A 117,795-nucleotide genomic window follows, 5' to 3' on the forward strand; every position below is an offset into this window, starting at 1 on the left:
CGAACCAATGGCCTAAATGAGGTACTTTAAAGTAACTTCTCTCTGCCGAAATTTCGTGTGAAATGACCAAAATGCCCCTAGGGCTAAAACGACTAAAAAATGACTCGGATGCAATTTTGAAATGGATTTTTACATAGAATGAAACAAGATTTTATTTTAAACCAACTTGAATGACTCAGAGGCAATTTTAAGAGTTTTAACAGGATTTTAACACAGGAAAAGACTAAAATGCCCCTTGGGGGCAAAACTGACTCAAAATGACTTCAAATGCAATTTTTGAAATGGATCTTGACATGAAATTGAAATGAAGACTTATTCACCCTATTTGAAAGGACTCAAACAATTTTTCAAAGACTGAAAGAAATTTGACATAGGAAATGACTAAAATACCCTTGCATGTGAATTTCGCAAATAACATTGAAATAGAATGCAGAGAAAGATGCAATTGATCAGAGGCATATCAAATGACTTGTAATGCAAGAAAAGAAGAATTGAGTCAGTATTTTTTGGTCCAAAATTAGGGTATAACAGCTGCCCCTATTTAAGTTTCTTTGTCCGGAGAGTCAAGAGACGAAGTCTTAGAGTTGACGGGGCGAAGATACTTAAATATTAACATTTGCACTGCTTTTGGACATAAAAATACGTTTTCAGATTTTCAAAAACATGAATGTTATGCAATACTTTGATTATGAATGCAAGACAAATAACAGGAGTCTATGGAACCTATCATGTCACTGGGGATTCAGATAGACACTGACAGGGTAGACAAACCAGAGATAGAAAATAAGGTACAAGCTGTTCTCTGGGTCGAACTAGCCACTTGACCAAGGAATACAAAACAAAGGATAGGTGCAAGCTGTTCTTGGGATTGAACTTGGCACTTGACCGGAAACATAGACACATAGGCAGATACGAGCTGTTCTTTGGATCGAACTTGACACTTAGCTGAAGATACAAACAGATAGGCAGACACAAACTGTTCTTTGGATTGAACTGGCCGTTTGGCTGGAGACATAGACAAAGGGGTTGATACAAGCTGTTTCTTTGGATCGAACTTGCTTGTGGGATTATCACCACGTCATGTGGGAAGGTGCAAACTGTTCTTTTTGATCGAACTTGCCGTTTGACTGATAACAAAGCATAAGCTAGGTACAAACTGTTCTCTGGATTGAACTTGTCTTTTGACCGATAACAAAGCATAAGCTGGGTACAAACTGTTCTTTCTAGATTGAACTTGTCGTTTGTCCGGAAGCATAGGTATAAGTAGGTACAAGTGGTTCTTTTTGGATCGAACCTGGCACTTGACCAGTAACAAGATACAAATTGAAAGTCTGGTTTAACAAAATACCGATTGAGGGTAAATTGTCATTGACTTGATTTGAAAATAGACATGACCATTTTGGTTGGCCCAAGAGTAAATTGAGAGTGAATTGACATTGATTTGAGTTGAAAATTGACATTGAAAGTTGAGATTGAACAGAGACATAGACATTGGATTGGAGAGTTGCAATTGACATTGAGATTGGATTGGAATTGAATTGAAAGTTGAAATTGACATTGACATTGACATTGACATTGACATTGGATTGAAATTGAGATTAGAAATTGCTTCGAATTGACATTGAATTGAAATTGAGATTGCTTCGAATTTGACATTGAATTGAAATTGAAATTGAGATTGCTTCGAATTTGACAGTTGACATGATTTGGAATTGATAGTTGGAATTGAAATTGAAATTGAAATTGAGTTTGACAGTTGAAATTTGGATTGAATTCGACGATTGAGAGTTGGATATGCAACATGTATGTATGGTATAGCAAGATTATTGGATGTATGAGCACATAAAATGCATGATTATGCATGTATGAATGCTTGGAATGCATGATTGGTTTGTAATTTGGCAGAGAAGCTTCTCAGAGATAGACAAAACATTGGAAGATTGGGCACGTAGTGGCTCGTGCTGCAACATATTCACAGGGGAAAACCTCTTTGGAGAGACCGTCGTTGAGAGACGTATCAAAACCATGGCTGAGGGCAATAAAACTTGTAGAGGGGATAGCCTTGGAAAGTTCTTGGATACAGGTCGCCGTTGCTAGGCGTGTCAGTGCTGGATAAACGTTGGATGTTCGCATCTGTGGTCAATGCTTTTCAATATTTCATTCTTTCATTTTTCATTTTCAAAACCCCATTTTTGCCTGAACCGCCCTTTCGGGTTTTCGATTCACCGGGGAATAAGATTCTTTTCATTGCCCCATTTTTGCCTGAATTGCCTTCATAGGTTGTCAATCAGCGGGGTGCTCATTTTTGCCTAAGTTGCCCTTTCGGGTTTTCAACTTAGCGAGCTCTTCATTTTCATTTTTCATTTTTTCATTTTCATTTTCATTCTGTTTTTTTTATTCTTGCCATTGACCACAGATCATCCAGGGGAGTAACCTGCTTGTAACATGTATTGAAATAGACATTGACATTCATTTATTCATGCATGTTTCATTGAAATGTACCTTATTGCTCAGGTTTGCTTTCAAAATAGACAGGAAAAGATTTTTTCGATTTTCAAAAATGTTTGTTTCAGACATTGACATTATCAAAATGGAAAGAAAATATTTTGTATATAGCATTGAAAGTAGAAAGAAAAATAGAGTTTCAATCAATAGCACAGGCTCAAATTGATGTAGAAGAGTGAGAGTTAGCCAAAGGCATGACTTCACGGATTTACAAAGCTTGGAAAATGGTAATTTTATTGGTTGGTGATACATTGAACACGATGACCGCTACATTTCATAGAAATTTTGAATTCACAAGTACAGAAGCTTCTGATGAAGATGATCATTGACAGTTGCAGATGCCCCAAGGGGTGATGGTGATTTGCCAGATATAGTTACTTGTCTTTTATCAACCTCATTTTTGCATGAACCGCCCTTTCGGGTTTTCGGCTCATCGAGGCGCTCATTCTTGCCTGAGTTGCGTACAATCTCAGCGAGCTTCTTCATATTTATTTTTTGTCCCTAACTTTTGCCTGGATCGCCCTTTCGGGTTTTCGATCCACCGGGAAGCGCATTTTTGCCTAGGCCGCCCTTTCGGGTTTTCGACCTACCACGCTGTTCTTTTCTTTCTAGACAAAGTATTTCTTGACTATATCGGCATTAACAGGATTTGGTAGTTCAACACCATCCATGTGTGTAAGAATCAAAGCACCACCAGAGAAAGCCTTCTTGACAACATAAGGACCTTCATAGTTAGGTGTCCACTTGCCCCTTGGGTCGGGTTGCTGGCTTATTCTTCTTTTCAATACAAGTTCGCCTTCCTTGAATTCTCGAGGTCGGACTTTCTTGTCAAAAGCATTCTTCATCCGCACTTGATACAACTGTCCATGAGCCATAGCATCCATACGTTTCTCTTCAATCAGATTCAATTGGTCGTACCGACTTTGACACCATTCAGCCTCAGTTAATTTTGCTTCCATGATCACTCGAAGAGATGGAATCTCCACTTCCAGAGGGAGAACTGCTTCCATGCCATATACCAGAGAGAAAGGAGTTGCCCCGGTTGAACTGCGCACTGTAGTACGGTAACCATGCAAGGCAAAAGGTAGCATTTCATGCCAGTCTTTGTAGGTAGTGACCATCTTCTGAACAATCTTCTTGATGTTTTTGTTAGCGGCCTCAACTGCACCATTCATCTGAGGTCTATAAGGAGAAGAGTTGTGATGTTCAATCTTAAATTCTTCACATAAAGCTTGCATCATACTATTGTTCAGATTGGAACCATTGTCAGTGATGATTTTGTTGGGAACACCATATCGACAGATGATGTTATTCTTGATAAACTTGACAACCACTTGCTTGGTCACATTTGCATAGGAGGCAGCCTCGACCCACTTAGTGAAGTAGTCAATTGCCACTAGGATGAAACAGTGTCCATTGGAAGCTTTTGGTTCAATTCTTCCGATCATGTCAATGCCCCACATAGAGAAAGGCCATGGGGAAGATATAACATTGAGGGCATGCGGAGGCACATGAATATTGTCAGCATAAATTTGACATTTGTGGCATCTCTTAGCATGTTTATGACAGTCACGCTCCATGGTTATCCAGTAATAGCCGGCTCTTAACAGCTTTCTTGACATAGTGTGGCCCGAAGCATGGGTCCCAAAAGTACCATCATGTACGTCATGCATCAATTTCTCAGCTTCTTGTTTGTCAACACATCTCAACAAGACCATGTCATAGTTCCTCTTGTATAGGATTTCTCCGTCCAGAAGGAATCTGCTAGCCCATCGTCTCAAGGTCTTTTTATCCCTGTTGGAAGCACCAGGTGGATATTCACGATTCTGCAAGAATTGTTTGATATTGTAATACCAAGGCTTTTTATCATTCACATCTTCATCAACCTGATCTGGCATATTTTCAATAGTAAACACATGAGCGGGTCTATCAAGACGCTGCACTTTGATTACAGGCACATCATTCCAGTGATTGACACGAAACATGGAAGACAAGGTAGCAAGAGCATCAGCCATCTGATTTTCATCCCGAGGGATGTGGTGCAGCTCAACCTTTGTAAAGTATGTCAACAGACGTCTTGCATAGTCACGATAAGGGATCAACTTCTCATGATGAGTCTCCCATTCACCCTTTATCTGATTAATAACAAGTGCAGAATCACCATAGATGTCAAGGTGTTTAATTCTCAGATCAAGGGCTTCTTCAATGCCCAAGATACATGCTTCATACTCAGCTATATTGTTTGTGCATTCAAAAGTTATTCGAGCGGTGAAAGGAATGTGGTGCCCCTGTGGAGTTACAATGATGGCTCCAATTCCTTTACCATAAGCATTAACAGCACCATCAAACACCAATCCCCACTTGCTATTGGGGTCCGGCCCTTCATGGATCAGTGGTTCTTCACAGTCTTTTGCTTTCAAATACATAATCTCTTCATCAGGGAAATCAAATTTAATTGGCTGGTAATCATCAAGAGGTTGACAAGCAAGATGGTCAGCAAGGATGCTTCCTTTGATCGCTTTCTGAGCTTTGTACAAAATATCATATTCAGACAACAACATTTGCCAACGTGCGATCTTTCCAGTAACAGCAGGTTTTTCGAAGATGTACTTGATTGGATCCATTCGGGATATCAACCAAGTTGTATGATTCACCATATAATGATGCAGGCGTTTGGCCGCCCAAGCTAAAGCACAACATGTCTTTTCAAACATTGTATACCGAGTCTCACAGTCGGTGAACTTCTTGCTCAGATAGTAGATAACATGCTCTTTCTTACCAGTCTCATCTTGCTGACCGAGAACACAGCCCACTGAATCATCTAACACTGACAGATACATAATCAAAGGCCTTCCTTGCACTGGCGGGACGAGGATAGGTGGTTCTAATAGGTATTCTTTAATGCTATCAAAAGCTTCCTGACATTCATCATTCCATACAACAGGCTGATTCTTTCTGAGCAATTTGAAAATTGGTCCACAGGTAGTAGTCATGTGAGATATGAATCTTGAAATATAGTTCAGACGTCCGAGGAAACCTCTGACTTGCTTCTCAGTTTGAGGAGCCGGCATCTCTCTGATGGCTCGGACTTTGTCAGGATCAACTTCAATGCCTCTTTGGCTGACAATGAAGCCAAGCAACTTTCCAGGTCGTACACCAAATGTGCATTTGTTAGGATTCAATCGCAGCTTGTACTTTCTCAGTCTTTCAAACATCTTTTTCAAATACACAACATGCTGCTCTTCATCACTTGACTTCACAATCATATCATCAACATATACTTCAATCTCTTTGTGAATCATATCATGAAATAGAGTTGTCATACCTCTTTGATAGGTAGCACCAGCATTTATCAAGCCAAACGGCATCACTTTATAACAGAACGTTCCCCACGGAGTGATGAAGGACGTCTTTTCTCTATCTTCAGGAGACATTCGTATCTGATTATAACCAGAGAAACCATCCATAAAGGAGAAGACTTTGGATTGAGCAGTACTGTCAACAAGCACATCAATATGAGGCAATGGGAAGTTATCTTTTGGACTAGCTTTATTCAAATCTCTGTAATCAACACACATTCGAACTTTCCCATCTTTCTTTGGTACTGGTACGATGTTGGCAATCCACTCAGGATATTCAGCTGTCATGAGGAAACCCGCATCAATCTGCTTTTGCACCTCAACCTTGATCTTAAGAGCCATGTCTGGACGAGACCTTCTCAATTTTTGTTTGACAGGAGGACATTCAGGCCTTGTCGGTATCCGATGTTCCACAATCTTGGGATCTAGACCCGGCATATCTTCATAGGACCATGCAAAGACATCTGGATAATCATGGAGAAGCTGAATAATCTTCTTTTTCACCTCTGGCTCAAGTGCAGCACCAATCTTGATTTCTCGCTTGTTCTCTTCAGTACCCAGGTTGATAAGTTCAATCTCTTCCTGGTGAGGCTGAATGGCTCTTCTTTCTTGCTCAAGCAGTCGAGTGATCTCATGCGGTATTTCTTCATCATCTTCCTCATCTTCAGCTTCATATACAGGGAATTCAAAATTTGGTGGAACCATAGGGTCACTGTGTTCAACGGGTTTATTATGGTTCAATCTGCATAATATGATTGGGATGATTTTTAGAAAAATGTTTTTTCATGCAGATTTTTTAAATTAATAAGAAAATACAGATGTTTTGGTTTTTTCTGGCATTACCATTATTTCCAAGAAAAGGCACTAAAAAGTAAAAAACAAGAGTCGTGAAAAAAACGACAACTTTTATTGATAACGGCAATGCCGAAACAAACATGCCCTTACAATGATATCACTTTCGCCTTGGGCCGAGCGAAAGGATTGTTATTTTGAAAACAAAGAAAAACATGAGCAACAAGACACATTACACGGAAGCATGCATGACTAAAGGAACATCAATGGCCTCCCAATTTCTCACAGTGCCTCCTGGTATAACAAATGTAGGCACACGGTTTCTTTCAGCAGCATCTTCAGCAATAGTGTTGATGAACCCAGCACTGTAGAGAGTTCCAGTTGAAACGCCAGAGGTTGGGGAGAATCCAAGGCCTTCTTTGCGCTTGTTTTCCAAGATCTGAATCACTTTGCCCCAGCCAGCAGCTTGCCCTTCTTGACCCGGAGAATCCTGAAGCACTGGCACAATCACACATACATCACTGACGGTCAAGTGTTTGTCATCCATCAGGCTCTGGATATCATCTTGCACCACACGACAGCCCATAGGATTTTGGAGACATTCTGAGCAAGAAGCATGATCGTGATTGAACAACGAAGCTTGACAAAGCTTGGTATGTAGTGGTACCAAGGGAGTAACAACATTGCGGACATCCAGCATGGGAACATCTTGAGGAAAGGGGACTCCTTCGAAAGCCTCGATCATGTTAACAGCAGCATGGTTTGGAAGCGGGTTGTCAAGAACATGAGGAACACTATTCTCAAAAGTCAACCGTCCCTTTTCTATCAGGTCTTTCACAATATATTTCAGAGCAAAGCAACCTTCAACATCGTGGCCTTGAGCACCCTGGTGGAATTCACATGTCAGATCCTGTCGGAACCTGGGAGGCAATGGATTAGGCGGAGGCTTGCCTGGTCTAGTGACACAGTGTCCCTTAGCAAGTAAGGTTGGGAGCAGCTCACCATACCGCATTGGTATTGGTGGAAAAGAAGGTTTGGGTCGGGGACCCTGTTGTTGCTGCCGTTGTTGTTGAGCAGGAGGCTGTTGTTGTACTTGCTGAGCGATGGCATTGACGGGCACTGGCGGTTGACCCGGTGGCAGAGGATATTGCTGGTAGAATGGTGGGAAGAAAGGATGTTGAGAGTACTGCATGTAGTGATAGGGCAGAGGTAATTGTGTAGCGGCTGCAGACGGGTTACCAGATACCATCCCTACTTCAGATTCTTTCCTCTTATGGTGGCCATTACCGTACTTCTTTGGTGCACTGGTTGAAGATTCACCCTTCTCAAGGACAATAATACCCTCTCGGACAGCCTCCTCTAGACGAGTCCCCATTGTAACCATATCAGAGAAGTTGTTCGGAGCAGAGACTATCATTCTCTCCTTATATTCCTTCTTCAGAGTCTTCAGGAATGTCTGTGTTAATTCTTCCTCATCGAGTCGAGGAGAAACACGGGCAGCTGCCCCTCTCCATCTCTGAGCATATTCACGGAAGGTTTCATCTGATTTCTGAGATAGGGCTTTAAGAGAGTCCCTATTTGGCTTCAGACGGGTATTGAATTCATATTGACCCTCAAAAGCAGCAGCGAGTTCTTCAAAAGTATGAATGTTGTCTTTGCTCAAACCAGTGTACCAATCTGCTGCATCATCTGCCAAGCTACTCTGGAAGCAGTGGATCATTAGTGCGTCATTATCTGCGTAGTTTGCCATCTTTCGGACGTACCGGATGACATGGTTGTGTGGACAAGAAGTTCCATTGTATTTGTCAAATTCTGGCTCTTTGAATTTCTTAGGAACCTCAAATCGGGATACCAAGCATAGATCACGAGCTTTAGCAGGAGCACCATTGCTTCCCCGGCTAGCCTTGACCTCACGGAGTTCTCCAGCCAACTCCCTCAACTGTCTCTTCATAGCTTCCATTGCGGGATCTTGTCCACGCGGAGTATCGACATCAATCACCTGTTGCACAGTGTGGACAATAGGGTCGGTAACAACAGTGGTTACTTGAGGCATAGCAGTGGATACAGGAATCTGTCCTTGACCAGCAAAACCAGAGACACCAGCAGCAGTATTAGGAGAGTAGTAAGCTGAGAGGCCATAAGGACGGCCGTTGGGCATAACAAAACGAGCATCGGTAGCCACAGTAGACAGTGGGATAGAGGGAATCACCTCAGCAGTAACTGGAACAGAAGTGGCTGGTTGTTCCTGTGCAGCCATCATAGTGGACATAGCGTCATGAGCCTTAGCCAAGTCTTCTTTCATAGCAGCCAATTCGGCACGGAGCTGAGCATTTTCTTCTTCAAGGTTAGTCATCATTCTTTTCTTGTACAATCTTGTCTGATGAACTCTATCTGGTTGGTAGACCTTGCGAACACGAGCCACTTTTCAGACTGCGGCAGAAGAACCAGGAGACAATGAGCACGGGAAGCCATTTGTGACCGATGGATGATGCATATGATGCATGATATGCAAATGCAAAAAAGACTCTCTCTTTTTTTTTATCAGAAGACTTGTCAAAGTGGTTGTGAACATCACAGAGAAACATGGTTTTATTTGAAGATCTTGAGCAAAACTAGAAGTTTAGTTGAGATGGTATCACTTGGTGTTCACATCCGTGATGTTCAAAAGATGACTTGTCTAAGTCCTCTGATAAATGCATGGAAAATAGTCTATGCATGTATGCATGTATGCATGATTATGTTCAAGTTCGGAGCAAACATGGTGGGTTAAAGTTCAAAGTCGAGGAGTCATGGGTGGACACGGCGTCCGGTGAAACTAGGGCTTTAGGAAATAGTAACCGGGTTCTAAAAAGGTTCCCAAGTTGCAACCTCTCCGACGTATATCACGGTGTCACGAGACAACACTCGCTCCATGATTATCCGTGGAAGGTCTAACTTGAGTGTAGTATCGCGTGACGACTAAAGCTCGAGACAACACTCGGTTTAGCCTCCGCACTACGTCCTAGAAAATGGCCATGGATGGGTTTGGTTATCTACGGTTCATAGCGTCATAGAACAATTAGAAGTAAAGTGCCTAAACGCGACAACACGCGCCGACAACATCACCCCCAAAATGCCTCAGCTATGTGGGATTGATCGCATAATCCAAAACACGAGGCAACCCCCGGAATGAATTGTCGATTATATCCCTCCTAAATCCTAAGTTCACTCAGCCCGAGTGCAGGACTTTTTGATATTCTCACCCCACACGTTTGCAGGAAATTAAACATTTATTCACATAGGAAGACAAGTAAAAGGAACAAGTAAAAAGAGCGCAAGCGTGGAAATAAAGACTAGGCGTAACTCTCGAAAATCCCCAGTGAAGTCGCCAGCTGTTTTATCTTGGTTTTCAGGTGTCAAACATTGATTACGTTTGAACCTTTTTAACCGGTGATATCTTATTTTTTCTTGGGAAGGGAAAAAGTAAGCAAAACCCTTGAGAATCGAGGTCCGGGAGTTGTTTTCGCTACGGGAAGGTGTTAGGCACCCATAACGACTATAGTATCCTATAGGAACCGTCTTTAATTTCTACGCGCGCGCTTTATTTTTAAATGCTATTTTGAAAGTGTTTATTAAACCTAAGAATGTTCTAAGTGAAGAATTGGAGGGAGAAGAATGTTTTTGGATTTTTATTTTAGTTGAATTGAAGGAATTTTGATTCCTTGCCTACGTACCCGTTTAAGGGATCAAATCCACCGTAGTTCTCTTTCAAAAAATGTTTTTGTTTTTGTTGGTTGATTTTAAGTTTGAAAATGGAATTTGAAGAATAAGAGAGAGGCCTTAAAGGCATGAGAATTTATGAAAAGAGTAAGGTTTGATTAGTCATTTTGCAAAAGAAGTCAAAGTTTGATTATTTTTCATTGAAGTTTGATTAAGAAAATAAAAGGAAAATTCAATGGGGTTTTGACCCCAAGGTTTATTGTGAAAAAGATTTGAGTGAAGTTTGTTCATGTTTTTTGGAAAATGATTTTTCTAAGTATAAAGCCTAAACATTCATCTAAACATACAATCCTAAACATACATCTAAACATGCATATTCTAACTATATACTATAGTGATGTGTGTGCGTGTGTCGGTGCTTGTGTCGGTGTACATTATTAGAGTCCATTGTCCTTTACATCATTGGCCTAGATACATTCTATGGCCTCTTTGCCAAGAAATTGAAATTGCATGAAGTAAAATATTACAAAAGCTCCTAAGTATTACATTCTAAGTCTTGGTACAAATTAAATTGCAAGAAGATAAAGGAGAATATGAGATGAGATGGGAATGCTCATGGATGAATGAAACATGAAATGGAAGGGTTAGTAGCACAAATGATATAGAAACTAGTATTAAAAAGCATAGTAAAGCTATTTGAAACTTGCAAGAAAAGTAAACTAACAATTTTAGCAAAAATGGTGACAAAAGGACTTGAAATTCAATATAATCCTAAAGCAAGCTCAAGACCTAGATTCTCACAACATTAAGACGTTTCAAGTGATTCATTTCAAGGGAACAAATATGAGAACCAAGGAGAGCTAACATGCCAAAAGTTATAAGATTTTCAAGCTCTTTATGCACTTTTATTTCACAAAAGATTTCACATTATTTGCAACACGAAGTTCACAAAAACTAACTCAAAACAGCAAGCATATACCACATTTAATAGGCAAATTCACTCCAAGGTATCACATATTCAAAGCCACAATTATGTAGCAAAATTTAAAGTTCAAAACCACATCGAAACTTCACAAAAAATGTTAATAAAAAGCAAGGAAAACAAGAATATATCCTACATGTTTTTTGAAATGAATTTTTTACATGCAATTGCCTTCCAAAAGAGAGTCTTCGAATACCAAAATTACTCACAAGAAAAGTCCCTCAAATCTTCAAAGATTCTTACGAATTTTAGCAACATTTTAACAAGAAAAACAATTAACAAATTATTTTTTTTTACGCATTTTTAACCAAGATTTAATATGCAAGAATTATCAAGAAACATCAAAAAGCATCAAAAACCAATAGTAATTTTTTGGGAATTTTATCATAGAAAGATCATGCGCAGGGGGGTGAAAATAGCAAAAAAGATCATTGGAACGTACAGAAAGGGGGTGCGCATAGCAGTGTACCACACAGGTATGGGGAATGGGCTCAGACAGGGAATGGACGGGTCCAGGAACGGGTCAACCCGGTCCAGGCTCTATATAAGCCTAGGAACCGGTTCATTCCTCATTCCTAACCCTCCTTTCTCTCTCTAACTTCCAATCCTCTCATCTCTCTCTAAAGAACAGCCCGCCGGAAACTGGAAAGAGGTCGTCGGAAAGTTCAAAGGCTCGCCGGAAACTTCATCTTCTCCGGCGAGAAGTGCAGATTCCAGCGAGTCCCCAAAGTTGCTCAAATTCGAAGATTCTTTACATGAAAACGCTTCTTTCCTCCTCTTCTTTCCAATTCCGGGCTTAATTTTCACGGATTCAACACAAAACAACCTAAACCTAGAAGATCAGCTTACGGCTTGGAATAGAAACAAAGAAGACGAAAGGAAACGAAATTACCTGTATGTAACTGGAGAACACGCGCGACGTAAGCGAATAGCTTCAACGGAATATTCGAATCTCCTCAACCGTTGCTTGAATCTGATTCTTACTCCCTCTTCTTGTTCCCAATCTGGTAGGCACGTTCGATCCTTCCTTCCCTGTTTTTCGTTCGCGTTCTTTGAATCTTTGTGGTGTGGTGATCACGTGTAGATTTGAATCGTTCGAATCAGTGAGATTTGATGTTTTGCACTGCTAAAATTTGTGTATGAATGGTGAAGATGAGGTATTGACGGTGGTTTTGGGGTGGTTGCGGTGGCCAGAGGGCGGTTAGGGTGGCTGAATGGTGATTGGAGGTAGTTGGGAGGGTTAGTTACGGTGGTGAGGTGGTGGTCGGAGAAATTGGTTGTGGTGGTGGATTGATAGGGTTACGGTGGAGAGGAAGGAAAAAAGAGAGAGAGAAAGTTGTTAGAGGGTTGGTGACGTGGCAGAAAGTAAATGGGGAAAAGTGGAAAATGAATAGTGTGTTGACTGGGTCTGTGATGACTGGATTTTATAGTGACAAGTGTAAGTGCTGGGCCAATCAGGAGCTGCCATGTGGACTAGGACCCTTAACAAACTTTCTGGACCAGTAAAAGACTGACACGTGTACAACACAGATGACTTGGACACACATGGACTAATCTGCAATTAAACTAAAAAAGGACTGAAATGCAAAAAAAAAAAAATGACAAAAAAAGGACTTAAAAAGTAATTAATAATAAAATTGGTAAAACACGTAATTTGGAAATAAACGTAAAGTGAAACGATTAAAATTGACAAAACGGACTAAAACGAACCAATGGCCTAAATGAGGTACTTTAAAGTAACTTCTCTCTGCCGAAATTTTGTGTGAAATGACCAAAATGCCCCTAGGGCTAAAACGACTAAAAAATGACTCGGATGCAATTTTGAAATGGATTTTTACATAGAATGAAACAAGATTTTATTTTAAACCAACTTGAAAGACTCAGAGGCAACTTTAAGAGTTTTAACAGGATTTTAACACAGGAAAAGACTAAAATGCCCCTTGGGGCAAAACTGACTCAAAATGACTTCAAATGCAATTTTTGAAATGGATCTTGACATGAAATTGAAATGAAGACTTATTCACCCTATTTGAAAGGACTCAAACAATTTTTCAAAGACTGAAAGAAATTTGACATAGGAAATGACTAAAATACCCTTGCATGTGAATTTCGCAAATAACATTGAAATAGAATGCAGAGAAAGATGCAATTGATCAGAGGCATATCAAATGACTTGTAATGCAAGAAAAGAACAATTGAGTCAGTATTCTTAGGTCCAAAATTAGGGTATAACAATATTATATTATTCTCCAGAACAATCTGGTCCTTGTTATTTAAATTAATCCAGAGTGCTCTGGTCGTGAATCAACTGTTAATATTATATTTCTGCTTATATAATCATTCTCCAGAGTATTCTGGTCCGGGTTAAAATAACCTTATATTTCAGCTTAACATTATTTTTCTCATTCTGCTTATATAATTTTCATTCATCATTCCAAAATAACAAAAAGATTCAAATATATCAAAATCACAAGAGACTTCTAACTGCAAGAGTCGGGCCCTCTTCTCTCAATTTTTTATTTATTATTACTTTTAGTTTTTTATTATTTATTATTTGTTATTATTGTTATTTATTATTATTGTTATATTTTATTATTATTATTATTATTATTATTATTATTATTATTATTATTATTATTATTATTATTATTATTATTATTATTATTATTATTATTATTATTATTATTATTATTATTATTATTATTATTATTATTATCATCATCATCATCATTTATTTTAAGTCCAAAATCTGTCCGAAAATATCCAAAGGAACACACAGCCTGTCTTGTTCCCTGTACCCAAACAAGGGCAGTTTGTGTCGCTGCCTTAAGGGACTCAATGTCTCATCCAAGCTCTATAAAAACAAGCATCTGCAACCAGCAAAAGGACACAAAAATTTTCCAGCCAAAAAAAAAAACACAGATAGCCAATTTCACAACAACACATAACCGATCCAAAACCAGTGTCATAAACCGATTCATTCTAAACCAGTTTCACCCACACAACCATCACAATCGGCCAAATTCCAAAACCAAACATCATAAAACCATACTACACAAACTCAACCACACAAACAGCATCGCAAATCACCAATCATATAACCCAACATCAAGTTCATACAACACAACAACCATCAAAACACTCATAAATTATTCGTACCAAAACCGAACACAAATCATCTCAAAACCGAATCAAAAAAGACCTTTTCAAAATAAAGGTAGTTTTCTAAACTCTTAGATATAGGGCTTATCGGTTTAATTTCGAAAATTTTAAAGACAGAAACGAGTAGAGGAGAAGAAAATAGCGAGAAAGAGCAAAAAAAATAAAAAAGGAGGACTTTTAAGTCCGGCACGGCGGCGCCGCCGCTCCTAGCCGGCGACCACCGCGCCGGTAACCAACCGGCCACCATGGGCCTCGCCGGAGAAGAAGAAGCTTGGAAGAGAGAAGTGAGAGCTTCTCTCACTAGAGAGAAGGATAGAGAGAGAAAAGAAAGGGAAAAATGAAGAAAATGGGTTTACAACCCTATATATATTCCCTAACCGGTTCGGTTTCTTCTGGACCCGACCCAGAAGTTGAACCAAACCGGTCCCAGCTTCCTCTAAGCCCAATCCTGCTCTTTTTATTTCCTGCACCCCCCACAATATTGCCCACACCCCCCCAGCATCTAATTTTTTATTTCTTTTTTCATGCATTTTAATTCTCTCTCGCATCTTTTATTTCCTCATGCATTTTTATTTTATTTTTGCATTACATTCCATTGTCTACTATTATCATATGCATATTTAAATTTTGTCATTAAATACACACCTCAATCCAGAGTGCTCTGGTCCATTTTAGTTTAATGCATTTTTATTTTATTTTTGCATTACATTCCATTGTCTACTATTATCATATGCATATTTAAATTTTGACATTAAATACACACCTCAATCCAGATTGCTCTGGTCCATTTTAGTTCTCATGCATTTTTATTTTATTTTCGCATTACATTCTATTATCTACTATTATCATATGCATATTTAAATTTTGTCATTAAATACACATCTCAATCCAAAGTGCTCTGGTCCAAAATTAACTCTTAATATTATATTATTCTCCAGAACAATCTGGTCCTTGTTAATTAAATTAATCCAGAGTGCTCTGGTCCTAAATCAACTGTTAATATTATATTTCTGCTTATATAATCATTCTCCAGAGTGTTCTGGTCCTAAATCAACTGTTAATATTATATTGCTACTTATATAATCATTCTCCAGAGTATTCAGGTCCGTGTTAAAATAACCTCATATTTCAGCTTAACATTATTTTTTCTCATTCTGCTTATATAATTTTCTATCATTATCCAAAACAACAAAAACATGCAAACATGTGAAAATCACAAAATATTTTCATAAACAAACCTTGATCTTAAATCAAGTGATCGTTCATTTTATTTTCTTTTTTAATCAAATCATCAATCAATTTAATTCTACTTTGAGTCATCTTTCTTTCAATATAAAAAAATACAAACAAATTTCAATTTGCCATTTGACTTTTCATTTTAAAACCTTTTTCAAAAACTATTAAAAAAACAAAAAACAAATCAAACGTCAATTTCTACCCCGAACTACGAGATTTTGATCCCTCACGGGTACGTAGGCAAAGGACATGTGTCCTTCCAAATCAATAAAAATGTAGATAAATTAGGTCTCTATTTTTCCTTTTATCATTTCAAATTCCATTTTTAAAGCAAGCAAGATTATAGCATGAAAGTTAAATAAAATCAAGAGGTTCTCGTAGAGTACTACGAATATTTAGGGTGCTTAACACCTTCCCTAAATATAATCAACCCCCGAACCCTTAATCCCTAAAAACGTGGTATTTGAACCTTTTTCCACTTTCTTTTGAAAAGAATTAAATGTTCAGTCGTGAAACCAAAAGTGGGTCAAACGCCAATCAAATGGGCTTCGACCGTCCGAAAAATGACGCGACAATTACACTTTTCTTGTAACTTCTGACACAAGAACCTTAGTGTATCTTCGTAAGTTTTACAAATGAAGTCAAAGCCTCTAAGTCCTTCTTCAGAATCCTTCAGATCCAATAGAGTTGATTTTTGTTGTTTCACTAAATCAACATATTTTTCTTTTAAATCCTTCAACTAATTGGTTCTTACTTCAAAATGTGTAAGAAGTTCTTTAAGTGACTTAACAAGTTCATCTTTGGGAATTTTAGAATATACCTCGTTTTCATCTTCAGAATCTGATTCTGATCCAGCTTCTGAAGTTTCTGTAGCTACTAACACAACAACTATCTTTGCACCTTCATCAGCTTCCTCTTTATCAGATCCAGATTCACTTTCCAAATCATCCCAGGTTGCCATTAAACTCTGCTTAATCTGCTTCTTGAATTTGCTTGGTTTGCAAGATGACTTCTTTGACTTGTCCTTTGACTTCTCTTTCTGAAGATCAGGGCAATCAGCAATGAAATGTCCAGGCTTCTTACAGTTGAAGCATCCCTTCTGATCTTCTTTCCTTGAGCTTCTTGAGTTACCCCCTCTGGTCAGAAACTTTCTGTTCTTCTTGAGCAGATACTGAAGTCTATTGGAGAGCATAGCCATCTCAGCAGCATCTTCTTCAGAGTCTGAACCAGATGGTTCTTCTTCTTCAGATTCAACTACTTTGAGAACTTTTGATGACTTGCCTTTGGATGGAAGAGCTATTGATTTACTCTTCTTAATAGACTCATGTTCATTAAGACTTAACTCATGAACTTTGAGAGAACTAACAAGATCTTCGACACTTAAAGTGTTTAAATCTTTAGCTTCCTCAATGGCAGTCACCTTTGGTCTCCATCTAGCTTCCTCAAAGAGCTTTTGCTTCTTTGACCTTCTTGCTACCTTCATATTTTGAACAGAGAGAAGCAGACATAGCTTTAGCAGTGGACTTGTCACTCATCTTCATGTACTCTGCTTTAGAAATGGCAGTGACAAGAGCTCCTCTGATAATATGATGCTTCTTGTAGAGTTTCTTCAATTCAGGCATATGTTTCTTTCTATCAACAACAGCTCCTTCTTCATCAAGAACCAAGTCACCAACACCTTCTTCAAGTATATCCCATAGTTCTTCATCTAAACTCATGATATAACTGTACATGTTGGTTTTCCACCAAGAAAATTCTTCAGCGTCTCCATTGAACTTAGGAATCTTTCCTACAGTGGATTTCTTACTGTCACTGTAATCATATGCGACAGTATGATGACTGGTATGACCAGATCCACTAGGAATAGGAGATTCACCAGACATGTTTTTCTCAGATCTTTTTCTGTTACACTTTTATGTGTTACAACAACAGACCAAGGCACTAGATACCAATTGAAGGTGAGAAAAACACAAGAAGGGGGGTTGAATTGTGTTTTTAAAAATTCTTCGTTTCTCCTAAACTGAACACACTGGTCAGAAGCTAAGTGAGACAACTTCTGAAGTGATAATCAGAATCTGAATGCAGCGGATAAAAAAACAGAGAGAGAGAGAGAAAAGAAGAAAGACACAAAGCAATTATACTGGTTCCTTCCACAATCCGGAAGTAGTCCAGTCCCCCTTGCACTTCCAAGGAGATTTCACTAGAATGTAATATCTGATTACAATTGCTCAAGCACACAGCAAGAGACTTCCTTTGCTTAAGCACACTTTGCAAGAGTCTTCCTATGCTCAAGAACACAATCAAGAGACTTCTATGCTCAAGCACAACTGCAAGAGACTTCTAGACAAACAAAATTACACAAAAAATTATTTGATATTGAACACTTAATATACAATCAGAGGTGCTCACAAAACAAATCAGATACAGACTCTAAGACTTAAGAATTTCTAAGATAAGAATTTGAAAACAGAAATTCTAAGTGACTTTGAAAGTAGAACAATTTCAGCAGAGATTTGGCGCTTATAAATTGTAGTAGAGTCGTATATCAATCTCTAAGTCTTCACTCCTTTATATAGAGGTGTGAAAGAGACGTGAAATTGTCAGCACATCAAAAGAGTCGTTGTTGAAGCTTGATCTTTCACCAATGACCTTTTGCCTGATTTGGTTGTTGTCCTATGAAGAACCAATTTGAAATTCATTCCCATTGTGAAGGAACATCTTTACAGGCGTAGCTGTATTTTGGAGTTGTTTTCTTGTCTTGTAGCGTGGACACAAAACAGAGTAGTGGAGAAGGTGGTTGTACAGTTCGTACATAGTACAATGTTAATGCTTTTGAAGATAATCTTCCAAAGCCTTCAAATCTTCACCAAGATGACCGTTGCAAAGTTCCACTAGTCTTCTGCAGTGTTTTCGAGTCCAATAGATAGCTTTTGAAATGTTGATTATTGAATCTTCAGCTTGTGGTGATAATCAGCTTCTGATGAGCTTTAGCTTCTGATGAAGTCGCTTCTGAACTACCCGCTTCTGATGAACTTCAGCTTCTGATGACTTTCAGCATCTGATGACATCATCATTCTTCAGGAGCACTTGTCTTCAGGAGCACTTCTCTTCAGACGCTTTAAAGCTTCCTTTTCTTGAATCCTTAGCTCTCTTTTTGTTCTTCAAAACCTTTATATGATGTAAATTTTTAACTATGGTTTTGTACACTTGAACAAATATTAGCTAGTCCAATTTACAATTTTTTATACCTTGTTATCATCAAAACTATTTAAGGTTCATTGTTAATCACATTTTGTTACAACATATATGTTTACATCTTTACGACTGATTCGATTAACTTCAACGTGGTAGGACCCGTGCGGTAGCAGGAGTCAAGAGTCTAGTTATATTATAATCTTTTATCTTTTATTATAAAATCTTGTTAGGTCAAGCTAACCCTAAACCTAATTTTTTTCCCTCCAAACCACTTGCAGAGTCATTATTTCCCCTCATTGCTTTCTAATTGGACGAATTTACCCTTTTTCATTTCTTTCTATTAAGTGACATTTAAAACGACATTTAACGTGTTAGAATTAGTTTCGACATAAATGAATTTATTAGGCTTTTATAACAAGAGATTCAATGAGATATGCAATTAAAATTCAAAATTAACATTTCCCCTCCCAAATATACAAATTACGCATTCGCCCCTTCTTCTATAAATTCATTTATTTGCTTTTGGCATCTCTCATTTGTCAACCCACTCTCATTTGTAGTTCATCTCTCATTTCCGTAATGATTAATCGTAATATGGATATATTGCTTTCATATATTCTACCGCCATATCAACATGATGAGATTAATTTTCAATTTTCCTACAAGTAAAAATTGTCTTCATATGATGTTACTTCTAGATTAGTGCCGAGTTCTTTAATTCTTATAGATATATCAGAGAAAAATCGCATATAAGTTCAATATGTTTAGTTTTTATTGAACTCTTTTTTTGTTTGTTTGTAGATACTTGAGTATCATGGCATTCAAGGCATATATCATCACATGCACATATAGAGGTCTTTTTAGGGTTATAATGTGGATGAGGTTAAGGTATGATATATTTGGGAAAGTAGGCTAACTATCACTTTGGAGTTAGTTCCTAAGGATTCTCTATTTGAAATACTTTGACAAACTTAATCATCCAAACCAGTAACTTCATTCACAAACTGTGTCACAACAATTGTTACGAGGTACTAGCTTTCATTTTTAAGTTAGTTAAAAGAATATTTGGGCACTAGTAGAACTACTTTTTTTTTTTTGAAGAGACTACATTTTTTGTCTCTTGATTTTTTTTTGTTTGTGTACACCATCAATTTGATGTTTTATCTACATTTTTCTTTTTCATTTTTTCTCCTTTGATAACCGTGTTCTACTAGTACCCCACCCCACCCCAAGTGAATAGAGTGGTTTCTTTCCACCTCCAAGGGGATTGGGGGGGGGGGGGGGGGGGGGGGGGGGGGGGGGGTTCTTACTAATCTTCTCAATTTCAAGGGGATCCAAGTTCCAGACATCGTAAAGAAGAGCTCATGGTGAAGAACTTCAAGGATTACATGGGAGTTTTAGTTTCAAAGACCTGGAGAATCACCAATTTTAAGGGTTGTTGGGGGTTGTGGTTGCTTAGCTTTAAAGATTATGGTAATTGAGGGAATTCATTATAATCACAACCATTGTAATAAATTCAAAAATAGTGGAAATCCTTGATAGTGACTTATTTTATCGAGAATAATAGACATACCCCAAAGCAAGAACAAAGGGGGAACTACTATAATTTTGCATTAATTGTAGTATATGAAGTTTAATGATTGATACTAGTTGATTTAATTGTGATTCATCTTACTTCTTTAAATTATGATCCCCTTAAATTCAAATTGTTCATAATTGTGCTTCAATTAGGGTTCTAATCATTATTTCATATACTTTGTGTTTCATCAAGTTGGCTTGTTTTAATTCAATTAGGTTTGATTTGAGTTTGTCTAGTTTTTGTATATTGTGATGGTTGAATATTGAAAATTGATTGTCTTGATTCAATAGTGAATCTTAGTGTTATATTGTTTGTCTTGATTTTTGTTATCGTGCATGAATCCAAAAAACATACATTTTTCTAACTACGATTTCGCCAAACTTGTGAAAATTTTATATATAGACCAACATATACAAGGAAACACACAAGTTGTATAAAATTCTTTGCTTCATTGAAAACCTTCCCTAGAAAAACCCAAAAGGAAAAAAATCTTGGTAAAGGAAAAAAAAAGTGATGAGTAAACCAACAAAGATTTCTACATAAAATCAACAAAATCTAAACATAGATAAACCTAACATATTTCTTTGGAAATCATACCAAAAAACACCAGGAATACTATCCCACCAAGCAGAACTAGAAATAGATAAACCAGTGTTGGCAATTTTATCAGCACAACAGTTGCAATCCCTGAATTACACTTTTAGAGATAACATAATTATGTCTTAACTTGACTATTCACTACTAGAAAAAGCAAAATTAGAGAGAGAAATTAGTGACGATAAAAGTGAAATTCCTCAGTAGTTTCCTCAGTAGAGAGGAATTTCATGTTTTTCCTCTCTAAATTTTCTTCACTAATTTTTGTTCTTTAATAGTGATTATTAACCAAAATAAAAGTAGTGACAACGTCTTCTAAAACTTTTACCAAAACACTTCGCAACCAGAGGTATTGGTGGTCCCACCTTTGGACAATCATCAACGGTAACACAAGGAATATTAGCTGCATTGTCAAATAATAAAAAATATGTTACTAAAAGGTGATAAAGTATTATGCATAAGAAAATATTTAAAAAGTTGTAAATGGTGTGAAAAATATTGTACTTATGAGTGCTTCAACAAACAATAGATAAAGAAATATGATAAAACCATAAACAAATATTATTAGTTGAGCCATATTTTTCATCTTTTGCATGAATTGTTTATCGTTTGGTAAGTAAAATATCAATGCTATGTTAGCTTTACTTAAATACTTTTTAGCACTTAGGAGTTGTAAGAAGTAATTTATAAAATTGCAATTAATATTGTACTTAAATTTACTCAGTACCCTTCTACTCATTATTTTATTGATTAAACTTCGTTATATATAATTTTTATTTATATTTTGGCCTTTCGTTAAAGATCGTAATGAAATATGAGAAACTTAGATGTATAAAAAAACATATTGAAGAGGTGACAACACATTTTTTATTAATTTAAAAAAAAAAATCCTTTGTATGTTATTCTTTTTACAACATTTTATATCAAAACAATACTTGTTGATGAATAGGAGTGTCGACCGGAGGAGGTGCGAAGCAGATGTTATAATGGTTTGGTGTGGATCACCCTATTCATCGACCCACGACAGTACAAGATGATTATACCCTTATGGTTCGATGGTCGGATGAACATTAGATCGTGTAGAGGGATCCTATGTGCTCCGAATGTACTATTTGGTGCATCATGGCTCTTATACGATGCACGCGGTGTATAATCGTAAATGGGTGACTTATAGAGACAATGTTGGAATATTGGACTTTGGGTTGGGCCTTACCCCAATCTAGAACAATAGCCTCCATGCCGTTGGATTGTTGCTTGATTATTACTTTTTCCACCCCATATGTTTCTCACGCGCTCTATTTTTTTCCCAAAATACCCTTCGGATTGTATAATCCGAACAAGATTGCCAGAAATTTTCAGATTATATAATCTAAAAATAGCTTTGTTCAGATTTTTAATTAGACTTTGGTTATTTTATATTATTTACATACAAAAATCATAAAATAAATGCAAAAATAAAAGGACAAACGGATACACATAAAATCTTATTTTATTATTATATCAACACATTTACAATAAAGTTGAAGCTTAAAGCTTATTACTAATATTCAAACAACTAAAGCTAATTTAAAACAAACCTAAAACTAAATCTGCAGCACAAGAAGATGGAGGGGGTGATTACAGATCATCTTACGTTATTCTTAGCATGTTTTTAAGTTATTTTTAGTAGGATTTAGCTGCAAAAAGGAGGAGTATTAGAACAATTGCTTATGATTTCGGGACTTCTGTAATGTGTTCTATATTTGAGTCTGTAATTCTAGTTTTCCAGAAACAGTAATTTTAGGGGTTTTTTGAAGTACTTCGCGAGGAAATCATGGAAACCGTCAAATCAAGAACATATGAAGAACTGTGACGACTTAGGAAAACCAAGAATGAAGATTCAAGAGGCCTCATAAGACTTACAAATTGGAGGAATTATGTTCCCAAAGTTTCGAGGCAAGTTATTTGAAGACAGAGACCTAAAACGACGAAAAATTTGAGAATTGGGCCAGGAAGCAGATACCATGCACCTTGGGCATGGATTTAACAGCCCATGTGCCTATGGCATGCATTGGGATGCACTCACATGCGCCCCGTGCATCTGTCATGCGCCCCGTGCATCTATCATGCACCCCGCGCATGCAAAAATGTGGGGCGCAGCAATCTTTTCCTACTTCTGTGTTAGGTAAAGCCCGCACTTTTAGCCCAAACCCATGTATAAACTCTCACTATAAATACTAGCCTTCCTCATTCAGAAATTCTCGTTCAGAACTTTGGCAGTTCATTCGGTCCAACGCTCACTAGAAGTATAAACAACCACCGTAAACCACTGCATTCAATCCAACATCGACAACCACCTTCTGGTCAGGTACGATCTGTGGCGCCGTCTGTGGGAAATTACAAGCTCTCCCCGTTTTTTACATACAAAAAACCAAAACTTTCACATACAAACCATGGCTGTCGACGGTGCTACACCACGCATGAAAAGCATCATTCAACGTCCAAAGCAGGACGGACGAACTGCTCCTCGATCTCCTGTACAAAGCCCTCGAAGGGGAACAACTCCAATGAGTGTTCACACCGAGATCCACTGCTGCAGGAACGACCAATCTTCAGCCCACCACGGCTAAAGAGATAGTTGATAGTACAACGGATTCGCAGATATATCTCCTCCTCCGCACGGTCAAACATCAAATAATGTTGGCCGACGAGCAAAGCAAGCGAATTGCCAAACTTGAGCAATCAATAAGGCAGCTAATCCACATCTGTGACACTCCTTCCCCACCCCTTAACAGGGGAAGAAGCCCCCGCCGTTCCAGATCTAGGTCTCCCAGACTCTCCATCAGCGTTAGATCTCCTAGCCACGGACGGCGGTCACCAATGAGAAGGTCACCGAGACGCTCTCCACCTAGGCGATCTCTTCCCAGAAGATCTCCACCAAGGCGAAACAGACGTTCTTGGTCGTCCTCCTCCTCAAGCTTTGACGACAAGCGCGATGCTCGAGGAAGCCGTTACACATACGGTCCCTTCACTCGGCGCATCCGAGATACTCCGATCCCTCGCGGATTGGAAAAGCCACCCCAGATGGACTCGTATGACGGGACGTCAGACCCCGACGATCACATCGAAAACACTGAGGATGTCCTCACGTACCGATCAGTACGAGGAGCAGTCAAATGCAAGCTCTTCGTCACTACATTACGACGAGGAGCCATGACGTGGTTCAAAAACTTAAGGAGAAACTCCATTGACACATGGGGTGACCTCTCTCACGAGTTTACCACTCACTTTACGGCTTCAAGGACCCAACCCAAAACGGCGGCGTCCCTTGAAGCCATTGTCCAAGGAAGAAGCGAACCACTTGAGACTACATCGAGAGGTTCAACAAAGAAGCGGTGCAGGTGCGAGGTGCTGATGAAAACATGAAGCAGTACCTAATCACCAGAGGTCTACGCGAAGGCAAAAACGTCAAGAAGGTTGTTCGTCTCGACCGCCCAGAAACCTATATTCAACTCCTTGCGATTGTAAAGACCTACATTTGCTACGAGGAAGAGGTCTATGCCGATAACCTCAACAAGGCCAGGAAGGAGGAACCTGTTGCTGAATCCTCCAGAAAACCCTTCCGCTAGAAAAAGAACGAAGGCAAAGCTCCCCATGAAGGCAAAGGACCAGGCGGTCGCTCCACGGAATACACTCCCTTGTCAATGTCCAGGGAGAAAATTCTTACTGAAAATTCCGTTGCGGAGTTGAAGGACTCCAGGGTCAAACCCCCAAAGGCTCCTTCACAAGAAAAGAAATGGGTCAAAAAAACAAAATATTGTTGATTCCACAAATGTCACAGTCACGTGACCGACGACTGCATCCACCTGAAAGTTGTAATCGCAGTGCTCATACAACAAGGATGACTCAAGCAGTTCACCAAGAACTCCAAACCGGAAAGAAAAGCCGTCGAGCTGATAACCGACAGAAAAGAGAAGAATCCATTCGTCGCCATGGCGGTTGAACAACTCAAAATATTCCCTGAGCACATGGATGTAACTCCATATATGTGCTCATGCGAACACTTCCTTACTTCCAACGTCATCATCGGAGGTACCTCTATGCTCTCCGTAGAAAGCATGAACAGGAAGTTCGAAGAGTTGCTAAGCTTCAACCATCTGGTCCAACCCGGGAGAAAATCTAGGGAGCGACCACCGTTGGCCTTCTACGACCATGCACTACCTGGAGGAGCACCAAACTCAGCCATCCCGTTGCTTGTTCAAGCCTGGATGGCAAACTTCGATGTCAGGAGAGTCATAATAGACACAAGGGCCTCTTGCAACATCATGTACACCGGGCTGTTCAAGACTTTCCAACTGACGAAGAGCAACCTCGCTCCCTATGTTGGAACTCAACTCTACAGTTTCAACGGCTCTTCCACCAAACCATGGGGCAACGTGGAACTCCTCGTAACCTTCGAGGAAGGGAACGGGATGAAGACAATAAAGATCACATTCTTGGTGATCGACCACACCTCTCTATACAGCTGCATCATAGGGAGGACTGGACTGGCACAGCTTGGTAAGGGAATCCCAGATTCCTAATGGAGACTTCGAGCTGATTCCCTTTGGGGACGACCCAACTAAGTGTTTCAAGCTTGGTAAAGGAATCCCAGAGCACGCTCACGCTCAGCTCATCGCCTGCCTAAGGGAGAATGTTGATCTCTTCACGTGGAGCGCAGCTGACATGCCCGGCATAGATCCTAGCGTCGTCTGTCATCAGCTTACTTTTAGTCCTAGTGCTAGCGTTGTAGCTTAGAGACGTAGGAAGTAGTCTCCAGAAAAATCGGAGGCTACTGAAAAAGCTTTAAAAGACCTCATATAGGCAAATTTCATTTCTTAGGCCAGGTACACAACTTGGCTCTCAAACGTTGTACTTGTGAAAAAATCTAATGGAGAATGGTGTATGTGTGTTGATTATACCGATCTTAATAGGGTCTGCCCTAAAGATGTATATCCTCTTCCCAACATAGATAAACAAGTTGATAACTCATCTGACTATAAATTCTTGTCATTTATGGACCCTTGTTCTGGGTACAACCAGATACCCATGGCTAAAAATGACGAAAAAAAACTTCTTTCATGAGCGAATCACGGAACTATTACTACCGTGTAATGCCGTTCGGACTAAGAAACGCGGGTGCCAATTATCAACGCATGATGAACAAGGTATACTATAAAGAACTTCTGGGCGATATTCTTGAGGTATACATGGACGACATGATCGTGAAATCCAAATAGGAAACCGATCACGCCGCTCATCTCAAAAGAGTACTCCAACAAACCAGAAAATACAATATGAGGTTAAATCCTGAGAAATGCACATTTGGAGTCCAAGCGGGAAAATTCCTCGGATTCTATCTAACAGAACGAGGAATATAAGCCAACAAGAAATGCACCTTGATAACTATGAGTTCATCAGACTCTGAGGTACAGGTTCTGATCACTTCAGAATCTTGATCTTTGGAATCTTAGAATCAGAGTTGGTCATTGCCTTAGGCTTAGTGTTCTTTGACTTTGAAATATTTTTAGTCTTAGAACTAGAAGCTTCAGGTTCTGACTGGAAAACAGTTTCAGATTCGGCACCTTCATGTACAAAGAAGGTTTTCAACCCTTCCTTAATGCATTCACAACATGCTTTAGGACTGATTCCATTAGGTTTCCCTTCTGAGAATCCAATCCCTTTACCATTGTTCTTGTAAATGTTATAAATTATAGAAGCTACTTTGCTTCTGTCAATACCAGATATAAAAAAATCTTCAACAGTAATTTCATGTTTACTTAAAGGTTTTCCATCACACTTTTCTTGTAGCTTCTGACAAAGAAACTTGAGTTTGTCTTTATAAGTTCTACAAATGAAGTCAAAGCCTCTAAGTCCTTCCTCATATGCCTTCATATCCAATAGAGTTGATTCTTGTTGTTTCATTAAAACAACATATTTTTCTTTTAAATCCTTCAACTAATTGGTTCTTACTTCAAAATGTGTAAGAAGTTCTTTAAGTAACTCAACAATTTTATCAATGGGAATTTTAGAATATACCTCGTTTTCATCTTCAGAATCTGATTCTGATCCAGCTTCTGCAGTTTCTGTAGCTACTAACACAACAACTATCTTTGCACCTTCATCAGCTTCCTTTTTATCAGATCCAGATTCACTTTCCAAATCATCCCAGGTTGCCATTAAACTCTGCTTAATCTGCTTCTTGAATTTGCTTGGTTTGAAAGATGACTTCTTTGACTTGTCCTTTGACTTCTCTTTCTGAAGATCAGGGAAATCGGTAATGAAATATCTAGGCTTCTTACAGTTGAAGCATCCCTTCTGATCTTCTTTCCTTGAGCTTCTTGAGTTACCCCCTCTGGTCAGAAACTTTCTGTTCTTCTTGGGCAGATACTGAAGTCTATTGGAGAGCATAGCCATCTCAGCAGCATCTTCTTCAGAGTCTGAACCAGATGGCTTCTTCTTCATATTCAACTACTTTGAGAGCTTTTGATGACTTGCCTTTGGATGGAAGAGCTATTGATTTACTCTTCTTAATAGACTCGTGTTCATTAAGACTTAACTCATGAACTTTGAGAGAACTAACAAGATCTTCGACACTTAAAGTGTTTAAATCTTTAGCTTCCTCAATGGCAGTCACCTTTGGTCTCCATCTAGGAGGCAAACTTCTAAGTATCTTGCTCACATGATCAGAAGCAACATAACTCTTCTTCAGTATTTGTAGTCCAGAGACTAAGGTTTGAAACCTTGAGTACATCTCCTCAATAGTTTCATCATCCTTCATCTTTAACAACTCATACTGATGAACCAACATAAGAGCTTTTGCTTCTTTGACCTTCTTGCTACCTTCACAGTTTGAACAGAGAGAAGCAAACATAGCTTTAGCAGTGGACTAGTCACTCATCTTCATGTACTCTGCTTTAGGAATGGCAGTGACAAGAGCTCCTCTGATAATATGATGCTGCTTGTAGAGTTTCTTCAATTCAGGCATATGTTTCTTTCTATCAACAACAGCTCCTTCTTCATCAAGAACCAAGTCACCAACACCTTCTTCAAGTATATCCCGTAGTTCTTCATCTAAACTCATGATATAATTGTACAAGTTGGTTTTCCACCAAGAAAATTCTTCAGCGTCTCCATTGAACTTAGGAATCTTTCCTACACTGGATTTCTTACTGTCACTGTAATCATATGCGATAATATGATGACTGGTATGACCAGATCCACTAGGAATAGGAGATTCACCAGACATGTTTTTCTTAGATCTTTTTCTGTTACATTGTTAAGTGTTACAACAACAGACCAAGGCTCTAGATACCAATTGAAGGTGAGAATAACACAAGAAGGGGGGTTGAATTGTGTTTTTAAAAAATTCTTCGTTTCTCCTAAACTGGACACACTGGTCAGAAGCTAAGTGAGACAGCTTCTGAAGTGATAATCAGAATCTGAATGCAGCGGATAAAAAAACAGAGAGAGAGAGAGAGAGAGAGAGAGAGAGAGAGAGAGAGAGAGAAGAAGAAAGACACAAAGCAATTATACTGGTTCCTTCCACAATCCGGAAGTAGTCCAGTCCCCCTTGCACTTCCAAGGAGATTTCACTAGAATGTAATATCTGATTACAATTGCTCAAGCACACAGCAAGAGACTTCCTTTGCTCAAGCACACTTTACAAGAGTCTTCCTATGCTCAAGAACACAATCAAGAGACTTCTATGCTCAAGCACAACTGCAAGAGACTTCTAGACAAACAAAATTACACAAAAAATTATTTGATATTGAACACTTGATATACAATCAGAGGTGCTCACAAAACAAATCAGATACAGACTCTAAGACTTAAGAATTTCTAAGATAAGAATTTGAAAACAGAAATTCTAAGTGACTTTGAAAGCAGAACAATTTCAGCAGAGATTTGGCGCTTGTCAATTGTAGTAGAGTCGTATATCAATCTCTAAGTCTTCACTCCTTTATATAGAGGTGTGAAAGTGACGTTGTGAAATTGCCAGCACATCAAAAGAGTCGTTGTTGAAGCTTGATCTTTCACCAATGATCTTTTGCCTGATTTGGTTGTTGTCCTATGAAGAACCAATTTGAAATCCATTCCCATTGTGAAGGAACATCTTTACAGGCGTAGCTGTATTCTGGAGCTGTTTTCTTTTCTTGTAGCGTGGACACAAAACAGAGTAGTGGAGAAGGTGGTTGTACAGTTCGTACGTAGTACAATGTCAATGATTTTGAAGATAAGCTTCCAAAGCCTTCAAATCTTCACCAAAATGACCGTTGCAAAGTTCCACTAGTCTTCTGCGGTGTTTTCGAGTCCAATAGATAGCTTTTGAAATGTTGATTATTGAATCTTTAGCTTGTGGTGATAATCAGCTTCTGATGAGCTTCAGCTTCTGATGAAGTCGCTTCTGAACTACCCGCTTCTGATGAACTTCAGCTTCTGATGACTTTCAGCATCTGATGACGTCATCTTTCTTCAGGAGCACTTGTCTTCAGGAGCACTTCTCTTCAGACGCTTTAAAGCTTCCTTTTCTTGAATCCTTGGCTCTCTTTTTGTTCTTCAGAACCTTTATATGATGTAAATTTTTAACTATGGTCCTGTACACTTGAACAAATATTAGCTAGTCCAATTTATAGTTTTTAATACCTTGTTATCATCAAAAATATTTAAGGTTCATTGTTAAACACATTTTGTTCTAACATATATGTTTACATCTTTACGACTGATTCGATGAACTTCTACGTGGTAGGACCCGTGCGGTAGCACGAGTCAAGAGTCTAGTTTTATTATAATCTTTTATCTTTTATTATAAAATCTTGTTAGGTCAAGCTAACCCTAAACCTAATTTTTTTCCCTCCAAACCACTTGCAGAGTCATTATTTCCCCTCATTGCTTTCTAATTGGACGAATTTACCCTTTTTTATTTCTTTCTATTAATGACATTTAAAACGACATTTAACGTGTTAGAATTAGTTTCGACATAAATGAAATTTATTAGGCTTTTATAACAAGAGATTCAATGCGATATGCAATTAAAATTCAAAATTAACATTTCCCCTCCCAAATATACAAATTACGCATTCGCCCCTTCTTCTATAAATTCATATCTTTGCTTTTGGCATCTCTCATTTGTCAACCCACTCTCATTTGTAGTTCATCTCTCATTTCCGTAATGATTAATCGTAATATGGATATATTGCTTTCATATCATTCTACCGCCATATCAACATGATGAGATTAATTTTCAATTTTCCTACAAGTAAAAATTGTCTTCATATGATGTTACTTCTAGATTAGTGCCGAGTTGTTTAATTCTTATAGATATGTCAGAGAAAAATCGCATATAAGTTCAATATGTTTAGTTTTTATTGAACTCTTTTTTTGTTTGTTTGTAGATACTTGAGTATCATGGCATTCAAGGCATATATCATCACATGCACATATAGAGGTCTTTTTAGGGTTATAATGTGGATGAGGTTAAGGTATGATATATTTGGGAAAGTAGGCTAACTATCACTTTGGAGTTAGTTCCTAAGGATTCTCTATTTGAAATACTTTGACAAACTTAATCATCCAAACCAGTAACTTCATTCACAAACTGTGTCACAACAATTGTTACGAGGTACTAGCTTTCATTTTTAAGTTAGTTAAAAGAATATTTGGGCACTAGTAGAACTACTTTTTTTTTTTTTAAGAGACTACATTTTTTGTCTCTTGATTTTTTTTTTGTGTAGACCATCAATTTGATGTTTTATCTACATTTTTCTTTTTCATTTTTTCTCCTTTGATAACCGAGTTCTACTAGTACCCCACCCCACCCCAAGTGAATAGAGTGGTTTCTTTCCACCTCCAAGGGGATTTGGGGGGGGGGGGGGGGGGGGGGGGGGGTTCTTACTAATCTTCTCAATTTCAAGGGGATCCAAGTTCCAGACATCGTAAAGAAGAGCTCATGGTGAAGAACTTCAAGGATTACATGGGAGTTTTAGTTTCAAAGACCTGGAGAATCACCAATTTTAAGGGTTGTTGGGGGTTGTGGTTGCTTAGCTTTAAAGATTATGGTAATTGAGGGAATTCATTATAATCACAACCATTGTAATAAATTCAAAAATAGTGGAAATCCTTGATAGTGACTTATTTTATCGAGAATAATAGACATACCCCAAAGCAAGAACAAAGGGGGAACTACTATAAAAATTTCGGTGTTCTTCTTCTCCCTGACCTCTTTAATTTTGCATTAATTGTAGTATATGAAGTTTAATGATTGATACTAGTTGATTTAATTGTGATTCATCTTACTTCTTTAAATTATGATCCCCTTAAGTTCAAATTGTTCATAATTGTGCTTCAATTAGGGTTCTAATCATTATTTCATATACTTTGTGTTTCATCAAGTTAGCTTGTTTTAATTCAATTAGGTTTGATTTGAGTTTGTCTAGTTTTTGTATATTGTGATGGTTGAATATTGAAAATTGATTGTCTTGATTCAATAGTGAATCTTAGTGTTATATTGTTTGTCTTGATTTTTGTTATCGTGCATGAATCCAAAAAACATACATTTTTCTAACTACGATTTCGCCAAACTTGTGAAAATTTTATATATAGACCAACATATACAAGGAAACACACAAGTTGTATAAAATTCTTTGCTTCATTGAAAACCTTCCCTAGAAAAACCCAAAAGGAAAAAAATCTTGGTAAAGGAAAAAAAAAGTGATGAGTAAACCAACAAAGATTTCTACATAAAATCAACAAAATCTAAACATAGATAAACCTAACATATTTCTTTGGAAATCATACCAAAAAACACCAGGAATACTATCCCACCAAGCAGAACTAGAAATAGATAAACCAGTGTTGGCAATTTTATCAGCACAACAGTTGCAATCCCTGAATTACACTTTTAGAGATAACATAATTATGTCTTAACTTGACTATTCACTACTAGAAAAAGCAAAATTAGAGAGAGAAATTAGTGACGATAAAAGTGAAATTCCTCAGTAGTTTCCTCAGTAGAGAGGAATTTCATGTTTTTCCTCTCTAAATTTTCTTCACTAATTTTTGTTCTTTAATAGTGATTATTAACCAAAATAAAAGTAGTGACAACGTCTTCTAAAACTTTTACCAAAACACTTCGCAACCAGAGGTATTGGTGGTCCCACCTTTGGACAATCATCAACGGTAACACAAGGAATATTAGCTGCATTGTCAAATAATAAAAAATATGTTACTAAAAGGTGATAAAGTATTATGCATAAGAAAATATTTAAAAAGTTGTAAATGGTGTGAAAAATATTGTACTTATGAGTGCTTCAACAAACAATAGATAAAGAAATATGATAAAACCATAAACAAATATTATTAGTTGAGCCATATTTTTCATCTTTTGCATGAATTGTTTATCGTTTGGTAAGTAAAATATCAATGCTATGTTAGCTTTACTTAAATACTTTTTAGCACTTAGGAGTTGTAAGAAGTAATTTATAAAATTGCAATTAATATTGTACTTAAATTTACTCAGTACCCTTCTACTCATTATTTTATTGATTAAACTTCGTTATATATAATTTTTATTTATATTTTGGCCTTTCGTTAAAGATCGTAATGAAATATGAGAAACTTAGATGTATAAAAAAACATATTGAAGAGGTGACAACACATTTTTTATTAATTTAAAAAAAAAATCCTTTGTATGTTATTCTTTTTACAACATTTTATATCAAAACAATACTTGTTGATGAATAGGAGTGTCGACCGGAGGAGGTGCGAAGCAGATGTTATAATGGTTTGGTGTGGATCACCCTATTCATCGACCCACGACAGTACAAGATGATTATACCCTTATGGTTCGATGGTCGGATGAACATTAGATCGTGTAAAGGGATCCTATGTGCTCCGAATGTACTATTTGGTGCATCATGGCTCTTATACGATGCACGCGGTGTATAATCGTAAATGGGTGACTTATAGAGACAATGTTGGAATATTGGACTTTGGGTTGGGCCTTACCCCAATCTAGAACAATAGCCTCCATGCCGTTGGATTGTTGCTTGATTATTACTTTTTCCACCCCATATGTTTCTCACGTGCTCTATTTTTTTCCCAAAATACCCTTCGGATTGTATAATCCGAACAAGATTGCCAGAAATTTTCAGATTATATAATCTAAAAATAGCTTTGTTCAGATTTTTAATTAGACTTTGGTTATTTTATATTATTTACATACAAAAATCATAAAATAAATGCAAAAATAAAAGGACAAACGGATACACATAAAATCTTATTTTATTATTATATCAACACATTTACAATAAAGTTGAAGCTTAAAGCTTATTACTAATATTCAAACAACTAAAGCTAATTTAAAACAAACCTAAAACCAAATCTGCAGCACAAGAAGATGGAGGGGGTGATTACAGATCATCTTACGTTATTCTTAGCATGTTTTTAAGTTATTTTTAGTAGGATTTAGCTGCAAAAAGGAGGAGTATTAGAACAATTGCTTATGATTTCGGGACTTCTGTAATGTGTTCTATATTTGAGTCTGTAATTCTAGTTTTCCAGAAACAGTAATTTTAGGGGTTTTTTGAAGTACTTCGCGAGGAAATCATGGAAACCGTCAAATCAAGAACATATGAAGAACTGTGACGACTTAGGAAAACCAAGAATGAAGATTCAAGAGGCCTCATAAGACTTACAAATTGGAGGAATTATGTTCCCAAAGTTTCGAGGCAAGTTATTTGAAGACAGAGACCTAAAACGACGAAAAATTTGAGAATTGGGCCAGGAAGCAGATACCATGCACCTTGGGCATGGATTTAACAGCCCATGTGCCTATGGCATGCATTGGGATGCACTCACATGCGCCCCGTGCATCTGTCATGCGCCCCGTGCATCTATCATGCACCCCGCGCATGCAAAAATGTGGGGCGCAACAATCTTTTCCTACTTCTGTGTTAGGTAAAGCCCGCACTTTTAGCCCAAAGCCATGTATAAACTCTCACTATAAATACTAGCCTTCCTCATTCAGAAATTCTCGTTCAGAACTTTGGCAGTTCATTCGGTCCAACGCTCACTAGAAGTATAAACAACCACCGTAAACCACTGCATTCAATCCAACATCGACAACCACCTTCTGGTCAGGTACAATCTGTGGCGCCGTCTGTGGGAAATTACAAGCTCTCCCCGTTTTTTACATACAAAAAACCAAAACTTTCACATACAAACCATGGCTGTCGACGGTGCTACACCACGCATGAAAAGCATCATTCAACGTCCAAAGCAGGACGGACGAACTGCTCCTCGATCTCCTGTACAAAGCCCTCGAAGGGGAACAACTCCAATGAGTGTTCACACCGAGATCCACTGCTGCAGGAACGACCAATCTTCAGCCCACCACGGCTAAAGAGATAGTTGATAGTACAACGGATTCGCATATATATCTCCTCCTCCGCACGGTCAAACATCAAATAATGTTGGCCGACGAGCAAAGCAAGCGAATTGACAAACTTGAGCAATCAATAAGGCAGCTAATCCACATCTGTGACACTCCTTCCCCACCCCTTAACAGGGGAAGAAGCCCCCGCCGTTCCAGATCTAGGTCTCCCAGATTCTCCATCAGCGTTAGATCTCCTAGCCACGGACGACGGTCACCAATGAGAAGGTCACCGAGACGCTCTCCACCTAGGCGATCTCTTCCCAGAAGATCTCCACCAAGGCGAAACAGACGTTCTTGGTCGTCCTCCTCCTCAAGCTTTGACGACAAGCGCGATGCTCGAGGAAGCCGTTACACATATGGTCCCTTCACTCGGCGCATCCGAGATACTCCGATCCCTCGCGGATTGGAAAAGCCACCCCAGATGGACTCGTATGACGGGACGTCAGACCCCGACGATCACATCGAAAACACTGAGGATGTCCTCACGTACCGATCAGTACGAGGAGCAGTCAAATGCAAGCTCTTCGTCACTACATTACGACGAGGAGCCATGACGTGGTTCAAAAACTTAAGGAGAAACTCGATTGACACATGGGGTGACCTCTCTCACGAGTTTACCACTCACTTTACGGCTTCAAGGACCCAACCCAAAACGGCGGCGTCCCTTGAAGCCATTGTCCAAAGAAGAAGCGAACCACTTTGTAAATACATCGAGAGGTTAAACAAAGAAGCAGTGCAGGTGCGAGGTGCTGATGAAAACATGAAGCAGTACCTAATCACCAGAGGTCTACGCGAAGGCACAAACGTCAAGAAGGTTGTTCGCCTCGACCGCCCAGAAACCTATAATCAACTCCTTGCGATTGTAAAGACCTACATTTGCTACGAGGAAGAAGTCTATGCTGATAACCTCAACAAGGCCAGGAAGGAGGAACCTGTTGCTGAATCCTCTAGAAAACCCTTCCACTAGAAAAAGAACGAAGGCAAAGCTCCCCATGAAGGCAAAGGACCAGGCGGTCGCTCCACGGAATACACTCCCTTGTCAATGTCCAGGGAGAAAATTCTTACTGAAAACTCCGTTGCGGAGTTGAAGGACTCCAGGGTCAAACCCCCAAAGGCTCCTTCATAAGAAAAGAAATGGGTCAAAAAAACAAAATATTGTTGATTCCACTAATGTCACAGTCACGTTACCGACGACTGCATCCACCTGAAAGTTGTAATCGCAGTGCTCATACAACAAGGATGACTCAAGCAGTTCACCAAGAACTCCAAACCGGAAAGAAAAGCCGTCGAGCTGATAACCGACAGAAAAGAGAAGAATCCATTCGTCGCCATGGCGGTCGAACAACTCAAAATATTCCCTGAGCACATGGATGTAACTCCATATCCGTGCTCATGTGAACACTTCCTAACTTCCAACGTCATCATCGGAGGTACCTCTACGCTCTCCATAGAAAGCATGAACAGGAAGTTCTAAGAGTTGCTAAGCTTCAACCATCTGGTCCAACCCGGGAGAAAATCTGGGGAGCGACCACCGTTGGCCTTCTACGACCATGAACTACCTGGAGGAGCACCAAACTCAGCCATCCCGTTGCTTGTTCAAGCTGGGATGGCCAACTTCGATGTCAGAATAGTCATAATAGACACAGGGGTCTCTTGCAACATCATGTACACCGGGATGTTCAAGACTTTCCAACTGACGAAGAGCAACCTCGCTCCCTATGTTGGAACTGAACTCTACGGTTTCAACGGCTCTTCCACCAAACCATGCGGCAACGTGGAACTCCTTGTAACCTTCGGGGAAGGGAACGGGATGAAGTCAATAAAGATCACATTCTTGGTGATCGACCGCACCTCTCTATACAACTGCATCATAGGGAGGACTGGACTGGCACAACTTGGTAAGGGAATCCCAGATTCCTAATGGAGACTTTGAGTTGATTCCCTTTGGGGACGACCCAACTAAGTGTTTCAAGCTTGGTAAAGGAATCCCAGAGCACGCTCACGCTCAGCTCATCCCCTGCCTAAGGGAGAATGCTGATCTCTTCACATGGAGCGCAGCCGACATGCCCGACATAGATCCTAGCGTCGCCTGTCATCAGCTTACTTTTAGTCCTAGTGCTAGCGTTGTAGCTTAGAGACGTAGGAAGCAGTCTCCAGAAAAAGCGGAGGCTGCTGAAAAAGCTTTAAAAGACCTCATATAGGCAAATTTCATTTCTTAGGCCAGGTACACAACTTGGCTCTCAAACGTTGTACTTGTGAAAAAATCTAATGGAAAATGGCATATGTGTGTTGATTATAACGATCTTAATAGGGTCTGCCCTAAAGATGTATATCCTCTTCCCAACATAGATAAACTAGTTGATAACTCATTTGACTATAAATTCTTGTCATTTATGGACGCTTGTTCTGGGTACAACCAGATACCCATGGCTAAAAATGACCAAAAAAAACTTCTTTCATGACTGAATCACGGAACTATTACTACCGTGTAATGCCTTTCGGACTAAGAAACGCGGGTGCCAATTATCAACGCATGATGAACAAGGCATACAATAAAGAACTTCTGGGCGATATTCTTGAGGTATACATGGACGACATGATCGTGAAATCCAAATAGGAAACCGATCACGCCGCTCATCTCAAAAGAGTACTCCAACAAACCAGAAAATACAATATGAGGTTAAATCCTGAGAAATGCACATTTGGAGTCCAAGCGAGAAAATTCCTTGGATTCTATGAGGAATATAAGCCAACAAGAAATGCACCTTGATATCTATGAGTTCATCAGACTCTGAGGTACAGGTTCTGGTCTCTTCAGAATCTTGATCTTTGGAATCTTAGAATCAGAGTTGGTCATTGCCTTAGGCTTAGTGTTCTTTGACTTTGAAATATTTTTAGTCTTAGAACTGGAAGCTTCAGGTTCTGACTGGAAAACAGTTTCAGATTCGGCACCTTCATGTACAAAGAAGGTTTTCAACCCTTCCTTAATGCATTCACAACATGCTTTAAGACTGATTCCATTAGGTTTCCCTTCTGAGAATCCAATCCCTTTACCATTGTTCTTGTAAATGTTATAAATTATAGAAGCTACTTTGCTTCTATCAATACCAGATATAAAAAAATCTTCAAGAGTAATTTCATGTTTACTTAAAGGTTTTCCATCGCACTTTTCTTGTAGCTTCTGACAAAGAAACTTGAGTTTGTCTTTATAAGTTCTACAAATGAAGTTAAAGCCTCTAAGTCCTCCCTCATATGCCTTCAGATCCAATAGAGTTGATTCTTGTTGTTTCATTAAAACAACATATTTTTCTTTTAAATCATTCATCTCATGTTTTGTGTTTAAAGTGTGTAAGAAGCTCTTTAAGAGACTCAATAAGTTCTTCTCTAGGAATTTTAGAATATACCTCATTTTCATGTTCAGAGTCTGAGTCAGGTTCAGCTTCTGAAATCACTATAGCCACTAATGACAGTAAGTTATTCACTATTTTTAGAGTCTTTTTAATTAAGTTTTAATTCTATTTTTATTAGTTTAGTACTTAATTTAGAGCCCTTTAAATAAATTGTCAAGTCCTAATTTATTGAGTGAAATAGTATATTATTATTAGTAGTAGTATTATTAGTGTGAATTGTTACATGAATAAAAAGAAAGCAATATGAAGGGCTTAACAGCAGGTGTGAATAAGAAAGCATTGCCTAAATTGTTGGGCCAAGGAGGTGACGTGATGTTGGTCCAAGATGATAGGAAGAATTGCTTAGGTTTTGGTAACTTGGAAAGAAAGAAAAACGGCAGAACACATGATACAAAAAGAGGAGCCATTCACGTTTTTGGGCATTACGGCTGGTGACATCACGTTTTGGCACATAGTGATTCACGATTAGAAAAGACAAGAAAGGCACGCATCACGTGACGGCTAGGAGGCACATGGTTATAGAAAAACAACATCAACAGTAGCACGAGGAAGAGAAATTGAGGAGTAAAGCCGGCAACGACAGAACTCTATCGGTTTATTTTCTTTACTATGTTGTTTATTCCTTTAACTATGTCTAGCTAATTTTCTTTGAGATTAGGTTTGAGATGATTCTGATGTAACCCTTATTAAACCATGTTGCTGTGAAACTTCATTATTATATTTATCTATCTAGTTTTATTCAATTCAATTGTTCTTAATGTTTTTTTTATCCTGATCAAATATAAATATGTTTTCGTGAGAATGAATGACTACTGACCATAGCTTTCAACTTAGACCTAATTGAATTGTTCAAATAAACAGGGTTAGTCTAGGAATGAATAATCGTTTATTTGTGATATTAAGTTAACGTTCTTAAAACCTTCAAAGAATATTAGACAACCTAAGAAATTAGGGGTTCTACTCTGAGAAGAGGGTCCTAAGTCAAGGGATTGATTAGGGCTATTTTGTTCGTGAAACTAGAGAATCATTCGTAAGAAATAGGTGCAGTATACCAATTAGGGGAACTCAGAGGATTCGAAAGACCTGATCTCTTCTCTCTCCTTATCTTTTCCAAAACTATCTTTATTTTACGTTATTTACTTTTTATGCACACAAACCTACTGCCTTGGGCACTTATAAAATTTACACATCCTAGATATTAACTTTATTGCTAAATTGAGATTACTACAGTCCTCGTGGACACGAACTTATTTTATTACTTCAATAGTTTTTGGTACACTTGCCAAACGTCTATCAAGTTTTTGGCAAAAACTTGATAGACGTTTGGCAAGTATACCAAAAACTATCGAAGTAATAAAATAAGTTCGTATCCACGAGGACTGTGTTAATATCAATTTAGCAAGAAAGTAAATATTTAGGATGTATAAATTATTTTGTTTGCCACTAGGCAGTAGATTTGATTTGATTGAATAAAATTAAATAACATAAATAAAGATTCGGTTAGAAAATAAGAGAGAGATGAGATCAGGTCATTCGAATCATCTATGTTCCCCTAATTGGTATACTGCACCTATTCTTATGAATGATTTTCTAGTTCCACGATAGTTAACAAAATAGTCTTAATTAATCCCTTGAGTTAGGACCCTCTTCTCAAACTACAGCCCCTAATTCCTTAGGTGGTCTAATAATCTTTGAAGGTTTAAGCACGGTAACCTAATATCAGTAACAAACGATTATCCATTCCTAGACTAACCCTGTTTATTAGAACAATTCAATTAGGTCTAAGTACAAAGCTATGGTCTGTAGTCATTCATTCTCACTAAATCATGTTTATATTTGATCAGGATATAAAAAGCATTAAGAACAATTGAATTGAATAAAAACTAGATTGTCATTCACAATAAATAGAGTTTCACAACAACATGGATCAATTAGGGTTACAAAGAATCATCTCAGACCTAATCTCTAAGAGATTTAGCTACTCATAATCAATAGTGGAATCAAAACATACATGAACTGATAGAAAGTTGAAGAAATCGCCCTCCTATCCGTCTTTTGGTCTCAAAATCGCACTTTTCTCTCTCCAATTCGTAACCCTTGTTTCTGAAACTGACTTCAGCTTAAATAGGAAATATTTTATGCGCCCAAAATAACGCCACACCACCAGAAATCGTACCACGATTTCAGTGGCAGAACCAAACCTTCATTCTGGTTACAAAATCGCGCCACGATTTCCTATTTTCAGCACTACCAGAATTTCTACTTTTCACACCTTCAGGCTGCCTAAAATTGCTACAGACTCAATAAAAACATCAACACAACTGTTTCTTCAAAATCTTATATTTTTCGTGCTTTCCTTGTTGTTTAAGCTTGCTTGTAAACTCAAAACATCATGAAAACGACACTAAAAATAACGTAATGACTACTGTCATCAGCCACTAACCCCATAGCTACATTTGTTTCATCTCCAGCTTCTTCCTTATCAGACCAAGATTTACTGTCTATGTAACACCCATACCAGACGTATCTAGAAAGTCTGGCACGTGCGTTTAATTTAGTATTGGATACATTAAAATATACAACAATAAAAAGAAACTTCGAATGAATTTATATACAACAAAACAAGTTCGTACAAAAACTATACATCATATCATGTCTAATAAATAAAATACATGCTTGAGATCCATATTCTTCATGCTTCGGGTACGAACGAGCTCTTGCTGAAAATCCATCCGGCTAGAACCTTGACGTCCATCCTGATATCTGAAACAAAATAAGGATTGGGATGAGACATAATGTCTCAGTGAGTTCCCCTAAATCCTAGGCTATAGGCAACCTCAAGGGAAAACCTACGGTCACCACGTGTCTATATTACAACCTGATGGTTGATTATACGTGTGTGGGGACTTGCATACTAGACGGTAGTGCATACTAGAGCCGTCATAGTCTTATCTCACTTGTTATAGGCTTCACATCATATACGTGTCATGGCGTTCGAGGGGGAATCTAAAACCGCATTGCCAAAAATACGCTCTACGTATCGAGGCCTAAACATAACATAATCATGGCAAGATTCTAAACCAGACGATTAGGGGAAACCTAAGATCGTCATCGGCATCATGTTCATAGCTTGTTCTATACATACTTGCACTTGTCTTAGCATCTAATGTAACAGCCCGATTTTCGCTAGTTTTATTTTATTATTTATTTATGTGTGTTATATGTGCTCTTATGTGATTATTTGCCTCTGTGTGTATTTTTGGTTGGGAATCGTAGAATTCGGTGTTAGAAGGGTATTTTAGTCATTTTGGACTTAGGGGCATTTTGGTCATTCTGAGGACAGTGGCAATTTTGTAATTTTGCAGAAAGTTATTTTTTTTAGTGTTTAGTGGAAGTTATTATTTTACCAAGTTAGTAGTGAGGGTGTAGTAATTATTTTAATTATCGTTAAGTGACCGTTAGTGTTATATTTTACCGGTAAGTGAGTAGTAACATTTTTTAGGTTGAATTAGAAATGGGTTAGGCCCATTAAGGTTTGTGAGATAAGCCCATTAAGTGAGCCTTTATAAACTAATGTTAGTGAGAAGAGATAGGGTTACAACATTTTCATTTCATTTTTCATTTGAGAAGAGAAGAGATAGAGGCTAGAGAGAAGAACAAGTGCAAGGGTTAGAGGCAAGAGGGATTCATCATCTAGAAGCTAAATTGAAGCTTGGGTTAGAGAATCTTGGTGCTAGAGGTAAGAGGGTTAGGTTTCAACCATAATTCCTAACTTTTGCTTTTTACCCATTTTTATGAAATTGATGAATTGATTTTAATTGATGTAAATTCGTGCATGATTGTTGTTGTTATGTTTGAGAACATGATTTGTATGATAATTGTGTTGTAGTTGTTGAATTTGTATGCCAAAATGGGTATATATGAATATGATATGATTTTGTATGAAATTGATGAAGAATGAAGTTGTGGTTGTCAAATTGTGGATGATTTCATGATTAGATGTTGTTGTTGTTGTTGTTGTTAGATGTGTCGTTGATGAATTGATGCATTGGGTATCATGAATTGGAGAATTATGATGAGATTTGTTGTTGTTGTTCAAATTTGTGAAGTTGTGTTAAGTTGTTCATGTGAAGGACCAAAATGAAATTTTGATATATGAAATTGTTGGCTGAGTTTTTGATGTTGAAGGATGAATTGAACTTGGTAGAATTTCTGTTTTCATGTTGTGATTTTGTTAGTCGAGTCGTTTGGGAGAAAACGGGATTTTCGTGTGAAAATTCGAGTGTTAACCGTTTTGAAAAATGAGTGTGATGTGAGGTTTTGAAAAATGATTTTGGGATGGTTGAAACTTGAATTTTTCTGCACATTATGATAGAGCTATGTGTTAGGAGAATGTAGGCGAAAACGACATCGAAAACGGGTTAACGGTTTGGATTTTACGCGCGAAAACGTGAAAATTGGAAAATCTGATGTTGTCTGTCAGGTGGCCATCGTACTATGATTATTGGCATCGTACTACGATTTTGACCAGTTTTTGGAGTGTTTTCACACTGGAAAAATCGTACTACGATGGAGAAAAATCGTACTACGATTTTGCCTGACCAGAAACTTTCAAAATGCATTTTTCTTCAATCCAATTGCTTCCAAACTTGTTCCAAAGTGTAGGGGCTTTATCCTAACCATCTAGGGATGTTTTTTTGAAGGAATAAACTTTGTTTAAAGAGGTCTATTGAGTTCTTATGTTGCTTGGCATTGAAATGGATTAATTAAGAGACGAACTTGGTGAATCCTATAATTCGTTGTGTTTGGCCGATGAAATGCTTATGTAACCTTTACTGCACATATATGTGACTTGTGAGAACACATGGCATAGGCAATTGAACTCGTTTACTTGGTTTTGGCTTAGGTGCTCAATTATTTTCAATATTGTGATTTTTGAGACGAACTTGATTGAAAATGATCATTGAGGGCCAATTGCTTATGAACCCTCTATGATTAGATTGATATGATTATGAGATGATGTATGAATGGTTGTTAGGTGATGAATATGATGTTTGTGATCATATGTTGTAATTGTTCTTTTATTTGGAATGTAAGGAACTATGTGGAGATATGAACTATACACTACTACAAAATACACATTTAACATCAAGGGGGTTTTAGTTTTCACATCAGCACGGAAAATATCTGAAGGGAAAGATACACAGTGTGAGTTTTAACATTAGTTGGCATAAGCAAATGAAGGGAATTCCTAATAGCATATACCATTTACATCAGTGCATAATTGAGATGAAGGGAAAAACACGCGGTGGCATTTTCGCAATTTAAGCAAAAACTTTGGCTAACTTATTTTTACATCAGTGGATGAGAACTGCCTGATGTGAAAACAAATTTTCACTTTTCCCTTATCCATTCCTCTATTAGTAAAACGTATCCACACAATCCAAATCTCAAACAAAAACGTTTTCAACTGAAATCGATTCTCACCCCAAATCAATTCCAGGTCGTCTCAAATTCAAGATGCCTCCTTCCCTGAACTCAATCGCACTTCCCTTCAATCAATTTCCAATAGAATCGCTTCTCACAACCTAAATCCATTCTAAATATGCTCCAAACGCGCCTTTTTCTGTCGTTTCGTTCTATTCCGATTCCGATGTCGAACACTGAAACTCTATCCCTAATTCAAGAAATCGAATCTCTCGTCTCAGATCAACTTCAAGTGGTATTCATCTCTCTCTTTCCAGTCAAATCTCTTCAATTTCCTCTTACTTATTTTTCCCTAAATTTCAATTTCAAACGCTTTTTATCAAATTCCCCTTTTCTTTTATCCTAAATTTCTTTGTTTTCATGAAAATTGGGTTAATTTCAGGTTTCATACAAGTGGCTAAGTCGCAATTATCAGATATCATCAAATGAAGCAAAAAGGTAGGGTTTTTAGTTTCCTCAAATTGATGGGTTTTTATAGGTAAAAAGCTTTGTTAATTTGTGAAATTGATGGGTTTTTATACTGTGTTATGAGTCTAAGAAAAGTTGAAAATTTGTTATATGTAGGTTGCTTCAGGAATTTGTTGAAAAACATGAGGATGGGTTGGAAGTGGTGTATGCCTTGTCTGATTTGTTAAATCAAGTTCCCTGCGTTCGCGTTTTTGCTGGAAATGTTGGTGCCTTGGTGGTGATGGTTGCTGTTACAGGATCTCTTCGCCGACGTACTGTAAGTCTCACACGGTTACCCCTAGTTCCTGCTTGTTCATGATACAACGGGTATCTGAAAAATCTGGCTTTGATCTGGGTCTCTCAGTTTTGATCCGGATCTGTCTCTTAAAATCACTGTTGCTCCGCCGTGGTGGTTAGGTCCTGTTTTGGTTCCGAGTTCGTCCTTGTTCGATGTTGTTGTGTTTTCATCCTTCAACTTTGAAATGGGATTCGAACTGTTATGTTCGATGTTGTTGTGGTTTGGTTTTGAGCCGTTGGTCGACGCTCCGAACCGCCGTTGAAAATGAGTGGGCTGGACGTGATACTAACCTCAAAGCTCAAACACTCGCCGCCAATATCCTTGCTTGGTTCACTCAATCCAAAGGTATGATAATTAATCGCTTAATTCCTTTTTGCTTTTGGTATAAGCTTGAAATTTATTTTAAGTCTGTAATTAAACAAAGTTTAACATTTGCATAAAAAATACAACAATTTAGAATTAATTCAAGGCAACGTGAAAGCTATTGAGACTCACCTCAATTGTTATCTCAATTTTTTTTTTTTGATAATTCTGAATACTAGAATATTGTGTGAATTGTGCATGAGTAGAGCTAGCAAATGAGGACTTGAATGGGTCTGCCACCGTGTGAGAATTTACCTCAGTCACTAATGTGTGTTAGAGTTAGAAATGGTACCAAAGTGAGTTGTAGAAGTGTCAAGTGAATACGCATGTGTATTTTGTGTCTCTACTTGATATGTCATATGTGATGTGTGCAAATTTCCTATCAGAACCGTGTCTTCTTTTGTGCTAGAAAAATTATACTATTAGTGTCATAATCTATGCATTGCTTTCCTTGGTGTATATTTTCTCCATATTTGTCATGAAATTATTGTTATAAATCATGCACCATGATTACTCGTCCACTCATTAATTGTGTTTATGCGCTTGCGATGTTGCCGACATTTCACAGGATCTAGGTGATGCTTGAGGAAGTTTGCATCTTGCGTGTCTTGAGTTTATGTTTGGTTGATTGGCAATGTGTACTTTTTTTCATTTAGACTTATGTATACCTTGCTCTATTTATGTTACATCAGGGAACAAGGATTATCTTTTATTTTGTGTAGTCATTTTGAGATGTTGTGGGACTATTCATGTGTTTGAGGAAATTGATCCTAAAACCATTATTTAAACTGTTTCATTCTTGTTACTATGTTTTGTGTGATTTGTATGTGAAGAGAGGTGATATGATAGTCATTCGTCTTTCTTTACTTCATTTTTTAAAATGATTTTTAAGTCCATGTCTTTCACGAGGGCATTCTAATCAAATTCAAAAATATTTTCAAAAAGAGACTAAAATAGGACTTAAGGTTTACAGTTAGATTATACAGGAACATTGTATCAAACGGTGCAGCACCAACATATAATCTTATTAACATTTCTTCATCTTCTTCCCTCCCATCTTCATCTTCATCTTCATACATTCATCAACATATTCAAATAAGCTCAGATTTATTAACATTTCTTGCCGCCAATATCCTTGCTTGGTTCACTCAATCCAAAGGTATTATAATTAATCGCTTAATTCCTTTTTGCTTTTGGTATAAGCTTGATATTTATGATGATTCTGATTTTTACACTTCGGGTAAATTTCAATTTACTCTGTATGTTTTGTATTTGCTAATTTCCTAGCATAATTCAAACGTTGCAACTCCCTTTCAGATCAATGATGATGAAGTTGAACTATGGGTGTTTAAACCAATAATGGACTGCCATGGCTCTTAAAATGGAAATTTGTATTCCAGAAATCCTTATGGTGCTTACTATTACTCTAAGGGATTTAATGTGGCAGCAATTGTGGCTCTAGTTGTTGGCTGTTTGCTTCAGTTTTAGTTTTCTGTTTGCTTCAGTTTCAGTTTTCTTCATTTCAATCTTTATCCTCTATCATAATGGATTCTAACAGTTGCATTTTATATAGCTTTCATGTCCATCTGAATGTGATCTTTTGCAAGCTCATAAACTATCATTGTCTTATGTTTCGCATTTATGGTATTTTTTTCATACAGATCTTGGCCTTGCTTCTGAAACTCCCTCTTTGTACCCCAGTTACTCCAGACTGGTAATGTAAAGAAAAATTATGTAATCACTTTCTCACGTGACTTACAGATTTATGAATTCTCTCCTTGTAAGTTTGTACATGGTTAAGTTTGTAGCTTTTCTGTTTAGATTTGTTTGGAACCACTCATTATGGAGCTTATTCAAAATGGCTTGATACAACACCATGTGGACTGTGTATTCCGTTATGGCATGATGTTTAGATGCAAGCTTGATTGAGATCTCGATTGAAGATGAGGGTCCATCTCATCACTCTTATCATGTAATTTGTATAAATTTGAAAGTATACTTGTGAGGGTTATAAATTAAATTTTGTATCTGTTAGCTTTTTAACATTAAAATATCATTTTTTTCTTCATATTTCTAATATAAATAAAAGAAAAGAACATGGTCTCAAGCTGATTTTGTAAGCAGTATTAATAAAGCATATTTTTTTTTTAAAAAGTGTAGATTTCACATCGGTGGGATTGGAGACTGATGATAAATATAATTATTTTACTTCAGTGTCTATCATAAAACTGATGTGAAAACCCTGTTCTTAAATTTTAAAAAGAACGTATCACATCAGTGGGAAAAAAGCCTGATGTAGAAATTTCGCTATTACATCAGTTCGTACCTGATGTGAAATGACGTGCACATTCCACATCATATCACTTTACATCGGTTGCCACCTGATGTGAAAAGTAGTTTCCAACTGATGTAAAAACTTATTTCTGTAGTAGTGATATGATATAGTTGAATGATGATTATAGCCGTTGACTTATAGCCGTTGATTATAGCCGTTGAATTGTTGTGAACATATGCATAGTGAATTGAGTCATATGTTCATGCATCATATGTCGTGTCGGATGTTATATCCATATTGCCGTTGACTATAGCCGTTGATAATGATGTTTTTGTTGCATCATGGGTGACGAACTTGAGGAGAATTGGTACCACATGCATCTAGATGAGTCTAGAGCCATTGCATACTTGTTGGTGAATTGAAATACATTTGAGTTGCGAATGATGATTGAATTTGTTAATTGTTGATTAAGATGGTTGATTTTGTGATGTGTGTATGATACACTTGTGGATATGAATTTGAGATGTTGATATTGAATGATGTGAATGTTAAGAATACTTGTGAATACGTGTGTAGTTTGTTATCCATCGTTCTTAAATGTATCTTTCATTCTCAAAGTTTCTTGTTAATTTTAAGTGGATTATGATGATGTAACGCTAACCCTCAGTGGTTTACCACCTACCTTTCCGTATGGACGGGTAGATGGAGTGCAGGATGCTTAGTTGTTGCTTGTTGATGTCGAGGAGTGGAGTTCCTCTTTTTCATGCAAGTGTCTAGATTAGGGCTCTGATCTAGGATAGTCCTTGCATGTTGTTTATTTGACTTTGTATTTCGGAGTTGTTGAGATATTCTGTTATTTGAGATTTGGATGATACATTTGTATTTAGTTTGGAGATCCAGAGATTGTTTATGAATTATATGTTGTTCCGCTGCTATGTGGTATTACATGATCCTTATGCATGTATGAATTGTGGTTATTCGGAGACGTAGCATCCATTTCTAGAATATTTCTGATGTATTCGCGCGTTTTACCGCTTAATAGAAATAGGGTGTTACATCTAATGCTCTTACTCTTAACTTGATCGTACATGCAATCATTCTTGCATTTCATAACATAATCATAAGAAACATAATCGTATTCATATCATGCATAAACATATCTAAGTTCATTCATTAGGTTAGCGTTGAACAAACAATTATTATCTGGATTCATTTTACGGATAGTCCCGGGTGGAGTAACCTCGAGATCGATCCCATACATGACCGATGTACGTACATCAGACTCCCTCGGTGTCGTGCGCGGCTTAAATTGTTCCCCTTAGGTCGAGAACCTCCCGTATCCCCCTGGCGTGGATAACAAGAGACACGATCACCTACGTCTTGTTTACTCAGTGACATGCGGGTCCCTTACGGCTTAAATCGTTCTCATCATGAGAACCCCTTGTATCCCCCTGATGTGGATAGCAAGAGACATGTCACCTACACTTATTAGTCATGGTCTTGTCGTATACATAAGTTAAACATGTACAGACTTGATTGTTTACCTCGGAACCTTAATCGAACCGATTAATGGTAAACTCTTACTTGTTCATGCTTATACATTCTTAATCATGGCAGAGTGATTAACTAATCAAACCACGACTTAACACACTTTCTACAACACTCTTGATCATGTGCGAAGACAACAAGCTTCGCGTCTTATCATTCTAGAGATTCATGCTAACTAGCTAGTTCTCGACAACTATATCGAGGCTCTAGTTTTCCCCTTGCCTATGAATAATTTGCTACCCGATTCATGACATGAGTCTCTCGTGTACCATGCCTTACTAACATGTATAATACTTGCCTCTTTATCATAAGAATCTTGCTTTCCTTGATCATCATTTAGGACCTTGGTTTGAGGGGTTTTCATTCGTAAAAAAGTCACCACGGAGAAAACCGCGTCGCGAATCCCCATGCCTGCCTGAAGCGAGCAAAACAATGAGATTCCTCACTGTCTTACTCGCCTAGGCGAGTAGATTTGCTGGGGAGGCGAGTGGTAGCTCGCCGTGGCGAGTTGGAGGCGAGTGGACACCCCCATTCGGCCTTCAAGCTCGCCTCGCGAGCCCTTTGCTCGCCGTGGCGAGCTGTGACAGTCCAGGACCCCCAAAAATGGTATTTTTGACCCAAAAACCTCAAACCAAGTGTCTCTAAGTGTCTTGAAACATTTTTGATCATAGGAGACTTGTAAAACATTCATTTGGCAAGTATAAACATGTTTAGTAAGCATGGCAAGAAAAGGAGCAACTATCACAATACATAATCCTAAACTTTTCATAGTTTTCATAATAAACTATCATGGCATAACATGGATTCCAAGGGTGGGAAAACTATCTATGGAACTCACCTAAAACAAGATCTTGAAGCATCCCTATGTGCCAAGCCCAATCATGCCAAAACCCTAGCTTGCTCCACTTGCTCCTTTGGCTCAAACCATTCAAACTTGTTGCCCTTTCTTGTCATCTAAGCATCATGATCCTTGACCATGAAGAAACCATACCTTGATTCATATCCATGAAGAAATCATCACTTGTTCCATCTTTGAGCTTACAAAATATCAACCCTAGCTTTTGCTTTCAAAGTAAACCCTTTAGTTGATTCTTGCTTCCCAACTCCATGATACATGCCTCAATATAAGCTTCCATGCTCAAACAACCAAAGCCTTAGCCCCCCCATGGTCATATCTCTTAAGGATCAAAGTGAGGAGAGAGTTCAATCCAAACCCTAGAGCATGTAACTCCTTTCAAAAGTACCCAATATAGAGGTTGAAGTTAATCCTTTATTGATGAAACTTCATGCATAAATCTTCAATTGATTCACTTCCAAACCAAACCCTAACTTCTCAAATCCAATCTTGAGTGAAGAAGTAGAGAAACCAATCTTAACCCAAGCTTCCTTAAGTACAAGAGACCACAAAGAAACATAGTTTAAAGACTTATCATGATAGAGTGAGATTTAAGGAATGATTGGTGAAAAAGAAGAGAGATTGGCGTGAGAGAAAAGAAGAGAGAAGGAGGAGAAATCTTGTAACTTAGAGAGAGAAGTAGAATAGGGAATGAGATATTTTTGGGGACCAAACCAATTAAATACTCCCCTCACGTGTTATTACCAAAATACCCTTGCCTTGAACGTGTTTAAAAATGACTCTGATTCCTTTCCTGTAAATAGCTGACATGTCATAAAATATTTTCAATAACTTACTTTCCATGAATATCATTCCTCTGATACATTTAACAGGTAAAATTTCCATTAGCTGACGAGCGGGTTGTTACAGTCTAAATCTTCTCAGGTTTCCATTAAACTCTGCTTAATCTACTTCCTGAACTTGTTTGATTTGAAGGTTGGTTTCTTGGACTTCTCCTTTGATTTCTCCTTCTGAAGATCAGGGCAATCAACAATGAAGTATCCAGGCTTCTTACAGTTGAAGCAACCCTTCTAATCTTCCTTCTTGGAGCCTTTGTAGCTATCTCTTCTGCTCAAAAACTTCTTGTTCTTTATTTGCCAGATACTGAAGCTTACTGGAAAGGATAACCATCTTCTCAGCAGGGTCTTCATTAGAATCTCCATCAGGTGATTCTTCTTCAGACTCAATGACTTTGAGAGCTTTTGAAGACTTCCTTTTAGATGGTAGAGCAATAGATTTAGTCTTCTTAGCAGACTCATGTTCATTAAGAGTAATCTCATGAACCTTGAGAGAGCTCATAAGATCTTCAACACTAGTGTTTAAATCCTTAGCTTCCTCAATAGCAGTAAATTTAGGTCTCCATCTAGCAGGTAAGCTTCTCAGAATCTTGCTCACATGATCAGAAGCTACATAGCTTTTCTTCAATATTTGAAGTACAGATACTAGGGTCTGAAATCTTGAGTACATTTCCTCAATACTTTCATCATCCTTCATCTTGAACAGCTCATACTGAAGAACAAGCATGGTAGCCTTTGCTTCCTTGACTTTCTCTCTACCTTCAAAGTTTGCACAAAGTGAAGCAAACATAGCCTTTGCAGTAGATTTGTCACTCATCTTCATATACTCTATTTAAGGTATAGAAGTAACAAGTATTCCTCTGATCATGTGATGTTTCTTGTAAAGTTTCTTCTGAGAAGGAGTTTGTTTCTTTCTATCAATAGCAGCTCCTTCTTCATCAAGGCCCAAGTCACCAACACCATATTCGAGAATATCCCACAGTTCTTCATCTAATCCCACGATGTGAATGTGCATATTGGTTTTCCACCAGGAAAATTCTTCTGGATTTCCATTAAACCTTGGAGCTTTGCTGGATTCAGATTACTTATCCTCAGAGGTACCATAGTCCATACTGAACAGCATTGTTCCTTTCAGGAATAGGAATTCCACCAGACATGTTTTTCTCAGATCTTTTTCTGTTACACTCTTAAGTGTTAAGACAACAGACCAAGACTCTAGATACCAATTGAAGGTGAGAAAAACACAAGAAGGGGGGTTGAATTGTGTTTTCATTTTCTTCTCCTAAAACTAAATTCACTGTTCAGAACCTGATAGAGTTCAGCTTCTGAAGTAGTGATCAGAGTCAAGTTGCAGCGGTGTAGACCATGATTTTCGAGTGTCAATCCATTAATTTGTTTTGAACCTTCAATCGTTGAACTTTTCGATCTTTATTTGTGGGAAGGGAAAAGATGAATTAAAACCCTTTTTCAAAGACTTTGGATCCGGGGGTTGGTTTCGATAGAGGAAGGTGTTAAGTGTGACACCCTAAATCCCAAAAATAATTATTGCTATTATTTAATTAAAAATAGAGTTTGATTCGCAGCGGAAAGTGTCAAATAAAAACTTCTCTAATGATATAGGAATTCTTCCACAAAATTTAGGATATCACATTGACTCATAACAAACATAATTCATATTTCACTTCATTAAAAATTATAGTAATAATAACATCGAATCTTTTTCTTTTGAAAATATTTCATTTTACATCATAGACAATGGTTTTCTTGCACAAAATTAAATAAGTAAGCATATCCCTTTTCCCGTGTCACTATCAGAGCGGTGCTTTTCCCCAAAATAATCGACGACACAAGACAAGTCCTCACGAAAGGCATGCACTTGACTCCAAGACTCATAACCTATATAACTACGGTTTTGCAACCGCAGGGCCAAGCCAGCAAACACAAACAACGAAGGGGTGAGTTCCGAGAACATGTAATAGTACAAAAAAAATGAGAAGAACACGTAAGCAATTAAGTCAAAGTCGTTTCACATCACAAACATAATATTCAGAACCTTGAAAAATATACTATATCATCTCAATCTATATTAGTAGAAAATATCATTACAACTTAAAACCAAAAAAAAACTTCACAAAACACAATGTCACAATTCAATTCCAACTAGTCACAACACATGTAGTCACCAATAACCATCTTCATAAGAACATCAACAAATAATCACCTTCATCGCCTCACACAATTACATTAATAGACATCACAAAGTAATTCGTTAAAACATCACAACTTAACAACTTGACTCGACAACACGACTCAACTTGACAATGCACTCTTAACAACTTAACAACTCAAATCATCGTGAAACTTCTTGATATGCAAATGCATGTGGTACCATTCAACAACATATATGAGCGTAATTAGGCTCTTCAACAAGTGAGCATAAAGCTGCCGGGCTTAAAGCCCCCAACGTATTTGAGCACAAGGCTGTCGGGCCTAAAGCCCCCAACTTCAATGAGCACAAGGCTGCCGGGCCTAAAGCCCCCAACTTTAATGAGTATGCAATGGACTCAACTCCTACAACTTAGATATCTTGAACTTCTTAAACAACTTATATGATTCCAATAATTTGGACAACTTCTTACGACTTCACAACTTAGCCCGACACTTACAACTTTATGACATTAATGGTCAACAGCATCAAACGACAAACATCAACATCTTAAACATCGCATCAACATAAGCATCATAAATAACACATATTTAAATCACACATCTTCCAAATAGCACTTCATTATATAACACATCTTTAAATAGCATCATTATCAAATACACATCATTAAATAGCACTTCAGTTATACATCATCAATTAACACATCAATTTCACATCTTTACATACCACATCTTTAAATCATATACATCTTCAAATATCACATAGTCAAATAATATATTTCATTTACACATCTTAAAATAATACATTTAGCATTATGGTATCCAAGACACATCTATAAGGAGAATAAATCTTATTTCAAACAGATTCAAAGATAGTAAGAATAATTTCAATTATTATCTCTATAAAATCACTTAAAAAAATAAACTATTATTTATACTAGGCATATGGCACCACTACAATTCCAACTTCTAATACATAACATCACATCTATATCAATCATTAAATAAGTCATCAATCTAAATAGTTGCAGCAAATCAAGCATAAGCACCCACAAATTTATCCATGACTTCAAATACCACATATTCACATAGTTTAAATCAAGCAACACCTTAATAATGTTTCTAATTCTTCTTTTAACCTCCCACATCTAAATTTGCACATTAATTAATTATTCTCTGAAAGGGCTACAACCGTCGCGGTGAGCCCCGAATGAACTTTGGGAAATACGGCTTTCTCGTTCATCCCAATTAATTTACACTCATGATCTCGAACTCTTCTCTCTCACCCCATACCTGATTTGCAGATCTGCTCATGGACTCCATAGCAGCTTGTTAACACATCCGGTGTATGTCTATTGTCGTATCTCACAAAATCAGGTTGCTAGATTGCTACTATTTCTCTAAATACCTGAAGCAAGTGTCTCGCTGTGCTTTTATTCCTTTTTCTTCTCACTGTATCGGCACCGCTTTTTACCTCTTCTCTCTTGGACGTATTCTGTCATACTAGGTTGATATTAGCATATATAGGTAGTGTGGTTTTAAGGCTATTAGGTCTATGTTTTTTTTTTTTTTGTTGCTAATAAAAACTAGTGTGCGGCCCATGTCCCTTTTAATTATTAATATTATAACTATAGATAATTAATATTTATATAGACTATCGTACGTAAAAATAAAATGACTACATTTAGTATAATTAGTCATTCATTTAAATAAATTGTTAAGAAAACAATATGAAGGCAAACATATAAATAAATTATTCCACCACAATAAACACATGTATAATAATGATTTATCACAAGATTACTAAGGTATGATAGCTAGAAATCTGGGGCGTTACAATTCTTCCCTCGTTAAAGAAATTTCGTCCTCGAAATTTTAGATATCCAACTGAAAGGAAGGAGGTATAACCTGCCCTTTTTCTATTTTTTTTTTTACACAAAACATAAACCACACCAGAAAAAGAAAATGGCTACGGCTCAAGAGAACATGAACAAAACACAAAGCAACACCAAAAAGAATTACTCCTAAAAAAATACTAACTTAAAAGCAATGGTTAAATTATGGTTCACCACATTCCTATTTATTTACCAATATCTCTAAAACAGATAGAACGGAAACAAGAAAAAAAAAATGGCCAGGAGAGAACTGCTCCTTTATGCTTTCGAAGATATGACTATACAAAGTAGTTACTAAATTAAAGACTTCGAGAACATAAACTGTGTTATTCTAACTAAATAAGTAACACATACAAGACATACACATACTTCATTTGACATAGAGAATATTTTATTAGTATTTCATTAAACCTCTAGAGTTCCTATTCTCCTAGAACTCATCCAATCAATAGGTTGTATAATCTACAATGTAAAATATCACAATTTCATTCTGAATAAATCGGCACACCATACGGGAAAACAAAGTCAAACACACCTAATTAAGAATGTAATTCTGCAACACGTACACTTTATAATTGCAAAACTCCCGCCACTACTTATCTTAAGGTTGATCGATCACATACAGTGCAAAAAGGTTCATTACAGTCAATGATACTAGAATAGAGTCAAGGATACTCTTTAAAGGGAAGGTGAAGCAAAAATAAATGCACAAACATTTAGCAATTAAATAGTAACTAGACAAGAAAGAAAATTTCACAGCAAACGTCTCAAATAATTCATCAAGTTCTAGAGTTAAAACAAGATTAAAGTCATTTCAACATTTAAGAGTTATTATCAGGAATATATCTAAAAACACATACAACACATAATCATATTTAGAATTCAAGAATCCATATATGTATATACTCACAACAAACCAAAGAAAATACTTTTACCTATCATATCATAGTTAAATCAGTAGCTTATGTTCACTTATACATATGCAGAACTTAACTACACGAGCATAGTGTAGTCATTATCTTTAATTGCCCCCTTTTTTTATAAAAAATTATAATAATTTGGTAACATGTCAGTTTACTACATTCCACAGAAAAATAAATAAACCTATAATCATTAACAGGACCAATAGATTTCACACCTTCAATTAGAAGTAAAGAAAACATTTGGAGAAAAAAAAATTAAAATCTAACTTACTTTTGAAGTTTTACACACGATATTGATTTATTTATTTTTTATATATATATATATAACAAATTCTACAAGGCTTTTAGGCTCTTATAAAAATAAAAGCATTCCAAAATACACACACAATACCTTTACAAAATATACTTATTTAATTTAGATGAATCATTTATAAATCTTGGTGCAATTAATTAAACTATTATTGTCATGAAGTTTCGAAAACATGAACAGTGGGCTCACATTGCAAAATTAAAATCATTGAACAGAATACTACTTTTCCTACATATTTCACATGCAACTCACGTTAAGACGAAGATAAAAAAAAAATAAAAAAAATATGTCATAGAAGATTGCAATTTTCAGTGAGTTTTGAGAGGCATACATATCATATAGGCATAGTGCTCACACATAGGCATGGAGGGCACACAAATTCAAAGAGTGATGAATTCATAAATCACAAACACAGAAGTTATGAAAGCATATTGGTTACACAATTTCAATGTAAATAAGAAAATAACGCAAACACATAACACTTCTTCCTAGTTGACAGATCAAGCTCTTATTATTTTGAGTAACGAAGGAAAACAACTAAACCTAGCACTAGTGTAACACTGTAATAATGAACAAACAATATAGTACATACTAGCCACATATACATGACTGACACATGACCGACACGGCCCGAATGGACAGACCTGCTCTGATACCAATTGTGACACCCTAAATCCCAAGAATAATTATTGCTATTATTTAATTAAAAATAGAGTTTGATTCGCAGCGGAAAGTGTCAAATAAAAACTTCTCTAATGATATAGGAATTCTTCCACAAAATTTAGGATATCACATTGACTCATAACAAACATAATTCATATTTCACTTCATTAAAAATTATAGTAATAATAACATCGAATCTTTTTCTTTTGAAAATATTTCATTTTACATCATAGACAATGGTTTTCTTGCACAAAATTAAATAAGTAAGCATATCCCTTTTCCCGTGTCACTATCAGAGCGGTGCTTTTCCCCAAAATAATCGACGACACAAGACAAGTCCTCACGAAAGGCATGCATTTGACTCCAAGACTCATAACCTATATAACTACGGTTTCGCAACCGCAGGGCCAAGCCAGCAAACACAAACAACGAAGGGGTGAGTTCCGAGAACATGTAATAGTACAAAAAAAATGAGAAGAACACGTAAGCAATTAAGTCAAAGTCGTTTCACATCACAAACATAATATTCAGAACCTTGAAGAATATACTATGTCATCTCAATCTATATTAGTAGAAAATATCATTACAACTTAAAACCAAAAAAAAACTTCACAAAACACAATGTCACAATTCAATTCCAACTAGTCACAACACATGTAGTCACCAATAACCATCTTCATAAGAACATCAACAAATAATCACCTTCATCGCCTCACACAATTACATTAATAGACATCACAAAGTAATTCGTTAAAACATCACAACTTAACAACTTGACTCGACAACACGACTCAACTTGACAATGCACTCTTAACAACTTAACAACTCAAATCATCGTGAAACTTCTTGATATGCAAATGCATGTGGTACCATTCAACAACATATATGAGCGTAATTAGGCTCTTCAACAAGTGAGCATAAAGCTGCCGGGCTTAAAGCCCCCAACGTATTTGAGCACAAGGCTGTCGGGCCTAAAGCCCCCAACTTTAATGAGCACAAGGCTGCCGGGCCTAAAGCCCCCAACTTTAATGAGTATGCAATGGACTCAACTCCTACAACTTAGATATCTTGAACTTCTTAAACAACTTATATGATTCCAATAATTTGGACAACTTCTTACGACTTCACAACTTAGCCCGACACTTACAACTTTATGACATTAATGGTCAACAGCATCAAACGACAAACATCAACATCTTAAACATCGCATCAACATAAGCATCATAAATAACACATATTTAAATCACACATCTTCCAAATAGCACTTCATTATATAACACATCTTTAAATAGCATCATTATCAAATACACATCATTAAATAGCACTTCAGTTATACATCATCAATTAACACATCAATTTCACATCTTTACATACCACATCTTTAAATCATATACATCTTCAAATATCACATAGTCAAATAATATATTTCATTTACACATCTTAAAATAATACATTTAGCACTATGGTATCCAAGACACATCTATAAGGAGAATAAATCTTATTTCAAACAGATTCAAAGATAGTAAGAATAATTTCAATTATTATCTCTATAAAATCACTTAAAAAAATAAACTATTATTTATACTAGGCATACGGCACCACTACAATTCCAACTTCTAATACATAACATCACATCTATATCAATCATTAAATAAGTCATCAATCTAAATAGTTGCAGCAAATCAAGCATAAGCACCCACAAATTTATCCATGACTTCAAATACCACATATTCACATAGTTTAAATCAAGCAACACCTTAATAATGTTTCTAATTCTTCTTTTAACCTCCCACATCTAAATTTGCACATTAATTAATTATTCTCTCAAAGGGCTACAACCGTCGCGGTGAGCCCCGAATGAACTTTGGGAAATACGGCTTTCTCGTTCATCCCAATTAATTTACACTCATGATCTCGAACTCTTCTCTCTCACCCCATACCTGATTTGCAGATCTGCTCATGAACTCCGTAGCAGCTTGTTAACACATCCGGTGTATGTCTATTGTCGTATCTCACAAAATCAGGTTGCTAGATTGCTACTATTTCTCTAAATACCTGAAGCAAGTGTCTCGCTGTGTCTTTATTCCTTTTTCTTCTCACTGTATCGGCACCGCTTTTTACCTCTTCTCTCTTGGACGTATTCTGTCATACTAGGTTGATATTAGCATATATAGGTAGTGTGGTTTTAAGGCTATTAGGTCTATGTTTTTTTTTTTTGTTGCTAATAAAAACTAGTGTGCGGCCCATGTCCCTTTTAATTATTAATATTATAACTATAGATAATTAATATTTATATAGACTATCGTACGTAAAAATAAAATGACTACATTTAGTATAATTAGTCATTCATTTAAATAAAAATAAAATGACTACATTTAGTATAATTAGTCATTCATTTAAATAAATTGTTAAGAAAACAATATGAAGGCAAACATATAAATAAATTATTCCACCACAATAAACACATGTATAATAATGATTTATCACAAGATTACTAAGGTATGATAGCTAGAAATCTGGGGCGTTACATTAAGCACCCCTAACGACCACGGTACTCCGTGGGAACCTCTTTCCTAACTTTATCTTGTGCTAAATTTGCTTTTACTTATTTGAAAATTTCTTGCTTAAAATCTAAGTAAAAGAATGGAGGGAGAAGAAGTGTGATTTTTGTTGCTTTTATTTGATTTGGAAGGATAAATCCTTTGCCTACATACCCTTAAAGAAAAGGGGTCAAAACCCAATGTAGTTCATTCTCAAAAATATTATTTTTTGTGGGTTAGGTTGATTTTAATTTGTTTTTGAAAATGGTTTTAAGAAGGGTTGCGAGACCTCAAGGCATAGAAGAATAAAATGGTGTGAAGTGGGTCAATTTTAACCAAGAAATTTAGTCTAAGTTCAATTAAGATTCATTAGAAATTTGATTAAGAAAATAAAAGGAAAAAACAACTTGGATTTGGATCCAAGGTTTATTAAGAAAATATTTGACTTTTACTTATTTGATTTTTGGGATAAAAAGATTTTTCTAAACTAACGGTAAACTAGCGTAGCGATGCGAAAAATAAAGCGAGGGTAAAGCGATAAATAAAGTGGTGTAGTGTCGGTGCTTGTGTCGGTGTGTGCAATTACTACATTATTACATACCCTCCTAGATGCATTCTAAGGCAAGGAATAGAAATACGCAAAAATAAATTACATCAATACCTAAAATACACACTAAGATATTGGAAAATAAATTGCATGAAAAAAATATGAGATATGAAATTATGAGATATAATAATAAAGCAAAGATATGATATGAACAGTAAAAAATAGTAAGTAAAAGAAATAAAATAAACACATAATTTTTGGAAATTTTTTAGAGAAAATTTAAATGAAGCAGGGGTGTAAACAGCATAACAGGGGGGTACCAGTGGTAATAACGTAGAAAAAACAAAACAGCAACATAAATGGGCCTTCACTAGGTCCACTGGGCTATGGATTTGATCCTGGCCCTTGGATCTAGATCATAAGGCCAGAAGCAGCTAGCGTACAGTAAGCAAGAAACAAGAAAAGCACGAAAGTAAGCAGGAAGCTTCAGTAACCGTCAGATCTATCAGATGATAGATCTGACGGTTTAAAAAACAGTGAAACATGCAGTAACAAGCTAAGGCGCACAGTAATAACCAAGGAAACAAAAATAAGCCGTTAGATTAGACAAGGCGAAGATCTGAAGTTCAAGAAGGAAACTGAACCGAGCCAGAAGAATCAGTTTGGTTCAAATAAACCGAACCGGTTCGAATTTGTCTATAAAAAGGTTTTGGCTCCGGTTCACTTCATTTTTAGATCTTCTTTCTCACTCTTAACAGAAAAATCTCCTACTTCTCTCTAAGACTAAGGCCGATCCGAAAACACAAGATGAATATGAAGATGAACTTCATCTTCATCAATAGATCCAAACAAAATTCCAATGAATCTCTTTGAACAAAAACGACCTCATCTTTCATTTTCTTTTTCGTTTAAACATTAGATTCGAGGTGTTTTTTTCGAAGGATTCTGGAATGCAAGCATGGATCAATGAGTTTTGGTTCACGAATCTAAGAGCACACACACAAACACTCGAGTAACGTTCGTGTTCTAAACCTCTATCTTCTCGGAAAATCGTTTTATAAATGAAAATAGAGAGAGTGTTTAGATCTACGAACGTACCGATTATTATTCACATATTTTCAAAAGTAAATCGAAAGTAGTTCAGAGACAATAGTTAGATCGAAAATTTTACCTCGGTTTTAACGGAGAAATGGTTGCGTAGAAACGGAAAACTTCTAGATCAGCGTCGGAAAACTTCAGTTTCTTCTTCTCCTTGCTTCGATCTCGTTTCTGTATACCTTTGTCTCCGTTGTGTTATTACCGATTTGGAAGAATATGAGTTGGTATGTGGATGTCGATTTGAAATCACTGTAATTTGTCTCTGTTTGATTGATTCAGTTTTGAAATGGTGTTAAACGGATTTGGAGATGAGAATGGGTTAGGGTTTTGTTCATGTGATTCTGGAAATAATGATCTTCATGTTCATGTGTTCTTCATGACTTCATGAAGTTCATTATTTTTTTTTTTTGATTTTTTGTAATTTGATCCGGAAAATGGAAAGAAAGAGAAAATAAGATGTGTTTGCAATAAGTGTGGCAGAACTTTCTGATTCTTTTTTCGTGAACAGTGTAGCAATAATGACAGTCTATTTATAGACTGTCATTTTAGGATTAGACTAACAAAAGCAAAGGACGAAAATGCCCCCTAAGTGGGTCTGATACAAGAACGCCAGTATAACAAATGAGGATTGGGGAACAAGTTTCTAACAGGACCAATTAAAGACCGACACCTGGACTTAAGACCTAAAATTAAAACAAAAGTAAAAAGAAAATGATCCCTAAAGACTCATGACTTATAAGACTATAGAAAAGAAAAAAAACAATGAAATAATAATAATAAAAAGAATAATAGTAGTAACAATAATAATATTAATAATAATAATAACAATAATAAAAAAAATCATAATAATAAAATTAAAATAAAATGTCCCTTTCGGTAAATGAGGTATTTTAAAATACCTCTCTGCCGAAACTTCGATTGAGATGACTAACAAAAATAGAGTGCTTTTCAAATACGAATAAACTTTTTAAATGTCAAATCACAATTTTAAAATACGAACAAAAGGATTTAATTATACGAAATAATAATAAAAAAATCTTAACTAACTAAAAATAGGATAAAAAAAACTCAACCATACAAAGAGAAAAGTTTTAATTAATTAGAAATAACATACGAACAACGAAAAAAGTTTTAACTGACTAGAACGTGAATAATAAAAAAACATTAAATACTGAAATTGCGAATACCAAAACTTAGCTATACGAAAACGGATTTTGACTGATTAAGTGCGAACAAAAATATTAACTGGTCAAAATTTGGGGTATGACAGATGCCTCTATTTAAGTTTCTTCGTCACGAGGATTTAAAAGATAAATTTTTAAATCAACAGGTCGAGGAGACTTAAATATTAAGTGCGCCATTTTTGACCAGTTGAAAAGCTGAGAATGCAATGCTCATGAGTATAATGATATGAATGCATGCGATGCAAGTACGAATGCAAAGACGACGAAAATAAACTAACTAGGGAACAAACTGATGAGTATTACTGTGGAGGAAAGACTGTCTACGACCATTACTGCGATAAAGACGAACATATGAAGAGAAATACTGTCTATTACCATTACTGCGGTAAAGACGAACATACGAAACGAAATACTCTCTATTACCTTTACTGAGGTAACGACCAAACATACAGAAAGAAATACCGTCAGTTACCTTTACTGGGAAAACGACCAACATACTGATAGGGCCAAACCGCAAGTGCACGGCCTATCGAAGTAATAGTAGTAAGAAGAGTATCGTTCCGCTAGGGAGTTGTGAATTCAATTAACTTTTAGAGAATGATTAGAAGAGAGAAAAGTTTATAAAAAGGGGGTTTAATTGCTGAAGGTAAATAACAATAATATAAAAGAGCCTTGGGATTATCGGTTCATCATAATAACAAATCTTTCACTAGACAAGACTTTAACTTCTAATTCCATGGTTTACACCTTAATTTCTAAAGACCGGTTTCCCTTTAGCCCCTCACCTTTCCGATGAAAGTCCGGTGAGAGTTTACCTCTAGTAACCAAGCCTATTTCGCTGACTTGATTACTAGAAGATGCTTATAAGGATTGAAACTACTTGTGTCTCAATAATTGCAAAGACTATTTCGCTGCCTTTGCAATTATTGTCTAGATTCACTTGTTCCAACATCAAAGCTCCGCTCTCGCTTTATGAATTGATGTTTGGGATGATGGATTAACAATTATCAAACCCTCCACTTTCGCTTCTACAGTTTGATAATGGTTAATCCATGTTAAAACGGTGAAGCTAAATTAGAAATTATGGTTACATAAAATTAGGGTTAAAGCTTGGTTCGTTAGGATTATGTCATTAGACTTTTCCAACAATCCCAAGACAAAGAAGAGTCTACTCACTAACGTTCATTGTAGACATGGGGGAAGAAGAGAGAAAGCAATAAAGTAAAAGAACAATAATATAAAAGTGAACTTTTATTCCAAGAACAAAAGATGAATGTTTATGATGGAGTGCTACTCTATTTATAGCTTTACAATTGACTTAAAATCTAAGCAACTATAAGGGCTAATCAGTAAAACTACAACAGAGTAACTTGGGCCCGAAGAAAAAGCAGCAAAAGAGACTCTGGAGGGTGGCACGGCCGTGCCACATGTTGGCACGGGCCGTGCCAAGCTTCTGACTTTGTGGAGATATATTTTTGTCTCCGTATCTTCGTATTTTTGCATTGTATTTGCTCCAGTCCTCTTTCTTTTGCTCCAAGACACATTCCACCATATATTCGTTCCTAAAATAAAATAAAATGCAATTTGAAGTAAAAGATTGAAAAAGGAAATAATATTAAAATAAAATAAAACTAAATCTAAATAAAACGATACTAAATAATGCACAAAAATAGACTAAATTATGACTCATCACATACGAAAGAAACACTGTCAGTTACCTTTACTGGGGTAATGACCAACATACGGAAAGGAATACCGCCAGTTACCTTTACTGGGGTAACGACCATATACAAAAAGAAAATATGTCAATTACCCTTACTGGGGCAACGACCACATACGGAAAGAAAATACGGTCAATTACCTTTACTAGGGTAACGACCACATACAAAAAGAAAATACCGTCAATTACCTTTACAGTGGTAACGACCAACAGGGTAAAAAAATCAATTGCTACCGATACAAGAAACACTTGGTGGGAGCTGCCACTTGAACTTAAATCAAACACCAATGAGGATGACATTTTTACGTATTAGAGTAAGATACAGGAGAATAATGCAACTATGTATGAATGATATTTGTATGCGTGCTATGTAAGCATGAATGAATGTATGCGTATGCGACTCATATGACAGTATAATGGTAAGACTGTTGAGACATGATTGGACAGGTCCAAAGAAAATGGCCCAACATCACATTACAAGCATTCAGCACTCTTCAATGGGGAGTAACATCACTGGAGATGAATCAAAGCATTGTCGGGGTACAACCCACCAAACAAACTACTGATAGAAGTCGGCATTTCTAGACCGAGGCTCTTTCTCAAATTCATGCTTCAAATAGTCATTGCTTTCTTCTCTTTTTCACTTCCTTTTTTTTTGAAATCCCTAACTTTTGCCTGGATCGTCCTTTCGGGTTTTCGATCCACCAGGACGCTCGTTTTTGCCTAAGCTGCCCTTTCGGGTTTTCAACTAAGCGAGCTTTTTTTTTTTGTTAGCAATGACTATGTCTACTTGTTGTATCTACCTGTTTTCGGAACGAATGCTGACATATGCTTCTATGATACATGATTTCAAAGGTAATATGTTTGTCATTTTTGTTCTTTTTAAAGAAAACACAAAAGTTTCAAAAGAATTTTCAAAGTTTTTGTTTTAAGTACTAATATTAAAAATGGAAGAAATTTTGCACATGGAATAAACAAGAATTCCAAATAAAAAGGCACAGGCTCAAATTGATTTAATAGAAATGGTAACCGGCCAAAGGCATGGCACCACATATTACAAAATTTGGAAAATGGTAATTAATATATGGAAGGTACATTGAACACAATAACCGCTATATTCCCTAACAACTTTGAATTCCACTGCTTTTGATGCTCAGATATCGGAGAACTTCTGACAGCTTAAGGTTCCCCAAGTGAGTGATGCTCAATCTGATGCAGTTACTTGTCATAATCCCTTAACTTTTGCATAGATCGCCTTTCGGGTTTTCGATCTATCAGGGTAAACATCTTTTTCTTCTTCTTTTTTTTTCTCTAATTTTTGCATGGACCGCCCTTTCGGGTTTTCAATCCATCGAGACGCTCATTTTTGGTTTAGGCCGCCCTTTCGGGTTTTCGACCTACCGAGCTGTTTTTTTATATATTTTCTAGACAAAGTATTTCTTGACTGCATCAGAATTCACAGGACGAGGTAACTCCTCTCCATCCATATTTGGAAGAATCAAAGCACCACCAGAGAAAGCTTTCTTAACAACATAAGGACATTCATAGTTAGGTGTCCACTTTCCCCTTGGGTCTGGTTGAAAAGACTTGATACTCTTGACCACAAGGTATCCTTCTTTAAACTCACGGGGACGCACTCTTTTATCAAATGCATGTTTCATCCTCGACTGATATAGTTGCCCACGGCACAAAGCTGTCATACGCTTTTCTTCAATCAAATTCAACTGACCATACCTATCCTGACACCACTCAGCTTCTGACAATTCAGCTTCCTTCAAGACTCTCAAAGACGGGATCTCAACCTCCACAGGGAGTACAGCTTCCATACCATATACCAAAGAGAAAGGGGTTGCCCCTGTCAAAGTACGCACTGAGGCACGATAACCATACAAAGCATAGGGTAACATTTCATGCCAGTCTTTGTAAGTGACCACCATCTTCTGGACAGTCTTCTTGATATTCTTATTTGCAGCTTCAACTGCACCATTCATCTGTGGCCTATAAGGAGAAGAGTTATGATGTTCAATCTTGAATTCATCGCACAATTCTTTCATCATCTTATTATTCAAATTGGTACCATTATCCGTGATAATTTTGTTAGGGACACCATAGCGGCAGATGATATTGTTCTTGATGAATCGAACTACCACTTGCTTGGTCACGTTAGCATAAGATGCCACTTCAACCCAGTTAGTGAAATAATCAATAGCCACTAGTATGAAACGATGTCCATTGGAAGCTTTTGGTTTAATCCATCCAATCATATCGATGCCCCACATAGAGAAAGGCCATGGAGAAGAGATAACATTGAGCATAGTTGGCGGTATTAGGATCTTATCCGCATAAATCTGACACTTGTGACACTTCTTGGCATGATGATAACAGTCAGCATACATTGTTATCCAATAATAGTCGGCCCTCAATGCCTTCTTAGCCATTGCATAACCATTGGCATGAGTCCCGAATGAGCCTTCATGTATCTCATGCATTAGCAAATCTGCTTCACGCCGATCTATACATCTGAGTAAAACCTCATCAAAGTTTCTTTTGTACAGAACTTCCCCATTTAAGAAAAAGTTACCTGACAATCTTCTTGGAGTCCTCTTATCTTTGCGAGATGCCCAGGCAGGTACTCTTGTGTCTGAAGGAAAACCTTGATATCGTGAAACCACAGCTTGTCGTCAAAGACCGCTTCAGCAGCAAACACATAAGCTGGCCGGTCGAGGAACTTGACACTGATTAAGGGTACCATTTTGGGGTGATTCACCTTGATCATTGAAGATAAAGTAGCTAAAGCATCTGCCATTTGATTCTCCTCATGAGGTACGTGGTTCAATTCTACTTTGTTGAAGAAAGTTAACAAACGTCTGGCATAATCTCTGTAAGGTATCAATCCCGCATGATGAGTTTCCCACTTTCCTTTAATCTGATTAACCACAAAAGTTGAATCGCCATATATCTTAATTCTCATGATCCTCAAGTCAATAGCTTTCTCAATACCCATAATACAAGCTTCATACTCTGCAATATTATTTGTGCAATCAAATCGTAGCCTTGCAGTAAAAGGGATGTGATGGCCCTTAGGAGCAATGAGGACTGCCCCAATTCCATTACCATAGACATTAACGGCTCCATCAAATATCAAACCCCATTCAAACTCCGGATCAGGGCCTTCGCCAAACAATGGTTCATCACAATCTTTCATTTTCAGATGCATGATCTCTTCATCTGGGAAGTCAAACTTGATAGGCTGGTAATCTTCAATTGGTTGATGAGCTAAATGATCAGCGAGGATACTACCTTTGATAGCTTTCTATGTGCGGTACAAGATATCATACTCGGACAACAACATCTACCAACGAGAAATTCTTCCATTTAAGACGGGCTTCTCAAAGAGGTATTTGATTGGATCCATTCTAGATATCAACCAAGTAGTGTGATTAATAATGTAGTGGCGGAGACGTCTGGCAGCCCAGACTAAGGCATAACAAATTTTCTCCAGTGCGGAGTATCGAGTCTCACAATCAGTAAACTTCTTGCTCAAGTAGTAAATTGCATGTTCTTTCTTACCGGTTTCATCTTACTGACAAAGTACACAGCCCATAGAGTCTTCCAACACATTCAAATACATGATCAAAGGCCTTCCATCCACTGGAGGGACAAGAATTGGGGGCTCTATCAAATACTCCTTGATACTATCAAAGGCATTTTGGCATTCATCGGTCCACACGATCCCTTGATCTTTTTGAAGCAACTTGAATATCGGCCCACATGTAGCAGTCATATGAGAGATGAATCGGTATATGTAGTTCAGCCTACCAAGGAATCCTCTGACTTTTTTATCTGTTTTTGGAGCAGGCATTTCTTTGATGGCTTTGACTTTGTCGGGATCTACTTCAATACCCTTCTGACTAACAATAAAACCTAGTAGTTTCCCGGATCTGACACCGAAGGTACACTTATTGGGATTCAGACGGAGCTTCTACTTTCTCAACCGCTGAAACATCTTCAACAAATACTCAACATGCTCTTCTTCAGTGCCTGACTTGACAATCATATCATCCACATAGACCTCAATCTCTTTGTGTATCATATCATGGAATATCTTGGTCATGCCCCTTTGGTAAGTGGCACCAGCATTTATCAATCCGAAAGGCATTACCACATAGCAGAAGGCGCCCCAAGGCGTGATGAAAGACGTCTTTTCTCTATCTTCGGGAGCCATTTTGTTTTGGTTGTACCCGAAGAAACCATACATGAAAGAAAACACTTTGCATTTAGCAGTATTATCAACCAATACATCGATGTGAGGTAAAGGGAAATCATCCTTCGGACTGGCCTTATTCAAATCTCGGTAGTCAACACACATTCTGACCTTACCATCTTTCTTCGGAACAGGTACTATATTGGCTAACCATTGAGGATACTCAGATGTGATTAGGAAACCAGCATCAATCTGCTTTCGAGCTTCTTCTTTGATCTTGAGGGTCATATCGGGATGAGATCTCCTCAATTTCTGCTAACGGGAGGGCACTCGGGCATCAAAGGCAGACGATGTTCCACAACTTCGGCATCTAACCCTGGCATATCCTTGTATGACCATGCGAATATGTCAGCATACTCTCTGAGAAGCTCAATTATTCTTCCCTTAACAGTGGTATCTAACAATGCCCCAATCTTGATCTCTTTCTTGTCCTCCTCGGTACCCAGGTTGACAATTTCTATCTCTTCCTGATGAGGTTGAATAGCTTTTCTTTCTCATTCTAACATCCATCTGATCTCATCAAGAATCTCTTCATCTCCTTCTACTATAGCCTCATAAACAGGAACCTCAAATTTGGGAGGAAGCATAGGGTTACCGTGTTCAACGGGCTCATTTATGTTCAGTCTGCACATGATTTATGATTGATTTTAAATGAGTAAATGCAGACTTTTGAGTTTGATTTTTAAAAGAAAAGGAGAACAATTTTTTGGTTTTATGTATTACCATTTTCCCAGGAAAAGCACTAAAATAAAATAAAATAAAGTAAAGGTCGCGACAGAAACGACGATTTTCATTCATAACAAAAGTACTTGAAACAAAGACAAAGCCCTACATAGTTTCACTTTCATCTGGGGCAGGACGAAAGGAGTTTTCTTAAAGAAAAAAAAAACAAAGACAAACATATTACTTAGAGCGAGGTATCACAGAAGGAATATCCACAACGATCCAGTTGCAGCAGGCTCCTCCAGGCGTCACAAAGACAGGTGCCACTTCCTCAGATTGATCCTCAATGATTGCATGAGTCTCTGGCGGATCATGAATGAAACTAGCACTGTGAAAAGTACCTCCAGTAGGATTGAATGCCCCAGGCTTGCTATTAGGGAAACCATTTCCCTCTTTGCGCTTGTTCTCGGGCAGCTTCACTACCTGACCCCAGCCTTCAGTTTTCCCTTCCTGAATCACCTTCTGAGCATCCTTCAAAGAAGCCATACTAGTTTCGACCTTCCCCGCACTTCTTTCAGCAGAGAGACCTTGGAATGATGACCCGTCCAAACTATTACCACCAATGTAAGAGAAAGCAGACAAGTTACTGACCAACAGAGCTGACTCACCATTGACAGTTATCAGTTTCCCATGACTTACGAACTTCAATTTCTGATGGAGAGTGGATGTCACTGCCCCAGCATCATGGATCCAAGGCCGACCAAGGAGGCAGCTGAAAGAGGCCTGGATCTCCATAACTTGGAATGTAACCTTGAATTCTTGTGGGCCAACTGAGATGGGTAATTCTATTTCTCCATACACTGACCTTCTAGTTCCATCAAATGCTCTCACCGTCACTTTGATGGGCTGCAAGAGAGCCTTTGAATATGAAAGCTGGTCCAGAGTGGACTTTGGCATCACATTTAGAGCGGAACCAGTATCTATCAAGACATTAGAGAGAGAGAGTCTGATTTGCAAAGGACAGAGATAAGTAATGCTAGGTTGTGATTCCTTCCTTCCACTGGGAGGTCTTCATCGCTGAAACTCAAATTGTTGCAAGCAGTCACATTCCCCACAATACTCTCGAACTGTCCCAAAGTTACATCATATTCCACATAAGCCTGATCTAGCACCTTCATCAGAGCATCTCTATGGGCATCAGAGCTGGACAAAAGAGACATTATAGAGATTTTGGCGGGAGTTTGTAGCAACTGATCCACCACTTTGTACTCGCTCCTCTTGATTAACTTTAGGATCTCATCACTATCCTCATAGACAATCCCGTTGGGCTGTCCCACAGCTTTACCCTTGCTCGGATTCCGCTCTTTCACCGGTTCTTTGGCTGGAGTACTAGCTTCTTCCTGAACAATACTAGGGAGCACACGTCCACTCCTCAAAATCTTGCTACTTCCTCAATGTTGTCCACAGGGGCTAGTGAAGGTACCTTTTTCCCATCTTCCAGGATTGTGTATTCATAATTTTATGGCACAGCTTTTTGAGAAGAATAAGGCAATTGTTCTGGCGGGCAGATCACCAGAGGAGTGCCAGCTGGCTTAGCACGGTTGACCATTATCACAAGTGGTTACCGAGTTTTGAACACCGGAGTAACAACACAAACATTCTTATCTTTCTCTTTTCTGGTGACAACAAGCTCTTTCCTGTCTAGTGTAACGCCGTCTTAATTATTTAATTATTTTAATGAGTTTTAACATATATTTATATGATTTATATGTGTGATTTATATAATTTATGAATTTAGGTGATTTACATGATTTATAGACGAATTATATGATTTTAAGATTTATGTGAAGTATATGATTTTTGTGAAGTTATAATGATGGTGTGACTTATTTTATTATTTAATAAAATAAGGTATGAAAATAAAATAAAATATTAAGTTGTGGGGTTGTTTTATAAATTTAGAGAGTTTAGTGGTAGCAAGAGGGCTATAAATAGAAGAGGTTAGGTTTAGAAAAGTTTTACACAGAACGTACGTTTTTGGAGAAAAAGGGAGAAAAGTCATAAAAGAGGAGAACAAGAGGAGAGCTGCGATTTTCATCAAAACCAGGTAAGGGTGAGACTAACTTTCAATATTGTTAAGGGTATGATTCTGAAAAATGGATTTAGCATGATTAGGTTGAGTTTTTGTGAGAATTGAGAATTTAGGTTTATGACCAATTTTGATGATTGAACCATGAAAAGATGTTAGATTGATGCGAAACTTGTATACAGACCTTAGATATTCCATAGGATGATAATTAGATGCTATTTGGATGATAGAACCAAGAGATTAGGTGAAATTTTGAGAAAAACATGTTTCTGCCCGTACTGACATTCATCGCTCGCAACTGCGAGCAGTAACACTCGCCATTGCGAGCAAGTCCAGCCACTCACCATTGCGAGCAAAGTCACTCGCCACTGCGAGCAAGCCCATTACTCGCCATTGCGAGCAAGAACACTCTCCTTTGCGAGCTAAGCTGTTAGTTGCCCAAGTTGTTTCCATGCGATCCTTTCGCACGTGTAGTCATGAGTTGATCTTGGGAGTAAGAATGAGGGTGGTTTAGGATACTTCCAAATGTTCCAGAAGTCTGTTTAGATGACTGAGATTGTTAGTAATGTTGTATGAGTAATATTATGATGTTTTATGATATTTATGTTGATGTAATTCATCCCTTAAATGATGTTGAGACATTCAAGCACTGTTATATGTTGAATTTTGCTTTTGTTCAATGTTGTTGACCATTTAATGTCTTGAAGTTGCATGAGTCGGTCTAAGTTGTAATGATTTAAGAAGTTGTCCATATTAATTGAATTGTAAGAGATGTTCATGATGTTGTCTAAGTTGTAGGAAGATTGAGTCCATTGCATACTCATTAAAGATGGGGGCTTGAGGCCCGACAGCTTAATGCTCAAACTACGTTGGGGGCTTGAGGCCCGGCAGCTCTATGCTCACTTGTTGAAGAGCTTATTTACGCTCATATATGTTGGGGGCTTGATGCCCTGAATGGTACCACATGCATTTGCATATCAAGAAGTTTCACGATGATTTAAGTTGTTAAGAGTTGCATTGTCATGTTGAGTCGCATTGTCAAGTCAAGTGTTAAGTTGAATATGATGTCTGATGATGATTTAAAAGATGATGTTTGATTATGATTTAATGATGATATTTAATGATGATATTTGATGATGATATTTGATTATGATTGATATGATGCTAATTAATAAATGTTTGATATGTTAGTGATGTTTTATGTTGTTAAATGCAATTTTGATGAATTATATGTTTAATTTATTGACTGTGAAATCTCACCCCTTCTGCTTGAAAATGTTGCCCTTCGTATGGGTAACTTGCAGGTAATAAAGACTAGTGGCGGTTGTGAGTGGACTCCTCATATTGTGTCTAGGTGCTCTGATACGTAACGGGATGGGGCTTGCTTTTACTTTTATTCCTTACGTGTCATTTATGAACTTTTTATGAATAAATATTGAACCAGGACTTATGAGATTTTCTGATGAGGCCTGCGTGCCAATGACTTTTATTATGTTGAACTATTTTCCGCTGCGGAGTTTCAGATTTTATGATGTTGAATTTTGAAGGATAAATGTTAATTATCCATTTTATGACTTTCAAGTAGTTGACATTCCGTTTATGATTTAAATACTCTGATTTATTTTGAAATTTTTCTGTTGGGAAAACGGGGTGTTACATCTAGCAACCCTTGCACATCATTCTGGACTTGCTCGCAACCACGAGGATCCACTGAGCATATACCACAAGCCTCGTGATCGTGGCTAAAGAGAGTTGCTTCGCACATCTTCACATGTATCGGAACCAAAGGAGTTTTGATATCACATGCATAGAGAACATAGCTGTCTTCTTAAATCATATTAATGGTCGGCCCATGATGTGGTAGGGGATTGTTTTGAACAATAGGGTCAGGGTGCGTGAAAGTCAGTTCTTTGTTTTGGATTAGCTTCTGAACTTCCTCCTTAAGAGGGTAACAATGTTCAATGTCGTGCCCTGGCGCCCCTTGATGGAATTCACAGGTGCGGTCGGCACGGTACCAGGGAGGTAAAGGGTTTTGCATGCGAGTGGGTGCTTTGAGTTGTACCAGATTTCTGGCAAGTAGGGAGGGCAATAAGTCCTTATACGGCATAGGTATAGGAGGAAACTGGTTTCTAGGAGGGCGAGGCTGTTGTTGAGCTTGAGGACGATACGGTTGTTGAGATGGTGGAGGATAGTATAGGTGTTGGTAGAATGGTTGATAAGGTTGTTGGTACAGTGGCGGATAGTATGGTGGAGGTCCCTGTGGCCTTTGTGGTTGATAATTTGGGTTTCATGGAGGAGGCATCAAGCGAGCCATTGGTTACCATTGATAATTTGGGTTTCGTGGATAGTATCAAGTTTGAGAATTGTTTGCGTGCAGACATTAAGCGAGCCATTGGTTACCAACAGATCCGTGATTTCTCTAAGTTGGTGAGCATTTGCAGAATCTATGAAGATGATACTAGAGCTCATTATAAGATTGTGAATGAGAAGAGAGGTAAGGGTCAGCAAAGTCGCCCAAAGCCTTACAGTGCTCCTGCTGATAAAGGAAAAAGAAGAGCTAATGATGAAAGAAGGTCAAATAGGAAAGATGCTGGTGCTGGGATCGTTTGTTTTGCTTGTGGCGAGAAAGGCCATAAGAGTAATGCTTGCAATAAGGATATTAAGCGGTGCTTTCGTTGTGGCAGTAAGGGACATACACTTGCAGAGTGTAAGCATGAAGACGTTGTGTGTATTAACTGCAATGAAGAGGGTCATATTGGGTCTCAATGCAAGAATCCAAAGAAGGCTCAGACCAAAGGGAAAGTTTTTGCTTTGACTGGTACTCAGACTGAGAATGAGGATCGCTTGATCAGAGGTACTTGTTATATTAATGATACTCCTTTAGTTGCTATTATTGATACTGGTGCTACGCATTGTTTTGTTGCTTTTGATTGTGCTTCTAAGTTGGGTCTTGCTATGTCTGATATGAATGGAGAGATGGTTGTCGAAACTCCGGCTAAGGGTTCGGTAACTACTTCTCTTGTTTGTTTACGATGTCCTTTGTCTATGTTTGATCGAGATTTTGAGATTGATTTAGTTTGTCTACCTTTGAGTGGAATGGATGTAATTCTTGGTATGAACTGGTTAGAGTACAACCATGTCCACATTAATTGTTTTAGTAAGTCGATGTATTTCTCTTCTGCTGAGAGGAAAGTGGAGCAGAGTTTATGTCTACTAAGCAGCTGAAGCAGTTAGAACGCGATGGAATTTTAATGTTTTCTTTGATGGCATCTGTAACGCCCGTCTTAATTATTTACTTAATTTAATGAGGATTTATATATTTATTTACATATATATATTTATATGATTTAAGAATTTAAATAGTTTGCATGACTTATAGATAAATTATGTGATTTTCTAGAATGACGTGAAGTATATTGATGTTGTGAAGTTGTTATGTTGGTGTGACTTATTTTATTATTAAATAAAATAAGATATGAGAAATAAAATAAAAATATTAAAGATTGGGCTGCGTGGTGAGATGAGCAATTAGTAGTGAGAAGAGTAAAAAGGAGAGATAAATAGACAGACATAAGTTAGGAAAAGTAGTACGTACGTTTTTGGAGAAAAAAGGAGAAAAGTCAGAAAGAGAGAAGAACCAAAGGAGGGCTGCGATTCTGCTATTATCAGGTAAGGGTGAGACTAATTTTCAATATTATTAAGGGTATAATTCTATAGGATGAATTTAGCATGATTAGGTTAAGTTTTGGTGAGAATTGAGAATTAGGTTTAGGATCAATTTTGACGAATGAATCAAGAACAGATGTTAGATTGATGCAAAATTAGTGTACAGACCTTAGATATGACTTAAGATGATAATTAGATGCCATTTGGATGAAGGAATCATGACTATAGGTGAAAAGTTGTGATTTTTAGGTTTCTGGCCGTACTGACATTCATCGCTCGCATCTGCGAGCAAGAACACTCGCAACGGCGAGCTAGAACCCAGAGCTCGCATCTGCGAGCAATGCAACTCGCAACTGCGAGTGACCTGTAAGCTCGCAACTGCGAGCAGAATAACTCGCCACTGCGAGTAAGGACTTAGGAACCCAGAATGCACGCTTTGCTCGCCATTGCGAGCAGAGTTACTCGCCACTGCGAGTTAGGCTGTTAGTTGCCCAAAATTGTCCCGATGCGATCCCTTCGCACGTGTAGTCTTGAGTTGACCTTAGAATTAAGTAAGAGAGCTGTTTAGGATGTTTTTATAGACCCTGCAGTCTGTTCAGGTGACTGAGATTAGAAGTGTGGTTGCATGAATGTTATAATGATGCTTTATGGTATTTATGTTGATGTAATTCATACCTTAGATGATGTTAACGCATTCAAATGTTATTAAATGTTGTATCTTGCTGCTGTTCCCTGCTTTTGACTGTTAGTGTCTTGAAGTTGCATGAGTCGGTCTATGTTGTAGAATTCAAGGAGTGGTCCATGATTATGAGTCGTATGAGTTGTTTATGTTGTTGTCTAAGTTGTTGGAAGTTGAGTTCATTGCATACTCATTAAAGTTGGGGGCTTTAGGCCCGGCAGCCTTTGTGCTCATTAAAGTTGGGGGCTTTAGGCCCGGCAGCCTTTGTGCTCATTAAAGTTGGGGGCTTTAGGCCCGGCAGCCTTTGTGCTCACACGTTGAAGAGCCATTATGCTCATTTTGTTGTTGATTGGTACCACATGCATTTGCATATCAAGAAGTTCATGATGTTTAAGTTGTCAAGTTGTTGTTGAGTTGATAGAGTTGCATGGTCAAAGAAGAGTTGTGTTATTAAGTTGTTGTTGAGTTGATAGAGTTGCATGGTCAAAGATGAGTTGTGTCGTCAATTTAAGTGTTAAGTTGATTATGATTTGTGATGAAAATTAGTAATGGTATTTGATGATTGTATTGATTATGAAATCTCACCCCTTCTGCGTATATGTTGCCTCGACCGTGGGTAATGTGCAGGTAATAAAGATTAGAGGCGTTCATGAGTGGACTCTCAGTTGGTGTCTAGGTGCTCTGATACGTAACGGGATGGGGGCTTGCTTTTACTTCTATTCCTTACGCGTTTCTTTTATGAACTAATTTATGAGAATTTCCAATAAGGCCTGCGTGCCAAGACTTTTAAATGTTGAACTATTTTCCGCTGCAACAGTTTAAGATTTTTCATGATGTTGATTTTGAAGGATAATTATTTTTATCTGTTTTGAGATGTTAAAGTAGTGTGTGGCATTCCGTTATGAATTAAATACTCTGATTTTAAATGAAATTTTTATGTTGGGAAAACGGGGTGTTACAATTGGTATCAGAGCAGGTCGGTCCGTCCGGCCAAGTAGTTGAGTCGCGTTGTGTCGTTTTACAGTTTTGTACTGTATTTAAGTTGTCTTGTTTGTTGTTTGTTGTTTAACCCTTAGTATGAACTGGTTGGAGTACAACCATGTTCACATTAATTGTTTTAGTAAGTCGGTGCATTTATCTTCTGCTGAAGAGGAAAGTGGAGCAGAATTTTTGTCTACTAAGCAGCTGAAGCAATTAGAACGCGATGGGATCTTGATGTTTTCCTTGATGGCATCCTTATCTTTGGAGAATCAAGCAGTGATTGATAAGTTGCAGGTGGTGTGTGATTTTCCTGAAGTTTTCCCTGATGAAATCCCTGATGTACCACCGGAGAGAGAAGTTGAATTTTCTATTGACCTTGTTCCGGGAACGAAGCCTGTGTCTATGACACCTTATCGTATGTCAGCTTCTGAGTTGGCTGAGTTGAAGAAACAGTTGGAGGAATTGCTAGATAAGAAGTTCATTAGACCGAGTGTTTCACCATGGGGAGCGCCGGTATTGTTGGTTAAGAAGAAAGATGGAAGTATGAGGTTGTGCATTGATTATCGACAACTGAATAAAGTAACTATAAAGAATAGATATCCACTTCCTAGAATTGATGATTTGATGGACCAGCTGGTGGGTGCACGTGTGTTCAGCAAGATTGATTTAAGGTCGGGTTATCATCAGATTAAAGTAAAAGATGAAGACATGCAGAAGACGGCCTTTAGGACGCGATATGGTCATTATGAATATAAGGTGATGCCTTTTGGTGTGAGTAATACGCCTAGCGTGTTTATGGAGTATATGAATCGCATTTTCCATGCATTTTTGGATCGCTTTGTGGTTGTGTTCATCGATGAAATTTTGATTTACTCTAAGACAGAAGAAGAACATGCAGAACATTTGAAAATCGTTTTGCAAGTGCTGAAAGAGAAGAAGTTGTATGCTAAATTGTCTAAGTGTGAATTCTGGTTGAACGAGGTAAGTTTTCTGGGCCATGTTATTTCTGGTAGTGGTATTGCAGTCGATCCATCCAAAGTTGAAGCAGTATCACAATGGGAGACTCCTAAGTCAGTTACAGAGATTAGAAGCTTTTTGGGTTTGGCAGGATACTATCGAAGATTTATAGAAGGATTTTCTAAGTTGGCACTTCCGTTAACTCAGTTGACGTGTAAAAGTAAAACCTTTGTGTGGGATGTTCATTGTGAGAACAGTTTTAATGAATTGAAGAAGCGTTTGACGACGGCTCCAGTTTTGATTTTGCCAAAACCTGATGAACTTTTTGCGGTGTATTGTGATGCGTCCAAATTGGGTTTAGGCAGTGTGCTTATGCAAGATGGTAAAGTTGTTGCTTATGCATCAAGACAGTTGAGAACTCATGAACGAAACTATCCTACTCATGACCTTGAATTAGCTGCAGTCGTATTTATCCTTAAGATTTGGAGACACTACTTGTATGGTTCGAGATTCGAGGTGTTTAGTGATCACAAGAGCTTGAAGTATTTGTTTGATCAGAAAGAATTGAATATGCGACAGCGACGGTGGCTCGAATTGTTGAAGGATTATGACTTTAGTTTGAATTACCATCCGGGTAAAGCTAATGTTGTTGCGGATGCCTTAAGTAGGAAGAGTTTACATATGTCTGCTATGATGGTGAAGGAATTTGAATTACTTGAACAGTTTAGAGATATGAGCTTAGTTTGTGAAATGTCGTCTCGGCGCGTTAAGTTAGGAATGCTGAAAATTGATAATGATTTCTTAAAAGATATTAAAGATGCGCAGGAAGCTGACGTTAAGTTTGTGGACTTGTTGGTTGCTGGTAATCAAACGGAAGATGGTGACTTTAAGGTTGATGATGAGGGTGTGTTGAGGTTTCGAGGTAGGATTTGTATTCCAGACAATGATGAGATAAAGAAGATGATTCTTGAAGAGAGTCATAGGAATAGCTTGAGTATCTATCCGGGAGCTACGAAGATGTATCATGATTTAAAGAAGTTGTTTTGGTGGTCTGGATTGAAACATGATGTAGCACAATTTGTGTATTCTTGTTTAATTTGTCAGAAGTCGAAGGTAGAACATCAGAAACCTGCTGGATGGATGACACCGTTAGATGTACCAGAATGGAAATGGGATAGTATATCCATGGATTTTGTGACGAGTTTGCCGAATACTCCTAAGGGAAATGACACTATTTGGGTGATCGTTGATAGATTGACGAAGTCGGCACACTTCCGTCCGATTAATATTAGTTTTCCTGTGGCTCAGTTGGCAGAGATTTATATTCGAGACATTGTGAAGTTGCATGGTGTTCCTTCAAGCATTGTGTCAGATAGAGATCCAAGATTTACTTCTAGATTTTGGAAGAGTTTGCAAGAGGCTTTAGGCTCTAAGTTGAGATTGAGTTCGGCTTATCATCCTCAGACAGATGGTCAGTCGGAAAGAACAATTCAGTCACTCGAAGACTTGTTGAGAGTTTGTGTACTTGAGCAAGGTGGGACTTGGGATAGTCATCTCCCGTTAATAGAGTTCACATATAATAACAGCTATCATTCAAGTATTGGGATGGCACCTTTCGAGGCTTTGTATGGTCGGAAGTGTAGGACTCCGTTGTGTTGGTTTGAAACAGGTGAAAGTGTAGTTTTAGGACCAGAAATTGTTCAGCAGACTACTGAGAAAGTGAAAATGATTCAAGAAAAGATGAAAGCGTCGCAGAGTCGACAAAAGAGTTACCATGATAAGCGTAGGAAAGACATTGAGTTTCAAGAAGGGGACCACGTGTTCTTGAGAGTTACTCCGATGACCGGTGTTGGTCGTGCATTGAAGTCTAAGAAGTTGACTCCGAAGTTTATTGGTCCTTATCAGATATCTGAGAGAATTGGCACGGTGGCTTATAGAGTTGGCTTACCACCGCATTTATCAAATTTGCATGATGTGTTTCATGTGTCGCAGTTGAGGAAGTATGTCCCAGACCCGTCCCATGTGATTCAGAGTGATGATGTGCAAGTTAGAGACAACCTTACGGTGGAGACTTTACCTTTGAGGATTGATGATCGCAAAATGAAGACGTTGAGAGGCAAAGAAATACCTCTAGTGAGAGTTGTTTGGAGCGGCACTACTGGTGAAAGCTTGACGTGGGAGCTGGAGAGTAAGATGATGGAGTCTTACCCAGAGTTGTTTGCTTGAGGTAAATTTTCGAGGACGAAAATTCTATAAGTTGGGGAGAGTTGTAACGCCCGTCTTAATTATTTACTTAATTTAATGAGGATTTATATATTTATTTATATATATATTTATATGATTTAAGAATTTAAATAGTTTGCATGACTTATAGATAAATTATGTGATTTTCTAGAATGACGTGAAGTATATTGATGTTGTGAAGTTGTTATGTTGGTGTGACTTATTTTATTATTAAATAAAATAAGATATGAGAAATAAAATAAAAATATTAAAGATTGGGCTGCGTGGTGAGATGAGCAATTAGTAGTGAGAAGAGTAAAAAGGAGAGATAAATAAACAGACATAAATTAGGAAAAGTAGTACGTACGTTTTTGGAGAAAAAGGGAGAAAAGTCAGAAAGAGAGAAGAACCAAAGGAGGGCTGCGATTCTGCTATTATCAGGTAAGGGTGAGACTAATTTTCAATATTATTAAGGGTATAATTCTATAGGATGAATTTAGCATGATTAGGTTAAGTTTTGGTGAGAATTGAGAATTAGGTTTAGGATCAATTTTGACGAATGAATCAAGAACAGATGTTAGATTGATGCAAAATTAGTGTACAGACCTTAGATATGACATAAGATGATAATTAGATGCCATTTGGATGAAGGAATCATGACTATAGGTGAAAAGTTGTGATTTTTAGGTTTCTGGCCGTACTGACATTCATCGCTCGCATCTGCGAGCAAGAACACTCGCAACGGCGAGCTAGAACCCAGAGCTCGCATCTGCGAGCAATGCAACTCGCAACTGCGAGTGACCTGTAAGCTCGCAACTGCGAGCAGAATAACTCGCCACTGCGAGTAAGGACTTAGGAACCCAGAATGCACGCTTTGCTCGCCATTGCGAGCAGAGTTACTCGCCACTGCGAGTTAGGCTGTTAGTTGCCCAAAATTGTCCCGATGCGATCCCTTCGCACCTGTAGTCTTGAGTTGACCTTAGAATTAAGTAAGAGAGCTGTTTAGGATGTTTTTATAGACCCTGCAATCTGTTCAGGTGACTGAGATTAGAAGTGTGGTTGCATGAATGTTATAATGATGCTTTATGGTATTTATGTTGATGTAATTCATACCTTAGATGATGTTAACGCATTCAAATGTTATTAAATGTTGTATCTTACTGCTGTTCCCTGCTTTTGACTGTTAGTGTCTTGAAGTTGCATGAGTCGGTCTATGTTGTAGAATTCAAGGAGTGGTCCATGATTATGAGTCGTATGAGTTGTTTATGTTGTTGTCTAAGTTGTTGGAAGTTGAGTTCATTGCATACTCATTAAAGTTGGGGGCTTTAGGCCCGGTAGCCTTTGTGCTCATTAAAGTTGGGGGCTTTAGGCCCGGCAGCCTTTGTGCTCATTAAAGTTGGGGGCTTTAGGCCCGGCAGCCTTTGTGCTCATTAAAGTTGGGGGCTTTAGGCCCGGCAGCCTTTGTGCTCATTAAAGTTGGGGGCTTTAGGCCCGGCAGCCTTTGTGCTCACACGTTGAAGAGCCATTATGCTCATTTTGTTGTTGATTGGTACCACATGCATTTGCATATCAAGAAGTTCATGATGTTTAAGTTGTCAAGTTGTTGTTGAGTTGATAGAGTTGCATGGTCAAAGAAGAGTTGTGTTATTAAGTTGTTGTTGAGTTGATAGAGTTGCATGGTCAAAGATGAGTTGTGTCGTCAATTTAAGTGTTAAGTTGATTATGATTTGTGATGAAAATTAGTAATGGTATTTGATGATTGTATTGATTATGAAATCTCACCCCTTCTGCGTATATGTTGCCTCGACCGTGGGTAATGTGCAGGTAATAAAGATTGGAGGCGTTCATGAGTGGACTCTCAGTTGGTGTCTAGGTGCTCTGATACGTAACGGGATGGGGGCTTGCTTTTACTTCTATTCCTTACGCGTTTCTTTTATGAACTAATTTATGAGAATTTCCAATAAGGCCTGCGTGCCAAGACTTTTAAATGTTGAACTATTTTCCGCTGCAACAGTTTAAGATTTTTCATGATGTTGATTTTGAAGGATAATTATTTTTATCTGTTTTGAGATGTTAAAGTAGTGTGTGGCATTCCGTTATGAATTAAATACTCTGATTTTAAATGAAATTTTTATGTTGGGAAAACGGGGTGTTACAACATCCTTATCTTTGGAGAGTCAAGCAGTGATTAATAAAATACAAGTGGTGTGCGATTTTCCTGAAGTCTTTCCGGATGAAATTCCTGATGTGCCGCCGGAGAGAGAGGTTGAATTTTCTATTGATCTTATTCCGGGAACGAAGCCTGTGTCTACGACACCTTATCGTATGTCAGCTTCTGAGTTGGCCGAGACAGTTGGAAGATTTACTTGATAAGAAGTTTATAAGACCGAGTGTTTCACCTTGGGGAGCGCCGATATTGTTGGTTAAAAAGAAAGATGGTAGAATGAGGTTATGTATTGAATATCGACAGTTGAACAAAGTAACTATAAAGAATAGGTATCCACTTCCAAGAATTGATGACTTGATGGATCAGTTAGTGGGTGCACGTGTGTTCAGCAAGATTGACTTGAGGTCGGGTTATCACCAAGAAAAGTAAAAGATGAGGATATGCAGAAGACGGCTTTTAGGACGCGATATGGACATTATGAATATAAGGTGATGCCTTTTGGTGTTAGTAATGCGCCTGGTGTGTTTATGGAGTATATGAATCGCATTTTTCATGTATTTTTGGATCGCTTCGTGGTTGTGTTTATCGATGATATTTTGATTTACTCTAAGACAGAAGAAGAACATGATGAACATTTGAGGATCGCCTTGCAAGTGCTGAAAGAGAACATTTGAGGATCGCCTTGAAGGAAGTAAGTTTTCTTGGCCATGTTATTACTGGTGGTGGTATTGCAGTTGATCCGTCTAAAGTTGAAGCAGTATCACAATGGGAGACTCCTAAGTCGGTTTCCGAGATTAGAAGCTTTTTAGGATTGGCAGGTTACTACCGAAGATTTATAGAAGGATTTTCTAAGTTAGCACTTCCGTTAACGCAGTTGACGTGTAAAGGTAAAACCTTTGTGTGGGATGTTCACTGTGAGAACAGTTTTAATGAATTGAAGAAGCGTTTGACAAAGGCTCCAGTTTTGATTTTGTCGAAACCTGATGAACCTTTTGTGGTGTATTGTGATGTGTCCAAGTTGGGATTAGGCGGTGTGCTTATGCAAGATGGTAAAGTGGTTGCTAATGCATCAAGACAGTTGAGAATTCATGAACGAAACTATCCTACTCATGATCTTGAATTAGCTGTAGTTATATTTGTGCTTAAGATTTGGAGACACTGCTTGTATGGTTCAAGATTTGAGGTGTTTATAGTGATCACAAGAGCTTGAAGTATTTGTTTGATCAGAAGGAATTGAATATGAGACATCGAAGGTGGCTCGAATGGTTGAAAGATTATGACTTTGGTTTGAATTATCATCCGGGTAAAGCTAATGTTGTCGCAGATGCCTTAAGTAGGAAGACTTTACATATGTCTGCTATGATGGTTAAGGAGTTTGAATTGCTTGAATAGTTTAGGGATTTGAGCTTAGTCTCTGAAATGTCGTCTCGGAGTGTTAAGCTAGGAATGCTGACACTTGATAATGATTTCTTAAAAAGTATTAAAGATGCGCAGAAAGTTGATGTTAAGTTTGTGGACTTGTTGGTTTTTAGTAATCAAACTGAAGATGGTGACTTTAAGGTCGATGGTCAAGGTGTGTTGAGGTTTCAAGGTAGGATTTGTATTCCAGACAATGATGACATGAAGAAGATGATTCTTGAAGAGAGTCATATGAGTAGCTTGAGTATTCATTCGGGAGCTACAAAGATGTATCATGACTTAAAGAAGTTGTTTTGGTGGTCTGGATAGAAACGTGATGTAGCACAATTTGTGCACTCTTGCTTAATTTGTCAGAAGCCGAAGGTGGAGCATCAGAAACCTGCTGGGTTGATGACACCGTTAAATGTACCAGAATGGAAATGGGATAGTATATCCATGGATTTTGTGACGAGTTTGCCGAATACTCCTAAAGGGAATGACGCTATTTGGGTAATTGTTGATAGATTGACAAAGTCGGCACACTTCATTTCGATTAATATTAGTTTTCTTGTAGCTCAGTTGGCGGAAATTTATATTCGAGACATTGTGAAGCTGCATGGTGTTCCTTCAAGTATTGTGTCAGATAGGGATCCAAGATTTACCTCTAGATTTTGGAACAGTTTGCAATAGGCCTTAGGCTCTAAGTTGAGACTGAGTTCGGCTTATCATCCTCAAACAGATGGTCATTCGGAAAGAACGATTCAGTCACTCGAAGACTTGTTGAGAGTTTGTGTACTTGAGCAAGGTGGTACTTGGGATAGTCATCTTCCATTGATAGAGTTCACATATAATAACAGTTATCATTCAAGTATTGGGATGGCACCTTTTGAGGCTTTATATGGTCGGAGGTGTAGAACTCCGTTGTGTTGGTTTGAAACAGGTGAGAGTGTGATTCTAGGACCAGAAATTGTTCAACAGACTACAGAAAAAGTGAAGATGATTCAAGAAAAGATGAAAGCATCGCAGAGTCGACAAAAGAGTTACCATGATAAGCGTAGGAAAGACCTTGAGTTTCAAGAAGGAGATCACGTATTCTTGAGAGTTACTCCGATGACCGGTGTTGGTCATGCATTGAAGTCAAGGAAGTTGACTCCGAAGTTTATTGGTCCGTATCAGATATCGGAAAGAGTTGGAACGGTGGCGTATCGAGTGGGTTTACCACCGCATTTATCGAATTTGCATGATGTGTTTCATGTGTCGCAACTTAGGAAGTATGTTCCAGACCCGTCTCATGTGATCCAGAGAGATGATGTGCAAGTTAGAGACAACCTTACGGTTGAGACGTTACCGGTGACGATCGAAGGACATGAAGTGAAAAAGTTGAGGGGCAAAGAAATACCTCTTGTGAAGGTCGTTTGGAACGGAGCGACTGGTGAAAGCTTGACGTGGGAGCTAGAGAGTAAGATGCGGGAGTCTTATCCAGAGTTGTTTGCTTGAGGTAAATTTTGGAGGACGAAAATTCTATAAGTTGGGGAGAGTTGTAACGCCGTCTTAACTATTTAATTATTTTAATGAGTTTTAACATATATTTATAAGATTTATATGTGTGATTTATATAATTTATGAATTTAAGTGATTTACATGATTTATAGACGAATTATATGATTTTAAGATTTATGTGAAGTATATGATTTTTGTGGCTAAAGAGAGTTGCTTCGCACATCTTCACATGTATCGGAACCAAAGGAGCCTTGATATCACATGCATAGGGAATATAGTTGTCTTCTTGAATCATATTAATGGCCGGCCCATGATGTGGTAGGGGATTGTTTTGAACAACATGGTCAGGGTCCGTGAAAGTCAGTTCTTTGTTTTGGATTAGCTTCTGAACTTCCTCCTTAAGAGGGTAACAATGTTCAATGTCATGCTCTGGCGCCCCTTGATGGAATTCACAGGTGCGGTCGGCACGGTACCAGGGAGGTAAAGGGTTTTGCATGCGATGGGGTGCTTTGAGTTGTACCAGATTTCTAGGAGGGCGAGGTTGTTGTTGAGCTTGAGGACGATACTGTTGTTGAGATGATGGAGGATAGTATGGGTGTTGGTAGAATGGTTAATAAGGTTGTTGGTACACTGGCGGATAGTATGGTGGAGGTCCCTGAAGCCTTTGTGGTTGATAATTTGAGTTTCGTGGAGGGGCATTTGGGGTGTAACATTAGCAACATAAGGATAATTTGGGTACACAGGTTGAGATCCACCATGGGCCACAATGCCAACCTCTTGAGTATTCTTCCTTGGATATCCATTTCCAAATTTCTTATTAACATTAGACGAACTACCTGAAGAGCCACCCGACGAACCACCTTCCTTAGACACATGTCCCTTCCGTACCCAATCTTCAATACGTACCCCCATGTCCACCATATCAGTAAACTTCTGTGAAGCACAACCAAGCATCTTCTCTGAGTAGAAAGGGCTCACAGTCTCGTAGAACAAATCGGATATTTCCCTCTCATCCAAAGGCGGGCGGATTTGGGCAGACTTCTGGATAAAGCGCTGAGCATATTCCTTGAAAGATTCCTTATCCCCCTGAATCATAGATTGCAATTCTTTCCGATTAGGCGCCAGATAGGAGTTATACTTGTACTGCTGGAGAAAAGCATCGGCCAGTTCCTCAAAAGTAGTAATACCCTTCAAATTCATGTACCAAGTGTGTGCAGGACCAGCCAAACTGTCCTGGAAACAGTGGATAAGCAGAGGTTTATTTTTCTTGTAAGCTGTCATCTTCCTCACATACATGACCAAGTGCATTTGAAGGCAAGTTTCTCCTGTGTACTTTTCAAAAACCGGCGTCTTAAACTTAGGCGGTATCACCACATCTGGAACCAAACAGAGATCATGCACATCCTGATTGAACGCCTCTTTGCCACGGATATTCCTCAATTCTTTCTGCACTGCATCAAACTTCTCTTCCAAGTTACCCACTCGATCGTCTCCCATTACACTACCAGAGTGATAAATCTGTTCTTCCTCTTGCTGGGTCGCATGAACAGTAGGCCCTGCCTGAGTCATAGTAGCCTGAGGAATCGGCTCACCAGTTTGAAAGAACGGTGTTGACTATCCATAAGGAAATGGTACCTCATTAGCTCCAGGACGGAAACCTTCATTAGTCATGTGTGGCATACCCCATGGGTAACCTTTCAGCATATCATACTGAGGAGTAAATCCAGGGGGACCAGGTGGACGGAAACTCTGATTATACATATCACCAGATGAAAAACCCACCACAAGAGGTTGCGTAGGCCCAGCAGATGTAACGGCAGTAGGTATTGGCTGCAGAGTACCATTAGGTGCAGCAGAAGCGACCACAGTAGGAATTGGCTCAGAGACCACTACTTGTTCTCTCTCGGCCATCAGAGTCTCCATCATAAGTAACTCTGCCTTGAGATTACTAACATTCGCTTTGAGCTGAACGTTTTCCTGTTCTGCAGTTGCCAACTTCTTCTTGATGTAAGCGCTAGTGTGGTGAATACGAGTAGGTTTGTACTGAATACGTCGGGCCACTTTCAATTACTGCGGCAGAGAGAAGTAAAGTGTGAGACTTGATTTTGACACTTTATGAATGCAATATGATGCATGATATGCTAAATGCAAAAAAATATGCAATTTTTATTTTTTATCGAAGAACTTATAAAAGTAATTTTTCTAAACATAACAACTTAAACATTTCATTAATGACAAAAGAGTACTACAAGGTAATTCCATTTCTAACAACTAAGTCAAGGGATAAACTTACAAATATAAAGAAAACTACAAGATAATTCCCTTTCTAACAACCAAGCCAAGGGATAAACTTACAAACATAAAGAAAACTACACGATAATTCCCTTTCTAACAACCAAGCCAAGGGATAGACTTACAAATAAAAAACACTACAAGATAAATCCCTTTCTAACAAACTGAGTCAAGGGATAGACTCCAAAGTACATAAACAAAAGTCTCAAAGATAACATAAAAGACAACTGGGAGACTCTCAAGCTCCTACTCGGGGAAATCTGGGTGCGCACCGGCGAACATATCCATGCGCCTCTTCTTACTCCCTGAAACCTTCTCAAGTATGGCATTCTTTTCCTTGATGGTTTTCTTCAGCTCAGCAATTTCAATACTCTTCTAGTGACTCTCCCAATTCTTTTTTTCCAACAAATCCATAACCACCTCATAATCATGTTCCTTCTTGCGGAGCATCCATTCCAAAGTGGCCTTCTCCCGGTTGGACGTTTGCTCCTTCTGGGTCTTTAGGAGTAATGGCAATGGTATCTCTGGAGCAGCCGCGGACAAGTATCTCAGAATGGTATAGGGCATATCGAAAGTCGTAGCTCTATCTATAACCCACTGTGTATAAGACTCGTGTGCGAAGCTCTGTTTTTTTCCCAGCTGGATCCCATTAAACTTACGAACGGTATACCAAGCTTGCACAAACCACATCCTCAAATCTGTGTGAACCTTACTGTTAAGATAGAACTCACCGGATAAAGAAATACTGTCGGGCTTCCATTTCACAGGATATCCGTTTTGGCGCATAGCAAGAGTTGGATTATAAGTGATTCCTTTGCATGTACCAATAAGGGGCACATTCTCAAATTCCCAGCAACTACCAATGATTTCTTCGGTGTCAGCAGCAGGATGAGCCCAAACGATGTCGGCCGGGGTGAGGGGCATAAGCCTTTCAGACCAAGAAGCTTTTCCGGTGTCAGCTTTAGAGAAGACGGCTTGGGGCAAGTGGGAAGCAAACCATTTGTACAACAGAGGCGCACAGCAAACAATGGTTCCACCCTCTTGGCGCTGTCTATGGTGGATGGAGTGGTAAGTATCTGCAAGGAGGGTAGGGACCGGGTTATTAGTGAGGAAGATTTTGATTGCATTGATATCAACAAAGTTATCCATGTTGGGAAACAGGAAGAGGCCATATATAAGTAAGGCGAGAACGGATTCAAAGGCGTCGGTCTTTTTGGCTTTGCCAAATTCAGAGGCTTTTCAGTAGAGGAATTTAGCGGTTAGGCCTTGGAAATTGTTTTTGATGGTAAAGTGTGGTAGAGCTATGTCGGAAGGCTTAAGGTGAAGAGCTTTTGCAATAGTAGCCTCTTTAGGTGCGGGCTCGATACCTTTGAAGGGTACTTCTTTGGACACCGGTAAGCCAAACTGATGACATCCTGTCATTACGTAATATTAGGGACTTATTGTGACATTTTGATAGAGTTCTCATGCAATTTATACTGTTCTGGAGTGCAATAAGCTTAAAATTTGAAGTCTGTTCGAAGGAAATCGCGCCACGCCAATTTCAAGCCGTGCTGCGATTTTTGAAGCAAAATTACATCCTCCCTGTTTGAGGGAAATCGCGGCACGCCATAATACAAGGCGCGGCGCGATTTTGATGGGTCAGGCCCATAACTTCTATAAATACTGCACTCAAGCTGAAGAACAAGGGTGACGATTTTGGAGAGCAAAGTGCGATTTTGAGACATCGGAGACGGCTAGAAGGGCGATTTCTTCATCCTTTTACCAATTCATGTATGTTTTAATTATTTCATTGATTATGCTATTTGTAAACTCGATTATGAGTAGCTAAATCTCTTAGAGATTAGATCCGAGATGAATCTTTGTAACCCTAATTGACACATGTTGCTGTGAAACTCTATTTTGTTTATGAATTCAATTCTAGTTTATTCAATTCAATTGTTCTTAATGCTTTTTATATCTTGATCACATATAACTTGATTTCGTGAGAATGAATGACCACTGACCATGGCTTTCTACTTAGACCTAATTGAATTGTTCTAATAAACAGGGTTAGTCTAGGAATAGATAATCGTTTGTTAGTGATAATAGGTTAACGTTCGGTAAAACCTTCAAGAATTAATAGACCACCTAAGGAATTAGGGGCTGTAGTTTAAGAAGAGAGTCCTAACTCAAGGGATTGATTAGGGCTATTTTGTTAATCATCGTAAACTAGAAGAGGGTTCATAACAAATAGGTGCAGTAGACCAATTAGGGGAACTTAGAGGATTCGACGGATCTGATCTCATCTTTCTCTCTTATTTTCTTAATCAAATCTAATTTCTTTTATTTGATTTCATAAAATCAAACCAAATCTTCTGCCTAGTGGCAAACTAAAAATAAACTTTACACATCCTAATTATATAACGAAATTGAATTATTGAAGTTAAAAACAGTCCTCGTGGGATCGATATTTTTACTACTTCGATAGTATTTGGTGCACTTGCCAGAGATCTATCAAATTTTTGGCGCCGTTGCCGGGGACTGTTGAATTATTTCAACAAGGCAATTACGTTATAATTTAGGGTTTTTGCAATTTACTTTTCTGTTTTTTTTTTATTTTTATTTTTCTGTTTTCATATTCACTTGATTATTTTGCGTTGTGCAGTGCTACTAAGGTATTTTGCTGTTTATGCGAGGTAAACAGAGCTCTGACGACCTAGAGTACGATCCGGAAATTGAAAGAACTGCTAGAGCACTTCGGAAAGCTGTCCGGTCGCAAAGGTTAGCTCAGTCCGTTCCACCGGGTGTTCGAGAACAAATACCGGAACAACTCTCAAGTGAATCTGAAACAGTCTCTTCTCCTAAATCTGCAACTATGGAAGGAGAAGGAGTTGTACCACCGAGACCTAAGCTAGGAGACTACGGGTTAGCCACTCATCGCGGTCAACTGACCCACACTTTTCAACCAGCTAACCCCGTAGCCTTCGACATCAAGACAACTGTCCTCAACGGTTTGAGGGACAAGCAATTCGATGGGACTGAAGCTATGAGTCCTCATGAACACTTGAGCCGCTTTGCTGAAACCTGCGAGTTTTGTGTGCAACCTGCCACCGTGACTGAAGCACAAAAGAAGCTAAGGCTATTTCCTTTCACCTTGACGGGAAGAGCAAAAGATTGGTTGCTAACAATACCAAACGGGACTGTCCAAACATGGGAAGAGTTAGAGCTGAAGTTTTTGGAGAAATATTTTCCTATGTCTAAATATTGGGAAAAGAAGATGGAGATCTCTAACTTCAAGCAAGGAGAAGGTGAATCATTGTATGATGCTTGGGAGCGATTCAATTTGCTTCTTAAGAGATGCCCTAATCATGAGTTCACCGAGAAGCAATACCTCCAAATCTTCACTGAGGGGGTAACACCAAACACTAGAATGTTCTTAGATGCTTCCGCAGGGGGTAGTCTCAAGAGCAAAACTGATCATGAAGTTCAAGCTCTAATTGAAAACATGGCTGGCAATGAATATCGTGATCAAGCTAAAAAGAAAGAAAGAGGAGTGTTTGGGGTGAGTGAACAAACTGCTATCCTTGCTAACCAAGCAGCTATGAACAAACAAATCGAAGCTCTAACTAAGAAGTTTCAAGGCTTCACCTTGGCTCATAAGCAACAACAAGTAGCTGCAATCAAGTGTGACTTATGTGGTGAAGAACATCCAAACGGTGAGTGTGTTCCAGAAGGATCAAATGAAGAAGCTAACTTCATGGGAGGTTATCAAAGGCAGAATCAATACTACAATTCAGGCATCAACAAGCATCCCAATCTGAGCTACTCAAATAACAATGCTTTGAACTCTCAGATGCTCACTCCTCCCCAACAACAACAAAGGAAGCCATCAGCTCTTGAGGAAACTATGATGAATTTCATGAAGATGACTCAAGGCAACTTTGAAGAGATGAAGAAGAGTCAAGAAGCTGAAAGAAAGAACAATGAAGCTTCTAAGAAGATGCTTGAAACTCAACTGGGGCAATTGGCTAAGCAGTTGGCTGAACAAAACAAAGGCGGATTCTCAGGTAATACTAAAGATAATCCTAAGAATGAGTCTTGTAATGCCATTGAATTGAGGAGCAAAAAGGTTTTGACACCTTTAGTTCCAAAAGCTCCAAAGAAGGTTGATGAAGTAATTGAGGTAGAGGAGAATGATGTAGTTGAAAAAAATGATGAGGGTGTAGTTGAAAACGAAAGGAATGATGAGGGTGTAGTTGAAAACGAAAGGAAGAAAAAAATAGAGGGAGAAAAAAGTGAGAAGTTAATTGATGAAGATTCAATCTTGAGGAAGTCGAAGAGTCAAATTTTGAAAGATGGAGATAAACCACAAATTGTTCCATCATATGTGAAGCTTCCATACCCTCACCTTTCAAAGAAGAAAGAAAAGGATGAAGGCCAATTCAAGAAGTTCATGCAACTTTTCTCACAACTTCAGGTGAATATTCCTTTCGGTGAAGCCCTTGATCAAATGCCGTTATATGCTAAGTTCATGAAAGACTTGTTGACTAAACGAAGGAAGCCTAAGGATGATGAGAACATTGCACTTTCTGAGAATTGTAGTGCTATTCTTCAAAAGAAGCTACCACCTAAGCTGAAGGATCCTGGTGCTTTTACTATCCCTTGTTCAATTGGACCGGTAGACATTGGTAGAGCTTTATGTGATTTGGGAGCAAGTATAAACCTGATGCCTCTTTCAATGATGAAGAAGTTTAAGTGTGGGGAACCAAAACCAACAAGAATGACCATTACTTTAGCTGATCGGTCAATCTCTTATCCCTTCGGTATACTTGAAGATGTGCTAGTCAAGGTTAATGACTTGGTGTTCCCAGCAGATTTTGTGGTCCTGGATATGGCTGAAGATGAAGACATGCCACTCATTCTAGGAAGACCTTTCCTTGCAACTGGTCGTGCTTTGATTGATGTTGAACGTGGAGAGCTAATGTTGAGGTTCCATAAGGAGCAGGTAGTCTTCAATATCTTTGAGGCAATGAAGCACCAAGATGAGAATCCCAAGTGTTACCGAATTGACGTTGTGGAAGAAACAGTCGAAGATAAATCCCTTGAATCTCAACCTATTCAATCTACGGAGGTGGAAAGTGTGGAATCTATAGACAGACAAGAAGTGATGGAAGATGTTGGAATAATAGAGGGTGTTAAGCAACTGGAAGTAAGCAAAGAACAGAAGCAACAACAATCATCAGGAGACATCCGTGACAACAAGTATGGGGGATTGACAACTGGAAACAATGAAATAAAGACTACTACCACTGGTCCAGGTGGTAAATTGGCTTATAAGAGGATTCCCTATGGGATGCGTAATGGGCCGGCTGCTTTTCAATGGTGTATGCTTTCAACTCTCTCTGATACTTTAGAAAGAATTAGGAGGTACTGTGACGAAGGGTTGGCAAGAAACAAGCCTATTGATGAAGCTGTGGACCTAAGGAAGTCTGGTGCACAAGGAACTTTCAAGGGTAAGGAACAAAAGCTGAAACGGTACCGTAAAGGAGGACTCCCAAACAATGAAGAGGGAGCCACATCAACTGATCCTTAGGGATAGTCATCAGTCAAGCTAGTGACGGTAAAGAAGCGCTGAGTGGGAGGCAACCCACTATTTATTTTTCAGGTATGATTTTATTGCTTTCAAAAACAAAAACACAAAAATATTTTTCTTTTCTTTTAATACAAGGCAGGAAAGTTTTAGAAATTTGTTCAAGGATACCTCTTGCCAAGAAAATCATGCAAGGTACTGATGTCTTGCATGATTCTCTCCTCAAAAGTTTTTCAAAGATTCAATGAACTCAGGCATTTTTCAAGAAAACAAAATTTTTGGCCTGAGGAAGCAAAGAATGCTCCCTGAACATTCAAAATCGCGCCGCGCCTATATATGGCCGCAGCACGATTTTCAGAAGCAGCAAAGGTGACCCCCTGTTTCGCCAAAATCGCGGCACGCCTAGTATCCACCACGGCGCGATTTTGGCTGTTATGTGAAAAAAAATATAGCCGTTGGAACTTATAGCCGTTACTAGCCGTTACAAATTTGCCCGTTATTGCCCGTTAGACTCAAAATCGCGCCGCGCCTTGCATTTTGGCATGCCGCGATTTTGCCCAAACAGCCCTATAAAATCCTCACTGTTCATCATCATTTTCATTCCATTCTTCCTATTTTTCTCTACCAAAACTTCCCTAAACTTCCATTTACGAATTCTCCTCATTTTCACCATCTTATTCACTTTCTAAACATCATCTACCCACAATCTTATCATCAATTCATTAATCCAAACCACCATAAAACCATCATCATTCCCAACTTTCCCAAACTTCACAAAACTTTCCATTCACCATCTTCCAAACAACAAATGGCCTCCAACCAAAGAAACACCCGCTCAAAGAAAGCCACCAACCCCAAGCCATCCACAAGCAAATCCAAACGTCCTCGTGCCGCATCCGAACCACCCGAAAACGCCATCCATTTCATCAATGACCAAGCCCAAGAGTTCCATCAATCTATGAAGAGTTACGAAGTAATAGGGGAAAGGAAGTTTGATTTCACAAAGCTAGTGAAATATCCTTTCTTTGAATCTGAATTAAGAAGGAGGGGGTGGACGAGGTTGAATGAGATGATCGACGAAGCAAACAACAAAACGGTGATCGTCGAATTCTTTGCAAATGCAAGGGTGTCCGATACACCCTTTCAATCTTTTGTTCGAGGAAAGTACATTGATTTCAGCCCGGATGCTCTCAACGCATGGCTGAATGTTCAAGCACCGGAGGAGTGTTGGGTTGAAAAATTGAGGAGGGAGAGATTTGCTATTACGGAGGATACCTTTGATGAGATCATCACCACCATGTGTAGGCCTGGGTCGACTTGGAAAAAGTCCCGGATGCTTACTTATGCGGAGATGCTGCCGGTACCCAAGGCATGGGTGTCTTATGTGGTCCAGACTCTTGAGAGTGCATCTTGCACTTCTGAAATTCCTCTCAAGAGGGTGCTTGCTGCCTATGCCATCATCAAGGAGCACCCTATAGATATTGGCCGCCTCTTGGCCAATAGTCTTCATGATCTAGCAACCGGAAACACCACACAATTGGGGCATGGGAGTCTAATTAATTGGTTGTGTGAGCAAGAGTTGGTGCCGGCTTATGATAGTGATCTCAACACAAGCAATATGAAGCCAATCACCGACTCGGTAATGGATGGATTTATGAAGAAATATGAGGGCTATATGAAGGAGAGAGAGAGGGAGGCAGCGAGGCAACAACAAATGGAGCAAGGAGGGAGTAGTAGCCAAGGGGGTTATGCTCCCCTTCACCCAAAGCTTGAGGAATTCATGCATGTGCAAGCTAATTGGATGAATGAGACTTCGGACCAGCTGTGGGTGAACCGTCCTAGGTTCTCAGCTGCGTTTGCTGCGGAGGCTCAATTGCATATGGGTCCGATTAGTGGGTCTTATGAGAGGTTTGGAGGCTCCCGTGAGCGCATGGAGCAATATTTTACACATCAAGAAGAGTATGGGCTGCGCATGAGGAGGGAAATCACTGATGATTTCAATACCACCGAGCAAGATCAAGGGGATGGCATCTTTGAAGGATTGAGGACACCGGGGGCTGGACACTCGGATGATGATCAGGACATGGGCTGATCTACTGATGGATTAGCATTTTCTGCTTTGTATTTTATTTTTCAGTCATTTTTCTTTTGGTGTATTTTCTTTTTATTTTCTTTTTAATGTCGAAGTCCATTGAACTTATTTCCCTATTGTAATTGCTCCTGCACTTGTTTATTATTAATGAATTTGTTTTGTTTCATGTGACCTATTCCAGTTTAGTAACAGTTGTTTGATGAAACGGTGTTCCAAAAGTTCTAAAGGAGGGGTGACTTGATTCAAAGGCGAAGTGTACGGCGTTGCTAGGTAGTCACATACTCCCAGAAATCTCAGCCATAAGGTTCATTGCCAAATCTTGTTTTTCAATTTACTTATATTTAGATTAGTTTTCCATGCGACTACATTTCTAGAACTTGCATTGTTTCTCTATTATTGATTGGTCTCTGTCAATTACACACTGAGGCAAAAGTGCTTGGTCCTGTGAGCCTTTTTGAAGCCTACCCTGTTTTAGTTTGTTAAATTTATCCTTTCTTAACCAATTGTGAGCCGGTAGGATTAGAACTTTTTGTTCTGTGACAAACTACATTACAAGCCTAGAAACTTTTAGGACTTGTCCCTTAATGTATTTTCTGAGTTAAGGCATTGTAGAATGTTGCTAAAGATTAAGTTTGGGGTTGCTATTGGAATTTGCAACCAACTAAGTTTGGGGTGGGGGTACTAGAGAATTAGAGAAGAAATATGAAATTGACATGAAAAATACACACAAAAATAGTGTATCAAAAAAAAAAAAAAAATTGAATGATGAAAAAGGGACAAAACAGCTAAAATCCGAGTAACTTCAAACTCGAGTGTCCCTAAATGTTAAAAATGTTCTCTAGTACCTTTGCATTGATTGTATTTCCACAAGGTGAATGAAGGAAGGAATGAATTTTGTGCTTTAACTTCCGTAGGAATGCCTAACTCAAATTTTTTGTAGCCTACTTATCCAAATATATCCCACCTTTCACCTAAGCCCCGTTATAACCCTAAAGACCTCAAAAGTGTGTAATGATATTGACTTTGATTTATATTTAGAAACTTTTCAAGCGTATGGTAATATGTAGACCTGCATGTCGACTGGTAGAACCCTGTTTCAATTTGATGCGAGGAGTTGTGAATTGGTGGATGCGAACAAGTCAAACTAGCTCATCTTTAGCTAGAAGGAGAATGAACTTTTGGGTACTATCGTTTTGTCAGGTAACTGTTATTTTACTGTCATTTGTCACTGTTGCAAGCAAATTCCTTGAGGACAAGGAATGGTTTAAGTTTGGGGTTGTGATGACATCCTGTCATTACGTAATATTAGGGACTTATTGTGACATTTTGATAGAGTTCTCATGCAATTTATACTGTTCTGGAGTGCAATAAGCTTAAAATTTGAAGTCTGTTCGAAGGAAATCGCGCCACGCCAATTTCAAGCCGTGCTGCGATTTTTGAAGCAAAATTACATCCTCCCTGTTTGAGGGAAATCGCGGCACGCCATAATACAAGGCGCGGCGCGATTTTGATGGGTCAGGCCCATAACTTCTATAAATACTGCACTCAAGCTGAAGAACAAGGGTGACGATTTTGGAGAGCAAAGTGCGATTTTGAGACATCGGAGACGGCTAGAAGGGCGATTTCTTCATCCTTTTACCAATTCATGTATGTTTTAATTATTTCATTGATTATGCTATTTGTAAACTCGATTATGAGTAGCTAAATCTCTTAGAGATTAGATCCGAGATGAATCTTTGTAACCCTAATTGACACATGTTGCTGTGAAACTCTATTTTGTTTATGAATTCAATTCTAGTTTATTCAATTCAATTGTTCTTAATGCTTTTTATATCTTGATCACATATAACTTGATTTCGTGAGAATGAATGACCACTGACCATGGCTTTCTACTTAGACCTAATTGAATTGTTCTAATAAACAGGGTTAGTCTAGGAATAGATAATCGTTTGTTAGTGATAATAGGTTAACGTTCGGTAAAACCTTCAAGAATTAATAGACCACCTAAGGAATTAGGGGCTGTAGTTTAAGAAGAGAGTCCTAACTCAAGGGATTGATTAGGGCTATTTTGTTAATCATCGTAAACTAGAAGAGGGTTCATAACAAATAGGTGCAGTAGACCAATTAGGGGAACTTAGAGGATTCGACGGATCTGATCTCATCTTTCTCTCTTATTTTCTTAATCAAATCTAATTTCTTTTATTTGATTTCATAAAATCAAACCAAATCTTCTGCCTAGTGGCAAACTAAAAATAAACTTTACACATCCTAATTATATAACGAAATTGAATTATTGAAGTTAAAAACAGTCCTCGTGGGATCGATATTTTTACTACTTCGATAGTATTTGGTGCACTTGCCAGAGATCTATCACAAACCAATAAAAATACTCTTCGAGGGTGGGGACCAATTGATAATCTGGGAAAGTAAAGCAATGATAAGCCGGGTCATAGAATTGCACCAAAGTTTCCAAAATGCCATCGTCCACCTTCACCTTGATGAGATCGAGTAACCTCCCACAGCAATCTCGGAACTTCTTAGGATTAGCCACTTAATTTCCTAGCTCCCTTAGCCTTGTCAAATCTGGTTTCTTGAAACTATACTTCTTAATGCTCCTTGTTTCGGGATTCATCTACAATGTTTACAAAAAACTTGTCTAAATCCTTCGATAGTTTTATGAATGGAAAAAAATGTTTATTGATGAATGCATGAATGCATGATGATGCTAAGAACATTGAATACATGGGGGCTAGATTCATAATGTTGGAGGTGAAGGTAACGCCATTTGGTAAGGACTATGGTTTCAATTGCACTTGTAACAAGGGTTCTACCAAGTTCCCAAATTACAACTACCCTTATGAACTTATCGGTGCGTAGGACTGCTCCTAGACCAACAGTATTCGTAAGGAAGTCTAGTTTGAGTGTAGTATCGCGTGACGACTAAAGTCAAGACTGCTCTTGGTTTAGCCACCGCACTACGTCCTAGAAAGGCCAAGATGGGTTAAAGTTAATCTAAAGGTCCTCAACGCTTGATGGGTTTCAAAAAAAATATCGCCAATCACGACTACTCATGGTGACGTATATTTACTCTTGAACCCATGTTGAGTGGAGTTATATCACATGCACACATATCGCAGGACCGCTCCTGGTATGGCACTATGATCGTACTCCGTCCTATCTTATGTTTCACTCAAGTCCGGGTGTAGGACTTATTTTCTCACCCCTCACGTAACAAGGTAAAATAAAGCATAAACAAAAAAAATAGCACAAAAATAAAGGAAGAAAGGTGGGTTTAACCCGTGTAGGATTTAAGTCCACAGTGAAGTCGCCAATTTGTAGACCATGATTTTCGGGTGTCAATCCATTAATTGGTTTTGAACCTTCAATCGTTGGACTTTTCGATCTTTATTCGTGGGAAGGGAAAAGATGAATTAAAACCCTTTTTCAAAGACTTTGGATCCGGGGGTTGATTTCGATAGAGGAAGGTGTTAAGCACCCCTTACGACCACGATACTCCGTGGGAACCTCTTTCCTCACTTTATCTTGTGCTAAATTTGCTTTTACTTATTTGAAAATTTCTTGCTTAAAATCTAAGTAAAAGAATGGAGGGAGAATAAGTATGATTTTTGTTGCTTTTATTTGATTTGGAAGGATAAATCCTTTGCCTACATACCCTTAAAGAAAAGGGATCAAAACCCAATGTAGTTCATTCTCAAAAATATTATTTTTTGTGGGTTATGTTGATTTTAATTTGTTTTTGAAAATGGTTTTAAGAAGGGTTGCGAGACCTCAAGGTATAGAAGAATAAAATGGTGTGAAGTTGGTCAATTTTAACCAAGAAATTTAGTCTAAGTTCAATTAAGATTCATTAGAAATTTGATTAAGAAAATTAAAGGAAAAAACAACTTGGATTTGGATCCAAGGTTTATTAAGAAAATATTTGACTTTTACTTATTTGATTTTTGGGATAAAAAGATTTTTCTAAACTAGCGTAGCGATGCGAAAAATAAAGCGAGTGTAAAACGATAAATAAAGTGGTGTAGTGTCGGTGCTTGTGTCGGTGTGTGCAATCTACAATATAAACAATTGAATCCCCTTCTATTCAAAAGTACACGTGTCACTCATATTGCCTAATCTACAATTAATGTTTTTCTCATAATTTCTTTAGGCAATTTTATTGTCATTTATGTCTTGGTTTTTTTTTTTTCATGGTTTTACTAGTTGTCAACCCGTGCTTCGCACGGGGTGGATTGCTTTTTTTCGGATAATTTTGTTGGCAATCACATTTGTTAACGATTAAAAGTGAACTGATTCAAAGGAGTATTGTTGAAATCATAGAACATTGTTGTCCTTCTCAAATATGGAAATGAACTAACATAGCAACTAACATAGCAACCATTGTTATTGCACATATAGTGTACTGCAGTCAAAATATAGATGTTGTGATATAGTCAAAAACCTATTTAAGTTTGATTGCCAAAAAAGGGTTGGATTATTATATCCAAACCATCGTTTCAACACATAGTCATCTAAACATTATACAAATTGTACATTGTTAACACATTTGCAGAAGTGCAGCTCCCAGCGAGATCCAAATCATTTTTAGCATAAGCAGAGAGAGATTCCTGTTGCAATAAAGAGAGGACAGAATAATGTATAAGCAAATAGATTTGCAATCCTAACACTAAAGAAACATGTTTCTTTCAAAACCTAATGATGACACCAAAGAAATATATTTCTTTCAAACTTATTATCCATATGGCCAATCCTAACCTTAAAAACAATGAAATTCATATGACACAGTCATTATAATAATAAACCATATTTTGTAATTAACAGATTATTCTTACTTCGAATTTTTAGGCTGGTGATGCTCTGATACAGTTATATAACAATTTCATCAGACTTTGATACCAAAATCAACCATCCCAAGCTTCCACACTTTGCTGTGATGGTTTCTCGACTGTATTCTGAGAAAGAAGCTGCCATTAGAGATCAGTGCATAGAAGAGCATATCCTATACATTAAGATACAAATTGCCTTATTCAAGCTTGAGCAAGATGTTCAAATTACGGAACATTGTTATTCTTTGTAAATTTGAGAACAAAAGTCGCATAATCCGAATATTTGTGATGCATGGTCTAAGGCATAACATAAAGGATAACATAACAACCATTGCCATTACATACATAGTGTACTGCAGCAGAAATATAATGCTGCCATGTAGTGTACAACCAATTTAAGGTTGATTACAAAAAAAAGGCTTGTATTACTAAATCCAAACCTTATTTAAAACATATTGTCATTGAAATATTATACATAATATACATGCCAGCATACAACTTCCAAATCGAATAGCAGCTTGTCGTCCTCTTGTAGGTGATTGTCCATAACAAACTGGAACCAACCTCCTCCCAAGGATTTTTCGGCCTTGTTACGCTCAGCGGTAATGAGGTGGCAATCGTATTCTTGACCGATAAGCACATCAAGCAACCACATTGTCTTTCTTGTAGTTGTATTTTTCAAAGAAGTAGCTGCATTTTTCACATTCTAGCAAATTAATGGAAAGAGCAGAACATGAGTGAAAATGCAAACTTCATATTCATAAAAAAAAAGGTCAAAAAAAAATCTAAGGGAAAAAAAATTTAATCTAAGATAACAATAAAAAAAAGGGTCCTTAAACGCATGGTTATTTGATTTTTTTTCAAAAATGATATAATGATATAAAAGATGGAAAAAACCAAGAATAAAAGAAAATTGTCATGATAATTACTATAGCCACTTTTGAACATCTAAATTTATTTGAATGTTGAAATAAAGGGGAATGGTGAGAAGTTTCTTTGTAACACTATTTATGGTTCTCATGCAAATTTTTTTTTTTTATGGTTCAAGCGAACATTATAGTTCGAGTATCCGCTAATAAATACTGTTACAAACTAAGATATATGATGACCAAGGTTTTTCTATATGCCCCTGCAGTCAACGTCATTTTTTCTTTACCTTAAATAACGGTCCAAATTGTGTACTTTGCATTTGTAAAACTTCAATAGACTTGAATTTGTACATAGTATTGTTGCTAAAAAGGTACAAATTCAATGGAACCTAATCTCATGCTTCCAATAAGGTATTAGTCATAGTATTGTTGCTAAAGGTGTCCTTCTCACTCTATACTCATGAAACTCTCTCTTCTGAAAAGAAACCAGGCTTCTTTGGTTGTGCAAGTGCAATACTTTCATCGTAATTAGTTTAATCTTCATTGGTTCCAATTGAGGATCATTCGTCGATCCCAATTTAAGAAGCTGCAGCCATAAATCCTGTGTGACAAGAAAAACATATATTAAAAGAGAGGAACAAATAAAATGTAAAAAAAAAAAAAAGAGATGCATTTTTGCAATTGAGCTCGCAAACACAAACACACACAGAGGGAACATATTTAATTTAAAACATCAAAGAAGCTACCTGCAGCTTAACCTTAGTGTCCAGCACCATAAGCTCTCTTTCAGCCTAAAATCACAAAGTTAATAATGTTAGGAGCCATTTGCATCAATTGATGCACAAGTAGCACTATCCCGGGGATGCTAACTTACAGCTCTCTCGAGTGGGCTAAGATTGTCTGCTAAAGGATCCTTGCTGGTTAACACAGGTAAGATAGAGATAAAAAGTACAAATAAATTCCAATGTGATAGGACAGAAAAGATGGGGGATATCAGTCAAGCCTTGCAGCAGAACCCTTAATCGTATTAATTTCCTCTCAAAGTCGCGAAAAGACAACCTTCTTCTCATCGTCGTCAACATTCCCTAACTCCTTCACCAAGCCATCTAGAGACCTAAAGCATGAATAATTAGTTCACTCAGCTATCAAGTATATTATTCTAGTCTCTTTTGATGCTAAACATATATTTTAAACTAACTTTAGAAGTAAGCTGACCATGTTCATCACAGTTGGTGCCACATCTCGCATTAATTAAAACTACAAAATCGTCCAAATCGTGACCACCAACATAATCTTCACCGGTTTTATTGTTCTTTGGGGAAAACTTAAATGTGGGATAGGAATGAACATCATATCTGTATTAGCAAATAAACCAGATTAGGCACATGCATTTGTTAAATATGATTTCAACCTAGTTTAATAAAACAAATGAAAATATGTTACAGCACTCACTTCTCAGCCAAATCCTTGTACTCCTTAGCATGAACATTAGATATAACTACTTCTTCCTCTAACCTAAAGGCTGTAGCAACCTTTTCATAAGTCTGAAGAAATTTGTAAAAACAGTATCATGATCAACCTTGATATATTCATAATCAGGGGAAACTCATCAAACTATGATAAAAGTAGTCTTAGACATGAGAACATCGTTACATAAGCAAGATCCTTGCAATGACTACACCTAAAGATAATAGCAGTGAATTTGTTAAGACAAAAGTGTAAAGAAATCATCCCTTTTTACTCCAATCACAGAGCTATTATTAGAAATTGTTTTAGAGAAAACCAAAGCAAATTTTTAATTAAAAATAAACACCAAACTAAAATTAAAATCAAAGTTACGCAAACAGAACAAAGTATATGCTGACCTTTTTCTGAGGTCTTTTCGATGGTTCATCCTCACTCTCCTTCTCACCCTCATCAGAGTCGAAACTATCCTTGTCAACATTCATCTTATCCTGTCAATTACGGAAAGTTTTATATATAAATAGTTTTACACATATAAATATATAAACTGAATATATATATATATATATATATATATAATTGAAACCGGAATATAAATAGTTCCCAACATATCATTCATCTTGCACCAACACTCACAAATTTTACAGTCTGTGATAATATAATTCCCAACATATAAATATATCCACAAGAATCTTCCATCACATTCTCCTGTCTGTTCAGTGCTGAATTTGACCCCAAATGATCTATAAGAATCATCCACGTAACAAAACACTCAGAAATCTTCAAAAATAAAATCCTACATTAAGAAATAAAGCTAGACTACTTGCATACAAAACAATGATCCAAATTGACATAAAACAATGAAGAAACTCACATTTTCATTTTTGCGGAAAGTAACCTCCTTCGCAAAGGTACTCTAATTATAATCTCACATAATTCCAATTTTAATGCATGTTTGAATTGACATCGAGTTTAGTAAAATAACTGTGACACTATCATTTCACTGAAGCTCCAAATTGTGTCAAAATCACAGTGTCGCGTATGATTTTATCAAACTCAGCACTAAATCAGATCTGCATGATTTTACAATCTTAACAGAAACTCGTTTTAAAATGCCAAGACTCTTTCAAAGCTCAATGTAACTGCTACAAAAGTATTGCACAGTATATCAGAAAATCACACCTTTAGGTACGTGACATACACAGATTTCACGTGTCCTCCCTTATTCAGCTCTGACATCATTGACAACAAATGTAACTTCGGGCAATTCTTCGTAATGATCAAGTCCAGATAACCATCGGAGAACTGCATTTACCAAATTATAATAGAATAATGATCAGTTTTAGCCCCACTCCAAGAAGAAAAACATTAAGAATATATCAATGAACAAAATATGCATCACAATATAGCTGAATCAAAGTGCAATATGAATAGATATTTGATTCAGCTATATAAGATAAAAAAGAGAGGAAAATTTTGATATATTACTTGCAGTAAAGATGAGCTTACCTCATTTCATACTTGAGCTTTGTTTTACCTACAGAATCAGATTAAAAGAGAAAGGAACATTTCAGTATATACTTTACTTCCACCATTCTGGCATGGTTAACCTGCAACTGGTTGACATCAAACAACCTAAATAGTGAAAGTACAAAGAGAAAAAATAACTGATTCAAAAAAAAATTATCATGAGAGAATGTTGAGAAAAAGTTGCCATGTAGAACCTGGAACCTGGTTCAAAGAAACGTCTAAATCAGTGTCATGCTAAATTTTATGTTAAGAACAACCTAAGCCAAGGATTATTGATTAACCTGGATGTTTACAATGAAGAAGAACTCAGGCCCATTGCACCCAAATCATTCCAAAGAGACTTATACTTTAAAATAGAGCAATATTCAGCCAAAAACTCTGGTAGAGAAGGAATTCCCTTTGGTAATCCAGAACGTTCCATGCCTTCTTGTACGCTCTTTTCGCCAATATCTTTAACATAACACTGCCAAAGAAAAAAAAGCATGAATTACACTGGTAATTCAATTAATCAGCCATTTATGTATCTATGATTCTGTTTTAGGAACATTTTAACAAACCAAAAAAATATATGAAAAAAATATCTATCAAGATCTAAACAAAAATCAGGTGCAAAACAACTACGCAACACAATGTAACAAATCCATCTTTATGCCCCAAGAGCTTGATTAAGAACGTCAAAATATAGTACATACCATACAGATATATGCAACATCACACATTTGGTTACCAAGGGTAGATAGTTCCCAGTCAAGTATGCCAATTACTTGATCCTGCAGTATAAACAAAACTTATCAGGTGTAAGACCTGGATTCTAACTCCAAAATACTAATCTTAACACTGTCCAGACTGCATAATATTATGTATATGGCAACATAAATTTTGGTTTCTTTAGCATGACAGCTATGATACTCTAGTTTTGACCTTTACCAGATAGAAAAATCTATGCTTTAATATCAGAGCAAAGAAAAATGACTTAGTTTTTCAGCCAACGGAACTTTGGTAAAGTTTATAGTATTAGCGAATGAATCTTACCTCTGTTGGATGGAACACAAGATTGTCAATGCGAAAATCTCCATGAACCAAACCTGCTGTTGCTCCTGAAGAATATTCAGAAGGGATATGATGTCGTAGCCAATCAATCAAAGAAAACATTTTTGGATTGCTTGCAGGTTTACCCTCACTGGTTGAGGAGACATATTGCTTAGCCCATCTCTCAATCTAAAATAAATAAACAATCCATTAACGCTATCAAGTTGGTATCTGGTAAAATAAAAGTAATTTGATTCTAACCTAACCCTTCTTTTGTAGCTTATATAAGTTCAATGCATTTGAGTTCAGTTTTTCTATAAATCTGTACGGTGATACAAGGTTCACCAAGCAGTCAAATGACACTTCTCCCTATCCTAATAAAATATATCTATTTGATAAAAAATTCTTCTTCAAGACATAACCTTGATCGTAGACAATGAGACATATCTGAAAGAACTTACCTGTCTTTTGCAATAATCATTTCGTCGGCCGTAATTTCCCGGACTGATGGAATCCACATTAGCAGAATGTAATGAAGATAAGGTTTTAGCAGTTTCCCGATAAATTGTGCTCCATGCAAAAATAGAGTATTTCAAAAATAACTGAACCAAGCCATCTAGAGACCTAAAGCATGAATAATTAGTTCACTCAGCTATCAAGTATATTATTCTAGTCTCTTTTGATGCTAAACATATATTTTAAACTAACTTTAGAAGTAAGCTGACCATGTTCATCACAGTTGGTGCCACATCTCGCATTAATTAAAACTACAAAATCGTCCAAATCGCGACCACCAACATAATCTTCACCAGTTTTATTGTTCTTTGGGGAAAACTTAAATATGGGATAGCAATGAACATCATATCTGTATTAGCAAATAAACCAGATTACGCACATGCATTTGTTAAATATGATTTCAACCTAGTTTAATAAAACAAATGAAAATATGTTACGGCACTCACTTCTCAGCCAAATCCTTGTACTCGTCAGCATCAACATTAGATATAACTACCACTTCCTCTAGCCTAAAAGCTGCAGCAACCTTTTCATAAGTCTGAAGAAATTTGTAAAAACAGTATCATGATCAACCTTGATATATTCATAATCAGGGGAAACTCATCAAACTATGATAAAAGTAGTCTTAGACATGAGAACATCCTTACATAAGCAAGGTCCTTGCAATGACTACACCTAAAGATAATAGCAGTGAATTTGTTACTTCCTAATATATACTTTTATCATAGTTAGTAATAATTTGAAGTAAAGTATCAAAATAAATCAACCTATATATTTATTTTGAAGTAAAGTATCAAAATATGAAGTAAAGTATCAAAATTTGAATCAACCTAGTTATTGAAGGACAAATAGGTTAAGAAGTAACCTTGAACCCCACCAATTGTTGCAGATATTAGGAAGTGGCAGATTTGAGTGAGCCACCATCTGTATCAGGTCTTTTGACATTTGGTCCTGAACTTGTAGCTGCATATGGAAACTTACACGTCTCAGAACCTGCAACAGGCACCCATATTCTCATCAGTTTTTTTCCCAACAATCAATACAATAGTTGTATTATATATATGCAAGTATAAGTGCATTATTATTTTTTGGTTTTGTCTTTAGTGCATTATACACATAAACAGTAAGAAATAGCGGTTTTAAACTTATCAAATATCAAGTTTTATATGTTTAATACTCACTCAAAAAATCATCTGGATTATGCAGAGTAGTGCAGCAAACAATAACTCCGTCATGATCAGTCTTGTTATCAATTCAGTAATCTCGTCAATGCATACAACAAATAAGCAAACAATCTAAAACACAATTCATGAAAAGTATTGCTAGATGGTTCTGAGATACTAAAGAATATTTCACTTTCTACTCATCATCCTGCAAACACAATTCCTTTATCATCTCAAGGAATCATCAACCATTCCAAACAAAATCACCACACCAAATGAAAAATCAATCTTCACAAAAAAAAAACCTTTTCATTCAATTAATTAAATCTATATCAGCATGCAGGATGCAACCAGTATCTATATAACAATATCAATTATTTCCATCAATTAGTAAGGAATCTAAAATTGACTTATTAATAAAAATCACCCTTTTTAATAACTAATTTCAATTTATCCCAATTTACTGATACATAAACATAAAAAAAAATTGGGGAAAAGATGAAGAAAAAGAAAAGATTGCAATACCAAATTGAATCACAAAGACGAATCAAAGCTCATCCAGTATTCACACAAAGAAATATGCAAGTTTATTTTATGGATTGATACAATAATGTCACAACCAAAGGTCATTATCATTCAAATTTCACACGCAACCATATCTATCAGTCCTACACATAATGAAATCAGTTCAATATTCCAAATAAGTTAGCAAAAATCTCCCTGGTTTCAAAAAGAAATAACAAAATCATCATCCAATAGCAAGCAATAACAACACAAACAGCAACTCAATTGACATTATACAATAATGATGTTTTGGTGATGACTTTCAAAACAAAAGTTAATTATATATCTTTGATTGTGAAATGTTTGCAGCAAAAGATAGTGATCAAGGTGCCAATGAACAACCAAAAATCAAGGTCCAAAGCCATAAAGATTGCAGTTGGAGTTTCAGGTAATAAAATTCACTGATTTCGTCACCATTAATTATTTTCAATTCAAAATCACTTCAAAACCATAGCTTAATTATCCAAAGTCCAAACTAATCATGTGCAGAAATATTCAGGAGTGGAAAGTGCAGCTATAAAAGCAAATAGCAAGGATCAAATAGCCTAATAATCCAAGCAAATCATATCCATGGCCATCTTTAACATCAATTGATCACAAAGACTGATTCAAATGGCTTATAATCTCTTTATTTCCAACCTATTCACAGATAACTGCTTTTGTCTCAACATTTCCAACGCTTAATCATCTAAATCAAGCTTTTAAATTGGAAACATCCATCATTCCATTCCAAATTCTACATCACAATTCTATACCAGATTTTCCCACCCTGGACAGAACATTTAGAATTCTGTTCTACATCACAACACTATATCAGTTTTTCACACCTTGAAATGCAAATTTTTAAGCAGGAATCAAATCAGTGCATGCAAACTTATTTTATGGATTGATGCAATGATATTAACCTAAGAAACTTTTAAGAAAAGATTTTCAACAAATTTTTCAGGCAACAATCAGTTCAATACTATGTATCAAAGAAAGGAAACCAACACTATACCAGCAAATTTTCAGCCATCAAATTTTAACAATTCAAATCAATCAATTTTATAAAACCAAAGTAGTTCAATGGCTCATAGACTACAAATGAATAAACTTATATGGAATTTGAAAAAAAATAGAGACTATCTTTCACTCAAATATTGCATCAAACACCATCATTATAACTTTATTCTCAGACAAACACTATCTGTCAAAGTCACTAACCAAACCACAAGAACTTAAAATTTTCAGCAAATTTCAAGATGACAATCCTTTCAATATACCCAAGAAAGTTAAACAAAGACTATAACAGTTCCAATATTGGTTCCAAATTCTTCATCAGAAGTCCATACCAGATTTTCACACCTTAGATACAACATATAAACCACAAGAACTTAAGATTTTCAGTAAATTTCAAGATAACAATCCTTTCAATATCTCCAAGAAAGTAAACCAAGACTATACCAGTTCCAATGTTGGTTCCAAATTCTTCATCAGAAGTCTATACCAGTTTTTCAAATTTATAAGCAAGAATCCAATCAGTGTATGCAAACTTTTGTCAGAACCAAATGTCATTCTTATTCAAATTTCACACATAGCCATATCTATGAGCCCTACACCTAATGAAATCAGTTCAATATTCTAAAGAAGTTAGCAAAAATCTCCCTGTTTTCAAAAAGAAAAATTACAATGGCCATCTTTAACATCAATTGATCACAAACACTGATTCAAATGGCTTATAATCTATTTATTTGCAACTTAATCACAACTTATTGCTTTTCTCTAAAAAAATTCCAATTATCTCAAACACTATCTTTCACCCAAATTTTGTATCAAACACTATCATTATCACAAAATAGCTTAATCACAGCTTATTACTTTTGTCTCAAGATTTTGCAAATCTTTCACCCAAATTTTGTATCAAACACTATCATTATCACAAAATAGCTTAATCACAGCTTATTACTTTTGTCTCAAGATTTTGCAATTGTGTCAAACACAGACCCAAAAACATATAAACCTAGAACAGAACCAAAGCACAAAACACCAACAAAACACAAAAACAGAACAAAATCAAAGCACAATCAAAAAAATCTAACAAATAAACGACATGCAAAGTGATCAAAAACAAAACACAAACATTTAAATCTAATAGCAAACAAACCTGAAAAAGAAAATGAAAACCGAACCTCGAACAAAAACAAAGGACACAAAAAGCAACAAAACACAAACATGCAACAAAATCGAACAACTCAAACCTTAAAACAGCAAGGAGCCGGACCAAAAGCTGCTACCTACTAAATAAACCTGAAGAAAAAGATGAAAACCAACATTAGAATAGACACAAAGCACAAAAGAAGGAAGAAAACACAAACATGCAAGGCGATTAAACAACACAAACCTCACGACCACAAAAAACCGGACCAAAAGCTTCAATGGGGAAAAAAACGGAACCGGACAGAAGATGAAGAAATAGGAGGAAGTAGTTGTGGGAATGAAATAGCGTGAAGGAGAATTGAAAATTATATCGACCCATATATATAGGTGAACACCATGATTTACTAATTTACCAAACTGCCCCCACAGGGGTAAAATTGGAAAAAAAAAACGGACAAAGATTTTTCTATATAGTTTAGTAGATTCTTTGACCCAAAATTACATTCAATTTACTACCAAAATCAATTTTCAAATTTTAAAACCGACGACATTTCCCCCTATAATTTGTTGATTCAATAATTACTATTAAATAATTAATTGATATTACCAATTTCAATCTTCATTCTCTTATTATAAATAGTGATCATCTGCAAACAATTTCACATACCATTGCAATAGAAAATTATACCGTTTGCAATCTTTTATCTTAATATCGCGTCTTTTTTCTATTTTTATTTCTAAGTTTGATACCTATTCTTAAATATGGTTCCCGTATTTTATTTTATTTTAGAAATTTCTTCACACACTATTGGGTGTTGGTTGTGAATTTTTTCCATGGAACAATATTTTAGTTAGAAGGTGATCTTCTTCATATTTTGTTGTTGTTTCATTTTCTTCTTTCTATGCTCTTCCTTTCTTCTTCATATTTTCTTTTGTTGTTGTTGCCTTTGTAGTTGTATAATTTTGTCTTTTATTGTTGCCTTTTTTTGTACCTAAAATTCGTGATAACGTTGATGATAGCTAATAACTAGACAGAAATACAAAGCACAACAAGAAGATATTGCAACCATATCACATGATAATCTATACACAAAAACCCTTATTTTTGTGAAAGTGTACAATGATTTTAAATAAATACTTTATTATATGGAATTAAAATTCTTAGTAGACTATAATAATTAGATTACTTGACAAAAAAAATACACAAATTACTATTTATGATAAATTAATATATTAATACACAAAGATATAAAATTTATAATTGATATCAATATACTATTTGTATTTTCCTTTTTTCCATATCTATGCTCACATTCAATTGATTTTCTCAACTTTTTTGTTTGTACTAATTTTTCGTTCAATAATTGCCACATGAAACAATGACAATTAGTTTTTTTTTTTTTGGTAATTAATAACAATAACTTTAATTGTCAAATTTCAACGCTTTATATGATTCAACATAAATAGTAATAATTTTGTCAAAAAAAAAACATAAATATTAATATTTGTTACCGTTAATTCAGTTCATTTGACAGGGACATTGTATAATATTTTTTTGAGTAAATTACACTCCTTTCCCCTCTTATGTTAAAATATACACTCCCCTCCCCTCTTATTCAAAACATATTAAAAAAAGTCACTCCTCTCTCCGAAGAGAAGCTTGAATTACATTCTCCTCCCTTTTTATGTTAAAATCTACACTTTACTCCCTCAATATTTTTTTTTATTTCTAATAATCTAGCAAAAATAATAAAAATCTAACTCACTTCTGGAAAAAAAATAATATTACGGGTCTATTCTTTTTGGTGGTGGCCGGGATTTGAACCTTGGACCTTGCATATATTATGCATTGTCCATACCAACTGAGATAAGCTCACGAGGACTCATAATAAAATGTTGCATTGAATGGAAAAGTTTCTAAATTATTACAAACAAAAAAATGATCACAATTATAAATTGATATAGATTAAAATTATTATCTTATTTAATATGAACGAATATTTTAATAGAATAAATAAATTGATATTATATAAAATAACATTAATATTATTTTAGATATTATTTTAGAGCAGTATATACAATATTAGACACGGGGAAGAACATTACAAGTAAATATATATGAAAAAAATTACAATAAAAATTACATGAAGGAATCTTTAAATATTTTTTTTTACAAAAGGAATCTTTAAATATTTATCTATTGATAATCATGCTAAACACATTTTAATTTATACATTATATCTAGAATCAATAATCTCCTAATTTTTTCTTTCAAAAAAAATAATCTTCTAATTTGTTTCCTAAAGAAAAAAAGACAAGCCCTATACTAGAAAAAAAAAAAAGACAACTACCAGTAAACCAACCTCTTATCTACCAACGAGATAAAAGAGACAGAAGTTGAGAAAAAAGTCTTCTTTTTAAAGAAGTTAAAATGGAATATATTACCAAAAGCCTGAAAAATCAGCACAAGAAGTTCCGAAAAAACCAGCTGAAAGAGTATTAAGTTACACAAGAATAATCAAAGTTACAAAATAAAAAGTGGCCAAGTGCCAAGACCCCCCATTACAGATAGATGCCCAAACAAGGTAATGGAATCAACCAACAAAAATGATAAGAGAAAACAAAGCTAGGAGGTAGTCGTTGGTTCCATGATAATATTGGGCGGGAAGTAGGTGATGGTGCCCAAACATTATTCTGGTCGGATCCTTGGATTGATGACATGCTTTTGAAGAATAGTTTTAGTCCCCTTTTTTATCTTGCTATTGACAAAATGGCAACGGTGGCTGAAATGTATTCGTTTGGGTGGGAGGAGGATGGTGAAGCTTCGAAGTGGAGGCGCCGATTATTTGCTTGGGAGGAGGAGAAGGTGCGGGAGTGTTGTGATTTTTTAACTAATATTGTTTTGCAGCCTCATATTTATGATTTGGCACTTACATGTGACTAACAAATATAATGTCACAAGTGCTTATAATCATTTACTGTCAACAATCAGCAATAATGTTGTCGCTGCTCATGCAACCGAATTTTGGAACAAAGAGGTGTCAGTCAAAGTCAGCCTCTTTGCTTGGCGTATGTTTCAGAACCGGTTACCAACAACGAATAATTCAATTAAAAGATAGGTCCTTCAACCAAATGCAACTTTGCACAAGTGGTTGCGGCATGATGGAGGACGCAGAGCACATAGAAAAAGTTGATTTTTATTTTATCGCACTATAGACAAAGTTAAATTAAGACCAAAACATTACAAACAAATCTACTTTACCATACTTTACAAAAGGGAAAAGTTTCTACATTTTTACAAAAAAACTGTCACATTTATAAATTGATATAGATTAAAATTATTATTTTATTTAATACGAATGAACATTTTAATAGAACAAATCAATTAATATTATATAAAATAACATTATTATTATTTTAGAGCGGTATATACTATATTAGACATGGGGAAGAACATTTTACAAGAAAATATATATCAGAAAATTACAATAAAAATTACATGAAGGAATATTTAAATATTTATCTATAGATAGTCATGCTTAACAGGTGTTAATTTATATATTATATCCAGAATCTGTAATCTCCTAATTTTTTCTTTCAAAAAAAATAATCTTCTAATTTTTTCGTAAAGAAAAAAACGACAAGCCTTATACTAGGAAAAAAAAAACTTACTACCACCACAAGAGTAAACCAACCTCTTATCTACCAACGAGATAAAAGAGACAAAGTTGAGAAAAAAATATCAAAATTACAAAGTTGATTTTTTTTTTTATGGCACTAGACAAATTTAAATTAACACCAAACTTTACAAACAAATCTACTCTACTATATTTTTACAAAAGAATATTTACGATAAACTACCATAAAGATTAATATCCTCATAAGTCAAATTTTATCTACTACCTCATTAACCTAATACTTTAATTTAATTTTAAAAATATTGATATTATATTCAAAATTAAGTAAAATATTTATATATATAAATATATATGATTATTTTATTTTTTTTCAAAATTCTTTGAAATATATTAATTATAGACTAGGGTTAGTTTCCTTTTAAATTTTGTACATTTTATTGAAATATTATATCAAATATAAATTATATAATATCATCACATATTTATATGTCTCCAAATATTTATTTTAATTATGAATTTTAAAATTTGGGCATGTCATCTTATATAGACTTAAATGCAGTTTTGGTTTGTCCTCGTGAGTTTAGCTCAGTTGGTATGGACAATGCATAAAATATGCAAGGTCCGGAGTTCAAACCCAGGCCACCACAAAAAAAAAAAAATGCAGTTTTGGTTTCCTTAAAATGCAGTTTTGGTTTCCTTATTTTACTAAATTCGTAAATTTGGTCCAATTATTTTTTATTTATTTTACTAAATTCGTAAATTTGGTCCAATTATTTTTTATGAGACATTGTAAATAACTAATTGTTTTCATCTATTCTGTGTCATGATTCAAAAATTCGTTTGTCAAATTGTGAAAGCGACAACTCTTAAATTCTATCCAAATTCTTTGGTCTATTCAATTTTTTATTTTTTTTATATTTATACGAACAATATAGAATTTCACAGTATAGTACATAATCTATATTTTTATGAGTGAGCTACTTACCCGTGCTTGGCACGGGCTCCATACTAGTTACTACATTATTACATACCCTTCTAGATGCATTCTAAGGCAAGGAATAAAAATACGCGAAAATAAATTACATCAATACCTAAAATACACACTAAGATATTGGAAAATAAATTGCATGAAAGAAATATGAGATATGAAATTATGAGATCTAATAATAAAGCAAAGATATGCTATGAACAGTAAAAAACAGTAAGTAAAAGAAATAAAATAAACACATAAGGCTAGAACCAGCTAGCGTACAGTAAGCAAGAAACAAGAAAAGCACGAAAGTAAGCAGGAAGCTTCAGTAACCGTCAGATCTATCAGATGATAGATCTGACGGTTTAAAAAACAGTGAAACATGCAGTAACAAGCTAAGGCGCACAGTAATAACCAAGGAAACAAAAATAAGCCGTTAGATTAGACAAGGGGAAGATCTGAAGGTCAAGAAGGAAACTGAACCGAGCCAAAAGAATCGGTTTGGTTCAAATAAACCGAACCGGTTCGAATTTTTCTATAAAAAGGTTTTGGCTCCGGTTCACTTCATTTTTAGATCTTCTTTCTCACTCTTAACAGACAAATCTCCTACTTATCTCTAAGACTAAGGCCGATCCGAAAAACACAAGATGAATATGAAGATGAACTTCATCTTCATCAATAGATCCAAACGAGATTCCAATGAATCTCTTTGAACAAAAACGACCTCATCTTTCGTTTTCTTTTTCGTTTAAACATTAGATTCGAGGTGTTTTTTTTTGAAGGATTCTGGAATGCAAGCATGGATCTATGAGTTTTGGTTCACGAATCTAAGAGCACACACACAAACACTCGAGTAACGTTCGTGTTCTAAACCTCTTTCTTCTCTAAAAATCGTTTTTTAAATGAAAACAGAGAGAGTGTTTAGATCTATGAACGTACCGATTATTATTCACATATTTTCAAAAGTAAATCGAAAGTAGTTCAGAGACAAGAGTTAGATAGAAAATTTTACCTCGGTTTTAACGGAGAAATGGTTGCGTAGAAACGGAAAACTTCTAGATCAACGTCGGAAAATTTCAGTTTCTTCTTCTCCTTGCTTCGATCTCGTTTCTGTATACCTTTGTCTCCGTTGTGTTATTACCGATTTGGAAGAATATGAGTTGGTATGTGGATGTCGATTTGAAATCACTGTAATTTGTCTCTGTTTGAATGATTCAGTTTTGAAATGGTGTTAAACGGATTCGGAGATGAGAATGGGTTCGGGTTTTGTTCATGTGATTCTGGAAATAATGATCTTCATGTTCATGTGTTCTTCATGAGTTCATGAAGTTCATTATTTTTTTTTGATTTTTTGTAATTTGATCCGAAAATGGAAAGAAAGAGAAAATAAGATGTGTTTACAATAAGTGTGGCAGAACTTTCTGACTCTTTTTTCGTGAACAGTGTAGCAATAATGACACTCTATTTATAGACTGTCATTTTAGGGTTAGACTGACAAAAGCAAAGGACGAAAATGCCCCCTAAGTGGGTCTGATACAAGAACGCCAGCATAACAAATGAGGATTGGGGAACAAGTTTCTAACAGGACCAATTAAAGACCGACTGTAACGCCCTCCTTTTTATATGAGGGATATATGATTTATTGAGATTAGATGTCTTTTTATAATTTTGTTAATATATTTTGTTGAGTGATATTTTGTTATGTTATATGTTGGTATTTACTAGCATAATATATATGTTATTTGGTGCAGAAATATAATTGTTATTTTATGTGGAAATATATATGTTATTTGGTGTATTAATATTATCAAGTGGGAGAGATATATATTTAGTAGAGAAATATTATTCATTAGAATATGAGGATTATTAGTGTGAGTGGAATTGGGGGTTAGAATAGAAAGAAGAATAAGTTGTTGGGCCTAAATAGATTTGGGAAGAATATTTTAGTATTATAAATAGAGAAACTTAGGTTAGAAAGAGTTTATCGAAAACCACTTTTTGGAAAAGAGGAGAACAAGAAAGAAGAGAAGAGGAGAGAAAAGTCAAGAGAAGAGGAGAAGACCTTAGGCAAGAAGAACGCTGCCGCTGATTGAGGAATTAATCTAAGGTGAGGGTGAGACTATCTTGCATTAATATTAAGTTGTTAAATCATTAGATTACATCTAACAAGTTGGGGAGAGTTTGTGAGAATTTGAGAATTAGGGTTTTGAGAGAGATTTGATGATTAGATGATGAAAACTTGTTGAATTGATGTAGAAATTGTGTACCGACCTTAGATAATCCATAGGATGATTATTGGAAGTAGTCTTGAGGTTAGAACCATGAGATTAGGTGAAACTTGGAGAAAATCTGCATTCTGCCCGAATTTTGATATTAAAACTGGAACTGATCGGTGCCGAATTGGTCTTAGGTGTAAACACAATAGTTGTAGGTATGGATGTTAGCTTTCTAATTCCGTTGGTCTCACGTCAAAACAATATATATAGCTTGAGTTATGGTCAAATTACTGCACGTAGGTCACAGTGAATTTTTATGGACTTTCAGCACAACTTTTTCGAATATAAAATGAAAACTGGTATTGATCGGTACAGAATTGGTCTTAGGCGTAAACATGAAAGTTTTAGATAATTTTGTTAGCTTTCTAGTGGCTTTGGTTTGACGTGAAAATGATGTTTGGTCTTTGAGTTATGATGAAAATACTACAGGGAGGTCTTAGCAAAATTGTACGGTGACAGCATTCTCTGTTTCATGTTTTTGCATTTTGTTCATATGTTTCTGTTTTGAATTGATCTTTGTTGTAAACATGAAAGTTGTTGATATTTGTGATATCTTTCCAGTAGCTTTGGTTTGACATGAAAATATGTTGTGGATAATTTATTATGTTTTTACAAAGATACATAGTGAATTATTATTGATGTTTAAATACGATGTTATATGAACTTGTTTATGATTGATGAATATGATGTTTTAAGATGTTGTTTACTATCATTTGATATTGTTATATTATGATATGACATGAATTATTTATGTGATCCATATGTTGTCAAGAGGCTAAGATGTTAAGATGTTAAGACGTTAAGATGATAAGAGTTGTTAAGTCGTCGAGTCGTTATGAAGTCATCAAGTTGTTAAGATGTTATGTTGTCAAGATGTCAAGATGTTAGGATGTCATAGATGTTGATGAAGTTGTTTAAGTTGTAGAAAGTTGAGTCCATTGCATACTCATATACGTTGGTTGGGGGCTTGATGCCCTGGAATGCTTAGTCATTCACACGATGGGTGAGGGCTTGATGCCCTGGAGCTTTTGCTCACTATGTTGGGGGCTTGATGCCCCTATTTACACTCATATAATTTGGTTGGGAGCTTGATGCTCTGTATTGGTACCAAATGCATTTGCATATCAAGAGGTTTTTAAGATGATTTAAGATGTGAAGTTGTCGAGTTGTCAAGTTAGTTGTTAAGATGCTAAGATAATTTGAGATGTTAAGAGTTGCATAGTTGAGTTGAGTCGCATTGTTGAGTTAAGTGAGGTTTGATTATGAAGTTTGATTGTGATTCGATGATTATGATTTAATGATGATGTTTATTTATGAAGTTGATTATGAATTTGTTTTCGATAAATGTTATGTTTTGATAATGATACTTATGTGAATTACGTGATGATGCTTATGATTATTATTGATGTTAGATGTTACGTGATTTATGATAAGATGTTATGTGATTTATGATAAGATGTTATGTGATTATGATAAGGTGCTTATGACTAATATTTGTAGATATGTGATGATATAATATGAAGTATATGACTAATGTAGGAAGAATAATGATACTAGTTAAGGAAGTTTAAGTTGCTAGATATGATTAATGAATTATAGGATGTTTAAGCTGTTGAATGTACTTTATATGATTTATATGCTTTATATTATTGTTTGAGAAATCTCACCCCTCCTGTTTGAATGTTGCCCTTACGTTGGTAACGCGCAGGTAACCAGGACTAGCTATTGTTGTGAGTAATCTCCGCCGTGTCGTCTTAGGTGCTCTGATACGTAACGGGATGGGGATTATGTCTTTACTTTCTATTCCTTACGTATTGTTTTTATGAGAATTATAATGAAGTTGTCGGATTGAACAAATCATGATGTTTAGACTATTTATGAGACTATAGTGATGAGGCCATGGTGCCAAAGACTATTTTTATGATGTTGAACTAATTCCGCTGTAAAGTTTAGAAATACTTATGTTGAATGATTTTTGAACGATAAATTATTATTTATTTCATTTATGATTTTTAAGAAAAGAATGTGACATTCCGTTTTATGTTGAAAAACTCTAATTTATTTATGAAATTTCTATGTTGGGAAAACGGGGTGTTACACCGACACCTGGACTTAAGACCTAAAATTAAAACAAAAGTAAAAAGAAAATGAGCCCTAAAGACTCGTGACTTATAAGACTAAAGAAAAGAAAAAAAAACAATGAAATAATAATAATAAAAAGAATAATAGTAGTAACAATAATAATATTAATAATAATAATAACAATAATAAAAAATCATAATAATAAAATTAAAATAAAATGTCCCTTTCGGTAAATGAGGTATTTTAAAAAACCTCTCTGCCGAAACTTCGATTGAGATGACTAACAAAAATAGAGTGCTTTTATTCAAACACTTGATATATAATCAGTGTTACAAAGAAAATTGTTTGAGGTTGAACACTTGATATATAATTAGTGGTGTTCACAATACAAATCAGATACATACTCTTAAGACTCTAGAATTTCTAAGATATGAAAGTTGATAAGAAATTCTAAGTGAACTTTGATGTGAAACAATTTCAGCAGAGTTTTGACACTTGTAAAGTTGTTGTGAGTCTCTTAGAAATCTTCAAGTCTTCACTCATTTATATAGAGGTGTGAAAGATACGTTGTTGATTTCCTGCACATCAAAAGAGTCGTTGTTGAAGCTTTATCAAATCACCAATGATCTGTTGCTTGATTTAGTTATTGTCCTAAGAGGGAACAATTTCAAATCCATTCCTTGTATAGAGAATTACCAACGTAGTCATAGTTGTTGTCTTGTACTATTGCAGACACAAAATAGAGAAGTGGAGATAGTGGTTGTACAATTGTACTATTGTCTTTTTCTGCGCTCTTCAGTGGATAAGCATACAATGCCTTCAAATTCCTCTAAATTAGTCGTTGCTCCAGGCTTCTATTCCTTCTGCAATGATGCACAATCAAAATGACAACATTTAACTAACTTCAGCTTCAAGTCTTCAGCTTCTGATGGTCTTCAACTTCTGATGACGTCAGCTTCTGGTAGACAGCTTCTGATAAGAGTGCTTCTGATGATCTTCAGAACCACTTTTCTTCAGATGCTTTCTTGCAACACAAGCTTCCTTTTTGT

At 36.9% G+C, this 117,795-nt stretch overlaps 4 protein-coding genes, 2 long non-coding RNA genes and 1 other non-coding gene across 10 annotated transcripts; 4 read left to right on the plus strand and 3 right to left on the minus strand.

Annotated features, from left to right (window-relative positions):
• Positions 1–41,470: 41,470 nt before the first annotated feature.
• On the plus strand, positions 41,471–47,753 carry LOC146914400 (uncharacterized). The gene is made up of 2 exons (XR_015016739.1): positions 41,471–41,705; positions 47,539–47,753. It is a non-coding gene; the product is annotated as an uncharacterized LOC146914400 (long non-coding RNA).
• On the plus strand, positions 43,419–46,591 carry LOC146914401 (uncharacterized). 2 transcript variants are annotated; one of them, XM_085717248.1, is made up of 4 exons: positions 43,419–43,688; positions 43,836–43,891; positions 44,018–44,543; positions 45,130–46,591. In XM_085717248.1, the coding sequence occupies exons 1-3, from the start codon at positions 43,572–43,574 to the stop codon at positions 44,217–44,219; spliced, it is 375 nt and encodes a 124-aa protein (XP_085573374.1). In that variant the 5' UTR covers positions 43,419–43,571; the 3' UTR covers positions 44,220–44,543; positions 45,130–46,591. The 2 variants fall into 2 exon arrangements, with proteins under 2 accessions (XP_085573374.1, XP_085573375.1); XM_085717249.1 differs by having other exon boundaries at positions 45,879–46,591.
• Positions 47,754–51,726: 3,973 nt separating the features above from the next.
• Positions 51,727–53,837, minus strand: LOC146914402 (uncharacterized). Its single transcript, XR_015016741.1, has 2 exons — positions 53,536–53,837; positions 51,727–51,980 (listed from the first exon to the last, which is right to left on the minus strand). It is a non-coding gene; the product is annotated as an uncharacterized LOC146914402 (long non-coding RNA).
• Positions 53,838–72,316: 18,479 nt separating this feature from the next.
• Positions 72,317–76,807, plus strand: LOC146914403 (uncharacterized). The gene is made up of 4 exons (XM_085721060.1): positions 72,317–73,330; positions 75,636–75,904; positions 75,956–76,264; positions 76,783–76,807. The coding sequence occupies exons 1-4, from the start codon at positions 72,317–72,319 to the stop codon at positions 76,805–76,807; spliced, it is 1,617 nt and encodes a 538-aa protein (XP_085577186.1).
• A 955-nt stretch (positions 76,808–77,762) lies between these two features.
• On the plus strand, positions 77,763–78,718 carry LOC146914404 (uncharacterized). The gene has a single exon (XM_085717253.1). It carries the CDS (start codon positions 78,027–78,029, stop codon positions 78,645–78,647), a length of 621 nt encoding a protein of 206 aa, XP_085573379.1. The 5' UTR covers positions 77,763–78,026; the 3' UTR covers positions 78,648–78,718.
• Positions 78,719–89,252: 10,534 nt separating this feature from the next.
• On the minus strand, positions 89,253–89,358 carry LOC146914405 (small nucleolar RNA R71). The gene has a single exon (XR_015017245.1). It is a non-coding gene; the product is annotated as a small nucleolar RNA R71 (small nucleolar RNA).
• Positions 89,359–99,474: 10,116 nt separating this feature from the next.
• Positions 99,475–108,129, minus strand: LOC146914406 (putative acyl-CoA dehydrogenase IBR3). Of its 3 annotated transcripts, XM_085717256.1 has the most exons (17): positions 108,025–108,129; positions 107,882–107,930; positions 104,783–104,910; positions 104,565–104,592; positions 104,364–104,455; positions 104,110–104,266; positions 103,863–104,025; positions 103,405–103,590; positions 103,065–103,142; positions 102,654–102,835; positions 102,352–102,573; positions 102,025–102,147; positions 101,244–101,585; positions 100,831–100,922; positions 100,594–100,733; positions 100,125–100,492; positions 99,475–99,979 (listed from the first exon to the last, which is right to left on the minus strand). In XM_085717256.1, exons 6-10 carry the CDS (start codon positions 104,157–104,159, stop codon positions 102,662–102,664), a joined length of 651 nt encoding a protein of 216 aa, XP_085573382.1. In that variant the 5' UTR covers positions 104,160–104,266; positions 104,364–104,455; positions 104,565–104,592; positions 104,783–104,910; positions 107,882–107,930; positions 108,025–108,129; the 3' UTR covers positions 99,475–99,979; positions 100,125–100,492; positions 100,594–100,733; positions 100,831–100,922; positions 101,244–101,585; positions 102,025–102,147; positions 102,352–102,573; positions 102,654–102,661. The 3 variants fall into 3 exon arrangements, with proteins under 3 accessions (XP_085573382.1, XP_085573381.1, XP_085573383.1); XM_085717255.1 differs by lacking the exon at positions 104,565–104,592; XM_085717257.1 differs by lacking the exons at positions 99,475–99,979; positions 100,125–100,492; positions 100,594–100,733; ... (1 more) ...; positions 101,244–101,585; positions 104,565–104,592 and adding an exon at positions 101,775–101,915.
• Positions 108,130–117,795: the final 9,666 nt, after the last annotated feature.

Source organism: Medicago sativa, chromosome 6 (genome assembly GCF_051527215.1).
Source record: "Medicago sativa cultivar Bolivia chromosome 6, Bolivia_mono, whole genome shotgun sequence".
NCBI classification, from domain to species: domain Eukaryota; kingdom Viridiplantae; phylum Streptophyta; class Magnoliopsida; order Fabales; family Fabaceae; genus Medicago; species Medicago sativa.

Bases quoted from the DNA above. Each gene is read 5' to 3' on its own strand.
- LOC146914401 (XM_085717248.1), top strand. From the start codon at position 43,572: ATGCTCCAAACGCGCCTTTTTCTGTCGTTTCGTTCTATTCCGATTCCG. The intron at 43,689-43,835 runs GTATTCATCTCT...GGTTAATTTCAG, and splicing joins TCTCAGATCAACTTCAAGTG to GTTTCATACAAGTGGCTAAG. The intron at 43,892-44,017 runs GTAGGGTTTTTA...TGTTATATGTAG, and splicing joins TCATCAAATGAAGCAAAAAG to GTTGCTTCAGGAATTTGTTG.
- LOC146914403 (XM_085721060.1), top strand. From the start codon at position 72,317: ATGGTGGAGGATAGTATAGGTGTTGGTAGAATGGTTGATAAGGTTGTT. The intron at 73,331-75,635 runs GTGGAGCAGAGT...TCTGCTGAAGAG, and splicing joins TCTCTTCTGCTGAGAGGAAA to GAAAGTGGAGCAGAATTTTT. The intron at 76,265-76,782 runs GTATATGAATCG...AATTGGGTTTAG, and splicing joins ACGCCTAGCGTGTTTATGGA to GCAGTGTGCTTATGCAAGAT.
- LOC146914404 (XM_085717253.1), top strand. From the start codon at position 78,027: ATGGCACCTTTCGAGGCTTTGTATGGTCGGAAGTGTAGGACTCCGTTG.
- LOC146914406 (XM_085717255.1), bottom strand. From the start codon at position 104,159: ATGCGAGATGTGGCACCAACTGTGATGAACATGGTCAGCTTACTTCTA. The intron at 103,143-103,404 runs GTAAGATTCATT...TTTATACTGCAG, and splicing joins TTGTGTTCCATCCAACAGAG to GATCAAGTAATTGGCATACT. The intron at 102,836-103,064 runs GTATGTACTATA...TTTCTTTGGCAG, and splicing joins ATGTTGCATATATCTGTATG to TGTTATGTTAAAGATATTGG.